The following is a 142875-nucleotide window of genomic DNA, read 5'->3' on the forward strand; positions in this document are numbered from 1 at the left end:
AATGTATAATAGGAAATTATGTAATTTATTATATAATTTTATTCATTCCGGAGTTCCCAAAGACGGATTTCTTCAAGAATGGCGATACATAAAGACGGTGTTACCTCGAGATGCGTGCCACAACCGAAGTTCAAGGGACCAATGGAGTTGGTTTCCGAATATGTAATAGTTAAATAGTTTTTCTATTTTAGGAAAGGCCATACTAGGATTTATTTATCTTTATGCTTGCATTTTATTTTATGTCACATGCATCGCTAAATCGCCATAACTAAAACATGCATCCTTATTTTATCGAGTTTATCGACCGTGTCAATTAAAATTATCGTAGTTCACCGCTTTAGTTCACTTAAAACGTGATAGATAATAAATTGACATGACCTCTCGCTAAAATAAACAATTGAGACATAGCCTTACCAAATAGTAGAAACCATGAAAACCTATTTCGCGAGGGAGTGCACTCGGCCCTACCGGGGTACAAACCTTGTTACGTAGGGGAAGTGGGTGATGAGTGTTAATCCACCGAATTCATGTTGATGAGGGTTTCATCGGCCATACCGTGCCCAAGTTGATGTGGATTTGGATCATGGACACATTTATTCGAAATTTGGATTGAGCTCAACGGAAGTATTCGCGACCGTAGTTGCATGTGTTCCGGGCTATAGATAAATATTAGAGTAATTTTATCGGCCAAGAGTTCTAAAAGTAGAATCGATTAAAACGTTAATCCACTGAGTTATATTGATAAGGGTTTCATCGGCCATACCGTGCCCAAGTTAATATGAATTTGGGTCTTGGAATCATTTATCATAGTTGGGTAGAGGTCACTATGTAAATGCTATACTTGTTTACAAGTATTAATAAAACGATAAATGTTAAGTTTTCCACTATTCCATTGTTATTATTGTTCTATTTCTTTACCACAATTCATATACGATATCATTTCGTTTTTGATTCAAATCTCCATTAAAATATCGTAACTAAAGACAAATTTGAATTTGCTTCTAAAACCTCACATGAACCATTGCTAAGGATCTCTTGTAAAGAGTATAGATTAAAGTTATTCATTATCAAACAGGTTTTTGATACTTGACTAACACATCTACTTACAATGGATTATTATTCATATACTTAATTGAATTAAGTACCTTGAAGCGATAAATTATTTTGGTAATTAGTTTTGTTAGAATTCGTAATTGACCAAAATAACGCAACCACTTCAATGAAAGTTTTAAGACTAAAACGATTAAATTGAAGAGTAATCTTCATAAGATTCAACTTTGCTTATCTAAGTAAAGACTCATTGAAATGAGTGGGAGCATTCTCTTAAACCGTTAAGATGAGAATGAGGTTCAAGAAGTAAAGATTATAATGGAATTGATACAAGGTAATGTTGAAAGTAAAGTTGTTGAGAATAGCAATACTAAACCTATCAATCCCGACCGATAAAGTTTCCATTGTCTTAAATGTTGGACACTAGAAAGGAAACTACCCCAAATTATTGAAGAATCAACAAGTTAGTTGTGGGACATCTAATGGGACCTTCTTCTTTAAATGTTTATTTGATTAAACATAAAATTTTGCTAGTACTACTTCGTCAATATTAGAAACCAATGGAGGTTTTCATCATTGTACTTGATACATAGGATGATTAGAATATGACGACTAGCAACAATAATGTCGAGAGATAGAGTAATTGTGTACTCAATCTAGTTTTTGGATTTAAAGTTGTACTTAATTATGACTATTAAGTGCATAAACTCTAAATAAGAATATAAACTTGTTAAGATACAAAAAAGGGTTTTCACTTTTGTGACCCTATACACCACGATTTGATGTATGGCTAGCCTATTATCAAGGTGATTATATTCTAAAACAAACTAGAATGATATATCATATAAATGATGTAAGATTCAAATTGGTAACCCAAGATTAAACCTTAAATTTTGGAATGATGAACGTAAAGAGTTATCGAGTACTCTTGAAACCATTAGATTGTTAATGGTATATGCGTATCTTGTATTCAAAGCAAGATGTCTCGTGCCTTTTGGTTGAAAAGGAGATCGAGGTTGTAAATCATTGATCCAAAATAGGTTGATCATTCTCTTTTATCAACGATTTAAGTTGACGCTAAAGTGTTAACTTAATAAGGTAAATAGAAAAATCTTTAAAGAAGTTTAAAGAGTTAAAGAAATCACGATTTAGTCGTGATGGGATTATCAAAGTGAAGACTTTGATATAAGCCAATGGAAATGTGATCTAATATCACAAGTTAATCTCTCGTAGCACGCATTATGAAATAATGTGTGATTGGATAAGAAATCAAACGCTATTCGATATGGTTTGAACTTCAATCAAGTTACTTTGAGTTACTTGATCCTTTTGGGATTTTATCATTTTTGTCTAAATTATTTTTCCACTAAATCGAATCATATGAGATATGAAATGGTAAGGGTACCATGGTTGTAAGTTTTCACAAGAAACAAATGCTCATTTTTCCCTTGCAATTATCACGAGCACGACGGGTTTGCGGCTCATGAAGCTGTCTTTCTAAAATACAAGTTTATTTCTAGAAGACAGAGTGGGAGAAAATTATTTAAGAGCCACAAAGAATGTTATGTCGCAAGAAACTGGTCTTTCTTGGCTACATAAGACGTTTTTTAAGATGTTGTTTCTTTAAAACCTAGGAGGTCAAAATTCGTCACTTGTTGAAAATGATGAATTCATGCTACTTTTAAGAAAGTAAAGAGCTTATAACTTACAAAGAAATTGTTTGATTCAAGTTGATTACTTCTGGAAAGTAATAAACATATGACTTACATGAGAGTGTTTAAGTCACAACTCAATATAAGGCTTAGAGCCATGAAAATCCGAAATAAAAGGCTTGATTAGTGACAAAGGGTTTTGCACTAATAAAGAGATATTTCATAGCAAGATTAGTTGCAAAGGGTTTTGCACTAATTGAAATGCTTAAGTCTATTTGGATCTTCTTAGGGATTGTGTTTCATTATAAGGTTATGAAATACACAGCAAGTGAATCTAAAACCCACTTCTTCAATTAGAAGGAATGTATTCAATACATGTCTTGAGTTTTGTAGATTCTTGCAATCCTAAGATTATGTGAAACTTAAGAGAGAATCTTAAGTAGGACATCAATGAGTTGGAGTCAACATTTTGATCATGTGATAAAACATTTCTCGATAAGTCGAGAAGTTGTGTTTATACATGGAGTTTAGTGGGAGTTACGGAATTTTTAATTAGTCCGATATGTGGATGACATATTGATCATTGAGAATGATTTAAGACTTTTGGAGTATTATAATACATCTTTAATATACGGATTTATGAAGATAAATCCACTTGATATTAGCGTCAATAAGAAGTCTTATGTTGATAAGATTCATGACCAGTTCAATTAAATTGAACATATTTGATTGGTTTCATTTGCTTCCGCTGCCGGATCAATTAAATAAGAAATGATGTATAACACTTCATATGCTTCGAGTATGATGAATTGTTTTCAAAATCGAATTTAAGTAATCTTTGCCAAGTAAGCCATAAAGATTACCCTTAAGTGCTTGCAGAAGCATTAAGGCTATGATGCAAAGTGTTTATGATGCAATTTTGTGTAAGGGTGTTACACAAGTGACAATTGACAATTGAGATTGCGCATGGTTTCCGACAAAACCATAATCAAAACACATTAGGATGGTTAAGATACCATTGTGGCAATGTTAATTAAGAAGTAGATTTTCTAGAATCGTTCTAGGCAATAAAGAACAATGAGAGATATTTATAACGGGAATTGAGTACACTTGCGATCATGAGATGTGCAAGAAGGATGAGTCCCGCACACTGTGAAAACAGTGGGAGCTATTCTTAGGCTAGAGGGCCTATGTCTTGATTGGATCTCGACACGTACTCAGAAAGTTTTGTAATGCAAATGTATACATTACAAAGGAAAACGAGTATGTAGTAAGGTTGAGTAAGGTACAAGAAATTGATAAAACCTACTAACCAAAGCCTTCTCAAAGGCTAAACATGATGAGTCATGTCATTTCAATTGAATTGAAATGAACAACTACGTACAAGATCAAACTAGATTATAGAACATGAAATAGTAATCAGGCATTGACTATTCATGTGTGATAATCGCATTTGTCGTTCGAGTTTTATTTTAAAACTCTTTTATTATACTTTGTTACATCCAAACGGGTTGTGGAGACAATTGAACCCCGTTAAAGTGAACACGGATTAACATTGTATTTGCCCATAGTTACTTGTATGAGGTGACGTCTCGAAGTGACTAGAGTGTGATGCGATTGATGGCAAGTTCAAGTGCCATAGAGTCATGTGAGATGACTAGTCGATCACTTAGGCAGACTGTTAGGAACATTTTGTCGGGCCCTATGACCGCTTATAGAGTTCTGGCAATTTATATAGCCTGGTCGTGGCGAGAGCTACTATAGTATTCTAATGAGTCGATTCTTTTGACTAAAGACTGTTCACCTAAGATGGCACAGTTTCAGATTAACTTTGATTTGTGTTACTAAGACCTTCGTAAATGGGGTCAAACGGGCATATTTTGGGTTATGATGGTCGTGGCTAGTCGAAGGGAATGAGTGCGATAGGAATTGTCCATCCCCTTGTCAGGGTTAAAACAATATCTCAGGGCCACTCGAGGAGTAATGAACTGGAAATGCGTGGCCACGCTCGGAAGGTATCTATGATAGATAAATCCGGTCAATCAGTTATTCTCCAGATCGAGGAAACCACTCTCGATATGATCACTTGCAAGTACGACCTGAAAGACACCTTGCATTGAGTGGGAGATAGTAATAGGACAAGAGAATTGGTGACGCACACTTGTCGAGGACAAGTGGGAGATTGTTGGGAAATGTGTCCTCAACAATAGTGCGATCACATGATTTAAATATCATTATTAAATCTCATTTTAAGAATACATGTGGGATGTAATATTTTACAGTCAACTGGTCCACACATATCGGTAATGATTGGCTGACTAGAGTTTGACATTACTGTCGTGCGACGGTGGTGATCAGTTGATCCCCTTAGGTCATACCTATAGGGAAATACTCTTAATTGATTATTTAATTAATCGTATACCGATACGAGTTAATTAAATTGCTTAAAATTGACGGATAATTTTGTGAGTATAATTTACGTATCTCATTCTAAATATGATTAAATGAGACACGGTCTAAGTAATCGAATTATTTTATTACTTAGATGAAATTATTGTTTGCAGAAACAAATTGAAACGGAATGAATACATTATTATAAATACAGAATGTTGTAGTTTATAATTTGGAAACATTTTTGGTACAAGTAATTACGAATTACTAGTCGATTTTGTAAATGACATATTTTATGAGTATGTTGATTTTTAATATGTTAAAAATACATTACAAATTCACATGTCAAGTAACATGTCACATATGTCACACTTGACAAATGACAAAATAAAATGGACCTTCCATTTTATCTTGTATAAACCGAAAATTAGAAGGAGTATTAGTGGAATAATTATGTTGATTATTTTAATAAGAGAAAACATAATTATTAAAGTCTAATCTCTAGCCATGCACACCTATGCTTTTGAGAAGAGCATAAATCAAAAGTATTGGGCATCCTACCCAAGCAAATTTTCGGCCAACCATACAAGAAAAGAAAAAGAGCTTTTTCTTTTTAATTCATTCATTCATCATTTTTACATAAAACATTTTCTAGTGTAAGAAATGTATTTTTCTCTACATCTTGTGAAATCTAGAGAAATAAAACTCACAAATACTCCATCTCTTGACCGAAATTTTCAAGAGCAAAATACAATTTATTTTGTATCAATTTTATAGCAAAAACTAATATTATTACTAGATCTAAATAATATTGGTTATTAAGATGTATTCCTTGGGTATATGCTTTTGGGAGGGATTCTACATTTGAATCCTTATTCTTCCATTTGGAGAGCTCAAGAACAAAAGAGAAGGAGATCTCTTTTGTGCCCATTTGAACCGAAATTATATTGTAAGGATATTATTTCTTCCTTATTTTGATTTATTGTTTGCATGCAAATTTGTGTTAATTTGATTTAATTTTGTGAGTATAATTTACGTATCTCATTCTAAATATGATTAAATGAGACACGGTCTAAGTAATCGAATTATTTTATTACTTAGATGAAATTATTGTTTGCAGAAACAAATTGAAACGGAATGAATACATTATTATAAATACAGAATGTTGTAGTTTATAATTTGGAAACATTTTTGGTACAAGTAATTACGAATTACTAGTCGATTTTGTAAATGACATATTTTATGAGTATGTTGATTTTTAATATGTTAAAAATACATTACAAATTCACATGTCAAGTAACATGTCACATATGTCACACTTGACAAATGACAAAATAAAATGGACCTTCCATTTTATCTTGTATAAACCGAAAATTAGAAGGAGTATTAGTGGAATAATTATGTTGATTATTTTAATTTCTTCATGACAAAACCCTTTAACATACTCATATATGTCGAAATTAATTTGTCATAAAATTAAATACGGATTTTAACATACTCATATATGTCGAAATTAATTTGTCATAAAATTAAATACGGATTTTATGCATGCAAACAATATATCAAAATAGAGAAGAAATCATATTCTTACAATGGATGATTCGGTTTTATGGGCACAAAAGAGATCTCCTTCTCTTTTGTTCTTGAGCTTTCCAAATGGAAGAACAAGGATTCAAGTGTAGAATCCCTCCCAAAAGCATATACCCAAGGAATACATCTTAATAACTAATATTATGTAGATCTAGTAATAATATTAGTTATGCTTAAAATATGACACAAAATAATATGTATTGGCACTACAAAATTTTCGGCCAAAGGATAGATATTGTGTATTTTTCTCTCTAAGTTTTCACAAGTTATGGAGAGATTGATTTTTCTTACACTAGAAAAATATCAAGTGTAGTAATGAATAATTAATAGAAGAAAACATTTTTAGTTTTCCATAAGGAAAACCGATTGGAGGGTTATGGGAAGCCAATGCATGGATCCATTTTTCTTCCCCATGAAGAGTAGGCATGCATGCCTAGATATAGAGTGTAATAATTGTGTTTTTCCCTTATTAAAATAATCAACACAATTTATCCACTAACACCCTCCAATTTTCGGTACACATGAGATAAAATGGGTAGTCCATTTTATTTTGTCATTTGTCAATTTTGTCACATGTTACATGTTACATGACATGTTACAATGCAATGTATTTTTATCATATTAAAAATCAACATACTCATAAAAATATGTCATTTACAAAATCGACTAGTAATTCGTAATTACTTGTACCAAAAATGTTTCTGAATTATAAACGACAACATTCTGTATTTATAATAATTTATTCATTCATTCCGTTTCAATTGTTTCTGTAAACAATAATTTCATCCAAGTAATAAAATAATTCGATTACTTAGACCGTGTCTTATTTAATCATATTTACAATAAGATACGTAAATTATACTCACAAAATCATCCGTCAATTTTAAGCAATTTAATTAACTCGTATCGGTATACGATTAATTAAATAATCAATTAAGAGTATTTCCCTATAGGTATGACCTAAGGGGATCAACTGATCACCACCGTCGCACGACAGTAATGTCAAACTCTAGTCAGCCAATCATTACCGATATGTGTGGACCAGTTGACTGTAAAATATTACATCCCACATGTATTCTTAAAATGAGATTTAATAATGATATTTAAATCATGTGATCGCACTATTGTTGAGGACACATTTTCCCACAATCTCCCACTTGTCCTCGACAAGTGTGCGTCACCAATTCTCTTGTCCTATTACTATCTCCCACTCAATGCAAGGTGTCTTTCAGGTCGTACTTGCAAGTGATCATATCAAGAGTGGTTTCCTCGATCTGGAGAATAACTGATTGACCGGATTTATCCACTCTGGATACCTTCCGAGCGTGGCCACGCATTTCCAGTTCATTACTCCTCGAGTGGCCCTGAGATATTGTTTTAACCCTGACAAGGGGATGGACAATTCCTATCGCACTCATTCCCTTCGACTAGCCACCGCCATCATAACCCAAAATATGCCCATTTGACCCCATTTACGAAGGTCGTAGTAACACAAATCAAAGTTAATCTGAAACTGTGCCATCTTAGGTGAATAGTCTTTAGTCAAAAGAATCGACTCATTAGAATACTATAGTAGCTCTCGCCACGACCAGGCTATATATAAATTGCCAGAACTCTATAAGCGGTCATAAGGCCCGACAAAATGTTCCTAACAGTCTGCCTAAGTGATCGACTAGTCATCTCACATGACTCTATGGCACTTGAACTTGCCATCAATCGCCTCACACTCTAGTCACTTCGAGACGTCACCTCATACAAGTAACTATGGGCAAATACAATGTTAATCCGTGTTCACTTTAACGGGGTTCAATTGTCTCCACAACCCGTTTGGATGTAACAAAGTATAATAAAAGAGTTTTAAAAATAAAACTCGAACAACAAATGCGATTATCACACATGAATAGTCAATGCCTGATTACTATTTCATGTTCTATAATCTAATTTGATCTTGTACGTAGTTGTTCATTTCAATTCAATTGAAATGACATGACTCATCATGTTTAGCCTTTGAGAATGCTTTGGTTAGTAGGTTTTATCAATTTCTTGTACCTTACTCAACCTTACTACATACTCGTTTTCCTTTGTAATGTATACATTTGCATCACAAAACTTTCTGAGTACGTGTCGAGATCCAATCAAGACATAGGCCCTCTAGCCTAAGAATAGCTCCCACTGTTTTCACAGTGTGCGGGACTCATCCTTCTTGCACATCTCATGATTGCAAGTGTACTCAATTTCCGTTATAAATATCTCTCATTGTTTTTTATTGCCTAGAACGATTCTAGAAAATCTACTTCTTAATTATCATAACCACAATGGTATCTTAACCATCCTAATGTGTTTTGATTATGGTTTTGTCGGAAACCATGCGCAACCTCAATTGTCAATTGTCACTTGTGTAACACCCTTACACAAAATTGCATCATAAACACTTTGCATTATAGCCTTAATGCTTCTGCAAGCACTTAAGGACAATCTTTATGGCGTACTTGGCAAAGATTACTTAAATTCGATTTTGAAAACAATTCATCATACTCAAAGTATATGAAGTGTTATACATCATTATTCATTTAATTGATCCGGCAGCGGAAGCGAATGGAATCAATCAAATATGTTCAATTTAATTGAACTAGTCATGAATCTTATCAACATAAGACTTCTTACTGATGCTAATATAATGTGGATTTATCTTCATAAATACGGATATTCAAGATGTATTATAATACTCCAAAAGTCTTAAATCATTCTCAATGATCAATATGTCATCCACATATCGGACTAATTAAAATTTCCGTAACTCCCACTAAACTTCATGTATAAACACAACTTCTCGACTTATCGAGAAATGTTTTATCACATGATCAAAATGTTGATTCCAACTCATTGATGTCCTACTTAAGACCCTCTCTTAAGTTTCACATTATCTTAGGATTGCAAGAATCTTCAAAACTCAAGATATGTATTGAATACATTCCTCCTAATTGAAGAAGTGAGTTTTAGATTCACTCGCTATGTATTTCATAACTCATAATGAAACACAATCCCTAAGAAGATCCAAATAGACTTAAGCATTTCAACTAGCGCAAAACCCTTTGTAACCAATCTTGCTTGAAATATCTCTTTATTAGTGCAAAACCCTTTGTCACTAATCAAGCCCTTTTATTTCGGATTTCCATGGCTCTAAGCCTTATATTGAGTTGTGACTTAAACACTCTTATGTAAGTCATATGTTCATTACTTTCTAGAAGTAATCAACTTGAATCAAACAATTTCTTTTGTAAGTTATAAGCTCTTTACTTTCTTAAAAGTAGCATGAATTCATCATTTTTAACAAGTGACGAATTTAACCTCCTAGGTTTTGAAGAAACAACGTCTTACACAAAACGTCTCATGTAGTCAAGAAAGACCAGTTTCTTGCGACATAACATTCTTTGTGGCTCTTTGAATAATTTCTCCCACTCTGTCTTCTAGAAATAAACTTGTATTTCAGAAAGACAGCTTCATGAGCCGCAAACCCGTCGTACTCGTGATAATTGAAAGGGAAAAATGAGCATTTGTTTCTTGTAAAAACTTACAAACATGGTACCCTTACCATTTCATATCTCATATGATTCGATTTAGTGGAAAAATAATTTAGACAAAAATGATAATATCCCCAAAAGGATCAAGTAACTCAAAGTAACTTGATTGAAGTTCAAACCATATCGAATAGCGTTTGATTTCTTATGCAACCATACATTATTCCATAATGCGTGCTAAGAGAGATTAACTTGTGATACTATATCACATTTCCTTTGGCTTATATCAAAGTCTTCACTTTGATAATCCCATCACGACTTAATCGTGATTCCTTGAACTCTTTAAACTTCTTCAAAGATTTTTCTATTTACCTTATTAAGTGAACATATTAGCGTCAACTTAAATCGTTGGTAAAAGAAAATGATTAACCTATTTTGGATCGATGATATACAACCTCGATCTCCTTTTCATCCAAAAGGCACGAGACATCTTGCTTTGAATACAAGATACGCATATACCATTAACAATCTAATGGTTTCAAGAGTACTCGATAACTCTTTGCGTTCATCATTCCAAAATTTAAGGTTTAATCTTGGGTTACCAGTTTAAATCTTACATCATCTACATGATATATCATTCTAGTTTGGTTTAGAATATAATCACCTTGATAATGGGCTAGCCATACATCAAATCGTGGTGTATAGGGTCACAAAAGTGAAAACCTCTTTTGTATCTTAACAAGTTTATATTCTTATTTAGAGTTTATGCACTTAATAGTCACAATTAAGTACAACTTTAAATCCAAAAACTAGATTGAGTACACAATTACTCTATCTCTCAACATTATTGTTGCTAGTCGTCATATTCTAATCATCTTATGTGTCGAATACAATGATGAAAACCTCCACTGGTTTCTAATATTGACGAAGTGGCACTAGCAAAATTTATGTTTAATCAAATAAACACTTTTTAAAGAAGAAGGTCCCATTAGATGTCCCACAACTAACTTGCTGATTCTTCAATAATTTGGGGTAGTTTCCTTTCTCGTGTCCAACATTTAAGACAATGGAAACTATATCGGTTGGGATTGATAGGTTTAGTATCGTCATTCTCAACAACTTTACCTTTAACATTACCTTGTATCAATTCCATTATAATCTTTACTTCTTGAACCTCGTCCTCATCTTAACGGTTTAAGAGAATGTTCCCACTCATTTCAATGAGTCTTTGCTTTGAGAAGCAAAATTGAATTCATGAAGATTACTCTTCATTTGTTCGTTTTAGTCTTAAAACTTTCGTTGAAGTGGTTGCGTTATTTTGGTCAATTATGAATTCCGAAAATCTAATCACCAAAACAATTTATCGCATCAAGGTACTTAATTTAATTAAGTATATGAAACATAATCCATTGTAAGTAGAAGTGTTAAGTCATGAATCAAAAACCTGTTTGATAATGAATAACTTTAATCTATACTCTTTACAAGAGATCCTTATCAATGGTTCATTTGAGGTTTTAGAAGCAAATTCATATTTGTCTTTAGTTACGATGTTTTAATGGAGATTTGAATCAAAAACGAAATGATATCGTATATGAATTGTGGCAAAGAAATAGAACAATATAAAAACGGAATAGTGGAAAACTTTAACATTTATCGTTTTATAAATACTTGTAAACAAGTATAGCATTTACATAGTGACCTCTACCCAACTATGATAAATGATTCCAAGACCCAAATTCATATCAACTTAGGCACGGGGTAGCCGATGCAACCTTCATTAATATAACTCGGTGGATTAACCTTTTAATCGATTCTACTTTTAGAACTCTTGGTCGATAAAATTACGCTAATGTTTATCTATAGCCCAAAACACATCAACAAGGGCACGGGGTAGCCGATGCAACCCTTATCAATTACTTTTGTTGAGCTCAATCCAAATTTCGAATAAATGTGTCCATTATCCAAACCCACATCAACTTGGGCACGGGGTAGCCGATACATCCCTTATCAACACTAATTTTTGTTTTCATGCTCAATGGTGGTGCCGTAAGCTGGAGAAGCTTCAAGGAAGTCAGAATCATGGATTCGACAACGGAGGTCGAGTACATAGCAAAGATCGGAAGCGCCAAGGAAGCTATGTGGATCAAGCAATTCACGGAAGGTCTAAAAGTAGTACCTACCGCCGATGATCCCATCACTCTCTATTGTGATAATAGTGGGACGATCTTCCAAGCTAAGGAGCCAAAGTCTAGTAATAGATCTAGACATGTACTTAGAAAGTATCATGTAATAAGAGATTTCATTAATGTAGATTCATATACATATTAACATACTCATATATGTCTAAATTAATTTGTCATAAAATTAAAACGGATTTTATGCATGCAAACAAATAATATAATAGAAGAGAAATCATGTCCTTACATTGTTGATTTCGGATTTAAGGGCACAAAAGAGATCACCTTTCTCTTTTGATCTTGAGCTTTTCCTTATGGATGAACAAGATCTAAGTACAAGATCTCTCCCTAAGCTTTATACCCAAGGCTTCTCTTAATTTTAATTAATATTACAAATACTAGTATAATATTAATCAAGTAGAAAATTGAACCAAAAAATTTATAAAACACTTATATATTTCGGTTTTATGGAGGGAAAAATAGAGAGCTTTTTATCTCTCTAGAATACTAATTTTGGATGAATGAATAAGAATCATCTCACTAACACATTTTAGTGTAATTAGGTAAAAATATAAGAAAAACAATGATGGGTTTTGTTCTTCTCAAAACCGTGTAAGAGGAGGGCTTTTTGGAGAGCCAATGCATGGAAAAATTGTTCTTCACAATGAACAATAGGCTTGCATGGCTAGACTTGCTTTTCAATCATTATGTTTACCACTAAATAAAAACAATTAATTAGCTTAACACTCCTCCAATTTTTCGGCACTTTACATAATATGGATTCCATATTATTTTTGTCAATTGTCAATATGTCACATGTCATATGTGACATAAATTTGTTATGTATTTTTAACATATTAAAAATCAACGTATTAATAAAAAATACGTCACATACAAAAATCGACTTAGTAATTTCATAATTACTTGTGCCAAAATATTTTTACCATTTATAAATCACAACAGATTGTATTTATAACAATTCATTCAAATTTAATTGTTACATTAAACAATTTATTTCATCCGAGTAATTATACAATTTAATTACTCAGACCGTATCTCATTTAATCACATTTCAATTTGATACGTAAATTTTACTTCCAAAATCGTCCGTCAATTTTCAAGTAATTTAATTAACTCGCAACATTATACGATTAATTAAATAATCAATTAAGAGTGTTGCCCTATAGGTATGACCTAGGGGGTCAACTGATCACCACCGTCGCACGACAGTAATGTCAAACTCTAGTCAGCCAATCATTACCGATATATGTTGACCAGTTGACAGTAACAAAATTACTTCCCAATTGTATTCTTTATAATGAGATTTAAACATGTGATCATCATGATCAACAGTCGTGATCGCATTATTGTCGGAGGACACATTTTCCAACACAAACAACAAAAGTTGTATAGTTTTAGAGCTTTATAATAAAAGATTCGAGTTTGGAGTGTAAAGTTTATGAGCTTTATTGTAAATATTATGAGCTTCTTTATATAAATAATGATCTTACAAAATTTTATAACAAAATTCAAAAACAATACAATGACACATACAAGCTCATTTACATTTTAGATTGATGTAATAATAATAATAAAAAAAAAAAAGTAAAAATTCATCAAATTTTTTTAAAAGCTCGAAAAAGTTATACATAAGCTCAACTAGATGTGCTATGGTTATATAATTGCTCCTATACATCTGCATGTATAATTCTATTTGTGTACAAACAATTATTCATTTCAATGAAATGCTAATTGCGTGCTTAAAAGATCTGTTTTACAAACTTCTTGTGCAATGTCGTCTCACTCGAGAATTTGTATTCTCTTCGAGCACATACCGATTCCATCAGCCACCAAAAATCGACAATAAAATACCAATAAAAAGATGAATTCTCAACCTTAAAATCCAAGTTATGTAAACATGTTTATGTTTTCAAATGAAAAGATAAAAAATAAAACATTAACTATTTAAAAAAAAATAAAAAGTATGAATATCTACAATGCCAATAAAACCTAACCAGAAGCTTCAGCTTCAGCTTGAGACCTACTGATAAACTGCATGCACATCGGCGGTTTGATTCCGGCTAACGCCAATAACGAACTTGGCAACGACCAAATTCCGTCTCCACAAATCAACCCTGATGCAACTGCTGGTGCAAATGCATCAGCCTGTACCTTATTACTATACTCCCAAATAAACAATATCAAGCTCCCTAAACACATATCAATAACAAAATACCCTCCCAAGTAAAACGGTACTGCCATCGCCATTGGGATTGGTATAAACCGCGCATATTTCTCCCCTACGCGGTCTTTAATCACGTTCAAAACAATAGCGAACACAAAAAGTATAATGCAGAGTTTAATGCAGTTTTTAGGAAGAGCACCAACTCCAACGACACCTACACTGGCTATACTCCTGTAGACTTGCCCGTATGGGGCGGGGTACTGAGACCCTGGGAGACCGAGATCAGGGAAGGCCTTGTAAAAGATCCAGAACACACAAGGTGTCATTACACATCCCATTGCGGTCCCAATGATTTGGGAAACAAACATTGATCTTGGTGATGCCAGCGTTAAGTACCCTGTCTTGAAATCTTGTGACAGGTCAGATGCTGTCGAAACAATGTTCATCATAACTCCACACGCGGCTAATCCAGCTATAATACCGCCTTGGGAGGCTCCAACCCAACCTCCAATCACGAAAATCCCGAGTTTCCCATAAGTTGAAGCTAAGGACCAGTCTGTCAGCCCACATCCGTATGCATTGCAAAATGCCAAGACAGGGGCAACAATGTACATTATTAGAACATGGTACCATTTGAGTTGATGGAAAATAAGCGGGACTACGAGTATAGCTAGAACGGCTAGGGTGATATACCCGACTACTGCGACCCATGTCGGGATTTGGTCTTGGAGAAAGTATTTTATTCTTCGTTCCTCGTCATATGATTTATGCTGAGTTGCTTCAAGTGCGGTGTCCGAAGGCAGAACACCCGCGTTTTTTTTCCTTAGTTGATCGTACAAGCCCATTAGTGTTCGACCAAACACCATAACGAAGTTGTAGAGTCCGTCACCAAGAATTATAGCTATCGAAATAAAAACCTGCCACCAAAATCGCTTATATCAGTTAGGAAAATGAGTTGGCGCCACCTGGTGACACCTAATCGTGGTTCCACCCTTTCACATGCAATAAGCGGGACCCCTTCAATAAAGAATGCATGTGAGAGGGTGAGACTCAATCTCTCTGAACGTGTTTAGACGTTAGAGTGATTTAATTAAAAGAGGCGATACTTACCCTGTAACCTTGTAAACCATGAAGGCTACCGTCTGAGAGTTCACTACTGTACCAGTGACCCTTCCTTGTTCCGATAAGGGGCCACATTATACCCCATGATAAAATCGCTCCAATTAGCATCGATATATTTATGATATAAGGGCATATCATTCCCACTCCCACATATGTAGCAGAGAAATCAAAATAAAACCTGTGGCCAAAATCCGTCAGCTGTAAAGCCTGTAAAGAAAACACGACAAGGGCAACTAAAGAAGTCGACTGACTAAAGAAGTGCATACAGTCGCCTGCTTTAGACGCCTTTAACAGATATTCTTGTAGTGTAATGATGCGTACTTGTTTTTATAGGCTTTTAGGCCGAATGTAGGAAAAGTTGAAAATCCGCAACTGTCAGTCGCTGCGAAGAACCACTGGAAGACTCCCCAGAAGAAACTGAATGAGAAAAATTTGCCTAATTCCTTGACTTGTTGCCTGTGGTTGGGAAAATCCGAAATGAATGAGAAAAATTTGTCGATTAATCGCAATCAGTTAAGAGTATGTCGTTCAAAGTGTTACAGTACTTGGCTAATTTGGCACCCTTTGGAGTATGGAAGCTGTTGATAAGGACGGCTGTCGCAGTTCCACTTGGATAAGGAAGTTTGAAGTCGACAACCATTATCTGCGAAAAAAAACCAGTAAACCAGAAATTCAGAGACGGGTTACTGGGTTCGCTAATTCAGTAAACCAGAAAAAAAAACAGTAAACCAGAAATTCAGAGACGGGTTACTGGATTCACTAATTCAGTAAACCAGAAAAAAAAACAGTAAACCAGAAAAAAAAACCAGTAAACCAGAAATTCAGAGACGGGTTACTGGATTCGCTAATTCAGTAAACCAGAAAAAAAAAACAGTAAACCAGAAATTCAGGAAACAAAAATGGGATCAAAGAAGAAGAAAGCTGACCTTACGAAGCGGAACGACGGAAAAGAGGCCAACGAAGCTAACAACAAACATAAAACCAATCATCCAACTAAGAGCAAGGGTCTTGGTGTTACCGGGTCCGAATTTGTCACCTGATGCTTTCGAAACCGTCTCCGTCATTGCCATGATATAATTCCCAGCCCCTCCTGCACAACCCAACCAAAAAAGTGTAAGAATATGTAATTAGTATTTCGTCTACTAAAATGAATTCCACACTTTTTTTTTTTAATATATGTGAGGTATATTTTAATCAAACATATTACGAAGTAAAATATGTAAACATTAGTAGGGTTTTTTATGAGATTAAATCAATTGTTACAAAATCAAATGGTTTTCGAATGAAATTAAATCAACTGTGCTAAACATAGGCCGCATTGTTTGAATTAATTGATTAAAATACGAGTGGATACGGAGTAATGTTTTATTTGGTTAATTATGCGATAATTTTTAACTGAACCACCATGCTTTCACATCCTTTATGTTAAAACTATTGAAATAATGGACCTTACATAATACACGTGAGAGGAGGGTATCGAACATAATACACGTGAGAGGAGGGTATCGAGATTCGATATACCAAATGGTGACTATCATTATTAACACATTGTAGAGTTTTGACGTCATTCATTATAGTAGCCAAATGTGACGTTTTAGTCTATATTTTTCCCGTTTTCACATGGAATCATAAATGCGATTTTAATTTATAGTCAAATGTCTTTTAGTATTTGAATCCCAGCCAACTTTCTTCCTACGACAACCTTTCCCAAATCTACAAACCCATCAACCGAAAATGTCTTAGTATAGCGGTTAAGACGTGGTATGTGTGCAATAGGTTACAGGTTACATATATACTCAAAAACAAACAAAATAGTTCCTTTTTCCCAAATAGCACTTGAATTTAAAATAATATTTATGTAAAATAATTTTATATACCGTAAATTAAAGAGTTTTCTCACACTATGCATGCCTAATGTTACAGGCTACCATGCACTACCAAATTAATCTTAATATTTGTTTCCTTGTTTTTCTCATTCAATTCACACTAATTATAGTAATAAAACAATTTTCTACGCGTTCAAACTTAAAAGGCAAAATATACGCATCAATATTCCCAAATAGAAAATAAAATCAAACTACAATAAATCAAGAACTAAATCAACTCTGTTAATTTAGTAAAAAATCAAAATCGATTTTGACTCAACTTAAATACATTTTGTCTAGGTTCAACGTATTTTATCTAAACCGAAATAAAAATAGAGTATATGCCTTAAGAGACGGTCTTAAAATTAAACTTAAATCATTTTTTCCGTAATATAATAATTTTAGTATAGTATAACAATTTTAACTCAAGTATTTTTACGGAATTAAACACGTCTAAATCATCACAATTACGTGTCAAATTAACGATTTTAATTCGATTTTAAGTGAAAGTACATTTTTCGGTGCAAGTAAAAATTATCGTAATAGTCAGTTAAGTTATCGTATATAAACGTAAACAGTCGATTGCACCATATCAGATTTGTAACGTAAAAAACAAAAAATACTCGAAAAAAATCAATGAAACGGAGGAAATACAAACCGGAAAAGGCAATTCCAGCCGAAGCGACGACACAAGTCTGAATAACAGTATTCTCCTGACGAGTAAACGGTTGTTTAAGCATTCCAAATTTCTCCAAAAATTTAGTCCATGTCTTGACAAAGAAAAACCCTAATAACCCGGCCGAAACATTTAACGACGGAATAATTCCCGTCGTTAGATTTAATTTCATTACGATAAATGTGCATAATATACTGAGTATAAAACTCACTACAAACGCTCTAACAGTTAATTGTTCTTGCCATGTTGGCACTTCTTTATCGGCGAATATTCGCTCTACCGTATCCTCCTCCGGGTCGACCAATTCCATGTTGGTGGCCGCCTTTTCCTCGTCTCGGTTCATTGTTAAAATATAAGAAGATTATTTTGGGATGGAGGAAGTCTGTCGTAATTTTTTTTATAATAAAGGTTTGGGGAATGGTGTGGTTTATTATATAGTGTAAGGGGAATATAAAGGTTTTATAAGGGTTGGATCATGGATATGAGCTGTTATATATTACAATTTTAGTTGGAAATATTGAGTTTATTACATTAATATATCCGTTTCACCAAAAAAAAACATTAATATATCCGTAAAATGGATTTAAATACAACTTTAGTGTAGTTGGTAAAATTGGTAATTAAAAGATTCTGTTTTATGATAATTTTGTGCAAAAGTGTCTTACCCGGGAAATATTATGAGATTTATTATTGATTATTTTGAGGGAATCTTAACCATATATAGAATGTTTTTTTTTTTCAACGTTGAGAATGTTAATTATGGAAATAAAATTGAATGTGTGAGGTGGATATCAAAAAGGCTACACATACACGAGGTGTATGGAAAAATCCATACACGACCAATGACATCGCGACACGTGGCAAATTAGAGTTAACATCAATTAGTTAGTGTAGGGTTAAGTTAGTAATTTTAGATGTGTGGTTAACTTGTTAAATTACTCTAATTAACTATATAGATCAAAAATGTTGTTGGTAAAGATCGAACCCATGACCTCTTAAGGCATATAGACTTACTATTACCATTGTGACACATTCATCTCTTTGCTAAATATGTATCTCTTTTGTTATTTGTATGTTAAAAGCCGAGTTAAAATAATATTTACTTATAATAATTATTAAATATATACTTCTAGCTTATATTTAATGTAATGTATTTACTGAGTTAAGTATACTTGAAAAAAATTGAACCAAATATTTTATTTACTTATGATAATTATCATCTGTACCATTAGTTTACATTTAACTAAGTTTGGTGTCGGCCCCACCGGGCTACCTCTATTTATCATTTAAATTTTATTTTTTTATGAAATATAATTGCGTTCGTATTTTTTAACACAAACATTTACGATTTATAATATATTGTTCTATGATATATCTTGAAATTATGATGAAATTAAAATTTATCAACAAATTATATAAAACACGATCACTTATTCTCCCGCCGTTGATATTATTACGTCCATGACATACCCCTGTTAATACTGTTACGTTCACTACTCCTTTGATTACTGTTGTTTCTTTTACTATTCCCGCTATTTTTAAAGTTAAATTCATTATTCCCATTAATTTTATCAAACTTATATATTTAAATAAATAAAATATTTTTCTTAAACTGAATTGTTAGCTAACTTTATTCGTTGTTCATATTGTTACTTTTATAACATTTGTTGTCACTACTGTTATTTTCCCTACTCCCGCTATATTTATTTATTTATTTTCACTACTCTCGCATTTAATACTGTTAATTTCACTATTATCATTCTTGCTACTATGACTTTCACTACTCTGTCTGCTATTATTGTAACTTTTACCACTCAAATTGGTGAATACTATCATATTTATTACATCAAATGTTGCTACAATTATTTTAATTATTAATAGAGTCACTTTTGCTACTTACACAATTTTATCAGACTTATATATTTAAATTAAAGGTACTCAAATGCGGACTCAGGTCGGACGTGAGCCGGACATTTGGAAAATATGTTGTCCAAACCCTCTTTGTTAGCGGGTCGCGCGGGACGGGTCTGTCCCGTCCATGAACAACTCTAATTTCAATAAATATATATCAAATATTTGTTAAATCTTTCCCTTACTTAATTTTATCAAATCAACTTTTATATTAGTTTATTATATAAATTTATTAGAGTTATATATTTAAATAAATATGAAATATTATACTAATATATTATTTAAGAGCGATCATTATTATTCACTAACTAAAGTACAAATCTAATGTATTGTGAAATATTGTATCTGTCGGGAATTTTTATTTTATTTATCTCTTTATAGTTTTCATAACCCATTTCATTATCATTAATTTAGTTCATTCAAGTATAATATTGGATGTAATTGAACTTAATTTATTTATTATATTAAAAATATATATACTTAGTGTACAAAAATACAATGACACACTAAAACAGGCTGTAGATGCATGAAAACGAGTACTAGGTTCATGAAAAGTGTTACATGCATGAAAATATTTATTAGGTGCATGAAAATTAGTCAAATGTATTTCGCCTCAATTTCTGTCTAACTTATAATTTTTTACCAAGAAATATACTCCCTCCTATTTCCTTATATCTTCCCTCTTTCCTTTTTCACACAAGTTTGATTATCTTCCCTCTTTCCTTTTTTGGTAAGTTTCATTCATTTTTTATTAATTTCTCTCTCCTAAAAAATCAACAACTCTCATTACTTTATCTATACTTTATTCATCATTCATTCTTTATTATTTTCTCTCACCTATAAATTTCACAACTTATAATACTTTATTCTACTTTATACATTCTTTCTTCCCCTTTCTTAATTTTTGTGCCCAAAAGAAAGGGGAAGATATAAGGAAATAGGAGGGAGTATTATCTAGACATTAAACTGTACGTCGAATCCAAATATGTCGTTATTTTAAAAACAAAGTTTCCTCTCAATTATTGGCTTTTGGCCAATTCTTGCAAAGGAAACTCCTGACGGAAAACTCGTTAGGAACCCGTGTTTTGAAAGTTCCTGACGGAATTTCCGTCAGGAAAGTAAAAAAAATATTGACTTTCTTAACGGTTTTTCCGTCAGGACTTTTCTATCAATAATGGAGTTTTGCGCCTGGTTCTGGGGAGGGGACATCTGACGGGATTTCCGTCATTAATATTGTATAGCTGACGGATAACGTCAGAAACCCGTCAGGCAGTGATGGCGCCATTGCTTTTTTCAACGCGCCAGTAACCTGTGACGGATTCTGGGGAATATCCGTCAGTATTTTTTACTGACGAAATATCCGTCAGTATTCCGTCAGTTTCCCGAATTATCTGACGGTATGGAAAATTCGTCAGAATTTCCGTCACTTTACCGCGTTACTTTTGTAGTGTATGGTTCTCACCGGATCCTAAATTTATATATGTACCCCTCATATATCTAAGATGCACTTAATGAGTTATAGACGGAAATTAAGGCGAAATACATTCGACGTACAATTTAATAATATATTTACACATGACATCTAGAGCGTTATAATAATTTTTCGTAATAATACCTGATAATTTTTAATATTATAGTAATAATAAAAAGTCGCCTCAATTTATTAAATATTTTTCGTTATAATAATATGACCTATAATGAATGTAAATTTCATATTAATTATATAAATTATAATTACAAATAATAAATACGATAGGTATATAAAATATTTAGTTTAATTTTTATCAAGTACATTTAACTAACCTAGTAATGTACATTGATCTAATACTGAAGGTACATTAAATATAAGTTAGAAGTACAATTAATAATGATTATATATACATATTGTTTTAACTCAGGTCTTAACAAAGATATATATCAAAAGATATGCAAAATTGACAACAAGATGAATGTGTCATAGTGGTAATAGTAATGGTATTCAAACCAAGAGGTTATGGGATCGATTCTCATCAAAGACATTTTTTGAGGTTTGATTTAATAATAAATCTAATGTATAAAATAAAGAAATAAAAAAATTCCATAACTATAGTTAACTAGATCTAGTTAACAATTTAACTACAAATGTTAAATTACTAACCTAGCCTTAAACTAACTAATGGAGTTTAACTCTAGTTTGCCACGTGTCATCACGTAATTGGTTGTGTATGGAAAAACCATACACCTCGTGTATGTGTATCATCTTCCAGGTGGATATAGCATGGGTTTAGTTGGAGGTTACATGTGTTTCTATTTTTGGATTAAGGGGATTATATGATCGTGATTAGTCAATTTGTAAATTGTACTATTAAAAAAAAAAGATTTCTTAGATATGTGTTCATTTTTTATGTGATTATAAATCTTCTTTCAAAGAAAAAAATTAGGTAAAATTAAAAGAAAAAATAAAATAAAAGATATATACAGTAATCACTCATTTGAAGAGTCAAAGTAAGTAAGTAACAATATTAGCCGCGAGCGCGAATAGTGAAAGTAACAGAAATAACAACGGGAGTAGTGAAACTATCAATATTAATGCGGCAATGGTGAAAGTTACAATAATTAGGTAACAATAATTACGGCGAGAGTAGTGAAAGTATCAGTAGTAATAATGAATGTAATAAAAGTAACAATACTAATAACAAAAAATGTATATATATGAACAATTAGTTAACCGATCGATTTAAGTAATAATAACGAATGAATGTAATAACAAAGGTCTCCCATATTTCTAAGTCATGAGATTTTTCAATTCACCCATTTTTATGGTGATAATTAAACAAGACCTAGGTATCAATATGAGTGTCACTTCACAAAATTTCTATGATCCATTTAATCTCTTGTATTAACATTTAGTTTAAAAACTATTTTTTCAAGAAAATCATGCTTCGTAATTGATTAATTAACGATTTTTCTAAGCAGTGGCGTATCAACCTGTTTAAGGAACGGGTTGCGAGACCCAACACATCTTTTAGTCTTACTGTATTGTATGCCAACATCTGTACAATTATACTAATTTTTTTTTATATCTTTACTAGTTCTTCTTAAATTTACGTTATAACCGCATCAATTAAATTTTCTAGGTACACTACTTTGTATAAAACAGTTTTACACATGAAACTCGCTCTCCAACACTAATTGTGGATGGTTTGGTGGTCCAAATTGATCATATATATCAAGAAGTAAACCGAGCTGCGGATTGGTTAGCAAACATAGGAATTCACTCGTCTCCAACTACTACTTCATTCAACGTTCCACCGGAGGGCCTTCGATCTATTCTTCATGAAGACGTTCTAGGAGTTTCTTTTCCTCGTTCGGTTTCTATTTAATTATCATAAAGCCCCTCTTGCGCACCAAAAAAAAAAACAGTGATCAATCTTTCCTTGTTCCACTAATTAGAAAATATAGATAGACTTGACAGAATTGACCCAACTAGAATGAGCTGACCCGAATAACCCGACCCGCCACCCGAATTCAATACCCGACCTTGACTTGTATCCGAATTGACTCGACCCAATATAATCAGACCTGAATGTTTATTGGTGCACATTGATTATTATCATAAATAACTTAATAATGTCTCAAAATGAACTGAACCCGAGATGATTCGTCCCGACCTGACCCGAACACTACAAACCAAAATTAACCCAACTCAAATTGAACCCGATCCGATTAAGTCGTTTGCCAAATCTAGATACACAATCCATATGAATTGGTAGGGGGATTTCATGATTTTATGATCGTCATGGATCTTATTATTTCACAATCGGAATATCAAAGGATCCCTTAGTAGCACGTCAACTTTGTACGTAATGGTGTCACCTGAAAAAGACGTTGATTCATTGATTCATTACTCGTTACGCAAGATATCCCACACTTACGTAGGATTGATTTATACTTGTACTCTTATTTTCATTGGTCAATTGTTTACATATCTTAATATATATACGTACATATATAACGTTACTATGACTTAAGATCAAAACGCACTAATTTGTTCTTGAGAATTTTTGTGATTTATACTAAGTTATTATTATTATTCCATATTAAAGCTTGGATTATTGGAATTTTGAAGTCTTAATTGCAAGAGTGTTTTTTTTTGCAAGCTTTTGGAAGATTCTCGTCGTATTGGTAAGTTTAAACTCGTTTTTTAACTGAATGTTAGAGTGTATCGTTTTGAATAAGTTTAAATAAACGGACTAAACATAGTTAACGACGTTATATCATACATTCTATGAGTCACTAACAGTGTTACGGAGTACAAGAAAAAAATTCTTACTTTATACATACATGTACATTTTTACTATTTTGTTTTTTAAATCTATGTTTTAATGTTGATGATTATGTAGTTGATATGTCGTTTTCAATAACCGTAAAGGGTCCTCTCATCAAAAATAAGGTTTAACTTTTTGTTATGTTTATCCCTAGCTTGCTTTGGGTCTGATATTTTTAAAATGACCAAGTTATCACACCGTATATCTAGACTTGTCTTGAGGTCAATCAACTAATTATAGTTGTATATGCACTTACCCAAAGCCACGATCCTTCCTCCCACAACCTTCGACGTGGAAGGATGGTAACGTAGAGAGGGGGTCGCTCCCGCAGGCTAGGGCTGGTAAAACCCTCCGTGTACCATAGCCTCCTTAAGTAACTATACTTCTCTAATACACTCTCCTTTTTATCTCATCTCGATCATAATATTGTTTTATTAGAATGTTCGTTATTCGTGGTCACTATAATGTCTAACGTTACGTATTTCTCAGCTTATGTTTTTCTTAGTACATTTTTGTCATTATTAAGTCTTGTATCCCAATTCCCAAGTGAGAGTGAACTTTATCAGGGAGCATAGGGAATATTTGATCTTTATTTTTCTCCTAAACAAATATTTGATCTTTATTTAGTAATTACAATTAGATCTTTTCTCCGTAGTCCGTACGTACGTGTGATTGGCCTATAGATCACTTTTGGTTGTAGGCTTTTTTCCCCCTAGTCCCAGTGTCCAGGGAAAGGCTCTAAACTAGAGTATAAAAGTATCCTAAATTCTTGATTAAAACCGTCTTAAGTTAAAGTGACACTCGTAATCAATTTTAAAAAGTCAATTATAATAGAAGTGTTATGCGAGATTTTAACTTTAATTCGGTTTTAAGCAAGACCTACCCATCACTGGTTAATTTAGCATCATTTGATATATATCATTGATTATTTTTGAGTTTCGTAAATATAATTTGACCGAGTATAAGACTTGTATTAACGACGCGTCAAAATAGTGCCAAGGTCGATCAAGATATTTGGCCATGTCAACATATTGCAAATTTTGGATATTGTGATGATATGTGAATATGTGATCATGAATTCATGATATATGAATATATCTTGGTGATTTCATTTAACTTCATGAAAATGTATAGAATCGTTCATGACAAAATAATTATTTTTGACTAATGTTTTTTTTTCGTCTTAATCAATTCTTTACTTTTCATTAAATACCCGCGATAAATATAAAAGATAAATAAATGACTGAGATGAAAAGGTGCCAGACCTACAGTAATAAGATTGATAACTTATAATAACTCTTAATCATTTTTAAAAACACCTTCCTTATAATCAAGACAAATTCTTATTTCCGACAGACTTTTTCCGCCTAAATTAAAACGAATAGAATGTTATCATATTACGACAAAATGTAAATATTTTATGATAAAATGTTAACATTAGTTTATTATTTAAAAGCAATAATTTTAGTTAGAACATTTTATTATTAACTGATCACTTTTTATTATAATAAGTTACATTTTCTCGTTTAAGTTAAAACCGGAAATGACACAATTTGGCACTTCGTAAAAGAAAGTTGCACGTTATGATTACTAAATCCATACAAAACGTACCCAACAAACGCTCCACGCCCCCACATGATTTTATTGATTGCATTTTCAGTTACTAAAACTTGTACGGAGTATTAATATGGCTCGGGTCATGTACCGAATACCGAATACGTCTTATCCTGGTGGATAAAGATGGAGGTATCGTGAGTCGTGACATCAGGTTACAAGTTTGAATTTCCCGCCGCCTCATTTGAAACCAAAAAAAATTGAATATGGATCACGTACATCTCGACACTCGACACCATAAAATGGATCACTCGGATTAGATTAACTTTTAAATGCATTACTCGAGTTGAGGGGGTTTCGGATACGAGTCGTTTCGGATTAGGTCAATTTTATGGAGTCAAGATCCTCTTCATTTTCTAAAAAGAAATAGAGAGGCCATCCCCATTATACTAAAAGAATAAAAAATCTCCAAATTTTCCCGCCTAAATGAATTTGGCTATAATTGGGCTTTCTTTTCATCATATCTGTAATAGGGCTTTTATTATATCATATCTGTAACGCCTAAATGAATTTGGCTATAATTGGGCTTTCTTTTCATCATATCTGTAATTGAACTTTTATTATATCATATTTGTAATTGAGTTTTCATTATATTATATCTACAACCGCATTATATGAACTTTCCATTTTTCACCGATTAATACAAAACATTAATAATAATAAATTTTTCAATTAAACATCAAATTGAATTAAATATTAGATTTGATAATTGTTACTTCTTATTTTATTTATTATTTCTATCTAAAAAACCGCATTCGCGCGGGATCTATGCTAGTTACCTATCAACGGTTCATATTGTATTTTGTCAACATCGAACAGTTCAAGATTTATACATAGAAATACGTAAAAAGTTAATGGAGTATAGAGGAGAATAGGAGATGGAGAGAAAAGAAATGGAGAGGATCCTTGTTGAATTTTATGTACTTGGGTCGACGTTGAACACGGTTTCAACTTTCGACTCATGGACTGGAATACCACCATAGTGCCAGATTATGATCCTTTCCCTCATTTGATAGGAAGGAACACTTACTTGCTTTATCACCATCCGTAATATTATATGAAAACCCCATTTTTGTCTTACCATTGATTCTTTGGTGCACACCACATGTTCGATGAAATGTCTAGCTGGGTTTTCTTACTAATGCCATTGTTTTCAAGTACACTTTACGTCTTTGCCATGTTTGCTCCACCATCAATATCATGTGCTTCTAACCATCATTTGTTTACCAGGATTTTTGATAGTACGATTAATGAATAATGAATAATGAATCCCGTTGGACTGTTATACTCCTTTCCCGGCTAAAGTAGCTGACGTAATTCTCGACTCAATTTTCATACTGGGTTAGCGGGAAATAATATCGCTGTATTATTAAGGCTGCGTACATTCAACCCCACTTAAACGGTCATATATTACCCCGGTTTTCGTGTTTATAGTTGTCTGTTGGACATTATAGGTAACGGAGTGTTAAGGCGATGAATGGGGACGAGGAAGCGACAACTTCCAATGTCGAAGCTGCAGGACAAACCCGACAGGAGACTGAAAAGAAAGAAAAGGAAGTTGCTAAGAAAGTCCCATTTTACAAGCTATTCTCTTTCGCGGACTCTACTGACAAGGCGCTAATGAGCGTTGGCTGTATTGCTGCTGTTGGAAATGGGGTATCTATGCCTTTGATGGCAATTCTTTTAGGTGATCTTATTGACGCGTTTGGTCACAACCAAAATACTCGGCATGTTATCCATGTTGTCTCTCAGGTGAATTCTGTTGCAAAGTCTATTATGATTTTATGTATTGAACAAACCCATTTTGAGTTTCTAATGAGCAGGAGTTTTATGTATAGGTGGCTCTGAAATTCGTCTATTTGGCCATTGGATCGGGAATAGCTGCATGTCTCCGTAAGCACTGTGAACTGTGTATGTCATTTTTAGAGTCATATGGATGTAATGTTTCTCAACTGATGAAAGTACTCGTATCATTTTATTGTAGAGGTGTCTTGCTGGATGATATCAAGCGAAAGGCAGGCAGCAAGAATGAGGAACTTGTATCTGAAAACCATGCTCAGGCAAGATATTTCATTCTTTGATAAAGAAGTTAACACGGGAGAGGTCGTTGGGAGGATGTCAGGTGATACCGTTCTTATACAAAACGCTATTGGGGAGAAGGTAAATTTCTTTGCTTAATTTAACTTTAATTTATTTTTTAGGCATGTGCGAACTCAAATTTCTGTTTTAGGTCGGACAATTTATACAATCAATATCCACATTCATTGGAGGATTTGTCATCGCGTTCACCAAAGGATGGCTTCTTACTTTAGTCATGGTGTCCTCAATACCCCTTCTTGTGTTTGCTGGTTCACTTACGAGCATCTTTTTGTCACGGATGGCGACCAGAGGGCAAACTTCTTACGCAAAGGCAGCAATCATTGTGGAGGAAACTATAAGTTCAATTAGAACAGTGAGTACATTTCCATGGTTTATGAAGAATATTGTTACATTTCTTATTTAAAACAACACGCTATGCACCTGACACTGTAACAAACTAACAACTGCTGTCTCAGGTGGCGTCTTTTACAGGAGAAAAAAAAGCTATTGCTGAATACAACAAATCTATTCTTGACGCCTACAGAGCAGGTGTTCAGGAAGGACTGGCTGCAGGATCAGGGTTGGGTGTGGTTATGTTTATTGTTTTTTGCAGCTATGCTTTAGCCATATGGTTCGGATCAAGGATGATTCTTCAAGGACATTACACTGGAGGTGTTGTCATTAATGTCATTGTAGCTGTCTTGACTGGTTCCATGTGAGTATGCTATGCTAGAGTCAATCATGAAAAGGTGTATACTCAACAATAACAACATTACCCTAATGCCACAGCGGCTCGATCCTGCCAATTGCAACTACGACGGGTTGGATGTTTCAGCCTTATCCCTGTGTTAACCAACACAGAGAGGCTGTTTCTAGACGACCCACAGTTGAGACTGCATCAAATGATTGTTAATTCACAATAAAAAGAAACGCAACCAGTTTAATGAACCATTTTGTTTTAATCCATCATAATTTAAATACATGATGCATATTTGGCCCCATTGGAATGGAATTTCTTTTTTATGCATGTACGATAATATTATTGATGTAGGTCACTGGGACATGCATCGCCCAGCATGAGCGCATTTGCTTCAGGCCAAGCAGCGGCATACAAGATGTTTGAAACCATCAATAGAAAACCAGAGATTGATCCTTATGATCCAAGCGGGAAAATACTGGATGATATTCATGGTGACATTGAGTTGAGAGACATTTATTTTAGTTATCCGACCAGATCTGCTGAGCAAATTTTTAGCGGATTTTCCCTTTCAATCCAAAGTGGAACAACTGCAGCATTAGTTGGACAAAGTGGTAGTGGCAAATCAACAGTGATCAGCCTTATAGAGAGATTCTACGATCCACATGCCGGAGAGGTTCTAATAGATGGAATTAACATAAAAGAATTTCAGTTAAGATGGATTAGGCAGAAAATTGGCCTAGTAAGTCAGGAGCCTGTACTGTTTGCTTCTTCAATAAAAGATAACATCGCATATGGAAAGGATGGAGCTACAGATGAAGAGATAAGGACGGCTATTGAGCTCGCAAATGCCTCCAGGTTTATTGATAAATTACCACAGGTGAACAAATTATGATTTTAATTTCTGTGGAATATCTTTTTTTTCTTCGATAGTTTGACTCCAACTTATTTTAATAGGGACTGGATACATCAGTCGGGGAGCATGGAACTCAATTGTCTGGAGGACAGAAGCAGAGAGTCGCTATAGCACGAGCCATTTTGAAGGATCCACGTATCTTACTTTTGGACGAAGCTACTAGTGCACTCGATGCTGAATCTGAGAGGATCGTGCAGGAAGCATTAGACAGGATAATGGTAAATAGAACAACTATTATAGTTGCACATCGCTTGAGTACAGTGCGCAATGCTGATACCATTGCAGTTATTCACCAGGGGAAGGTGGTTGAGAAAGGTGAGTTAGTAACTTTTGTATAATTTGTTACTCCATTTGCAATGAGGCCAAAGACTCATTATTCTTTGGCTTTGGAGTGTGATGGAATCATGCAAAGTTTTCATTTTAAATTGGCCGGGCTTCTTGTGCTGTGGAGCAGCAGTCGTACAATGCATTTCTCCACGCGATTGTCATTATGGTCATTGTGAACAGTCTCTCTGTGTTTTTAACATATGAGAGCTGCTTACATCCAAAACCCCCTAGGAGGGAGCTCTTGAGGCACGTAGGTTGTTGCCATGGTATTGACGAAGTTTGCTGACTAAACTTCTAGTTCATTCTGCTGATATGCTTGATTTTTTCGTACATGACGGTGTTTTGGTTTTACACTATGCCTAAAATCAGGTCAGCACACTGAACTAGTCAGGGATCCAGAGGGAGCATACTCTCAACTTATACGCTTACAAGACATGAGAAAAGAGTCTCGACATTCTGAGAGAGGTGGGGATATGTTGCGACAGGCAAGTCAAAGGGGATTATCCTTACGATCATCAAGTCACGGGTCCTCAGTGAGCAGCAATGATCACACCTTTTCAGTAGCTGTAGTACCATCAGACTTTCCAGAACGCGCTGTTGAGGCACTTTCTGAAAAACGGCCACAAGTTTCGATAAGGCGTCTTGCCTCTCTTAACAAGCCTGAAATACCAACGCTTATTCTTGGATCTCTATCTGCCATTGCTAGTGGTGTTATATTCCCCTTGTTTGGTGTACTCTTTTCGGGTGTGATCAAAATGTTTTTCAAGACACCTCATGAGTTGAGAACTGATTCAAGATTTTGGGCCCTAATGTTTGTAGTATTTGGAGTGGCGTCATTACTATCATACCCAGCTCGATCCTACTTCTTTGCAGTGGCTGGTTGTAAGTTAATACGAAGGATAAGATCAATGTGCTTTGAGAAAGTAGTCCACATGGAGGTCGGTTGGTTTGACGAGCCTGAAAATTCAAGTGGTACAATTGGCGCAAGGTTGTCTTCTGATGCTGCAAGTGTCCGTGGTTTGGTGGGAGATGCACTTGGTTTGCTCGTTCAAAATCTCGCTTCAGCAATATCTGGCCTGCTGATTGCTTTCCTTGCAAATTGGATCTTAGCTTTTATTATCCTTGCAATGATACCCCTTTTAGGTCTTAATGGCTATTTCCAGCTGAAGTTTATGAAAGGATTCAGCGAGGATGCCAAGGTTGCCGCTCTCTTTCTCATTTTTGTCACATGTATTTACTTGCACGGTCCCCTCCCCCCTATAACCTCTTTGCCAATTTGAGATTTGCAGAATATTTATAAAAAGAAAAAAAAAAATCTTCTACAGTTGATGCTGAACAATTAGAAATTAGATTATCCTTGCATAATCTGATAACAACTTTTGATTATAATAAGAAACAATAGCTGTTGAACAATAAAATATTTGCTATTTTCTCTTATTTTTCTCTGATTGCAGAAAAAATACGAGGAGGCCAGCCATGTTGCTAATGATGCGGTAGGTAGCATAAGAACTGTTGCATCTTTCTGTGCTGAGGAGAAGGTAATGCAACTTTATGAAAAGAAATGTGAAGCTCCTGTGAAAGCTGGTATCAAGCGAGGACTGATAAGTGGGATAGGCTATGGGTTGTCTTTTGCTTTACTTTTCAACGTCTATGCCCTCAGTTTTTATGCAGGAGCACTGCTTGTTGGCCATGGGGAAACAACTTTTTCTGATGTGTTCCGAGTAAGCTTCTATGATCATTGTGTTTGTAGTAAAAAGAAACAGTAGTTAAGATTTGATATATGCTGAGGACATCAATGCTATTGCAGGTTTTCTTTGCACTAGCCATGGCAGCTGTAGGAGTATCACAATCGAGCTCCTTGGCTCCGGACACTAGCAAAGCCAAGAGTGCTGCAGCTTCTATATTTGCAATTCTGGATCGCAAATCTAAGATTGACCCAAGTGACGAATCAGGCATGACTTTGGAACAAGTAAAGGGTGAAATACAGTTTCAGCATGTGAGCTTTGCATATCCCACTAGACCTGATGTTCAGATATTCCGGGACCTTTGTTTGACTATTCATTGTGGGAAGGTAATTTTGCAAATCTGTAATGATGGTTCTTATTTTCTTTTCTATTGTGACTACTTATTTTTGTAAGTAGCCATAATTGTCTTTTAATTGAATGCCAGACTTTAGCTCTTGTTGGAGAAAGTGGGAGTGGTAAATCAACGGTAGTATCCTTGTTGCAAAGATTTTATGATCCCGATTCTGGATGCATCACTCTAGATGGCTTTGAAATTCAGAAGTTGCAGTTGAAATGGTTGAGGCAACAAATTGGGCTTGTAAGTCAGGAACCTATTCTATTCAATGACACGATTCGTGCCAACATTTCCTACGGAAAGGGAGGGAATGCCACAGAGGCTGAGATCATTGTCGCTGCTGAGCTGGCAAATGCTCACAATTTCATCTCCAGCTTGCAGCAGGTAATGGCATTGGTATCAAACTAGTGTCAATTGTCATTTTTCCGTGAACTTCTAAATAGCGACTTTGAATGTTACTCCAAAGTTCCAATCATTCAAGAATTGTATTTTTCATTTTATTTGTAATTTAACCAAGTGCAAATGGTTGTAGGGTTATGATACAATTGTTGGGGAACGGGGAGTACAATTGTCAGGAGGGCAAAAACAACGAGTTGCAATAGCTCGAGCCATAGTAAAGAATCCACGAATACTGATATTGGATGAAGCTACAAGTGCACTTGATGCTGAGTCTGAGAAAGTTGTTCAGGATGCATTAGATCGAGTCATGGTGAACCGCACTACACTCATTGTTGCTCATAGGTTATCCACAATTAAGAATGCTGACAGGATCGCGGTGGTGAAAAATGGTGTCATAGCCGAGAAAGGGAAGCATGAAAAGCTTATTCACATCAAAGATGGACTGTATGCTTCTTTGGTTGCCCTTCACATGAGTGCATCCTCCTAGCACTTCAATGGCATTCACAAGTTAGTCCTGGAGCTGTACTTAATTGATCTTATTTTGCTTGTATACTCTTTTGATTCTATCATTTTGGTTGGTTTTGATGGGGCTAATTCGCTCTTACCCGTCTGTTTTTTTTTTTTTTTTTTTTCCCGTTGTTTTCCGAGTATGCCGTCTTCAAATTTCTTATTGTCCGAGCAACCTGATTTTTCATTTTGAAGATGTACTTGTTTAATTTTATCATTTTGGTTTATTTTGAAGCGGCTAATTTACACTTCGCCCTCAAATTCTTTTGTCTGCTCATTCAAATAAATTTATTGTGCGACCAGTCTTCCAGTCTCCTCCCGTTCCTTCGTATCTAACTAGTCGTAAATTGTTAGTAATCTTTGTTATAAGAAGTGTTGCTTCTTTCAAATTTTATCGCTTTGTATTCAGTCAATTTCAACATCTTTTATATATGTGTATATTGTATAACCTTTTTTATCATTGTTATATATTCATCAACCTCAGAAGGAAAACTGAAAGAGACATTTGTAACGAAATGATGTCAATAATTTCTGCTTTTATTACAACGTTGGTTGTTTCCAGGAAATCAGTGATTTGTTGGACTTTCCTCATTCTACAATGAGATTGTTTTTTTATTCTAAGATCTAGGAATCCATTATAAATCATATTCAATTAGTTAATTTAATTTGACAAGTTGGGAGCCGCCCCTTGACCTGTACTAAAAATTCCTGCTGTAGGACCAAATTATTTTTGACTTTAGCAAATGAGTGCATCAGCTTTAGCCCCCAGCAAGAACTGTACTGTGACTATAACATTAATTTTCGGATGAGACGGTCTCTTAATAATGTTTATGTGATAGTGCTTACATGATGTGGGTAGTTATTATTTTTATTTTACAATTTGTTTTGTTTTCTGTTAGTTTTTAGCATATTATGCCACGTCATATTAGTGGGAAAAGAAAATTTTAAATATATGTCCTCTGTACCAATCGTTTGTTTACCTTTTTCATTCTATCATTTGTTTTACCTTCTCATTCTTTATGACGGGTATATTAATCAAAGGTAAACAAATGGCTGGACAGACCCTCCTTGGTCCGATCCCTTTCATTCCGTTCCGGGTCATAGTCATCAGTTTCAAGTTCAATGAGATGTCAGAGTTTGGTCCTTGATCAAACTCAATTAGCATTTGATTTTTTATTTTTAGTTAGTTTGACTTTTCTATGTGTAGACTATTTTGCATGATAGATAATATATGCAGCATACTAGTGAAAAATGTTACTGCTTACAGTTAGAGGTATGCAGTACAGCTTGTCAAATTTGTAGAGCAGGAATGGAGCTTGTAGTGTAATCAGAAGTTAATCAACAAGATTGATGCAGCAAATCTACTGCAATCTAGGTAAGTGCCTCTTCTTTATCCACATGTAAGCGCTAAATAAATAGTAAGTCTTGTTTAAGACGAAGTATCCGTTTTATCTTTAAAAAAGATGCAAATATTACCACATGGTGCTAATAAAGACAAAACTTTTGGTATTTCTTAGGCAACTTGTCATGTGATTTGGTATCTATTTGCCCCGTCTTCAGGTTTAAGACGGATACCTCCATCTTAAACAAGAATTTGTGCTAAAGAAAAGGCAAAAAAGACAAGATTTGTAACATATCTGGAGTTTTGAAAAGTTGATGTGTATTAAATTAATAAGAAAAACAGTAGTTTTTAATGGGTGTTTTTCTTTATTTTGCTGCTTTTTACTTTAATTTTATCCATGATTCTGTCTGTTTGTTTGGCCCTTTTTTGCCCCAAATTCTGTATTCAAGCACCAGGAAGTTGACTAGCATATATTTGTGGGTTTAATTGGGTTTGTTTAATAGAGGAAAGCTGAAATGATGGTTGCAGCAGGCACAAAGGAAATTTTTGGTAAGACGGTCCTACCGTGAAACCGTTTTATGATTCCATGTTTGAGGGTGGACTTTTAAGGTTTCAAGGGCAAAAATTTCTTCAAAACCTTGCAAGATAAAATTCTTAGACGGTATTACCCAAAATTTGTTGGTGACCGAAAGTTGCACACCAGGTATATACAAATATAGGAGATAGGGTTTTCTGTCAATGCTTCAGCTTGAACTGTTGCATGAAGTAAATACAAGTTGAGAGCTGCTATCTTGTAAAGTTTAGTTTTCGCGATGTGCCTTGTGATTCAGGAATACTTGATATTTGTTGAAGTGGGTTATCTGTCATAAAAGTACATTTTTCCAATTATATATGTTGAACATTGCAGGAAAATTAGTAGTCTTTTAAAGCCTTGGAGCTGGGTTGGTAAGATGAGCAAGATGAATACAATAGAAGAAGAAGCAAGTTCCAGTTCAAATACGACTGATCCGAATCATAAAGAGAGTCCCAACAAGGAAGAGGATGTTTCTGGGAACAAAGTTCCCTTCTACAAGCTCTTCTCTTTTGCAGATTCTACTGACATTACATTGATGATTATTGGTTCCGTTGGTGCTGTTGGTAATGGATTGGCTATGCCCGTGATGTCCGTTCTTTTGGGTCAACTTGTTGATGCTTTTGGGCAAAATCAAGATACCCATCACATAATTCATATCATTTCCAAGGTATACGCAGATGCAAACACTACCTCTGACTGGCAGAGGTTGCCATTTTGTTTACTGAGCTACTGTTTTAGTAACAAAAAAAACCATATTCCCCTTAATGAAGTAGCCTAGTTCCAACCTTTTTATTGTTTTCCTTGATTATTGTGTCATTGTTGAAATTGTAAATCTTCCTGAACCAGATGAAGTATACGTTTTTATCTGTTGCGATTAATGTGTAAGCAAGATGGTTCAGGTGGGTGGTACACCGGTACATGTTCATAACTTTATAAACCTAACGAGTTATTCCTTTTATTAATAATAAAACTTTACGACGAGACCTCGTTTGAGCTTATGGAAATGGGAGGGTACTAATATTTGTTTGTCACTCCGAACATTGTGGTCTGATAACAACTCATTGTAAATGTGCTTATGATTTGCTGAAATTTTATTTGAATGTCTCAATTTGAACTTGTACAGGTAGCTCTAAGATTTGTGTACCTGGCCTTGAGCATAGCAGTCGCTGCATTTATTCGTAAGCATATTGAACTCAAAGAAAAGTTTGTTATCAGAAACTGTCTTACAATTGTGGAGAGTAGTCTGTAATATGTAAAGAATGACATTTGTTGCAGAGGTGTCTTGCTGGATGATAACCGGAGAAAGGCAGGCTGCAAGAATGAGGAATTTGTATCTGAAAAGTATACTTAGGCAGGACATTGCTTTTTTCGACAAAGAAACAAATTCAGGAGAAGTAATTGGGAGGGTATCAGGTGACACTGTCCTTATTCAAGATGCCCTGGGAGAAAAGGTAACCAAATTCTTAAATTTGAGTGGATTTATGTTATGGATTACTCACTAGCACTTGGGAAGCTTGTATGAGACTCGCCAGCTTAATTCCAAGTCTCGAGTTCGAGCCTTGTTTATGCAGCATAGTTAAAACTAGACCGTGCAAAAGAGAATCAAAGCTTACCTAATAAACCAGTATGAAATGTTCAAACTCATACCCGATTGAAGACCCAAGAATGATGCATTCTGCTATAACCTGATAGCTGAATTCGCCCGAAGAATTGAAATTGACCCCCAACCCGAAATTATCCAAATCAGTTCAGGTGTACCTGAATTTTAAAATGTATAAAACTTATTAATACTCAAATAAGAAGGAAGATGTGTATCAATTGTGTGAGGTCTAGTTAAAACTTAAAACTTATGAGAGAGGGCTTTGTCCCCTTATAAATTATGTGAATCTACTGGCTCGGATTCGGACTAAACTAGATGCTGAAAAAAAAAAATCATTCTCTATCATTTGAAGTTTGTACCAAGTTTATTTATAGTTTTTCCATTTCAACAGGTTGGGAAGTTCATACAGCTAACATCTACATTTATAGGAGGGTTTGTCATTGGATTGATCAAAGGATGGTTTCTTACTCTTGTCATGCTATCCTCCATGCCTGTTTTGGCTTTTGCCGGTGCGCTTATGAGCATAATTTTGTCAAGGATGGCAGCAAAAGGCCAAAATGCTTATGAAAGAGCAGCATCCATTGTAGATCAGACTATAACTTCTATTAGAACAGTGAGTTTGTTTCCCAACCTGTGTTTTCTTTTTGAGTCAAGCTGTGTTTGAGTTTGTTGTCACTTGTCAGTAATCATATGCACTGTTTGCGGTTCAGGTAGCATCCTTTACCGGAGAAGAACATGCAATTGCTCAGTACAATGAAGCTATTGTGATGGCCTATAAATCAGGGGTCCATCAGGGACTGGCGGCAGGGTCGGGCCTGGGTGCTGTTCTGTTTGTCATATTTTGCAGTTATCCTTTAGCCATATGGTTTGGTGCAAGGATGATTATTCAAGGGCATTACACTGGGGGAACTGTCATTACTGTCATTGTCGCTGTCTTAACTGGTTCCATGTGAGTGCAGTGATACAATACCCTTTCCTCTTTCACTTATGGCCTGCTTGGTTTTGGGGGAAATCTTGTTCGTGAAATACTGTTTTTCCGAGGTAGAAAATGAGAAAAATATACAAAGAAAAAACATTTTTATGAAATGAGGAATGCCATTTTTTCCATTTCCCGTCCACTCTCCTCATTTTTTCTACATAACCAAACAAAGAGAAACTGATACTAGCTACAAGTCTATTTCTGTGAAAAACAGTTTCCCTTCAAATTTACTTTATGCTTAATGACTGATGTTGTTCCTCAGACCAGTTTTACGACTTTGGTAGCTTTATTTGTACATTTACTGTTTTTTTTCTTTTACATTTTAACTGTGGCTGATAGATTCAATTGATAATTCATGTGAGTTGACCCCAAATCATTTTGTACTTTCCCTCGTACCACCAGAGCCTTAAATTGATTTGTACTTTTAGCTCATTACATGATTCTCGTGTAGGTCATTAGGAGAGGCATCACCTAGCATAAGCGCTTTCGCAGCAGGGCAGGCAGCAGCATACAAGATGTTTGAGACCATCAAAAGGAAACCAGCCATTAACCCTTGTGACCCTAAGGGAAAAGTACTAGATGATATCCATGGAGATATTGAGGTGGTAGATGTTTACTTTAGCTATCCAGTGAGGCCCAATGAGCACATATTCAATGGATTATCTCTTTCTATGGCAAGGGGTACAACCACAGCTTTAGTTGGACAAAGCGGAAGTGGAAAATCAACTGTTATTAGCCTTATCGAGAGATTCTACGACCCTCTTTCTGGAGAGGTTAGAATTGATGGAATCAACATTAAAGAATTTCAGCTAAAATGGATTAGGGCAAAGATTGGGCTTGTGAGTCAAGAGCCTGTATTGTTTGGTTCATCTATCAGAAATAACATTGCATATGGCAGAGATGGTGCTACAACTGAAGAGATTAGACTTGCTGCTGAGCTGGCAAATGCATCTAAGTTCATTGATAAATTGCCACAGGTGTGTACTGCTCTACTACCTTCATCCGAAATCTATCGCCCCCATTCGACTTTTGTGGTGAACTGATGTCAAGATACAGTGTAATTTTTTGTCATGTCTGAGTAGTTACCAAAACAACTATCAGAATATCAGTTGGAGTCGACATTATTTTATTAGCAGTCGATTGTGGACAAATAAATATTGAATTTGATCTTACTGTAAATCTCTGACAAATTTGAAAGGGACTAGATACCTTAGTTGGTGAGCATGGAACTCAGCTGTCTGGTGGGCAGAAGCAAAGAGTGGCCATAGCAAGGGCGATTTTGAAAAATCCAAGGATACTTCTGTTGGATGAAGCTACGAGTGCTCTTGATGCAGAATCTGAGAAGATTGTGCAGGAAGCCTTAGACAGGATAATGGTGGACCGTACCACTGTCGTAGTTGCTCATCGCTTGAGTACAATCAGAGATGCTGATGTCATTGCGGTCATTCACCAAGGGAAGTTGGTTGAGAAAGGTATGCCTCTAATTTTACTTTAGCACTAGGAATTCTTAGTGATTGGTGTAAACCACAAAATACTCTTAATTTACAGGCTTTGTTACTCAGACTCGGGTATGGATGTCAGATACGGGTACTTACGTGTCAGGCTCGCTATTAAAATGATGATACTGGTTACTGATAGAGGAACTCGTCTTCAAAAAGATTTTGATTATAAATGTGAAGTTATAGTGTTCAAGGTGATTATTAACCTTTGAGGAAAATTATTGAACATTCAAACATTTTTTGCATGAGACGGTCTCATTACGTGGGGGCAGCAAAAGTTCTTCCCTCCTAATTTAAAATACTATCTAAACGGGACCCTAGTGTTCTCCATTACATCGAGAAGGCTCAAACGTTAATTCACATTAATTTCAGAAGTAAATCTTTTGAACTAAAAATGTTGCTTTCAGTGTGCAAAAATTTGTGTTTTGCGTTTGCTTTGATCTTAAGCTTCTGTTCAGCTGCACGAAGTTAATTAATCTGGTTTTCTTTTGTGCCAAAAATAAGGTTCACATGCTGAACTGCTCAACGATCCAGAGGGGGCATATTCTCAACTTATAAATCTACAAGCTAAGGAAAGCAGGCCGGTATCAAGACAGTTGACACCGACACGATCATTTATACGATCATTCAACAACCGAACATTATTGAGCAGCAACAGTTTCTCATTTTCGCCACTACCAGTAGGGTTTGCTGTAAGTCCCTTAAGAGAACGTGAAGATGATCTTTTTCCACCGTCAAAAGAACACCCTAAAGTTTCAGTCAAGTATCTCGCCTCTCTAAATAAGCCTGAAATCCCAGCCCTTATTCTTGGATCACTCTCCGCCATTATAAGTGGCTTAGTCTACCCAATATTTGGAGTACTCTTTTCTGGCATTATCGCAATGTTTTACAAACCACCTCATGAGCTGAGAAATGACGCAAGGTTCTGGGCTCTAATGTTTCTAGCCTTTGGGTTGGTATCCCTACTGTCAAATCCAGCCCGCGGTTATTTTTTTGCTGTGGCCGGAGGGAGGTTGATACAGAGAATTAGGGCAATGTGCTTTGAAAGGGTAGTCCGAATGGAAGTTGGTTGGTTTGATGAGGTAGAAAATTCAAGTGGTGCTATTGGTGCCAGGCTGTCTTCGGATGCTGCAAGTATACGGGCTTTGGTTGGAGACGCATTTGGCCTGCTTGTTCAGAATATTTCTACTGCAATCGCTGGTTTGCTGATTGCATTCCTTGCTAACTGGATGTTAGCGTTTATTGTACTGGCTTTGATCCCTCTTATCGGAATTAATGGTTATTTGCAACTCAAGTTCACCCAGGGATTCAGTGCAGATGCTAAGGTCTGTTCTTATTACTGAATCCTGATTATTAGCAATACTTATCTTTGTAAATATTATTTCCTACTATTCTATTCTATTACTTCGGCTACCATATTTTACATTTTCCTTTCCAATCTATATTTGCAGAAAATGTACGAGGAGGCAAGCCAAGTTGCAAGTGAGGCAGTCGGAAGTATGAGAACAGTTGCTTCGTTCTGTGCTGAAGAGAAGGTGATACAAGTCTATGAGGAGAAATGTAAAGGCCCTGTGAAAGCTGGCATAAAAAGAGGACTAATAAGTGGGGTCGGATTCGGGATGTCCTTTGCTTTGCTTTATAGTGTCTATGCACTCAGCTTCTATGCAGGAGCACAGCTTGTTGGCCATGGAAAAGCTACATTTTCTGATGTTTTCCGAGTTAGTTCTCTTTCTGTAGTCCTACCCATTCGTATGCTTGTTCTGTTTTGTTCCGTCTCAGTCACCTTTTTACGTTTCCCCTTAGGCAAATGTTAGGCAGCCTATCTCAGACCTTCTTGAACCTCCTTTTCTTCAGTTTGTGTAAAACCTGTATGGTTGTATGAAATTGCAGGTTTTCTTTGCGCTAACAATGACAGCAGTAGGAATGTCACAATCAAGCTCACTTGCTCCGGACACTGGCAAAGCCAAGAGTGCTGCATCCTCAGTTTTTGCGATACTAAACCGCAAATCTAAGATAGACTCGAGTGATGAAACTGGAACCACCTTGGACGAAGTGAAGGGTGACATTGAACTTCAACACGTCAGCTTCGCATATCCCACTAGACCTGATGTTCAAATTTTTCAAGGCCTCTGCTTGAGCATTCGTTCTGGGAAGGTACGTTCCGTTTCAGAACAATGTAGACTTAAACTTCTTTCTATTTTAGAAATCCTAAAATAAACTGAGTTTCCATATTTATACCAGAAAGTGGCTCTTGTTGGAGAAAGTGGGAGTGGGAAATCCACAGTCATATCCTTATTACAACGATTCTATGACCCGGATTCTGGGTGCATCACCCTAGATGGGATTGAGATTCAGAAGTATAAGTTGAAGTGGCTAAGGGAACAAATGGGACTTGTAAGTCAAGAGCCTAGTCTATTTAACGACACAATTCGTGCCAATATTGCTTATGGAAAGGGCGGGAATGCGACAGAGGCTGAGATCATTGCTGCTTCAGAAAAGGCTAATGCTCACAAATTCATCTGTAGTCTGGAACAGGTATTTCTTTTGATTAGGCCTCTAAGGCTCTAACCCTAGCCAAATGAGCTGACACGAACTCATCCCAGAAAGAAAGTCCAAAGTAGACCTAACCCGAAATGACTAAAACACAGTCATGACACAAAATAACCTGGAAATGACCGATTTGCCTTGTCTGCATCGGATGACCCAAAAATGATCTTAATCAGACTGAACCTTACCCCGGAATGACCTGAATCTGCAATGACCTGCCGAACCTAACCTAAATAACTTTCATTTATCTAATGAAAGGGTTGGGTTTAGGTCATGTATCGTCAAGTTAAAGTTCATACAAGCATGTTATTGTGATTTCAGAGGAGTATCCTGTTCTATATATGTTATTGTGATTTCATACAAGCATGTTAGGATTTTACACCTTATTTTACGAGTCAAAACATGTTTCAAACAATTCGTGTGCCATATTTCCAGGAGAAGTCGGTATCAGTCAGTTTAACTCAACTAAATACAAAATCTGAAACATTGCAGGGATATGATACATTAGTTGGTGAACGAGGAGTACAATTGTCAGGAGGGCAGAAGCAACGAGTTGCCATAGCACGAGCTATAGTAAAAAACCCGAGAATTCTATTGTTAGATGAAGCTACAAGTGCACTTGATGCCGAGTCTGAGAAAGCTGTGAAAAATGCTCTTGAACAAGTCATGATTAACCGAACTACAGTCATTGTTGCTCATAGGTTATCCACCATTAAGAATGCTGATGTTATTGCAGTGGTGAAAAATGGGGTTATTGCTGAAAGAGGAAATCACGAGAAATTAATTCGTATCAAAGATGGAGCGTATGCGTCTTTAGTTGCTGTTCATACGAATGCATCCTCGTCTTGACTGATCAGACGAAAACCTCACATTTTTTGTTCATAATGTCAATATTTTGATGATTATGTTTTGGTTTTAAGGATGTGCAGTAGTTACTGGGTTTTTGTTTATTGCCTGAGGTATCGAATGATACTCGGGTTTTTTGTTCATTGCTCAGACATAATAAAGTCTTAGAATCAGGAAGTTTAATACTAAATGTAAAAATCTTGGCCAATTCAGCAAAATTTCAGGGTCTGCCAGTCTGCCACTGGTAAAACCGATCTCAGCCCGTTCACATCCGAGGTTCAGTGAAGATGTTCCTGTTGCCCATAATTCCATAATTCGAAATTGTCTTCACGTATTTTAAGTTATTATGTAATCGTTTGTGTGGATTGGAGGTAGTACTCGTACCTAGAAAAAAATACTCGTAATTTAAGCCGCGTGTACAGTTATCTAAGAGAATTACTGGTTGAAGCTGTAGCATTGTTTGTACAAGAAGCAGCAACCTAGAAAACACAAGCAAATTCACAACTAAGGCTAGGAAGAAACACTAGCATAGGCTCTCACTCAGGCCGCCTAATCGGTAATCGATAACTAGCTAACAAGGCTGCACAAATTCACTACCACAGCTGCTCCCTCCTATCGCGCCACCATCTCCACCTGAAATTATTTCAAATATCCGCTTAATAACATATTAATCGAAAAATAACATGGCGTCACCTGGTGTTACCGAGTCTCAATACCACCCTCTCACATGCAAAATGTAGGCGGGTCTACTAAAATGATGTACTTTACATAAAGGGCGTGTGAGAGGGTGGTATAATAAACCACAGGTCATTCTGGTTGGGTTTGGGTCGGGTTACTTCGGGTTGGGTCATTTTTGGTTCAACAATTATCAGGTTGTTTTGGTCATCTCGGGTTAACATTTTGCCTTAAATAAGTCATTTTGGGTCGGGTCATCTCAGGTCACACTTTTCGGATCTCGGGTCAAGCTTATCGGGTCAGGTCATATGAGTCGGTGGTCACTTTTGCCAGGTCTACTCATACAGGTACCACAAAAAGCGCTACCATTGTGCATTAAACCATAAGAAATTAAACTCACCAGTAAAAATCCCATCTGGGTCGGACTTTAGTCATACGGTTGTCGCCATACGGGTAATCAGTTTCAGCCCGACGAGTATTTTGGAAAGCACAACACCCAATACAATAGACACCAATAAGCAAAATAAGAACCACCACATTGAGAACAGACAGTTTATGCCAATCTCGTCTAATCGTCTCAAGTACTCCGGCTTTACACGAATCACAATCGTAACACAACATTGACGGGTCGTTGTTCCACTTATAACAATCCGGATCCTGATCCATCATTACCGGTGCTTCTCCGTATGTGCATGATGTTGGTGGTTTACAGCATCCTGACTGCATCCATTTTCACAAATGCATACGCGTTAACCACTTAATTTACTTAGATTCGAGTCAGACGGGACCACAACCCATTTTCAATTTCACAAGTGCATGCGCGTTAACCACTTAATTTAATTCGATTCGAGTTAGACAGGACCACAATCCATTTTCAATTTCACAAATGCACACGCGTTAACCACTTAATATAATCCGATTCAAGTCAGATAGGACCACAAACCCGACTGCATGCAGTAAAGCTTTCTCTCGATTTTTAACACGGGTCTATATTTATAGTCACGGTCGTAGGTCTAAGACTTGGTTATATCGCCTATTATCGATCAATTGATCTAAGTGCTTACGGTTTAGTAACAAGACATTAATCATATTATTGTACAACCATATACTTCTATACAACCGTCTCATATAAGTTTTTCTGCAGTCTCAGAAAAGAAAACTTCCTCCTAATAGCGAGCCTTAGGGAAAACACAAATACTTGTGTAAGGCAATTTTACAAATTTATCGTGATCTTTTAATAACTACTTTTATCCATTAAGGCATGTTCTTTCTAGCTTAATTTCAACAATTTAGTTCAGCTCGGCTCTATTCAGCTCAGTTCAGTTCAACTTCATTTAGTTTTGTCCAACTCATCTCTTCATAAAATTAACTCTTACTTCAGCTTTATTAAATCTTCAATTCAATTCAGCTCGTTTCAGCCGAAAAGAACCGAGCAAACAGGGTTGTATTTAAATCTGTTTTAGTGACTCAATTGTTCTTGAAAAAAGTAACTTTAGTTGAAATTTGAATGAGAATTTATTTGATTTTTATGGGGAAGAACATAGCATGTTAGAAAAATTCAGCTTTATGAGAAAGTGGAGCATATTTATGTAAGAATGAATTCTCTCTGCCAAATTAGTTTACTTTTTCAACTTTTAAAGAATATTATTGTCATGTACAAATGCTACACTTGTACTCCGTAGTTGTATTCCCTTATTACTTTTTCCCGATCATTCCCTTGTCTAAAGTGATCGATGATGGTGATTTGGTGAGATGCTCTTAGTTCTAGTTCTAGCGTAGTTATTGTATGCGATCGTTGTATGATGTGAGGTGTAAAAAATAATCACTTTATGATAAACAGTAACTAAAATTTTGAAATTTACTTAAAAAAATCATTTTTATACGAAAAAAATATCATTAAACTATACAGAGCACGTTTTTGAATTATCATGGTTAAAAGTAGCAGCGCATGTTATTTTGAAAATTTTAAAAAAATAATTATGGTTTGTAAATAAATCATTGAGACGAAATTTCGTGTTCATTTATCTTTGGTATTTTAATATAAAAGTAAATAAAATAGGGTTATTTAACCAGAATAATCTGATAGATGACTCATATTATTAATCTTAACTTTTATTTAATTTTTAAATAAACTAGCTATTAATTTATTCTTTCCATAATACATTCAGTAACCGACTACCTGTTAATCAAGCAATCGCTTTCTCTTTAGAAAAATCGTATGCATGTAAACTATATGTAAGGTGTTAGATGTCTTCATCTATCTATATCAATTTCTTCCTCAAATTTCTCTTTGGCCTTTTATTATCCATGGCATAATACAAACAAGATTAGCTAAAATAATCCAAGAGAAAGAAAAAAGCAGTCAATAAATACATGCAAATGCATAAAAGCTCTGGATGATTGATTATATGATACAGTACAACCTTTTATATCACTTTTTATTATCCTGATTTGAATTTTATGGACAGACTTTTTAATAATTTAATCTATTATTTTTCTCAAATACATTTATAAGGTTTTTTTTTTAGTTACGTAAATGTTTACTTTCTATATTAAAGAAAAATTATTTAAAGAAAAAATTATAAATCTTATATCACTATCTATATTTCATACGTGAAATAATATTTATTCATATTATACAAAACAATTTTGAAATATGAAAATGACATATATATAACCGAATATAACATAATGAGATGTAAGAAAACCTTAAATTATCATGAATAAACATCATATCAACACAGTAAAATCAAACTACTAAAATATAAGGCGATCTTACACGAGTTTATTGTAAAACCAACTTCATTAATAACTACGTATTTTCACCCTTTAATATGGTTGTATGTATCCATTTTACAATATTTTTGTGTAAAATTGTATTATACAACACTAACTATTTTAAAAATAAAAGAACGGTTTTTCTAATATGTACTCAGCCAGTCGGCCGAAGGGCACAAAACAAGCTAAGAAGCTAATAACTAGAGAAAGATTCGTAAGAATATATCATCACAAATTAATGTATATACAAACTAGTATTATTTATCATAATTAATGAAATTACCTGGTAAATATTTCTCTAATAAGGACACAGTACATGTTAGAAAAATCGATAAATAAATACAAATTGTACCTGAATTGGAGACATATCATTTCTCATATAATCAACAGGAGTCCAAGCACCAACATTATCACAAGTCTTAGACCCAAAAACACAACCTTTAACACTAACCCAATTCTTAGGGTCCTTAACTCTATCCCTTAACCAAGTAGAATAATCTTGTAAATGATATTCCTTATAAACTCTCCCCGGAATCGGAGACCCGCCACCTTGACCCGTAACCACGAACCCGAAAACCGTAATTATCATCAAAGCAATGATTAATATTAACATTACTACTAAATAAACCCATAATGCCCATGCAACGTGAAAGCATGCACCTATAAATCCTGCTAATGACACTATTAACACAATAAAACCTATAATTAAAAGAGGTGTTTGTAGGAAATTTTCACATGTTGTACTATTTCTTGCCATTTTTAACCCGGCACCGATGATTGGGATTGATGTTAGTAGTGTAAATAGGTTTAGGAACCCTATTACTGTGTTACTTAACCGGTACATGGTCACAGTCGATATTTATTACCTCAGTGTCTCAACAGCTCTGATGACGGGTTCTTAGGGTGAAGGTTTTAGTGTATATTAATTATCCCAGTGTCTCAAGAGTTCTGATGACGGGTTTTTAGGGTGAAGGTTTTTGTGTAGGGTAAGATGGTGAATGGAATTGTGAGGAGAAAGGGGAGGCTAAGGGAAAAGAGGAAATAAAGCAAATGAATGTCCACTATATATTAAGTGATGGTGTGATGGCTAGTGGTTTTCCATGATCAAAAGGGTATCAAGGTTACTTTTTTGTATTTGTAATGATTTTGTATTGATTGAATAGAATATTATATTTAATCTCTTAGCTACAAAGAAATTAGAGTTTTTTTATTTTTATTTTTTTTGTCAAATGGTGTTTAGAATAAACCAAATTAATAAAATGGGGCTAAGTTGAAAGAAATTATCGAAAATGGGTACGTGTAGAATAGAAAGAAAGTCGTTCAGTCGCACAACAGCTTCAGAGCACAGTGCCCCTCTAGCTGAGCGACTTGATCTTAGATCTCAACTTTTGGTTAACACCATATAAGGAAAAAAAACTCGAGAAATTAACTAAACAACCAACATCTTGAGTTGGTATCATAGTGACAAAATGAGCTTTGATTAGTTAATATAAATTGTCGTTTCAAAATTAATTCATATCCATGAATGCAACTTGCATATGTGAAGAATTGTCTATTTATCCGTACTAAAAACACAAGTATAAAAGGATGAACACGTCCTAAGTAAGAAAAATGTATAGAAATGATTCGAATAGAGAACTCGGAAGATAAGATAGAAACACTAATATGACTAGTTTAGTAGAATAAAGAGATGCTCACTCCTTATCTTGGCCCAATTAGAATAACTTTAGACAACAATTCCTTCCTTGATTCCTTTTGCAACTCCACTAGTGTGTTTTATGGTTGTTGGCTTTAAACAACTTGAGAGAATTTGGATCTCTTTTGTGTAATTTATTCTGATTAATTTGGCCATACTTCAACTTGGGATTAATAAACAAGACATTAAAAATAAGCACAAATTCTTATTTCAGACGGGCTGTTTCCCGTTTGAAATAAGACCGACAAAATGTTGTCATTTTTTAAGAGAATGAAACCATTTAATCCACAAAATGTTATCACTAAATGTGTCAATTTTTACCCTAAAAATGACTATAAAAAATAATGGTAACATGTTATCAGAAAATAACATTTTATTGTAATATGACAACATGTTGCCCGTCTTATTTCAGACGAGAAACAATCGTCTGAAACAAGACGCGCTGATTAATTATAAAGTTCGTGGATGGAAAATAATATGTAACTACTATTGGTGTTCAGCTCCGTCCGCAGAGACGCAGAGTATACTAAAATGATCGAAAATAAGAGGTGATTTTACACACTTGAAAAACTTGCATACACACAGTAAACTGTAGGATTCCAGTGTCATCTCAGACGATTAATTACAACAAAAATTCAACAATTTTCCCATCAATTTTCTTTTATACATCATTAACTATTCCTTTTAAAAAAAAAAGTATACAAATTGAATAATAATTACAGTAATATACACCACAACACATCTCTAGCTAAAATAGGATTCAAACATCAAAATTAAGATAGGTTAGGATTCAGGAAGACATATGGAGAGCGACTAGGCTAGCATATAACCCGTCTTTTAGATGGATTAACTTTTCGTGCTTTCCTTTCTCGGCTATGACACCGTTTTTCACCACCGCGATCACATCAGCGTACTTAATGGTGGATAGTCTGTGAGCGACAACGACTGTGGTTCGGTTCACCATGACTTGATCCAATGCATCCTGCACAACTTTCTCAGACTCGGCATCAAGTGCACTAGTAGCTTCATCCAATAATAAGATCCTTGGATTTTTTACTATGGCGCGAGCAATTGCAACTCGTTGCTTTTGCCCTCCGGATAATTGCACTCCTCGTTCCCCAACAATTGTATCGTAACCCTGAATAAAATTTTCACTCGGTCGAGTTAATGACAGGAAATATATCCAGACAAAAAAAAATGTTCTTAAATAATACAAGAAGAGTTGCTAAAAATAAGAAAAAGGATTATTTCATAGAAATAATTCAAACTATAGGTATCCTTCTTATATTACTCCAAACTTCAATATAACCCAATTTAATCCCTCTTATCGCCCTTCCTTCCCAACTTAGACTTAGCTAATTCTTTTACCGGCTATATCATGTAATTTAGGAAGAAGATGAGTAAACAAAGAAGAACGACAACAAACTAATGAAGAGTTAAATAAGGTACCTGATATAGCCATTAAAAATATTAGCTAAGTCTAATTTGGGAAGGGAGGGGGATACGAGGGATTAAATTGGGTTAATTTGAAGTTTGGAGTAATATAAGAAGGGCACCCATAGTTTGGATTATTCCTATGAAATAATCCAAAGAAAAATGAGACTAGTTTTGTACCAATGCAGATTACCTGCTGCAAGCTAGAGATGAACTTGTGAGCATTTGCCTGTTCGGCAGCAGCGATAATCTCAGCTTCTGTGGCGTTCCCTCCCTTTCCAAAGGCAATGTTGGCACGAATCGTGTCATTGAATAGAGTAGGCTCTTGACTAACAAGACCAATTTGTTGCCTCAACCATTGCAACTGAAACTTCTGAATTTCAATGCCGTCTATGGTGATACATCCAGAATCGGGATCATAAAATCTTTGCAACAACGATACTACTGTCGATTTTCCACTCCCACTTTCTCCAACAAGAGCCACAGTCTAGCATTTAATCACAGACACTTATTTATATTCACACAGAAAACAGAATCAAGTACCATTATGGCATTATTAGACTGTTTACCTTTCCGTGATGAATATTCAAGCAAAAGTCTCGGAATATCTGAACATCAGGTCTACTGGGATATGTAAAGCTCACATGCTGAAACACAATATCACCCTTAACTTGTTCCAAAGTCGTCCCTGATTTGTCGCTTGGGTCAATCTTAGATTTGCGATCCAGAATCGAGAACACAGAAGCAGCAGCGCTCTTGGCTTTACTGGCGTCGGGAGCCAAGGAGCTTGATTGTGATATTCCCATTGCCGCCATGGCTAGTGCAAAGAAAACCTGCAATTTATCAAATCTTAGATGTTTTAACAAAATTATATCAGAAACTAAGGCATTGACAAATACTTACTCGGAACACATCGGCAAAAGTTGTTTTCCCATGGGCAACAAGCTGAGCTCCTGCATAAAAACTGAGGGCATAGACACAAAAAAGTAACGCAAAGGACATTCCAAAACCCACACCACTAATAAGTCCTTGCTTGATTCCAGCTTCCATAGGGGCTTCACATTTCTTTTCGTAAAGCTGCATTACCTTCTCCTCAGCACAGAACGACGCAACAGTTCTTATACTCCCTACCGCGTCATTAGCTACATGGCTAGCCGCCTCGTATTTTTTCTGCAATCATAGAAAAGAAGAGGCAATTATTGAATTAACCTGTAAAGTCAATGTGGTACTTATGACTTGGGTTCAAAACCCATCAAAATTAGATGCAGCTGCCTTCAGACTAGACAAACGATGGAAAAGAATGTTAAAGTCACTAAGATGTAGTAGTCATGATCTGGGTTCGTAACCCGTCATCGCCAAAACTGTCCTTGGGGCTCCCTTTCCACACACAACAACAACAACATCAGAGCCTTAATCCCAAAATGATTTGGGATCGGCTTACATGAATCATCCTTTAGAACCGTCCATGGGTGAACGCACACCTCAAAATGCGAAAAAAATAGAAAAGAGAAAAATGAAAAACAAAAGGGAGAACGAAACATAATACAAAGTCAAGGTAAACTTATAGGTTTTAAAATCGAATTCCGGATTTCTTTTATAAAAACTTAAAATTTAAATCGAGAATAAAGATTAAAACGATTTTGAAACCGAAGTAAATTGAAGAATCCGGAATATCTTAAAAGTAAACCAAGTAAATTACATAAGAAAGCCTCAGATAGTTTTTTTTTTTTTTTAAATTAAATAAAAACACTAAATATGTCAAATAACATCATACTAAAAATCCACATGTATCATTTCCCTCCATTGTGCCCTCTCCGTCACCATACTCTCCTCAAGCCCCAAAAATCTCATATCGTGCTCTATCACTCTCAACCATGTCTGTCTCGGTCTCCCTCTAGGGACCTTTTCTGTTCTCCAAGACTCCAAGCCTCGTAACTGGTGCGTCCATAGGTCTCCTTTTCACATGGCCAAACCATCTTAGTCGATTTTCCATCATCTTGTCCTTTGTTGGCGCCACTTTTACCTTTTCCCTAATCACCTCATTCCTTAATCGATCTTTCCTTGTATGGCCGCACATCCACCTCAACATATGCATCTCCGCCACACTCATATTTTGAATGTGACAATGTTTCACGGCCCAACACTCGGAACCGTAAAGTAAGGCAGGCCTAATTTCCCTTTCCCCACAAACACACAAAAAAAAGGAAAATAAAAAAACACACACACACAGAAACAGAGAAATTATCTAATCCTGAATCCCAGATAGGCAAAAGTAAATATGGAATAATGGAAAAGAATGAGTGAAAACTGAAAACCTTAGCATCCTCACTGAATCCTTTCAAGAACTTCAGTTGAAAATAGCCATTGAGTCCTAAAAGTGGGATCATTGCAAGGACAATAAAAGCTAAGATCCAATTTGCAAGGAAAGCAATCAGCAGGCCAGATATTGCTGACGCAAGATTTTGGACGAGCAAACCAAGCGCATCTCCTACCAAACCACGCACACTTGCAGCATCAGACGACAACCTTGCGCCAATTGCACCACTTGAATTTTCAGGCAAGTCAAACCAGCCGACCTCCATGTGGATTACTTTCTCGAAGCACATTGATCTTATCCTTTGTATTAACTTACACCCAGCCACTGCAAAGAAGTAGGCTTGAGCTGGGTATGAAAGTAGTGATGCCACAGCAAATACTAAAAACATTAGCGCCCAAAACCTTGAATCCTCTCTCAACTCATGAGGTGGCTTGAAAAACATTTTGACCACACCCGAAAAGAGTACACCAAACAAGGGAAATATAACACCACTGGCAATAGCAGCTAGCACTCCAAGAATAAGTGTTGGTAATTCGGGCTTGTTAAGAGCAGCAAGACGCCTAATCGAGACTTCTTGCCTTTTTTCAGGATGTCCCTCAACGTCACTGTCAGGCGTGGAAGTTTCACCAATATCTATGGGTACTCCAACTACTGAGAAAGAGAGACGCTTGCTGCTTATCCTCCCGGAGGACCCGATACTTGATGATCGTAAGAATGATCTTCTTTGAATTGCCTGGCGTAACATATCCCCCCTATCTTTATCAGATTTTCCAGAGTCTTTAGTCGTTTCCTGTAAATGTATAAGTTGAGAATATGCTCCTTCTGGATCCTTGACTAACTCGGAGTGCTGACCTGGTTTTGCGCATAGTGAAGAAACAAATCTCGATCATGTATGGAAAAAACCTAGTGTATTTAATCAGAAGCAATTTACCAATTACCACACAACCAACATAATCAAAAAACAACAGTACCCAGGTGCCTAAAAAAGGCTCCGGCCTATGGCCAGGTAAGGGAACCCACATGTACACAGCCCAATCCATGTGTTGAACGCAAATAAGCAATTTCGGATGACTCATGATGAAAACTGCATAAGTCGACAGCTACTTCACAATAACATGAGCGTAGGTACTTTAGTGAGCCATTTTGCTATTTGATCTTGATCTAAATCCAAAGAAATTAGGGAGTTTGTGGCTCTTAAGGAAATGGAAATAAATTACAGTCAACAAACTCAGACAGTAGTTCTCAATAAACCCCAAGGATCCAAAGTATTGCAAAGAATTAAGCACTGACAAGGGAAAAATGACTTACCTTTCTCAACCACCTTTCCTTGCTGAATGACTGCAATGATATCAGCATTACGCACCGTACTCAAGCGATGGGCAACTACCACAGTTGTTCTATTTACCATTATCCTGTCCAATGCTTCCTGCACGACCCTCTCAGATTCTGCATCAAGTGCACTAGTAGCTTCATCCAAAAGTAAGATACGTGGATCCTTCAAAATTGCTCGTGCTATAGCGATTCTCTGCTTCTGTCCACCAGATAGTTGAGTTCCGTGCTCACCGACCAATGTATCTAGTCCCTACATGTTACGTATGCCAACAATCCGAGTCAAATTGTTGAAGAACAAAATATTCCACAGAAGAAGAAAAATATACCGTAATAACCTGTGGTAATTTATTAATAAACTTGGAGGCATTTGCGAGCTCAGTGGCAGTTCTTATCTCTTCATCTGTAGCTCCGTCTTTTCCATACCCAATGTTATCTCTGATTGAAGAACCAAACAATACTGGCTCTTGACTTACAAGGCCGATTTTCTGCCTCAACCATCTTAGCTGATATTCTTTTATGTTGATTCCATCAACTAATACTTCTCCAGCATGTGGATCATAGAATCTCTCAATTAAGCTAATAACAGTTGATTTGCCACTACCACTTTGTCCAACTAATGCTACAGTTGTTCCACTTTCGATTGAAAGCGAAAATCCACGAAAAATTTGCTCATCAGGTCTGGCTGGATAACTAAAATAAATGTCTCTCAACTCAATATCTCCATGAATATCATCTAGAATTTTCCCGCTTGGATCATAAGGATCAATATCTGCTTTCCTATTGATGGTTTCAAACATTTTGTATGCTGCGGCTTGACCTGCGGCAAATGCGCTTATACTCGGTGATGTTTGCCCCAGAGACCTATATCAATTGTATTAGTTTTCTTTTTGATAAATATTATTGATGCAATGAAGAAGCAACAGAGAACAAGGAATACTCCAATGCAAACAAACACAAAGACGTCTGATGTCGTCAAGACTACCATAACAGCCTTAGTCCCAACATAGGTTGGGGTCATGAAAAACCGAACAAGTTTGTTTGTAAAAAGCGTGGAAACAGAGATTAAAGCGGCAAAAATGATTTGTAAAACAAAAAGGGTAAAAGTCATTTTAAAAAAAAAAAACAATAAATAAATTTTAAATAAAATGTTAAAAAAAAGGTAAATATCTAAAACTCAAATTAAATCTTCAACATGAATTCTTTCTCTCCACAATACCTTTTCCCTCACCATAATCTCACTAATTCCCAAAACATTCAAATAGCTTTCAAACACCCTTATCCATGTTTGTTTAGGTCATCCCCAACACTCAATTCTCCTCACTGGTGCTTCCAGTGCTCTACACCTCACATGGCCAAACCACCTTAAACGGCTTTCCCTCATCTTATCTTCAATCGACGCAACACCTACTTTCTCGCAGAGCACCTCGTTCCTCAACCTATCATTCCTTGTGTGGCCACACATACAGCGAAACATACGCATTACAGGATTATCAGCTACCCTCATCTAGAAAAACAACTCTACCCCGAATATAATCTAGTGTCTGGTATTGTTGAATATAATTTATTTTCTTGTTTGAATTGAGAATACTCACATGGAACCAGTCATAACCGCTACAATGACGCTTAGGACATCACCCCCAGTGTATTGCCCTTTAAGAACCATCCTTGCCCCAAACCATACGGCTAAAGCATAACTACAAAAGACAACAAACAGGAGGACTCCCATTCCTGTTCCTGTAGCCAATCCTTCCTTAACACCTGATCTGTAGGCATCAACAATAGACTTATTGTATTGGGTAATTGCTTGTTTTTCCCCTGTAAAGGAAGCCACCTGAAGCAGAACATATTACAGACTTATAGTATCAACTATCAAGTGTGTCGCTTAAAACAAGAGATGTGGACAACTATCTTAAATCAAGGCAATGTACTCACTGTTCTGATTGAACCTATAGTTTGCTCCACAATAACTGCTGCCTTTGCATAAGCAGCTTGCCCTTGTGTCGCCATCTTTGATAAAAACACGCCCAAAAGTGCACCAGCAAACACAAGAGGAGGTATCGAAGACAGCATGACTAGAGTAAGAAGCCATCCTTTTATGAAGGCGATAACAAATCCTCCAAGGAAGGTACAAATTAACTGTATGAATTTCCCAACCTATACATTTGAAGAAAAAGGAGAGAATACATAAGTTTAAATAGAGAAGATGCGCGGAAAATGAGATCTAGCAATAAATTTTACCTTCTCTCCCATGGCATCTTGTATAAGAACAGTATCACCCGACATCCTCCCAGCAATCTCTCCTGTGTTTACTTCTTTGTCGAAAAATGTGATATCTTGCCTGAGAATAGACTTCAGGTACAAGTTCCTCATTCTTGACGCCTGCCTTTCGCCTGTTACCATCCAGCAAGCCACCTCTACAACAAGATATATAAGTTGATAACCAGTTCACTCATATGAGACCCTTTAAACATGAGACATAGGGTTAACTATGCTTACGGAGGAATGAAACTATTCCTGATACAATGGCCAAATAGACGAATTTAAGAGCCACCTAGAGTGAAAATTCCTGCTCATTAGAAGCGCAAAATGGGCATGCTCAATAAATATGAGTAGCGCTCGGAAGAAAATTCACCTGAGAGACAACACGGACGACATGTTTAGTATTTTGATTCTGACCAAAAGCATCAATGAGATCACCTAAAAGGATGGCCAAGAAAGGCATAGACACGCCATTTCCAGCAGCGGCAATAGACCCAATGATCATCAGTGCTTTATCAGTAGAGTCTGCAAAAGAGAACAGCTTGTAAAACGGGACTTTCTTAGCGGCTTCAGCCTTATGATTTTGACCTGCTGCTTCACCAGTGGAAGTTGTCGCTTCATCGATTCCACTCATGGCCTCGACAATTTCAACCAACCCTCTCTGAGATTTAGAGATGCTACTCGGTTACCTGTAATGAGCAGTAACACTCAGGAGTAAATATTCGAGTACCCTATAATCGCGTTTACGTCAATCAAATGGAACCGCAACCATTTTGCAGAAAACCCTTTTGTTCCATACGAGTATATTCACCTGTTATTATAAGTTGGAACAACAATTAGACTAGTTCCGCCACTATGTTGCACAACACAAAACGACTGTTTCCAAATGACCCGTGATGAAAACTGTGTCGATAAATACGTCTACAACTCTTAGATCAAAATGATAACATTGATGGTACTTTAATTGATAGCTTTGATCAAACCATGGTACAGCAGGAAAATATGCGTAAAAATAATGTCATAAACTGCAGTGACTCAGCTAGGCATTTCAACAAACACCTGGTGCGCATGAAATATTAATGATGCGATAAGGTTCGCCGAAAATGAGTTTACGAGATTTAAATATGGTACTGGATCATCATCTGCCATCACCGAACAATTGAAACTTATCGGCATGATACTTGACCGCTCTCTACGGATGAATTCTTTACGTTTGCTTTTGCACGAAGTCTAAAATATTTTGAAATATACTGCGCGGTAATTATAATACAGTAAGTGTGTGCTACCCCCCACCGTCGTATATTAACGGGGTAAAAAATTACCACTCTATGATAAATCATGGCCATTTTGTATTTAAGTGGTCGCACCATGCCACCAATCTTGTATGGAGTAGTATAAACTATAATATATACTCCGTATATGTAATTTGTATTTATATTTATATTTGTATTTATATTTAAATTTAAAATAAATGTATGGAGTTATTTTATTTTCTGCACAAAAATTTTGCAAGGGCAAATTGGTATTTAGAAATAAGAGAAGGTAAAAAGGAAAAAAATTACGAGTAAACATGTGAATGATTGATTAAAGAGTTTATATAAGGCTTTACGATAAAATATTGTAAAATTATTATACTCATAACAAAGAAAAAAAAAATCATTTATGGTACTCTTTAATTTTGTCAGATTTCTCATAGTACCCCTATTTTTAAGAATCTGCTTATGGTATTCTTGAGGTCCTATTTTTGTGCCCATAATACCCCTGATTTAACCTTCGTTAAATGGAAGTTAAGTTTTGATAATGTGGTAATAAATTAGTAATTAAAAATTACAGAAATTTTTCGTGGCACCCCTTAATTTTCTCAGATTTCTCATGATACCCCTACTTTTCATTTTTATTAATAATTTTTAATTACTAATTCATTGTCACATCATCAAAGTTTAACGGTCACTTAGCGATCGTTATATTAGGGGTACAATGGGCACAAAAATGGAACTCGAGGTCATCATAGGAGATAGGCAGATTCTTAAAAGTAAGAGTACCATGGGAAATTTGACAAAATTAAGGGGAATAATGGGAAAAATAAAACTTTTTCTTTTGGTACGCCATACTCGACTACTTGTAACAAAAACATTGATTGTCTTATCAGAAAACAAAAAAAGAATTGTACATCAGATGTACTACCTCACACTTAATGAGATTTTGAGTTTATGTATTTTTTTCGAGTTTTATAGAGTTTATGAATTACATTTTAGTTTTATAACGTCAAAAATCAAATTTTTCTGAGCTTATGTGTAATTTTTTTGAGTTACAATGTAATTTTCTTAGATTAATGTTTAAGTAAATGAACACAAAAACTTTATAATAAAATTCAAAAACTTTAAATTAAAACTCACAAACTTTATGTTAATGTTCAAAAACTATAACATCTGATGTACTACATTAGATGTATAATTCATTTACTGGTCTTATCATGAAAAAGTTATGGTTGATGAAAGTTATATTAATTTGGTCATACATCAAGTTGGAATTAGTAAACAAGACATTGCAATAAATTTGAGAGTTATATTTGGATAATTGCTCAACTCGTCCCTTAATTATGAGAATATAATTGGGAAAAAAAAGATGATACTACAAGATGATCACATTGTAAGAACACAAAAAAATAATGTTAAAAAAAAAGAAAAGGCTTTGTGGAGGTTACAAATTTGTAACGGGTCAAATAGAACTTAATGAGTAGATAAAGACAAGATTTGGAAAATCATGGTCCACAAAGGAAAAAAATACATCTTTTTTTTTTTTTTTTATTAGGTAAGAAAACTAGGTTGATCCTCTAGGATAGGACCAACTTATCTCATCCTTTCGAATGAGGGAGATAAGTTGAAGCCACCGGCTATCAAACCACCTCGAAAGAGTTGGACATGAATGTCCAATAGAAGTCATGAAGTCAGCAACCTTGTTGGCTTCACGGAAACAATGTTTAATTATCACTTCATCGAAAAAATGAAGGTCTAATTTCACATCCTTGATAAAAAAAAGAAGTGGAATGCACATTTTTCATTGGAGAATGATAAGGAGTCACCGAGCGGAAAAATCTCGACGTCACCTTCTCATAAGCACCCTCTTATTTTTGGGGTCACATTTATTACATGTAAGAGAGTGGTGCTGAAATTAAGAGTCACCCGATAACGCTAACTCATTTTCCTTTTTCATTATCTTGTAGTGTTGTGGCCTTGTACACAAAAACCCACTCCGATAATGCTATCTCAGGTTCCTTTTTCATTATCTTGTAGTCGGGGGGCAAGGACTCTCACCCCCGCTCGGGTTTAAGAGTTTCAAAATTTTTAATTAAAATTTTCATTTTTTTTTAAAATCCCCCTATAAAATTACCCTTTTACCCCCGAAATTTTTCACCGCTAACTATAAAACACAAATTCTGGCTCCACCCGTGCATAAAGCAAACCAGGTTGAAAAAAAATTGAATACAAACCAATAACCATAGGATTCCAATGTTTCTAAGAAAATTCATTACAACAAAACTTCAAAATTTTCCGATTGATCTTCTTTTGTACTATACAAATTGAATAATAATCGTTTTACACCGCAACACAACTCTAGCCAAAACATAAATAAATTCAAGTCATGAAAAATAAAAAATTTAAAATATAATTAAAAGTATACAAATTGAATAATAATCGATTTACACCGCAACACAACTCTAGCCAAAACATAAATAAATTCAAGTCATGTATCAAAATTAAGATAGCTGGTTAGGAAGATGCACTCATGTGAAGCGCGACTAAGCTAGCATATAACCCGTCTTGTATATGGATTAACTTTTCGTGCTTTCCTTTCTCGGCTATGACACCGTTTTTCACCACCGCAATCACATCAGCATTCTTAATGGTGGATAATCTGTGAGCAACGACAACTGTAGTTCGATTCACCATCACTTGATCCAATGCTTCCTGCACAACTTTCTCAGACTCGGCATCAAGTGCACTGGTAGCTTCATCCAACAATAGAATCCTTGGATTTTTTACTATGGCGCGAGCAATTGCAACTCGTTGCTTTTGCCCTCCTGATAATTGCACTCCTCGTTCCCCAACAATTGTATCATATCCCTGAATATAAGTTTCACTCGGTCAAGTTAATGATAGGAAATACATGGAGACAAAAAAAATGTTCTTAAATGATACCAAGAACAGTTGCTAAAACAGAATCCGTTTTTAAAATAATGTTCAAAATTAAGTATTTGTCGTTTTGGGTCGGTTTTGAAAATATTTGTCAAAAAATGGTGTCCACGTAGGCTCGTGTTTTCAAAACCTGAAATACGGAACAAACACGCCATTAGTAATGCACATTACCTGCTGCAAGCTCGAGATGAACTTGTGAGCATTTGCCTGTTCAGCAGCAGCGATAATCTCAGCTTCTGTGGCGTTCCCTCCCTTTCCATAGGCAATGTTGGCACGAATTGTATCATTGAATAGAGTCGGCTCTTGACTAACAAGACCAATTTGTTGCCTCAACCATTGCAACTGGAACTTCTGAATTTCAACCCCATCTATAGTGATACATCCAGAATCGGGATCATAAAACCTTTGCAACAACGATACTACTGTCGATTTTCCACTCCCACTTTCTCCAACAAGGGCTACAGTCTGGCATTCAACCACAAAACATTTATATTTGCAAAGAACAGAGAATCAAGTACCATTATTATATTGTTTTCAAAAGTACCTTTCCGTGATGAATATTCAAGCAAAAGTCTCGGAATATCTGAACATCAGGTCTAGTGGGATATGTAAAGCTCACATGCTGAAACTCAATATCACCCTTAACTTGTTCCAAAGTCGTCCCTGATTCGTCGCTTGGGTCAATCTTAGATTTGCGATCCAGAATCGAGAACACAGAAGCAGCAGCACTCTTGGCTTTACTACTGTCAGGAGCCAAGGAGCTTGATTGTGATATTCCTATTGCCGCCATGGCTAGTGCAAAGAAAACCTGCAATTATCAAATCTTAGATTTTTTAACAAAATTATATCACAGAAAATACAACGCTTTGAGCACAAATACTTACTCGGAACACATCAGCAAAAGTTGTTTTCCCATGGCCAACAAGCTGAGCTCCTGCATAAAAACTGAGGGCATAGACACAGAAGAGCAAAACAAAAGACATCCCAAAACCCACACCACTAATAAGTCCTCGCTTGATTCCAGCTGCCATGGGGCCTTCACATTTCTTTTCATAAAGCTGCATTACCTTCTCCTCAGCACAAAACGAGGCAACAGTTCTTATACTCCCTACTGCATCATTAGCAACATGGCTAGCCTCCTCGTATTTTTTCTGCAATCATAGGAAAGGAAGAGGCAGCTATCAGCTGACTTGACTTAAAGTGAATGGGGTAATTATGACCTAGGCTTGAAACCCTCAATATTAGATGCAGGCATGCAGCTAACTAAGTTGTTGTACTCGTGAACTAGTTTTGTAACCCGTCATCACCAAAACCTGTTTTTGTAACTCCCTTTACAGTTTACACACTCGAAGTCACACATATACATAAAAAAAAAAAAAAAAAAAAAAAGATTCGCAGAGGGAAAGAAATTACCTAATCCCTGAATTGCTCAACTAATGTTTTCAATCAGAAAGAAAATTGGACATTTAGTTTTTTTTTTTTTTTTTTTTTTTTATAATTGTAATTTAAGTCGTCACTGTTAAACACCATTTCCAGGTAAATATCTTCTAAAATATATTGTGATCTAAATAGGCAAAAATAAATATATCAGAAGAAAATAACGAGAAAGGAGTAAAAACCTTAGCATCCTCACTGAATCCTTTCATTAACTTCAGTTGAAAATAGCCGCTAAGTCCTAAGAGAGGGATCATTGCAAGAATAATGAAAGCTAACATCCAATTTGCAAGGAAAGCAATCAGCAGGCCAGATATTGCTGCCGCAAGATTTTGGACGAGCAAACCAAGCGCATCTCCCACCAAACCACGCACACTTGCAGCATCAGACGACAACCTTGCGCCAATTGCACCACTTGAATTTTCAGGCAAGTCAAACCAGCCGACCTCCATGTGGACTACTTTCTCGAAGCACATTGATCTTATCCTTTGTATTAACTTACACCCAGCCACTGCAAAGAAGTAGGCTCGAGCTGGGTATGAAAGTAGTGATGCCGCAGCAAATACTACAAACATTAGGGCCCAAAACCTTGAATCCTCTCTCATCTCATGAGGTGGCTTGAAAAACATTTTGACCACACTCGAAAAGAGTACACCAAACAAGGGAAATATAACACCACTGGCAATAGCAGCTAGCACTCCAAGAATAAGTGTTGGTATTTCGGGCTTGTTAAGAACAGCAAGACGCCTAATCGAGACTTCTTGCCTTTTTTCAGGATGTCCTTCAACGTCACTGTCAGGAGTGGAAGTTTCACCAATACCTATGGGTACTCCAACTACTGAGAAAGAGAGACGCTTGCTGCTTATCCTCCCGGAGGACCCGATACTTGATGATCGAAAAGACGATCTTTTTTGACTTGCCTGTCGTAATATATCCCCATCATTATCAGATTTTACAGTGTCTTTAGTCATTTCCTGTAAATGTATAAGTTGAGAATATGCTCCCTCTGGATCCTTGACTAACTCAGAGTGCTGACCTGGTTTTGGGCGTAGTGAAGAAACAAATCTCAATCATTTATGAAAAACCCAAGTGTATCTAATCAGAAGCTATTTACCAATTACCATAAAACCAACATAGTCAAAGAACAACAGTGCCCAGGTGCCTGAAAAGGCTCCGGCCTAAGCCATGTAAAAGAACTCACATGTACACAGCCTGACCCATGTGTTAAACACAGAGAGACGATTTCGGACAACTCATGATGAAAATTACATCGTGAAGTGCATCAGTCGGCAGCTACTTCACAATAACACAATCGTAGAAACTTTAGTGAGCCATTTTTGCTATTCGATCTTGATAGGCAACAAACTCAGACAATAATTCTTACTAAACCCAAAGGACTGACAAGGAAAACTGGAATGACAAATTATGTAGTGTTTATGCATAATGAAGTTACAAGCTTACCTTTCTCAACCACCTTTCCTTGCTGAATGACTGCAATGACATCAGCATTACGCACTGTACTCAAGCGATGTGCAACTACAACAGTTGTTCTATTTACCATTATCCTGTCTAATGCTTCCTGCACGACCCTCTCAGATTCTGCGTCAAGTGCACTAGTAGCTTCATCCAAAAGTAAGATACGTGGATCCTTCAAAATGGCTCGTGCAATAGCGATTCTCTGCTTCTGTCCCCCAGAAAGTTGAGTTCCATGCTCACCGACCAGTGTATCTAGTCCCTACGTGTTACACATGCCAATGATTTTGAACCAAAATGTTGAAGAAAAAATATATTCCACAGAAAGAAAAAAAAATATACAGTATTAACCTGTGGTAATTTATCAATAAACTTGGAGGCATTTGCGAGCTCAGTGGCAGTTCTTATCTCTTCGTCCGTAGCTCCATCTTTTCCATACCCAATGTTATCTCTAATTGAAGAACCAAACAACACTGGCTCTTGACTTACTAGGCCGATTTTCTGCCTCAACCATCTTAGCTGAAATTCTTTGATGTTGATTCCATCAACTAATACTTCTCCAGCATGTGGATCATAGAATCTCTCAATTAAGCTAACAACAGTTGATTTGCCGCTACCACTTTGTCCAACTAATGCTACAGTTGTTCCACTTTTGATGGAAAGAGAAAATCCACGAAAAATTTGCTCGTCTGGTCTGGCTGGATAACTAAAATAAATGTCTCTCAACTCAATATCACCCTGAACATCATCTAGAATTTTCCCACTTGGATCATAAGGATCAATATTTGCTTTCCTATTGATGGTTTCAAACATCTTGTATGCTGCAGCTTGACCTGCGGCAAATGCGCTCATGCTCGGTGATGCTTGCCCCAAAGACCTATAACAATCTTATTAGTTCTCTTTTTTGATAAATATCATTTATGCAATGAAGAATCAATACAGAACAAGGAATACTCAGATTGAAACAAAGACAATGACATTTGATGTCGTTGAGTGAACGATATTGGAATACCAGTAAAAGCACTCACAGATTTAACCCGCAAACAATAGAATCTAAAGAGTGACTGGTATTGTTGAATGAAATAATTTCTTTTCATAATTGAATCAAGAATACTCACATGGAACCTGTCAAAACTGCTATAATGACGCTAATGACATCACCGCCAGTGTAATGGCCTTTAAGAACCATTCTTGCCCCATACCATATGGCTAAAGCATAACTGCAAAAGATGACAAACATAACGACACCCAATCCTGTTCCTGCAGCCATTCCTTCCTTAACACCTGATTTGTAGGCATTGACAAGAGACTTGTTGTATTGGCTAATTGCTTGTTTTTCCCCTGTAAAGGAAGCCACCTGAAGCAGAACATATTACAGACTTATAGTGTCAAGTGTGTCGCTTAATACCAAAGATGTGGACAACTAACTTCATATATCAAGGCAATGTACTCACTGTTCTGATTGAACCTATAGTTTGCTCCACAATAACTGCTGCCTTTGCGTAAGCAGCTTGCCCTTGTGTCGCCATCTTTGATAAAAACATGGCCATAAGTGCACCAGCAAACACAAGCGGAGGTATCGAAGACAGCATGACTAGAGTAAGAAGCCATCCTTTGATGAATGCGATGACAAATCCTCCGAGGAAGGTGGAAATGAACTGTATAAATTGCCCTACCTATACATTTAAAGGAAAAAAAAAAAAGAATAACACATAAGTTTAAATAGAGAATGTGCAGGTAAAACGAGATCTAGTAAAAAAAAAAAAAATACCTTCTCTCCCATGGCATCTTGTATAAGAACAGTATCGCCCGACATCCTCCCAACAACCTCTCCTGTGTTTACTTCTTTGTCAAAAAATGCGATATCTTGCCTGAGAATAGTTTTCAGGTACAAATTCCTCATTCTGGATGCCTGCCTTTCGCCTGTTACCATCCAGCAAGCCACCTCTACAACAAGTTATATAAGCACTTTCATCAGTTGACAATCTGTTCATTCATATTAGACTCTTAAACACAAGATATAGGGTTCACTATGCTTACGGAGGAATGAAGCTACTCCTGATCCAATGGCCAAATAGACGAATTTAAGAGCCACCTACAGTGAAAATTCTTACTCATTAGAAGCGCAAAATGGGCCTGTTCAATACCATATGCGTAAAGCTCGGAAGAAAATTCACCTGAGATACAACATGGACAACATGTTTAGTATTTTGATTCTGACCAAAAGCATCAATGAGATCACCTAAAAGGATGGCCATCAAAGGCATCGCTACACCATTTCCAGCAGCGCCAATAGAGCCAATGATCATCAGTGCCTTATCAGTAGAGTCTGCAAAAGAGAAGAGCTTGTAGAACGGGACTTTCTTAGCGGTTTCCGTCTCTTTCTTTTCAGTCTGCTTATGATTTTGTCCTGCTGCTTCCCCATTGGAAGTTGTCGCTTCATCGACCCCACTCATGGCCTCGACAATTTTAACCAACCCTCTCTGAGATTTAGAGATGCTACTTGGTTACCTGTAATGACCAGCATTCAAAAGTTTGATTAACTACTATGACTACTGTAATCCATGTCAAATCAACATCAAAACAACAAGAAAACAACAAAATTACACATGATCCATTATTAATACAAACTGATCATATCGTCTTCGACATTATCAACCAAAACATAATCCAAGAGGGGCATACAATCAAAACCCAAAAAGTAATACAAGAATACAAATTTATCCCAACAAACATTCTCAACATTATTCTAAAACAATGAAGATCAAGTCTCATTTTGACAACTTGCTATCTTACAATGAAACTTGATATTCTAAATATTTTTGGAACACTTATACTACAAGCCAGCAACCATTGCACCAACACCCTTTTGTTCCATATGAGTATACTCCCTCTGTCCCGGTCGTTTATTGTCCTTTCTAGTTTAAGAATGAACTTGATGAGCAATTTGATCGTTCACACTCAATTTGTTCCACTAGTCATTTAGTAATTGGTCCCTTCCTCTTTTCTTGGTTTTTGTGCCAAAATCAAAGAACAACAATTGACAGGACAGATGAAGTATTTACCTATTATTACAAGTTGCCACAACAATGAGCTAGTTCCGCCCCTGTCTCGACAACACTAACTCAAACTTACCCATATGCATAAAACACGTTACGACTGTTTCCAAATGACCCATGATGAAAATTGTGTCGATAAATACATCGACCACTCTTATTTCAAAATGATATAGTTGGGTTTTGTTGACTCTAGTAATAGTAATACATTGATGGCAATTGAATTTATTGCTTTGATTGAATTATGGGGATTCTAGTTGAGAATTGATGGTGACAGTGATAGGTGATAGGTGATCATAAAACCATGGTAAAGGCTGGAAAATACAGAGTGAAAATAACCGTAATTATTGCATGAGACGGTCTCGTTAGGTAAAAAGATAGGAGTAACTCATTTATTCAATAATCTATATGAAAACAATGTGATCATAGCTTGAAACAGCTAGACATTTCAACAAACACATGATGCACATGAAAAATTAATGATGTAATAAAATCTGACAAATTAAAATCGAATTCACGAGAATTATATGTGAAAATATGATGATCTTACAAGAGAGTGAAGATATCATCATCTGCCAGACTGCCATTACTGATAATTTTAGTGAATTAAGACTTACCTCCCGGCCTCGCCACTAGTGAATTCTTTACGTTTGCTTTTGTAGATTTCAAAACTGTGAAATAAATGTACAAAAGGGTATTTATATTCTCTCTTTATACAAGGAGTATCACAAAGTAACCCATATTTTAATCGGTTGTGTAGAGAGAAGGTGGAAGAGAAGGGAGATACTAATTCTCATACAAATAATTATGTAAATACGAGTAATATTTTTCCGGAGAGGTACTATTTATGACCTGAATTTAAACTCTTTAACACTCTGTAGTCCTCACACTATAAAATTTTCATTTCCTCTTACTATATCTCTTAAAATATACTCCCTCCAATTCGCTATAATGTTCCCTGTTTCCCAAAACGGATTATTCAGGTAATGTTCCCCTTTCCTTTTTTAGTAACTTTTTTCTCTTACTTTATTCATTTCTCTCTCCTATAATCAAACCCCACATAACTTTTTTACTCCTATTTTATTACTTTTCTTACTATTTTGGCCCCACAACTCATTATTTAACTCCTATTAATTCATCTCTCTCTCCTAACATCAACCCCACCAATGTCCTTTATTCATTTTTAATAGTATTTCTTAAGTATCGTGCCAAAAGCAAATGGGAACAATATAACGAATTGGAGGGAGTAGTATGAAATGAAAATTGTAAAATTGAAATATTTTTCCAAATATGTGATATATCTAACCATAGAAAATGCAAGAGTAATTTTTTTCCTTATTAAAATAAGTCAAAAGAATACATTAAAAAAACTTGTGTATAATAATAAGCAAAAAGATTAGCAAATTAAACTCTTTTACGAAAAAATGTCATCATAACTACTAATTCGAAATTGAATTTAAATTGACATCGGTTTTTAGAGGGGTTAGTAAACGACAAATTGGTTCTAACATACTCAAAGTTTTTAACATGTTTAATTCATCAATCTACTAATTTGATTGTTCGGTAAATGGCATACTGAAATGATAGATTGGAGCTCAATCTACTATTTTCAAATATGCAATTCCCCACCATATTCACATTAATTAGTGGATTGTGAAAAAAAAATGAATCTGTCAATTACTTACCCATAGATATAATAATCTATTAACCTAAATCCGCTAATTACCAAACATTTCTACTAAATTTGTTAATTGAAAATACTAGTCGAGCATGTTAATTCAATCTGTTTGATCAATCTATTTTTGCTAATATTAATTTGCTAATACCAAATAAGGCTAATAAATTTAAATTGTGAACATTACAATAGCCGTCTGTAATAGGTTCAGTAACCTCTAATGATATTGACAACAACAAACTCACAATTTACTAAGGCCCTGTTATTTTGGCTGAATTGAGTTGAATAGAGTTTAACAAAATTAAAGTTTGTTGAGATGAATATACCTAAAATGAATAAATAAGTGAGACCGACTATTTATTTTGCAACCAACGCAAACTTAATGAGTGATGACCATTACACAAATTGAACAAATAAAAAGTCAATTTTATTGACATGAACAGAAGAAAACAACTCTTGACAAATATAATTAATACTATCCAATAGTAATTTAAAATAATCTAATTTAAAATGATTTAGAAGTTCAGAGTGGTCAACATTTTAATTGATAATTGTTGACAAAAAATTCAGGGTGGAAAATAAAAATTGCAAGTGGCTAATTAATAATTATTGACTATAATACACAATTATTCCTTAATTTATCGGTTTAATTATAATATCAATGAAATCCTACGGTGTCTAGTTTTGCATAATTGCATGTGAGTTAGATTATATTCCAACAACTCATGCAAAAACAAGTGAAAAAAATACAAACTCGTATTAATTAATTATTACTCCGTATATGTTTCTTTCACTTAGATGAATTGCGTAAATTATTAGATTACATAATACATATCTGTGTAATGCCGATTTTATAGTGTAAAATAATTGACTTGAAATGCGTAATTATTATTATTATTTTTTTTCAAATGAGCGCAGATGTCGCGGATGAGAATCGAACCCCCAACTTCATTTGTACATCAATTTTTGATGATATATTCTAATAAAAATTTCTTTAATTAACTTCTTAATATATACCATAGAAAAACAGTTTTATTATATATGCTCTTAATGGAAAAATAGCTCGAAATTATAAGGATTCTCGGAGTTTAGAGTTTTGATCCTATTCCGGGAAGGGAAACAAATTACACTAATTCTCATATGTGACGGCACATATCCGTCACTCTGGAGTGACAGGATACCATTTTACTTCACAAAGTACCCACTTTTTCTCTCTCTGTAACACTAGTGGTCCCCTTTCTCCACTAACCCATTTTGTTACCATTTTTACTCACAAAATATCCGCTACAAATGATAATCCGTCACAAGGGAGACCAATTGAACAAATTAAAGGAAAGGAAGATTGTGTGGGATTGTTGCAGCATGTGAGTTTCTTAAATGAACTGCATAATCACCGTTGAATTTTAAGGCTAAAAGCACTCAATTATTTTCAACAACAATAATTCATTTGTACGACAGTCTGTTTCGTCATATTTTGCAAAAAAAATTACGACTTTTTGCTCGATAGTGATCACTTTTGAATAAATAGTGACCAATTTGAAAAAACAAGTTATTTATTAGTCATAAAATGTAATCACTATTTTAATAAAAAGTGATTACTATTTATCAAAAAGGTTACTTACTTTCTACTAATCGTATGTACCACCGTCAGCACAGGAATTTGCGTTTCAACAAAGGTTGTCAAATTTGAATGTGCATTATTGTTATTTGAGAACGAACCCATGAACACTTAGATTAATTGACACAATTGGTCTTTCTTGTGACGGGTTACCATTTGTGGCGGATATTTTGTGAGATAAAATGGTAACAAAATGGGTTAGTGGAGAAAGGGGACCACATGAATAGTATTGCAGAGAGAGAAAAAGTGGGTACATTGTGAGGTAAAATGGTATCCGTCACAAGCTTGTGACGGATATGTCATGTCTTCAATGAGAATTTGTGTAATTGACAAGGGGTTGTTTTAACTTAATCAGAGGTTTTGTGTTCGAGACTTCGAGCCATGGAAATGCAGCAGTGTTAAAACTCACGAGGAAAAGCTTTGTCGTCCTAATATCCTACTCGAATTCGGACTACACCGGATGGTTTTTAAAAAAAAAAAAAAAAAAAATTGTTATTTGAGAGTTGAGACCCCAAGAATAGTTATTGGACGACATAACAGCATTTAATGTGAAGCATTAATTGGATACAGTTGTGTATGATCTTCAGAAACTTGGGTAATGTTAAGAGTATTAAGGTTTTTTTAATATTTGGGCTAAATAAAAAAAAAAATTAAAAGAAACATATTATCAGAAATATAAGTTTCAATTTACTTACTCCGTATCATATAAAATACGGAGTAATTCTGTTGGTTAACCTCATTGTTGATAAATTGGAAAGGATAGACGAAAAAAATACGGATGCTCTTAGGACACGAGTTAGAAAAATCGTTATTATCATTGCGATTTACGGAAAACAGAATTTTTTATAGAAAATGAAGGACATTATTGGAAGACAATTTGAAAAAAAAAATTAAAAAATTTTGTAGATAACATTCCATGTTGAACAATTTGTTTCACAACAATGCCCCTCCACCAAACATCTCACAACCCCATCTACCCAAAAATCCCAAACCAAGGGCATCCCCACCAACCAAACACCGCCTTTGAATCGACTACTCAACCCACCGGTATCTTCGACTTCCTTGTCGTCTAATACGAGGGATTCGGAGTTAAGGAAAAAGGTTATAGACTCGAAGTACAGTTTAGAAGAACTGGATACATTATAACACTGTTTTACCTGTCTTTATATTAATTTAAATTAATCAAATGACTAAAACAAACAGAGTACATATATATATTAAATTTCGTCCAGACTAAGCATAGTTTAGTCTGGACGAAAGGGAACAAAAGAAACATCACATACAAATACAAATACTAGAAAATAGACATACCAAAATAAGGTAGAACCAACTTGAGAAGCTTGGTGCAACAATTTCCCAAAATGACACTTTTTGAGTTTTATTAATTTGATTGTAAAATGTTTAAAATGGTACGGTTTTTGACCTTTATAAGCTACTAGTCCCACCCACCAAACCAAAGAACAAACAAATTAAGTGTTTGAATTTTATTAAATGATTGAGCAAATATATACACGGAGTAGCTAGTTTTTATATAGTCCGTTTACTATATTTAGGTAGGCGTGCGTTACTTGGAGAACACGGTATTGGTAATGGCAACTTCGTGTTTACCCCCTCCGTACTAACTAAAGAGATTCGGATTAAGGTCCTTTTCCTTTGACCGAAACTGGCCTAACATAACTGAATTGATTTGAATTAAATTTAATGAACCTGAATTAAATTAAATTGAACTAAACTCATACAATACAATACAATATTATCTGAAATTATCTGAATTGAACTGAATTTATAAGAAAGAAATTAAGTTCAAAAGAACAGGGCATAATACTCTGTAATTGTTACTGTGCGTGACCAATTGACCCTTCTGTGGTACAACGGATAAAAAGTGATGATGATTTTATGATAAGTGATGATCATTTTATATTTAAAATCAATTTAAATCTTTTTATTTATTTTTTCTCTCTATTTTCTATTTAATAAGCCTTTATTTTAATATATTTCCCCTTATCATTCATTAAAACATTATTTTTATGAAACAATTATAACCATTAGATCGTTACAAGATTTAATCACACCGTTTATAAAAAAATATAGTTTTAAGTGGAGAAATCCAAAAAGGTTACAAATTACACAAAATCTCATTATAAACGGCACATATTCGTTTATAACTAAAGACGGGTCAAATACAATATCACATTCCTAATAGGACGAGCAACAAGTGGGGTGCTGGGGATAAAAAATGTCACCACTTTCAAGATATTTGATCCGTTTTTAGCTATAAACGGATATAAAACGAATATAGCCGTTTATAGCAAGATTAGCTTTAAAAATTAACCATTTTTTAAAAAGTAGTCATTTTAAGATAATACTTCCTCCTACTCTGAGTGTTGTTCCCTTTCTTTTGGACACCAAAATTAAGGAAATGGATTTGGACCACACAAAACACCCTACCCCACATGGAATTGAATTTGAACCACACAAAACTTACCAAAAAAGAAAAGAGGGACCAACACTCGACTAGTATGAAAATGGAAAGAGGAACCAACACTCAAACTAGGAGGGATTACTTAAAAAAGTATTTATGAAATGCATGAGATAATCAATGACCTCATGGTATGGGTTTCTTGGTCCAATTTGCTTGGGGCTCGTCATGTCATGGTGTGGAATGTGGACCATTCTCGTGAACTTCTAATAAATACTCACTAATCACGTTGCATAAAAGCATCTTATCTCCAGTTGTCTTGGTGAACCCATACATTGCACCTTAACAAAAGATTAATGGGAGCATCCGTTTCATCGTTGATAGACACTATCCGTTTAAAACTGTAGATAAATAATAACCATTTCATAAAATACAAGTGGGAGGACAAGTGATGATACCCATTTTCCACCCACTTGCACTATCCTTTGTAAATATGTTTAACATTGTCTAATCCGCCATTTCATCAAACAAGCCATATATCTATGTTTCGGGTTATGTTATTATACTTTACTCCGTACTTTATATTAAAAATCAAACAAGCTACTCCCTCCCATTCACAATAAACCTCCCCATTTTCTTTTTCGGTTATTCACAATAACCTCCCTATTTCCTTTTTTGGTAAGTGTTTGTGTGGTCCAAATTTAATTATATGGTGGGGTAGTGTATTTGTGTGGTCCAAATTTAATTATATGGTGGGGTAGTGCGTTTCCTTAATTTTTGTGCCAAAATGAAATGGGAGGTTTATTGTGAATGGGAGGGAGTATATATTAAAAGGGTATTAAAATTAATTTGAATTCTCTTCATGTCTAAACCGCCATTTATCATGCATAATTTACTCGACCTGAATCCGACATGACACCTGAACTCAAGACCCGAACTTGATCTGAACTCGAATTGATCCGACCCAATATAACTCGATCCGAATATTTATTGTTGTAAATTAATTATTATTGACAATTAACTTGATAATAGTTAAGCCGAAGTTTACAGACCCAAAATACCCGACCTAAAATTAACCCAACCTAAATCAAACCCGATTAACCCGTTTGGCATGCTTATGTTTAACTCATTTCTTTATCACAAATTCTCATTTATGACGGGCGATATCCGTCACAAGCTTGTGACTTGTGACGGGTCAAATAAAATCCACTTGGGTAGATAAAGACAAACCCTTTGTGTTTTTCTAGGCACTTTTACTTTTGTCTTATCTATCTAAGTGGGTGATACTTGATTCGTCACAAGTGACGGATATACCTGTCACAAGAAAGACTTATTGTTTCTTTATAGTGTATGAAAAGGACTTGGAAGGTGGGGTTATATCCGTTACAAATAAGAGTGTATGGAAATGACTTGGAAGGTGGGGGTTACTTTTGAATGGTTGGGTGAATTTTTCAAGGGTTGGGGCCTGAGGTGGCCAAGGCATTTTGGACCATTTTATTAACTGAAGGTTTGGAATACGGTGCCAGTGTAAAATGGATCCTCTTTATTTTTTTTCTCTTCATTTCCTCTTACAAAATATTACTATATTATACTCTCTCCTAGTCTGATTGTTGGTTACTCTTACCTTTTCCATGTTAGTCGAGTGTTGGTTCCTATTTCCTATTTTGGTAAATTTTGTGTGGTCCAAATTCAATTACATGTGGTTTGTGTGGTCCAAATTCATTTCCTTAATTTTGATGTCCAAAAGAAAGGAACCAACAATCAGACTAGGAGGGAGTATTAAGTTATGTCTAAAAAAGTTTTCGTTCAATAATTATCTCAAACAGTAATTCTCTTGTGCGACCGTCACACGGTTTTATAAAAGGAAATTGACCACCGGCAATTCATTAGGACAAAACTACAAAAGTTTCCCAATCAATCTTCTTTTGTACAGTACATTAACTATATACCTTTACAAAACTTCTTATTTTTTTATATATACAAATAAAATAATAGATATACACCGCAACAAATTTCTAGTCAAAACAGAATTCAAATTCAAAAGAAATATTGTATCAAAATTAGGATAGGACACTCTTCCGTGATCATCACAAGCTCGTAACCTCTCACAGGCCTTCTCCAACTTATAGTTTGTGAGGGGTTAAAAGCATATAATGAAAAGTGTCCGTCACAAATGAGAATTTGCCTAGGACAGGTGGTTAGGAAGATGCGCTCATGTGAAGTGCGACAAGGCTAGCATATAACCCGTCTTTTAGATGGATTAGCTTTTCATGCTTTCCTTTCTCGGCTATGACACCGTTTTTCACCACCGCGATCACATCAGCATTCTTAATAGTGGATAGTCTGTGAGCAACGACGACTGTGGTTCGGTTCACCATGACTTGATCCAACGCGTCCTGCACAACTTTCTCAGACTCGGCATCAAGTGCACTAGTAGCTTCATCTAACAATAGGATTCTTGGATTTTTTACTATAGCACGAGCAATCGCAACCCGTTGTTTTTGCCCGCCCGATAATTGCACTCCTCGTTCCCCGACAATTGTATCATAACCCTGAAAATAAATTTCACTCCGTCAACTTAGCGATATGAAATATATTGAGACAAACAAATCTTCTTAAAGGATAAAAATGACAAGATGACGCGAGTTTTGTACCAATGCACATTACCTCCTGCAAGCTAGAGATGAACTTGTGAGCATTTGCCTGTTCGGCAGCAGCGATAATCTCAGCCTCTGTGGCATTCCCTCCCTTTCCATAGGCAATGTTGGCACGAATCGTGTCATTGAATAGAGTAGGTTCTTGACTGACAAGACCAATTTGTTGTCTCAACCATCGCAACTGGAACTTTTGAATTTCAACCCCGTCTATGGTAATACATCCAGAATCGGGATCATAAAACCTTTGCAACAACGATACTACTGTCGATTTTCCACTCCCACTTTCTCCAACAAGAGCCACGGTCTGGCATTTAATCACAAGACATTTATTTATATTCCCATAGAAAACAGAATCAAAGTAAAATTATTATACTGTTTCCAAAAGTACCTTTCCGTGATGAATATTCAAGCAAAAGTCTCGGAATATCTGAACATCAGGTCTAGTGGGATATGTAAAGCTGACATGCTGAAACTCAATATCACCCTTAACTTGTTCCAAAGTCGTTCCTGATTCGTCGCTTGGGTCAATCTTAGATTTACGATCCAGAATCGAGAACACAGAAGCAGCAGCACTCTTGGCTTTACTACTGTCAGGAGCCAAGGAGCTTGATTGTGATATTCCTATTGCCGCCATGGCTAGTGCAAAGAAAACCTGCAATTATCAAATCCTAGATTTTTTAACAAAAGTATATCACAGAAAGTAAGACCTTGAGCACATATACAGATATACTTACTCGAAACACATCGGCAAAAGTTGTTTTCCCATGGGCAACAAGCTGGGCTCCAGCATAAAAACTCAGGGCATAGACCAAGAAGAGTAAAGCAAAGGACATTCCAAAACCAACACCACTGATAATTCCTCGCTTGATTCCAGCTGCCATAGGGCCTTCACATTTCTTTTCATAAAGCTGCATTACTTTCTCCTCAGCACAGAACGACGCAACAGTTCTTATACTCCCTACTGCGTCATTAGCAACATGGCTGGCCTCCTCGTATTTTTTCTGCAATCATAGAAAAGGAAGAGGCAAAATATCAGCTGACTTGACTCGTAAAGTTATGGAGTACTTATGACCTAGATTTGAAACCCATCAACATTAGATGCAGCTCCCTTCAGACTAGACAAATGATGAAAAAGAATGCTAAAGTCACTAGGATGTCGTATTCATACTAGGTTCGTAACCCGTCATCACCAAAACTGTCCTTGTGACTCCCTTTACATATACAAAAAGAAAAAATAGAAGCACAGAGAGAAAGAGGTAAACTAATGCTTTCAATCAGAATCAAAATTTGACAATCACTTTTTTTGCAAGTGTAATTTAAGTAGTAACTGTTGAACGTCTACTTTCCAAGTAAATATTTTTTTTAAATATATTGAAAAAATAGCAGCACAGAGGCACTGGGGTAATGTTGTTGTTGTTGTATATTGCAATCCAACATAGGCAAGAGTAAATACGTCTCGAGGAAATAATGAGAAAGAATGAATGAAAACCTTAGCATCCTCGCTGAATCCTTTCAAGAACTTCATTTGAAAATAGCCATTGAGTCCTAAAAGCGGGATCATTGCAAGGATAATAAAAGCTAAGATCCAATTTGCTAGGAAAGCGATCAGCAGGCCAGCTATTGCTGACGCAAAATTTTGGACGAGCAAACCAAGCGCATCTCCCACCAAACCACGCACACTTGCAGCATCAGACGACAACCTTGCGCCAATTGCACCACTTGAATTTTCAGGCTCGTCAAACCAACCGATCTCCATGTGGATCACTTTCTCGAAGCACATTGATCTTATCCTTTGTATTAACTTACAACCAGCCACTGCAAAGAAGTAGGCTCGAGCTGGGGATGCTATTAGTGATGCCACTGCGAATACTACAAATATTAGGGCCCAAAACCTTGCATCCGATCTCAACTCATGAGGTGGCTTGAAAAACATTTCGATCACACTTGATAAGAGTATACTAAACAAAGGAAATATAACACCATTGGCAATGGCAGATAGTACTCCAAGAATAAGTATTGGTATTTCAGGCTTGTTAAGAGCAGCAAGACGCCTTATCGAGACTTCTGGCCTTTCTTCCGGATGTCCCTCAACATCTCCGTCAGGCGTGGAAGTTTCACCCATGTCTATGGGTACTCCAACTACTGAGAATGAGAGACGTTTGCTGCTCACCCTCCCAGAGGACCCGATACTTGATGATCGTAAGGACGATCTTTTTAAACTCGCCTGTCGTAACATATCCCCATCTTTATCAGATTGTCTAGAGTCTTTGGTCATTTCCTGTAGATGTATAAGTTGAGAATATGCTCCATCTGGATCCTTGACTAACTCAGAGTGCTGGCCTGGTTTTGCAAATAATGAAGAAACAAATCTCAATCATGTATGAAAAAAACTAAGTGTATCCAATCAGAAGCTATTTATACCAACAACAGTACCCTGGTGCCTAAAAAGGCTCCGGGCTATGGCTGATAAGGGAACCAACATGTACATAGCTTAAACCGTGTGTTGAACGCAAGAGGCAAATTTGGATGACTCGTGATGAAGATTGCTTCGAGAATTGCAGAACTCGACAGCTACTTCACAATAAAACAAGCGTAGACACGTGAGTCATTTTGATATTTGATCCTGATCTAATTTCAAAGAATTTAGGAATATTGTGGCTCCTTCAGAAATGGAAATACATCATAGACCACAAACTCAGACAATAATTCTTAATAAACCTTAAGGTTCCAAAGTATTTGAAAGAAGTGAACACTGAAAAGTAAAACCGGAATAACAAATTATAGAGCGTTTATGCACAAGGAAGTTACAAGCTTACCTTTCTCAACCACCTTTCCCTGCTGAATGACTGCAATGATATCAGCGTTACGTACTGTACTCAAACGATGCGCAACTACAACAGTTGTTCTATTCACCATTATCCTGTCTAATGCTTCCTGCACGACCCTCTCAGATTCTGCATCAAGTGCACTAGTGGCTTCATCCAAAAGTAAGATACGTGGATCCTTCAAAATGGCTCGTGCTATAGCGACTCTCTGCTTCTGTCCACCAGATAGTTGAGTTCCATGCTCACCGACTAATGTATCTAGTCCCTACACATGACGAATACCAACGATTTCAGGTCAAACTGTTGAAGGAAAAAGATATTCCACAGAAAGAAAAAATATAGTGTGTAAACCTGTGGTAATTTATCAATAAACTTTGCGGCATTTGCGAGCTCAGTGGCAGTTCTTATCTCTTCGTCTGTAGCTCCATCTTTTCCATACCCAATGTTATCTCTGATTGAAGAACCAAACAATACTGGCTCTTGACTTACAAGGCCGATTTTCTGCCTTAACCATCTTAGCTGATAGTCTTTTATGTTGAATCCATCAACTAAAACTTCTCCAGCATGTGGATCATAGAATCTCTCAATTAAGCTAATAACAGTTGATTTGCCACTACCACTTTGTCCAACTAATGCTACAGTTGTTCCACTTTTGATTGAAAGGGAAAAGCCACGAAAAATTTGCTCATCTGGTCTGGCTGGATAACTAAAATAAATGTCTCTCAACTCAATATCACCATGAATATCGTCTAGAATTTTCCCACTTGCATCATAAGGATCAATATCCGCTTTCCTATTGATTGTTTCAAACATCTTGTATGCTGCGGCCTGACCTGCGGCAAATGCGCTCATGCTTGGTGTTGCTTGCCCCAGAGACCTATATCAATTGTATTAGCTCTCTTTTTAATAAATATTATTACTGATGCAATGAAGAAGCAATAGATAACAAGGCAAACTCGGATGCAAACAAACGCAAAGATGTCTGATGTCATTGAGTTAACGATATTGGAATGCCATTAAAAGCACTCATAGTTTACCCCATAAAGAATTTAGAAATACAACAATTTATTTTCATGTTTGAATTGAGAATACTCACATGGAACCAGTCAAGACCGCTACAATGACGCCTAGGACATCACCCCCAGTGTAATGCCCTTTAAGAACCATCCTTGCCCCAAACCATACGGCTAAAGCATAACTACAGAAGACAACAAACAAAACCACACCCATTCCTGTTCCTGCAGCCAATCCTTCCTTAACACCTGATTTGTAGGCATTGACAATAGACTTGTTGTATTGGATAATTGCTTGTTTTTCCCCTGTAAAGGAAGCCACCTGAAGCAGAACATATTACAGACTTATTATACTGTCAAGTGTGTCGCTTAAAACAAAAGATGTGGACGACTAACTTCATATATCAAGGCAATGTACTCACTGTCCTGATTGAACCTATAGTTTGCTCCACAATAACTGCTGCCTTTGCATAAGCAGCTTGCCCTCGTGTCGCCATCTTTGATAACATCATACCCATAACTGCACCAGCAAACACGAGTGGAGGTATCGCAGACAGCATGACAAGAGTAAGAAGCCATCCCTGGATAAATGCGATGACAAATCCTCCAAGGAAGGTACAAACATACTGTATAAATTGCCCTACCTATACATTTAAATAAAGAAGAGAGAATACATAAGTTTAAATAGAGAATACGTGCGGAAAATGAGAACTAGTAATAAATGTTACCTTCTCTCCCATGGCATCTTGTATAAGAACAGTATCACCCGACATCCTCCCAACAACCTCTCCTGTGTTTACTTCTTTGTCAAAAAATGCGACATCTTGCCTGAGAATAGTCTTCAGGTACAAGTTCCTCATTCTCGATGCCTGCCTTTCGCCTGTTACCATCCAGCAAGCCACCTCTACAACGAGATATATAAGTACTTCCATCAGTTGACAATCAGTTCATTCATATGAGACTCAGTAAACATAGGGCATAGAGTTCACTAGGCTTACGGAGGAATGAAGCTATTCCTGATGCAATGGCCAAATAGACGAATTTAAGAGCCACCTACATTGAAAATTCTTCTCATAAGAAGCACAAAATGGGCGTGTCAATAAATATGAGATGTGCTCGGAAGAAAATTAACCTGAGAGACAATACGGACGACATGTTTAGTATCTTGATTCTGACCAAAAGCATCAATAAGATCACCTAAAAGGATGGCCAGCAAAGGCATGGATACACCATTTACTGCAGCCCCAATAGAGCCAATGATCATCAGTGCCTTATCAGTAGAATCTGCGAAAGAGAAGAGCTTGTAGAATGGGACTTTCATAGCGTCTTCCGTCTCTTTCTTTTCATTCTCCTTGTGATTTTGCCCTGCTGCTTCTCCATTGGAAGTTGTCGCTTCATCGACCCCACTCATGGCCTCGACAATTTTAACCAACCCTCTCTGAGATTTAGAGATGGTACTTGGCTACCTGTAATGAGCATTGAGCAGCATTCAAAAGTTTGATTAACTACCAAGACTAGTACTCCATAATCTATGTCAAATCAACATCAAAACAGCAAGAAAACAACAAAATTACACAGGATCAATTGTTAATACAAACTGATAAGCTTTTTTGTGGATGGAAATACCAAATCACTCATCATATCGTCTTCGACATTATCATCCAAAAATAATCCAATGGCGGCATAATTTAAAGCCCTAAAAGTAATACAAGACAAATACATTCAACAAGCATTCTCAACATTATGCTAAAATAATGAAGATCAAGTCTGATGTTGACAACTTGACATCTTACAATGAAACTTAATATTTTAAATATCTACGAGTACGTTAATAATAGAGTTTAAGTTAATCAAATCCAACCCGTTGCCCTCTCGCAATTCCGAACACTTAATACAGTTATACTACAAGACAGCAACCAATCCACCAACTCCCCTTTGTTCCATATGAGTATATTTACCAGTTATTATAAGCTGGCACAACAATGGGCTAGTTCCGCCCCTGTGTCCACTAAGCTAAGTCAAACTTACCTATGTGCACACAACACAGAACGACTGTTTCCAAATGACCCGTAATGAAAATTTTGTGTCGATAAATACGTCGACCATTTCAAAATGATACTGTAGGGGATTTGTTCACTGTAGTAGAACATTGATTATAATTGAATTGATAGCTTTGATTAAATTATGAGAATTCTAGTTGAGACTTGAGAGTTCATGGCAGATCATACAACCATGGTAAAGCTGGAAAATACACGTGAAAATCACCGAAATTATTGCATGAGACGATCTCATACTCTGAGACAGACCAATTATGCAAAAAGATCATATTTTTTTATAAAAATTGACCATCTCACAGTGTAACGCCGTCTCATAACACAAATTCTCATTATAGACGGACACTATCCGTCTATAATGAAAAACGGGCCAAATACAATACCACTTCCCTAATAGGACAAACAACAAGTGGGGTGGTGGTGGCAAAAACCCGTCTATAGCAAGACTAATTGGTCTCATAAAACCATTAATTGAATTGATAGCTTTGATTAAATCATGAGAATTCTAGTTCAGAGTTGATGGCAGATCATGAAAACATGCAAAAGCTGGGAAATACACAGTGAAAATAACGTAATTATTCCATGAGACGGTCTCATATTCTGAGACGGACCCATTTATCACCATTAAATGAATAATTTTGTTTATAAAAATGGACCGTCTCACGGTATGCCACCGTCTTATTCTATAATCTATATGAAAACAATACAATAACAACGATGAAACAGCTAGACATTTCAACAAACACATGGTGCACATGAAAAATTGATTCTGCAATATGGTCTGACAAAATCAAATTAACGAGATTTCAATGTCACAAATCACAATTGATTATCTAACAAGTGAGGGAAGATAATCATCATCTGCCATTACTGATAATTTAAGTGAATTAGTGTGCATTGATCATCTAACAACTGAATTTCATCGGCATAAGACTTACCTCTGGGCTCCGCCATTGCAGTGAATTCTGTAACTTTGTTTTTGTACATTTTTGTATAACACAAATAATTGACGGTACTATTCTGTCATAAGCTTGTCACCGTTCATAAGGAGTAACTAAGAGAGCAAGTAGGAGGGGGTCTGTGAGAGGTCACAACTTGTGACCGTCACAAACAAGACTTTATTTGGTATGGAGTATATAAAAAGGTGACAAAAAAAAGTAAAGAATTTACTGGGTTTTAATGTTGACTGGGTTTAAACACCGGTCATGAGTATTAAAGAGAAATAGGAACATATATCAGATTGTACTATCTCAGACCTCATTAGTTTTTGAGCTTATGTTTAGTTTTTCTGAGCTTTTTAACGTTAATAAGTTACATTTTAATTTTTGCTATCAAATTCAAATTTAACTGAGCTTATATATAATGGTTTTGAGTTCTACTGTAATTTTTTGAGCTTAATGTCTAATTAAATAAAATCAGAAACTTTATAATAAAACTCAAAAACTTTGAATAAAACTCAAAAACTTTATTGTAATACTCAAAAACTAAGCAATATGTGGTAATACATCAGATATATTATAAGAGCGATTTTAATGTTTATGCGGTTTGTAGTCAAGTAAGGAGTAAAGTAGTCCTAGGTAAATAATCTATTTTTGTCTTTCACATTATAAAACTTAAAACTTTCATTTTCTGTTTTCATCTCTTAAAAAAAAATAGTATGAATAAATAAATATTGGAAAATTAGAGACTTGGTATGAAAGTATTTTTCAATCTAACCATAAATATTGCAAAAGTAATCAGTAGTATTTTATAGTTTTTGGTTATGATTGTTACTCCCTCTATTCTAGACATTTATTTATTTATTTTATAATTTTCGAGGGATATTCTATTTACAAATAAACAAATACGGAGTACTTGGGATACAGAAAATACTTTGCAGACGGTAGACTTAATGACCATTTACATGAATTAAACAAATAAAAAGTCACTCTTATTGACACGAACGGAAAATAACTCTAAACAAATATAGTTAATATCCAATTGCTATTTAAAATAATTTTATTAAAATGTTTTTAGAAACTCAAAGTCATCAACATATTAAATAATAATTGTTGACAATAAAATTTCAGCATTGAATTTTTTTTATTTGCAAGTGGCTAATTATTGAGGACAAATAATACCGAATGACAATATCAATGAACACAAATACTTATGTAAAGCGATTTTACAAAAAATTATCGTAAAACAGGATTTTTTATTGACCACTTTTACTCACTAACAGAATTGTATGTGAATTCATTTTACAAATTAATCTATGTCAAACCGTTTTATACAAAACTAACTCATTAATAAAATACTAGATTGTGTCTAGTTTACATAATTGCATGCTAGTTAGATTATATTCCAACAAATAAAAAATAAAGAAATAAAATTAAGAGAATGCACTTCTAAAGATTCTAGATGGTTGTCTTAATTAAGCCATGCATTTGACTATATTTCTCAACAAAATTTGTAAAGTGTTATAAGTTTGTGATGTCTTACAAGCGTTTAAAATATTAAAAATAAAAGGTGATTGTGATATTTTCAAGTATATTTTCATCACAAGCAAAGATAGCCAATTTCAGATCATATTTATGTAATAAAATGATTCGAATAAGGAGAGCAATCAATGATTCACTATTGAGTAGTGATATTGCAGATCATATATACATCATATTTATTAAGTATTATACAATATATTTTCTTTCACTTGACGAATTACGTACATATTTTAGAATATGGGAGTAAACTTTAAAAAATACACTCCGTATACTATAATTTAAGTATATGAAAGGAGTACTGTATTTTATAACGGTTATGAACACAAATCTATGTAACACCAATTTTATAGTATTAAATAATTGACAATTATTTTGAGATACGTAATTGTCTTGCCAATCAATCTCAATCAGAGAGTGATTTATTAACATTTAACATTACTATCGATCATGGAAAGAACATTGACATTTTTTAGTACAAAATATACACTCATACTCATAGCATTCATTTCGACTTTTCGAGCATGTACAAATAAAGTCATTTTTCGATATGATATTTCTCTCTATTCTTATAGTATTTCTCACCCGACATCTTTACCTTTATTCAATTCATTTTTATCCATTTTCTTTTAATTTTGATAATTCATTTTATTTAAAGACCTGAAAGTCAAAATGATCTCACACCGGTGAAAAACACCCCTCTTAATAGTGTAAATTAAAATCGAGTCATTTCTTTTTTTATTGTATATGCTCTTAATAGAAAAATAGCTCAAAATTATAAGGATTATTTTCAGACTTTCGAATTTTAACCCGTCACAAAAGGGGAAAAAAAGAGAGAAGGAAGGATGACTAGTGTGGCATTGTTGCATCATGTGAGTAGCTAAAATGAATTACGTATTCACGTTGATTTTAAGCCTAAAAGCACAAAATTTTCAACAAAAGTTATAAAATTTGAATGTGCATTATTGTTACTTGAGATCCCATTAACACTTGCGTAAGGATTATTGGTCATAACAACATCTAATGTGAAGCATTAATTGAAAGGTTGTGTATTTAAACTTCCACACATGTGTAAGACTTTTAGAAGCTTGGGTAATGTTATGAACGGTTTTTCTAATATTTGCTTAATTAGATAAATTTTTTAAGAATGTAGTATTAGAATTGACGTACAAATTAATATTTACCATAATTAATAAAAGGATTTTTCTAACCTATGCTCACTAGGCATATGATAAAAAAACAAAAAAAAAAGAAAATAATTAAATGATATTTTTATGATAAATTGGAATATCCTATTACTTTTACTTTTCTTTAAATACATTTAATTATTTCCTTTTTGGTTTTCTTATCATATGCCTAGTGGACACAAGTTAGAAAAACCGTTAATAAAATTAATCTTGTAAATTTTTATCTAATTAACTTTTTGCTGTTTGCTCTTAGGGCACAAATTTTAAAAAATATATTATTATTATTATTATTATTATTATTATTATTATTTTTATTTTTATTATTATTATTATTTATTTATTTTTATTTTTTTAATTTATTTATTTTTATTTTTTTATTATTATTATTTTTATTATTATTACTATTATTATTATTGATGTTAAGTAAAGTTTATATCACTTTACTCCTAACATTAAGATTTACCGAAATAAGAAAATGAAAGCTGAAAAATATGTGAAATCACAAATATTAGGAATTAAAAATAACAAAAGAAAAAGAAAAAAAAAATTTGTACATTATTGGCTAGGTTGCACGGACACTCCTCCTAATCGGCGTTCCCGTGTCGGACACGACACTCGTCGGATACACGTCAAAACGTGTCGAACACTTGTAAAGCAGTGTCTAACTTTCATCTTTTATTTCGGCACGTGTCCGACACGTGTCCATGGTATTTTGAGCCGTGTCCATGGTATTTGGACACACCTGGCATCCAAACGGAATCAAGTTGAATTTAAGTTAAATGGCGAGAATTGTTATATGGTTAAATTTGGTGGGGAAATAAGTTGAATTGGAGACAAATGATGTTATTTAGACTAGTAATGAGATGTCGAAATAGATTGATTATAAGTTGGTTTTGGTTTTGGAAATGAGAATGAGTTATAATTAACGTAAGTTTTACTTTCACTTATTTAAATTTAATATTCAATACTTTTTCAAAAATAAAATCACACATATATAACTATAGAATATATATTTTATTAAATTTAAATGCCGTGTCCCGTGTCCTAAATTTCATGGGATGCCGTGTCACGTGTCCGTGTCCGTTTTGGTGCAACCTAGATTATTGGGACACAATTTCAAAAGAAATATTCTCAAAATATTTAAATTTTTTGTAGAAAACACAAATATTAGGAATTAAAAGGGGGGGGGGGAATGAACATTATGTAAGACAAATTAAAAAAGAAATTTTGACAAAAAAGTTTTAAATTTTGTAGAAAACATTTATCGTATTAAATTACGGTATTACCCTTACCATTTCTTCTCACAACAATGCCCCTTCACCAAACATCTCACAATCTTAGCTACCCAAAAATCCCAAACCAATCATCCTCTCACTCCACCTAGAAGATTAAGATTAAGGTGTTTGTTAAAATACGAGGGATTTGGCGATAAGGAGAGAGGGTACAGACTACAGACTCGAAGTTTAGAAGAATTGAATATGAGAATGAAACAAGTTGACCACATAAAGGTAAATTGATACATTACCTTTTTTTCCGTTCTTTAAATTAACTTAAAGTAATTACACAACTAAAACAAATAGCGTATAGACGTAAACAATTACTACTACCTTCCATCCAGACTAAACTATCATATGAGTCGTCATAGATAGTTTAGTCTGGACAAGAGGGATACTATTCCGCAACAAAGGAAACAATCACTAGAACATTAAACATAGACTTACCAAGATAAGGTGGTACGAATGTTGAAAAGCTTGGTACAACAATTTTCTAAAATGACACTTTTTGAGTTTTGATCTAAAAATTGTTTAAATTGGTACAGTTTTTGACTTATATAAGCTAGTCCCACCAAAATAAAGAACAAAAATAATTAAGGGTTTGAATTTTATTAAATGATTGAGCAAATATTTAGCTAAATTATATACTCCGTTTACTATATTTGGGTATGCGTGCGTTACTTGGTGAACACGATATTGGTAATGGCCACTTCGTGTCTTCACCCTCGGTACTAAACTACTAACTAAAGATTTTTATATTAGTTATTGTGAGCGATAGTTGTATAGTGACGGATTTAGGGGCGCTCATCCCTGGTGGAAAATGAAAATTATGCAGTTTTTATTAAAAGTTTCAAAAAAAAATATGAGTTTATTTTACGATATTACTTGTTCTTCCCCCTAATCACAAATTCTGACTCTATTGCTGATGACGGATAAAAAACGATCATTTATGATAATGACTATTTTATGTTAAAAAGTGATCATTTTAAAATAGAAAAAAGAGTCAATTTTTTTAGAGTAATGTTAAATATCGCCCTCCTAAAATGTGGTATTAGCTTAGGAATTGAGAATTAAATTACACGTTACTCAATGCAATTAATATAAATATTAAGGATTTATTTTCTCTTATAAATCCTTAAATACAGCCCTTAAAACTATATTAATTATTTTCCATTTATTTATCTTAAATGATGTACTTTTTATCTTAAACTGATTACTTTGCAAGTGATGGCATCCTATAACGGTCCTTTAATATAATATAATTTGTGAAGAGTTAAGCATGTTTTTATAGAGTGCATGAGATAATCCATGACCTCATTGGTTTGAGTTTCTTCGTCCAACTTGTTTGGGGTTGTAATAAATTAACAGCAAGTCTTATTATAGACGAGGATATCCGTCTATAATGAAAGACGGGTTGAATCCCTCTCATAAAGAGGCAAATAAGATCAAATGGTAATCCACTTGGTTTTTCACTTACCCTCTCACTTGCCTCTTTGTGAGAGGGATCCGACCCGTCTTTTATTATAGACGGATATGCATGTCTATAATGAGAATTTTTGATAAATTAAATACTCCCCTATTTTATTTGTTGTCCTCCTTTCCTTTTTCATCTAATTTTAGTTTTGTTCCCTCTTTTCTTTTTTTAATAATTTTATATTGTTCAAAATTAATTTAATGTGAGATTATATGTATTGTGTAGTTCAAATTAATTTCCTTAATTCTTATATTAAAGAGAAAGGGGAACAACAAAAAACCTAAAACGCAGTATTACTCATAAAACAAATTATATCCGGTTGTCTTGGTAAAACCAATAGGTGCATGTATCATGACAAAAAAAGTTGTTGACTACCTTGTGTTTTACAAATTGGTTTGACGACATTTGATTCGGTGGAAAACGTAGAGAAATAATAAGGCCCGGTTCTTTTGGACTTAAAGTCACTTAATATAAGTTCACTTCAAATTCTATAAGTTAGTTCAGTTCAGTTTAGATTTTATAAGTTCAGTTCAGATTTTATAAGTTCAGTTCAGTTTAGATCCTATAAGTTCGATTCGATTCGAGATCTTATAAGTTCGATTCGAGACCTATAAGTTCGATTCGATTCAAATTTCGATCCTATAATTTCAATTCAGATCCTATACCTCACTTAATTTAAGTTCAGTTCGAGATCCTATAAGTTCGATTCGATTCGATTCAGATCCAATAAGTTCGATTCGAATCCTATAAGTTCGATTCGATTCGAGATCCAATAAGTTCAGTTCAGATCCTATAAGTTAAGTTAAGTTCAGTTCAGATCCTATAAGTTCAGTTCAGTTCAGATCAGATAAGTTTCAGTCCAAAAGAACAGGGTCTAAGTGAATATTATTGATGAGAAAGGTTATGATAATTAGAAGGATCAATTGATGAAAATACCTCTTAATGTATTACTTTTTAAAACTTGGAACACTTTATGAAAAAAAATTTAAAACTTAATACCTTAATGTGCATTTCATTCACATTTTGATACCTTAAGTGGATTTAGGCCAAAAAATAGAATATTCCGACCATTTTTTTAAAGACATGGCGACGTATTTATGATGCACTTCGTTCACATTTTCAACCTCTTCCCTTTCTTCTTATAAGTACACAGTTGATTCAACCACTAGCATATTTCAATTAGCAGATTTAATTTGGTAATTAGCGGATTTAAGTTAATAGATTATTGTATTTATGTGTAATTTGGTTGTCATATTCATTTTCCACAATCTACTAATGTGAATATGTTAGGGGAGGCATCATATTGAAAAATAGTAGATTAAGCTCCAATCTACTGTTTCAATATGTCATCTACCAAACACTCGAATTGGTAGATTGATTGATTGTTGTACGGAGTCAAATATCAATTCATGGATTATACAACCAGTTGTATATGTTGTACGGTGTAGAATCTGAGCTTTGTGATAAAGTAGTATGAGCTTTATTAGAAAGTATTGAGCTCATTCATTTACACATTAAAAACCTGAACTTTGAATTAGCTCAGAAAAATGCATATAAGTTCGGATTCTTATACCTTGGTTGTACAATGCTTATGGTACAACTGGATGTATAATCCAATTTGTGGTCAAATATGCTAAAGACCTTGAATATGCTGAATATTTATCAACCCGTTGTTTACCAAACAAACACCTCCAAACACCCTCAAAACCAATCCGTTGTTTACCAAACACTTCCAAACACCCCCAAAGACCTTGAAGTATTACTTGATATGCTATTTCAATATGCTTCTATCAGCAAGAAAATCTCTATAGGGGTGGGGTAGATTAGCGAGAAAGATAATCCCCGCAATAGATATGGGAACATCCGGATATAATGCGGAACATGAAACAAATTCATTCGGATATGATGCGCGGAACATCCATGACCTTTTAGTATTGTGGATCATAATTCATAAGCAATCAGAAAATTTTACTATAGTTAAGAAACTTAAATATAAACCGATTTTCGCTGTTACCTCACACGATTTATTTCAACAAAACTTCAAAAATTTTCCTATTAATCTTCTTTTGTACAGTAATAACAGTAACTATTCCTTCACAAAAATAACCTCTTGTTTTTTTGAAATACACATATTAAAACAATTGATATACACCACAACACATCTTTACACAAAACAGAATTGGTACTGTAGTTAGGGTGATGCGCTCATGTGAAGCGCGACAAGGCTAGCATATAACCCGTCTTTTACATGGATTAGCTTGTCATGCTTTCCTTTCTCGGCTATGACACCATTTTTCACCACCGCGATCACATCAGCATTCTTAATGGTGGATAGTCTGTGAGCAACGACCACTGTAGTGCGGTTCACCATGACTTGATCCAGTGCGTCCTGCACAACTTTCTCAGACTCGGCATCAAGTGCACTGGTAGCTTCATCCAACAATAGGATTCTTGGGTTTTTAATTATGGCACGAGCAATTGCAACTCGTTGTTTTTGCCCTCCTGATAATTGCACTCCTCGTTCCCCAACAATTGTATCATAACCCTGAAAATAACTCACTCGGTCAACTTAGTAAAATGACAAAAATGACAGCAATTTTGTACCAATGCCATTACCTGCTGCAAGCTAGAGATGAATTTGTGAGCATTTGCTTGTTCGGCAGCAGCGATAATTTCAGCCTCGGTGGCATTCCCTCCCTTTCCATAGGCAATGTTGGCACGAATCGTGTCATTAAATAGAGTAGGCTCTTGACTAACAAGACCAATTTGTTGCCTCAACCATTGCAACTGGAACTTCTGAATTTCCACCCCATCTATGGTGATACATCCAGAATCGGGATTATAAAATCTTTGCAACAAAGATACTACTGTCGATTTTCCACTCCCACTTTCCCCAACAAGAGCTACAGTCTGGCATTTAATCACAAAACATTTATTTATTATATTCACATTGAAAAGAGAATCAAGTACCATAGACCTGGCAAAAGCAACCCGACCTGAAAAGGCTGACCCAAGACCCGAAAGTGACCCGAACTACATCACCCGAATTGACCCGATCACCCGACCCGAACATGGCCTGAGGCTGTGTGACTCGAACTGACCTGATCTCGAAAATGACCCGAAAAAACATAACTCTAATTGAACCGAAAAGACTTGAAATGACATTTTTTCTATTATTCATTGACCAGAAATAACCCAACCCGCTTGACCCGAAATAGGCCCGACTAACAAACCCGAAATGACCCGAGCCAACCCGAATAAACCCAAAATCAATTAACGATCCGAACTGACCCGGCCCGAACCCGACCTGGCCCGACCTAAACCCTACCCGATTGACTTGTTTGCCAGGTCTTGTCTATTACCATTATTATACTGTTTCCAAAAGTACCTTTCCGTGATGAATATTCAAGCAAAAGTCTTGGAATATCTGAACATCGGGTCTAGTGGGATATGTAAAGCTCACATGCTGAAAATCAATATCACCCTTAACTTGTTCCAAAGTTGTCCCTGATTCGTCGCTTGGGTCAATCTTAGATTTGCGATCCAGAATCGAGAACACAGAAGCAGCAGCAATCTTGGCTTTACTAGTGTCGGGAGCCAAGGAGCTTGATTGTGATATTCCTATTGCCGCCATGGCTAGTGCAAAGAAAACCTGCAATTTATCGTATCTTAGATGTTTCAACAAAATTATATCACATAATGTACGACGCTTTGAGCACAAATACTTACTCGGAACACATCAGCAAAAGTTGTTTTCCCATGGGCAACAAGCTGAGCTCCTGCATAAAAACTGAGGGCATAGACACAAAAAAGTAAAGCAAAGGACATTCCAAAACCCACACCACTGATAAGTCCTCGCTTGATTCCAGCTTTAATGGGGCCTTCACATTTCTTCTCATAAAGTTGCATTACCTTTTCCTCAGCACAGAACGACGCAACAGTTCTTATACTCCCTACTGCGTCATTAGCAACATGGCTAGCCTCCTCGTATTTTTTCTGCAATTATAGAAGACGAAGAGGCAAATATCAGTTGAGTTAACCTGTAAAGTCAATATGATATTTATGACCAGGGTTCGAAACCCATCAACATCAGATGAAGCTCCCTTCAGAGTTCAGACCGGACAAATGATGAAAAAGAAAACTGTCCATGTGGCTCCCTTTACACAAAACAAAACAAAACAAAAAAATAGACACAGGGAAATAAATAAATCATCTAATCCTGATTTACGACCGGTAAACAACTAATGTTTTCAATCACAATCAAAATTTGAGTTGCAATCCCAAATAAGCAAAAGTAAATATGTCTATTGACTAATGAGAAAGAATGAGTGACAACCTTAGCATCCTCACTGAATCCTTTCATGAACTTCACTTGAAAATAGCCATTGAGTCCTAAAAGGGGGATCATTGCAAGGATAATAAAAGCTAAGATCCAATTTGCAAGGAAAGCAATCAGCAGGCCAGATATTGCTGATGCAAAATTTTGGACGAGCAAACCAAGCGCATCTCCCACCAAACCACGCACACTTGCAGCGTCAGACGACAACCTTGCGCCAATTGCACCACTTGAATTTTCAGGCTCGTCAAACCAACTGATCTCCATGTGGATCACTTTCTCGAAGCACATTGATCTTATCCTTTGTATTAACTTACACCCAGCCACAGCAAAGAAGTAGGCTCGAGCTGGGGATGATAGTAGTGCTGCCACTGCGAATACTACAAATATTAGGGCCCAAAACCTTGAATCCGATCTCAACTCATGAGGTGGCTTGAAAAACATTTCGATCACACTTGATAAGAGTATACTAAACAAGGGAAATATAACACCACTGACAATGGCAGATAGTACTCCAAGAATAAGTATTGGTATTTCAGGCTTATTAAGAGCAGCAAGACGCCTTATCGAGACTTGTGGCCTTTCTTCAGGATGTGCCTCAACGTCGCTGTCGGGTGTGGAAGTTTCACCACTGTCTGTGGCTACTCCAACTACTGAGAATGAGAGACGCTTGCTGCTCACCCTCCCAGAGGAACCGAGACTTGATGATCGTAAGGACGATCTTTTTTGACTTTCCTGTCGTAACATATCCCCATCTTTATCAGATTGTCTAGAGTCTTTAGTCATTTCCTGTAAATGTATAAGTTGAGAATATGCTCCCTCTGGATCCTTGACTAACTCAGAGTGCTGACCTGGTTTTGCGCATAATGAAGAAACAAATCTCAATCAGGCATTAAAAAAAAAAAAAAAACAAAAAAAAACAAGTGTATCTAATCAGAAACTAATTACCAATTACCACATAACCAACATAGTCAAAGAACAACAGTACCCTGGTGACTAAAAAGGCTCTGGTCTATGGCCGGTAAAAGAACCCACATGTACACAGCTTATACCATGTGTTGAACGCAGAGAGGTGACTTGGGATGACTCGTGATGAAAATTGCATCGCGAATTACATAATTCGACAGGTACTTCACAATAACACAAGCGTAGACACTTTAGTGAGTCATCTGATATTCGATCCTAATCTAAATCCAAAGAAAATAGGGAGTTTATGGCTCCTTTGGAAATGGAAATACATCATACTCAACAAACTCAGACAATAATTCTCAATAAACCTCAAGGTTCCAAAGTATTTGAAAGAAGTAAACACTGACAAGGAAAACCAGAATGACAAATTATGGAGCGTTTATGCATAATGAAGTTATAATAAGCATACCTTTCTCAACCACCTTTCCTTGCTGAATGACTGCAATGATATCAGCATTACGCACTGTACTCAAGCGATGCGCAACTACAACAGTTGTTCTATTTACCATTATCCTGTCTAATGCTTCCTGTACGACCCTCTCAGATTCTGCATCAAGTGCACTAGTAGCTTCATCCAAAAGTAAGATACGTGGATCCTTCAAAATGGCTCGTGCTATAGCGATTCTCTGCTTCTGTCCACCAGATAGTTGAGTTCCGTGCTCACCAACCAATGTATCTAGTCCCTACACGTTATGCATGCCAACGATCTTGAGTCAAATTGTTGAAGAAAAAATATATTCCACAGAAGGAAAAATAAATAAATATACAGTGTTAAACCTGTGGCAATTTATCAATAAACTTGGAGGCATTTGCGAGCTCAGTGGCAGTTCTTATCTCTTCGTCTGTCGCTCCATCTTTTCCATACCCAATGTTATCTCTAATTGAAGAACCAAACAATACTGGCTCTTGACTTACTAGGCCGATTTTCTGCCTCAACCATCTCAGCTGAAATTCTTTAATGTTGATTCCATCAACTAATACTTCTCCAGCATGTGGATCATAGAATCTCTCAATTAAGCTAACAACGGTTGATTTGCCGCTACCACTTTGTCCAACTAATGCTACAGTTGTTCCACTTTTGATGGAAAGAGAAAATCCACGAAAAATTTGCTCATCTGGTCTGGCGGGATAACTAAAATAAATGTCTCTCAACTCAATATCACCGTGAACATCATCAAGAATTTTCCCACTAGGATCGTAAGGGTCAATGTCTGGTTTTCTATTGATGGTTTCAAACATCTTGTATGCTGCGGCTTGACCTGCGACAAATGCGCTCATGCTCGGTGATGCTTGCCCCAGAGACCTATATCAATTGTATTAGTTCTCCTTTTTGTAAATATTATTGAAGCAATAGAGAACAAGGAATACTCGGATGCAAACAAAAACAAAGATGTCTAATGTCGTTGAGTTAACGATATTGGAATGCCACTAAAGCATTCATAGTTTTATTCCATAAAGAATATAACATATTGTTGAGAATACTCACATGGAACCAGTCAAGACCGCTACAATGACGATTAGGACATCACCTCCAGTGTAATTACCTTTAAGAACCATCTTTGCCCCAAACCATATGGCTAAAGCATAACTACAAAAGATAACAAACATAACGACACCCAATCCTGTTCCTGCAGCCAGTCCTTCCTTAACACCTGATCTGTAGGCATCGACAAGAGACTTGTTGTATTGGGTAATTGCTTGTTTTTCCCCTGTAAAGGAAGCCACCTGAAGCAGAACATATTACAGACTTATTATACTGTCAAGTGTGTCGCTTAAAACAAAAGATGTGGACGACTAACTTCATATATCAAGGCAATGTACTCACTGTTCTGATTGAACCAATAGTTTGCTCCACAACAACTGCTGCCTTTGCATAAGCAGCTTGCCCTTGTGTCGCCATCTTTGATAACATCATACCCATAAGTGCACCAGCAAACACAAGCGGAGGTATCGAAGACAGCATGACAAGAGTAAGAAGCCATCCTTTGATGAAGGCAACGACAAATCCTCCAAGGAAGGTACAAATTAACTGTATAAATTGCCCTACCTATACATTTGAAGAAATAAGAAATAAGAGATAATACATAAGTTTAAATAGAGAATATGCGCGGAAAATGAGATCTAGTGTTAAATGTTACCTTCTCTCCCATGGCATCTTGTATAAGAACAGTATCACCAGACATCCTCCCAACAACCTCTCCTGTGTTTACTTCTCTGTCGAAAAATGAGACATCTTGCCTGAGAATAGTTTTCAGGTACAAGTTCCTCATTCTGGATGCCTGCCTTTCGCCTGTTACCATCCAGCAAGCCACCTCTGCAACAAAATATATAAGTACTTTCATCAGTTGACAACCAGTCCATTCATTGATTCATATGCGACCCTTTAAACATGAGACATAGGGTTAACTATGCTTACGGAGGAATGAAGCTATTCCTGATGCAATGGCCAAATAGACGAATTTAAGAGCCACCTACAGTGAAACTTTCTGCTGATTAGAAGCGTAAAATGGGCATGTTTTATAAAAAAGTAGAGCTCGGAAGAAAATTCACCTGAGCGACAACATTGACGACTTGTTTAGTATTTTGATTCTGACCAAAAGCATCAATGAGACCACCTAAAAGAATGGCCATCAAAGGCATACATATACCATTTGCAGCAGCGGCAATAGAGCCAATGATCATCAGTGCCTTATCAGTAGAGTCTGCAAAAGAGAAGAGCTTGTAGAACGGGACTTTCTTAGCAGTTTCCGTCTCTTTCTTTTCACTCTCCTTATGATTTTGTCCTGCTGCTTCACCATTGGAATTTGTCGCTTCATCAACTCCACTCATTGCCTCAACAATTTTAACCAACCCTCTCTGAGATTCAGAGATGGTACTTGGTTACCTGTAATGAGCAACATTCAACATCAAGTATGATCATCTACAAATAATCCAAGGGGGGGCATAAAACCAAAACCCTATAAGTCAACTCTACCCTACGAGGCTACGACAATGAAGATCAAGTTTGATGTTGACAACTTGATATCTTACTACAAAACTCGATATTTTAGATACATTCGAGCTATGTTGCTCAGACTCTTCAATATTACCTCGCGTACCCGTGTCGGACACTGGACAATCGGACATGGGTAGGACAAGTGGATACTTCGTTTTAGACCAAAAACATAATTTTTTCCATAAAATAGACGAATCTAACACTTGGACACGTACCCGTGTCGGATACTTCTAACAGAGTCCGAGCAACATAGCATTCGAGTACATTAATAACAGAGTTTACGCCAATCATATGAAACCGCAACCCTATATCATTTCGGAACACTTATACTACAACCCAGCAACCATTGCAGCAGCACCCTTTTGTTCCATATGATTATTATATTTACCTGTACAACAATGGACTAGTTCCGGCGTTCCGCCCCTGTTACACAAAAGGTTGTTTCCAAATGACCCAAAATGAAAATTACGTGTCGATAAATTTGTCATATACTCCGGAAGTATTGATAGCTGGAAAATGTACATGAAAATAATGTTATAACTACGGTAACCCAGCTAGGCATTTCAACAAACACATGGTGCGCATGATACATTAATGGTGCGATATGGTCTGACAAATACGAATTTACGAGATTTAATTGATTAATTAAATCTTTAAATGTGATACTGGATGATTTAGAAACTGAGGGAAGATATCAATCATCTGTCATTGATCATCTTACAAGTGAATGTTATCGGCATAAGACTTACCTCCAGGTTCCGCCACCATAGTGAATTCTTTACGTTTGCTTTATACAAAAGTCAAAATATGAAATAAATAAATGTAAGAAATTTATTTTTTATTTTTTTCGTGCACATGGATTTTACGAGTATTTGGTAATATATAACAAGGTAAAAATGTACTTGGAGTTAAAATGTAAAGAATTTACTGAGAGTTGAGACCATTTACATGCAGTGAGTGGATTATTAGAAAGTTTTTGAGTTCATTTTTTTCAACATAAAACTAAAAAATTACAATATAACTCAAAAACATTACAAATAAGCTCAGAAAAATTTGAGTTTTGACGTCAAAAAACTGACATGTAACTTTTAAACTTTATAAAGCTCGAAAAAATACACAAAAACTCAAATATATATGGAGTCAGATGTAATACATCCGATGTATAATCCTTTTTCTCATTTACATGGGACGCGTAAGAGATTTGACTTTCCGTAATTACATCGTATAAATTAACGAATCTTTTCTTTTACTTGATGAATTATGCACATTTTTTTGAATATCGGGTTAATTTTATTTTATTTTGAAAGTAAAGAACAATTCATTAATAGAATGTCATATGACACTTACAAAGGAGAGGTCTAATCGAAAACAAATCTAATGGAAACCAAAGAAAAAGAAAAATAATTTTCTTATAAACTAGGGATCTCAAAATAGCATCTGATAATTCGACTCGTGTCCTATTATCGCTATCTCCATGTAGCTTTTGAGGGGATTGTTCGTTTGATTTATGAGATAAAATTTACCTCTGACTGGTTCCAAATATCGTATCGGGTTAAATTTGAAAAGTATGTAATGTACTACGTGTATGAAAATTGAAAAGAGTATTTTTATAATTCGTACTCTCTCCGTCCAAGTAATGGCGTGTTTGTTCCGTATTTTAGGTTTTGAAAACCCGAGCCTACGTAGACACCATTTTGACAAATATTTTCAAAACCGACTCAAAACGATAAATATTTTATTTTTGACCATTATTTTAAAAAATCGTTCTAATAAATTATTCACTAGACAGATGAAATAGAAAAAAAAAAAAAAAAAAAAAACAAATTATACTCCTCGAGTCCTCGTCCCTATCTTATACCGATTGTATATTAAATGAACGTATATAATTGTATTGCCAAATTTAGCGTGTAAAATTACGGTCTTACCCTTGTTAAACCATTTCTTTCACAACAATGCCCCTTCACCATATCTCAGTATCTCACAATCTCCTAGCCAGATTTTTAAAATACGAGGGATGCGGAGGAAAAGAGAGGGGTACAAAGTCGGAGTTTATACTCGTATTATTTTCTCGGTTTTTTAATATATTAAAAGTAATTAGATGACCGAAATGAAAAGAGTATATTACATAACACAAAGTAACAAATTTCATGTTGATAGGACATAAACATGTACTTATTAATTATTATTAACTATTTTTAAAATTCCACTTATATATTTAATTTATGGGTCACCGATAGTTTAGTCTGAATAGAAGAGAGTATTCAGCAACCAAAAAAAACACAACATACAAGTAATAGTGTACTAGAACAAAGACTTACCAAGATAAGGAGAAGATTGGTGCAACAACTTTTCCAAATTGAGACTTGTTTGTGATTTTGATGTAAAAATGTTTTAAAGTGGTACGGTTTTTGACTTATAGTATAAGCTAGACCCACCAAAATAAAGAACAAAAAAAATGAAGGGTTTGAATTTTATTAAATGATTGAGCAAATATATAGCTAATTTATATACTCCCTCCTATTCTACATAACCTTCCCTATTTCTCTTTTCATCTATTCACAATATCTTCCCTCTTTCCTTATTTAGTAAAGTTTTATACTTATTTTAATCAACTCACCCCACAACAATACCCCACAATACTCATACTTTATCTTATTTTAATCACCTTACCCCACAACAATACTTATTTTAATCACCTCACCCCACAATAATACCCCACAATACCTTCCCTCTTTCCAATTATCTCACCCCACCACAATACTTTAACTTATTTAATTCAAACACCCTTAATTTTCGTGCCATCCATGAATAGAGAAGGTTATCGGGAATAGGAGGGAGTACTTACGTTTACTATATTTGGGTATGCGTGCGTTACTTGTTGAACACGATATTGGTAATGGTGACTTCGTGTTTACATCCTCCGTAGTCCGTACTAACTAAAGATTTTGATATTAGTTATTGTGCGCGACAGTTGTATAATACGATATCAAAGTGTCTTAATTTAATGGTTAAAACTAGGGATGTTCACTCAGTGATCCGGACCAAAGACCAGACCAGACCGGACCATTTGGTCCGGACTAGACCGGACCGAATTTTGTTTGGTCCGGTCCATGGTCCACCTATTTAGTCTACTTTGGTCTTCGGTCCGGTCCTGGACCAACCCGAATAGACCGCGGACCGGACCATGGACCGAAGTTATGTAATACAAGAATTTTTAAATTTGTAATATTATTGATTTTATTTTCTACTTTGTTTACACGTATTATGAGATGTGTAATTATGTAGTAAAATCTCGTAAGAAAATAATGTTATTTATTTTGATCATTACGAACTTCTCGAGTTCTAGTTTTATATGCTAAAACATGTCAATGACAATAATATTTGGTCCATTTGGTCCGGTCCGGTCCGGTCCACGTGTTTTTATGGTCCAGACCGGACCGGACCGGACCAATATTAATATGGTCCGGTCCTCGGTCCACCTCTTAACCCTTATTTGGTCTTCGGTCCAGAGAGTTTGGTCCGGTCCGGTCCGGTCGCGGACCAATGGACACCCCTAGTTAAAACAAAGATATTGTGAATAATAGGTCTTAGGTTCGAAGTTCTGTTCGCTCTAATGTAATGCGACTAAATGTGCGCTTGGTTAGAAAAAAAAAACAGTTGTATAGTACATGAGTGTACGACAAACGGTGGCTGATTTAGGAGCGCTCGCCCCTGCTGAAAAATAGAAATCCCGTAATTTTATTAAAAGCTTTGAATTTTTTCCGACTTTATTTTATGACATTACTTGTACGCCCCCGTTGAAATTTTTCAAACCCTGACGAGAGATAGAAAACGATCATTTTATGATAATGATTATTTTATGTTAAAAAGTGGTCATTTTATGATATAACGATCATTTACAAGTGGTCAGACCATATAACGATCCTTTATTAATACAGTATAATATATGATTTGTGGAGAGTTAAGCATGTTTTATTGAGTGAATGAGATAATCCATGACCTCATTATTGGTTTTGAGTTTCTTAATCCAACTTACATGGGATTCGTCATGTGAAATTGTGGAATTGTGGACCGTTCTTGTGAAGTTCTAATAAATTAAATAATATTTTGCATAAAACAAATTATATCCGGTTGTCTTGGTAAAACCAATAGGTTCATGTATCATGACAAAAAAAATGATGAAAGAGGTTGTGTACAAATTAGTTTGACGACATTTGATACGGTATCGGAGTATCGGATAAAGTCGTCGTGGTATACTTGTATGTGTGTAATTAAGTTTTGTAAGTGAAAGAAGATGAAGAAAACAAAATTAATTATATATTTTCAGGTCATTGATATTTATTGTTAACCGGATATGTGGATTACTTAAAATATATTTTACAATTTCACAATTTTTATGGTTTTAATAGAAAATTTGTATAATATAGGAGGTACATCATATACGACGATTTTGTTTGGCAATTGAAGCATATAACATTAACACATTATGATTAGTAGATTTTAATAGTAGGTATGGCCATGGTGAAATTTTATTAGCAGAATAAGAAAACGTGTTTGGTTTATAACATACGGTATGAAAGATTGAAATCTAAGCTAAAACCTTGTATTATAAGGCGGGAATAGATTAGCGGGAAAGGTAGTCGGAGTATTTTCGCCATAAGAGGGGAAAGTCCCTGAGCAATAGTCGAAGAGACGAAGGCGTACCTAAATTAGAATTCTAGAATGCACGTAAACTAGTCGAAGAGACGAAGACGATTCAGCACATTTCAAAATTTTTCCATTCAATCTTCTTTTGTATAATACATTTAACTATTATTCCTTCACAAACATATCCACTTATTTTTTCTTTACAGTATATAAAACAAAAAAAAAAAAAAAAAAAAATTGATATACACGCGATAGGTGATTAGGAAGATGCAGTCATGTGAAGCGCGACTAGGCTAGCATATAACCCGTCTTGTATATGGATTAATTTGTCGTGCTTTCCTTTCTCAGCTATGGCACCGTTTTTCACAACTGCGATCACATCAGCATTCTTAATGGTGGATAGTCTGTGAGCAACAACGACTGTAGTGCGGTTCACCATGACTTGATCCAGTGCGTCCTGCACAACTTTCTCAGACTCGGCATCAAGTGCACTGGTAGCTTCATCCAACAATAGGATTCTTGGGTTTTTAATTATGGCACGAGCAATTGCAACTCGTTGTTTTTGCCCTCCTGATAATTGCACTCCTCTTTCCCCAACAATTGTATCATAACCCTGAAAATAACTTTCACTCGGTCAACTTACTGGTATGAAATATATCGAGACTCTTTAGCTAGGACAACATGATACTGGTTTTGTACCAATGCACATTACCTGCTGCAAGCTAGAGATGAACTTGTGAGCATTTGCCTGTTCAGCAGCGGCGACAATCTCAGCTTCTGTAGCATTTCCTCCCTTTCCATAGGCAATGTTGGCACGAATCGTATCATTGAAAAGAGTCGGTTCTTGACTAACAAGACCAATTTGCTGCCTCAGCCATCGCAGCTGGAATTTCTGAATTTCAACCCCGTCTAGGGTGATATATCCAGAATCGGGATCATAAAATCTTTGCAACAACGAAACTACTGTCGATTTTCCACTCCCACTTTCTCCAACAAGCGCCACGGTCTAGCAGTTAATCAGAAGACAATTAATTTATAAAATATTTAGAAAAGAGTATTAACTTCCATTATTATACTCTTTCAAAATATACCTTTCCGTGCTGAATATTCAAGCAAAAGTCTCGGAATATATGAACATCAGGTCTCGTGGGATATGCAAAGCTCACATTCTGAAACTCAATATCACCCATAACATGTTCCAAAGTCGTCCCTGATTCGTCGCTTGAGTCAATCTTAGATTTGCGATCTAGAATCGAGAACACAGATGCAGCAGCAATCTTGGCTTTACTAGTGTCAGGAGCTAAGGAGCTTGATTGTGATATTCCTAATGCCGCCATGGCTATTGCAAAGAAAACCTGCAATTTATCTAATCTTAGATGTTTTAACAAAATTCTATCACAGAAAGTATGACGCTTTGAGCGCAAATACTTACTCGGAACACATCAGCAAAAGTTGTTTTCCCATGGGCAACAAGCTGAGCTCCTGCATAAAAGCTAAGGGCATAGACACAATAAAGTAAAGCAAAAGACATTCCAAAACCCACACCACTAATAATTCCTCGCTTGATACCAGCTTCCATGGGGCCTTCACATTTCTTCTCATAAAGCTGCATTACCTTCTCCTCAGCACAGAACGACGCAACAGTTCTTATACTTCCTACTGCGTCATTAGCAACATGGCTAGCCTCTTCGTATTTTTTCTGCAATCACAGAAAAAGAAGAAGAAAATATCAGTTGAGTTAACCTGCAAAGTCAATGAGAAACTTACGACCTGGGTTCGAAAGCATCAACAGTAGATGCAGCTGCCTTCAGACTAGACAAATGATGAAAAAGAATGTTCAAGTCACTAGGATGTCGTACTTATACCAGGTTCTTAACCCGTCATCACCAAAACTGTCCTTGTGGCTCTCTTTACACACACACACACACACACACACACAAAAAAAAAAAAAATCCCACCGAGGGACACTAATGTTTCACTCAGAATCAAAATTTGACAATTACTTTTTTGCAATTGTAATTTAAGTTGTAACTGTTGAACATCTACATTCCAAGTAAATATTTTTTTTAAATATATTGCAATCCAAAATAGGCAAAAGCAAACACGTCTGGAGCGAATAATGAGAAAGAATGAGTGAAAACCTTAGCATCCTCACTGAATCCTTTCATGAACTTCAGTTGAAAATAGCCATTGAGTCCTAAGAGGGGAAACATTGCAAGGATAATAAATGCTAAGATCCAATTTGCAAGGAAAGCAATCAGCAGGCCAGATATTGCTGTAGCAATATTTTCGACGAGCAAACCAAGCGCGTCTCCCAGCAAACCACGCACACTTGCTGCGTCAGACGACAACCTTGCGCCAATTGCACCACTTGAATTTTCAGGCTCGTCAAACCAACCGACCTCCATGTGGATCACTTTCTCGAAGCACATCGATCTTATCCTTTGTATTAACTTACACCCAGCCACTGCAAAGAAGTAGGCTCGAGCTGGGGATAATAGTAGTGATGCTACTGCGAATACTACAAATATTAGGGCCCAAAACCTTGAATCAGATCTCAACTCATGAGGTGGCTTGAAAAACATTTCGATCACACTTGATAAGAGTACACTAAACAAGGGAAGTATAACACCACTACCAATGGCAGATAGTACTCCAAGAATAAGTGTTGGTATTTCGGGCTTGTTAAGAGCAGAAAGACGCCTTATCGAGATTTGTGGCCTTTCTTCAGGATCTGCCTCAACATTGCCGTCGGGCGTGGAAGTTTCACCAATGTCTATGGCTACTCCAACTACTGAGAATGAGAGACGATTGCTGCTCACCCTCCCAGAGGACCCAAGACTTGATGATCGTAAAGACGATCTTTTTTTACTTGCCTGTCGTAACATATCCCCATCTTTATCAGATTGTCCAGAGTCTTTAGTCATTTCCTGTAAATGTATAAGTTGAGAATATGCTCCCTCTGAATCCTTGACTAAGTCAACGTGCTGACCTGGTTTTGCGCATAGTGAAGAAACAAACATTAATCATGTATGAAAAAAGTGCATCTAATCAGAAACTATTTACAAAGGCCAATGACTGCAATGACTAAAGACTCTGGACACAATAATTGTCAAAGAACGACAGTACCCTACTAACCCTAGTGCCTAAAAAGGCTCCGGTCTATGCCCGGTAAGGGAACCCACATGTACGCAGATAGGTGATTTTGGATGACTCGAGATGAAAATTGCATCGTGAATTATCAATTATGGAGCGTTTATGCATAATGAAGTTACAAGCTTACCCTTCTCAACCACCTTTCCTTGCTGAATGACTGCAATGATATCAGCGTTACGCACTGTACTCAAGCGATGGGCAACTACAACAGTTGTTCTATTTACCATTATCCTGTCCAATGCTTCCTGCACGACCCTCTCAGATTCTGCATCAAGTGCACTAGTAGCTTCATCCAAAAGTAAGATACGTGGATCCTTCAAAATGGCTCGTGCTATAGCGATTCTCTGCTTCTGTCCACCAGATAGTTGAGTTCCATGCTCACCAACCAATGTATCTAGTCCCTACCACATGACGAATACCAACAATTTCATATCAAATTGTTGAAGGAAAAACATATTCCACAGAATAAAAAGATATACAGTGTAAACCTGTGGTAATTTATCAACAAACTTGGCGGCATTTGCGACCTCAGTGGCAGTTCTTATCTCTTCGTCTGTAGCTCCATCTTTTCCATACCCAATGTTATCTCTGATTGAAGAACCAAATAATACTGGCTCTTGACTTACAAGGCCGATTTTCTGCCTCAACCATCTTAGCTGATAGTCTTTAATGTTGATTCCATCAAGTAAAACTTCTCCAGCATGTGGATCATAGAATCTCTCAATTAAGCTAATAACAGTTGATTTGCCACTACCACTTTGTCCAACTAATGCTACAGTTGTTCCACTTTCGATTGAAAGCGAAAATCCACGAAAAATTTGCTCATCTGGTCTGGCTGGATAACTAAAATAAATGTCTCTCAACTCAATATCACCATGAATATCATCTAGAATTTTCCCACTTGGATCATAAGGATCAATATCTGCTTTCCTATTGATGGTTTCAAACATCTTGTATGCTGCGGCTTGACCTGCAGCAAATGCGCTCATGCTCGGTGATGCTTGCCCCAGAGACCTATATCAACTGTATTAGTTTTCTTTTTGATATATTATTGATGCAATGAAGAAGCAATAGAGAACAAGGAATACTCATATGCAAACAAACACAAAGACGTCTGACGTCGTTGAGTAAACAATATTTTTTTGTTGGTCTATGGAGAGCCATAAGATCAATTATGATGCTGAGTTGCCGACGGGTTTGAACCCAGATCATGAGTACCACCCTTCATGAGTCATGGCTTTACAGTAAAGCTAGCTGACATCTGTTAAGTTAACGATATTGGAATACCGTCAAAAGCAACCACAGCTTTAGCCCATAAAAAATCTAGTAAAACAATACTATACAACAACAACATTACCCCAGTGGCCCAGTGCCTCAATTGTTCCCGCAAATTGCGGGGTAAGGGGGGGTCGGATGTACGCAGACTTACCCTTGTGTTAGCAACACAAAGAGTCTGTTTCCGAATGACCCAAGATGAAAATTGCGTCGAGAACTGCATCGAAGGACCACTACTTCACAAGAGAAAGAAGCGCAGCCACTTTAGTGAGTCATTTTGCTTTATTCCATCATAACCCAGAACCAAAGAGTAATGAATCTTTGGCTCCATTGGAAATATGGAAAGTAGTAAAACAATACTATACCAAGTATAGTAAAACAATACTATACCAAATATAATTTATAGACTGTCTGCTACTCTGCTATTGTTGAATATAATCATTTCGTTTCATGATTGAATAGAGAATACTCACATGGAACCAGTCAAAACTGCTACAATGACGCTAATGACATCACCCCCAGTGTAATGGCCATTAAGAATCAACCTTGCCCCAAACCATACGGCTAAAGCATAAGTGCAAAAGACAACAAACGTAACGACTCCCAATCCTGTTCCTGCAGCCAATCCTTCCTTAACACCTGATTTGTAGGCATTGACAATAGACTTGTTGTATTGGGTAATTGCATGTTTTTCCCCTGTAAAGGAAGCCACCTGAAGCAGAATATGTTAAAAGACTTATAGTGTCAAGTTTGTCGCTTAAATCAAGGCAATGTACTCACTGTTCTGATTGATCCTATAGTTTGCTCCACAATAACTGCTGCCTTTGAGTAGGCAGCTTGCCCTTGTGTCGCCATGCTTGATAAAAACATGCCGATAAGTGCACCAGCAAACACAAGAGGAGGAATTGAAGACAGCAAGACAAGAGTAAGAAGCCATCCTTTGATGAATGCGATGACAAATCCTCCAAGGAAGGTACAAACATACTGTATAAATTGCCCTACCTATACATTTAAATTAAAAAGAGAGAATACATAAGTTTAAATAGAGAATATGCGCGGAAAATGAGATCTAATAAATGTTACCTTCTCTCCCATGGCATCTTGTATAAGAACAGTATCACCCAACATTCTCCCAACAACCTCTCCTGTGTTTACTTCTTTGTCGAAAAATGAGACATCTTGCCTGAGAATAGTTTTCAGGTACAAGTTCCTCATTCTGGATGCCTGCCTTTCGCCTGTTACCATCCAGCAAGCCACCTCTACAACAAGATGTCAAGATACAAGTACTTTCATCAGTTGACAATCAGTTCATTCAACTGAGACACTCAAACAAAAGACATAGAGTTCACTATGCTTACGGAGGAATGAAGCTATTCCTGATGCAATGGCTAAATAGACGAATTTAAGAGCCATCTACAGTGAAAATTCCTGCTCATTAGAAGCGCGAAATGGGTCTGTTCAATAAATATGAGAAGTGCTAGGTCGGAAGAAAATTCACCTGAGATACAACATGGACAACATGTTTAGTATTTTGATTCTGACCAAAGCCATCAATGAGATCACCTAAAATGACGGCCATCAAAGGCAGAGACACACCATTTCCAGCAGCGCCAATAGAGCCAATGATCATCAGCGCCTTATCAGTAGAGTCTGCAAAAGAGAAGAGCTTGAAGAACGAGACTTTCTTAGCGGCTTCAGTGTCTTTCTTTTCAGTCTCCTTATGAACTTGTCCTGCTGCCTCGCCATTGGAAGTTGTCGCTTCATCGACTCCACTCATGGCCTCTACAACCAACCCTCTCTGAGATTTGGAGATGGTACTTGGTTACCTGTAATGATCAGCATTCAAGAGTAAGTCATATCGTCTTTGACATTGTCATCCAAAAATAATTCAAGGGGGCATAAAACCAAATGACCCACATTAAAAATTCGCTCATCTTATCGTCTCTTGCAATTTGGAACACAATGACCCACAATAAAAATCCGCTCATCTTATCGTCTCTTGCAATTTGGAACACTTGTAGTATAAGCTGGCAAAACAGCTCGAGCTTAAACCCGGCCATATAGGCATATAGCCATGGGCTAGTTACGCCGCCCCACGTGTCATGTAGGCTAAGTCAAACTTACCCATATGCTCACAACACAGAATGGCTGTATCCAAATGACCCACAATTAAAATTATGTGCTGCTAAATGCTATGGTTGGGTCTTATTGAGTATGGTAGAACATTGATGAAGTTGAATTTAAAGCTTATGGCATATCAAAGCATAGTTTTCGCTTTGTGTAAAGGATGCTACAAAGGCGATTTTGATGCTGACAGGGTTCAAAGACTTCAAACCCACGTCATGAGTACCGCCTCTCATGAATAAAACAACTAAGCTAGTTGACATCTAACGCAGATCAAAGCATAGAAAATTTGGAAAATGTACGTGAAAATAATGTAATGACTGCAATAACCCAGTAACCCAGCTAGGCATTTCAACAAACATATGGTGAGCATGAAACTTGGACACTGCCATGCAATCAAATATACGAGATTTCTTCGTTGAAACATTTCATCATCACTGATAATATTAGTGAATCCCATCATCGTGAGACTCTGCTGCAGTGAATGACTGAATTGTTTACGTTAGTTTTTTCTGTTTTTCACTTGTGTTTCTTATAGTAATAAAGTTTAAAATAAAATATACACACAATTTTACAAAGTTATTCTTATTTTCTCTTTTATTGCCTCACGAGTCACGCCTGAAGCCTCACGCTAGACCAACGGGTCGGCGGGTCGGGTCATACGGGCGGATCAGAATACGGGTCGGGTTGGGTTAGGTCATAATGCGTGTCAAGAAATAATTTCTAGCATCTTTTTTTAACGATTTTTTAAATCAAAAAATATTTTTAAAAAATGTAAAACATATTTAAAAATAATATTTTAATCATATTCAATGTTTACATTAATATATTGACATAATTATTAAAATAAAGTTTTTTTAATAATTATTTTATTATTAAATAATTTAAAAGTTATATAAAATTGACTTTTTAATTGTGACCATAATTTTAATAATCAAAATAATAATTTTTTAACTACTTTTCAAATATAATATATAAATATTAATATTTTAATAAAATCCTTGATTTGTCTTTAACCAAATGAGTCGACCCGTTCGAATCAGGTCTCGACCCTAAACTAAAGGGCCATTTTGGGTTTGGGTTGCCGGGTCGAAATTTTCGGGTCTTTGACTCTGGAAAAATGGGTCGGGTCAGAATTTGACAGGTCACCTCACGCTAGACCTGTCAAACGGGTCGGGCGGGTTGGGTTCCGGGTCGGGTCATACGGGTCGGGTCAGAATACGGGTCGGGTCAGATACGGGTCGGGTCATACGGGTCACGGGTCGGGTTAGGGTCAGAATACGGGTCAAGAAATAATTTTTAACGCCTTTTTAAACGATTTTTTTAATTTAAAAAATATTTTTTTTAAAAATTAAATATATTTTAAATTATTATTTTAGTCATATTCATCATATACAATAACTATATTGCTATAATTATTAAAATAAAGTTTTTTAATAATTATTTTATTATTAAATATTATAAAAGTTATATAAAATTGACTTTTTAGTTGAATTTTTAATTTTAAGTAATAAAAAAATAATTTTTAAACTATATTTTCAAATATAATATATAAATAATAATATTTTTAATAAAATTCATGATTTTCCCTTGACCCAACGGGTCGACCCGTTCGGGTCGGGTCTCGACCCTAAAATAACGGGTCATTTCGGGTTCGGGTCAAACGGGTCGCGGGTCGAGAAAATCGGGTTTGTAACCCTAAGAAAACGGGTCGGGTCGGGTCGGGTTTATAGGTCGGGTCGAGTTTTGACAGGTCTACCTCACGCGCTCACTACTAGAGGTGAGCTGGGGTCCAACACCGAACTGAAGACTGAAAAAAATATTAAGATTGTTCAAATATTGAACCTAAAAAATTCGGTCTTGGATCGGACTGAATCGAACCGGTGTATTTCGATCTCGTCCGGTCTTGAATCGAAAAGACTAAAATCTACGCGAAAGTGTTAATTAAGCCCATTAACTTTGTTCAATTGTGAAATTAGGCCCCATAACTTTCATTTAGAGCAATCAAACCCTATTTTAAAAAAAATTACAAGATTTTTAATTAAAAACATTTTATATTAGTATTAAACAATTTATTAAATACTAAAAATTACTAATTGCAACTTTACGAATTTCTAAATAATTTATTAATCATTGAAGAACACTCTTACATACATATTTAGTAAACTGTTTATAATTTATACAGTATTCATATATATATATAATAAATTGTCGATACTATAAAATTTGAAAAAAAAAATAAACAATTCTCAATATTTAATATAAATATAAAAGTTCCAAAATTATAAACAAAATATTTTATATTTGATAAATTGTAGTCCCTCCGTACCATACAAATGGTAACGTGGTAAAAAAATAGGATTTTAAGAAAAGAGGGTAAAAGCAGGGGTAAAGAGGGAAGAAAATAGGTAGGGTATGTAATTGTGAGTTGGTAGGTGGGTATGTAATGACATTTTGTGAAAATATCAAATGGGTATAAGAATAACTTGGTAATGTTGTGAGCCAAATATTGAATGCTACCATTGGTGTGGTACAGTCGTATTAGGTAAGTGTTACCATTGGTCTGATACGGAAGGAGTACTAAAAGTGATTTTAATATAAGAATTTGGTGAAAATTAAGAAAATAGGGTTGAATTTCACTTTTAGTGAAACTAAAGGGGCTTGATTGCTTCAAATGAAAGTTATGGAGCCTAATTTTACAATTGAACAAAGTAAAAAGGCTTAATTACCACTTTCACGCTAAAATCTACTACAGTATAATTTTCCATTTATTTTTTTTGAGGACATAATTTTCAATTTTAAGTATATGATAATTAAGATTTAATTTTATTCAATTAAATAGATTAGTTGATTAAAGGATGTTTAACATAAATAACCACCAACATTTAGTTTAAAATATTATTTTGAAGATAAAATATTTGATTATTTTATAAAGTGGTGAAAATTAATCATAAAACATACTCCCTCCTACTCGTATTCACCTATTCACAATAAACTTTCCCTTTCATTTTGACACAAAGATTAAGAAAACACACTACCCCACATAATTAAATTTGGACCAGACAAATATACCACCGATATTGTGAATAGACGGAAAAAATAGGGAAATTTATTATGAATAGGAGGGACTAGGGAGTATATAAATTTTGGTTCATTTGATCCACAACGAAATTAACTGGTCTTGAACTTGTCCGAATCGAAAACCAAAATTTCAAAAAAAGTGGATCGAGAACCAAGCCTATATGAATCTGCTCCGAATTTATGTCACAACATTATGGTCACAAGTAAATTGGTTTGAATATGACTAATATGAGGGATATACCGTATATGCCACGACAAAAGAAACATCAAATAAAAGTAGGAACTAAAGTTAATAAAATAGATATAAATTACTGTGTCACGATGAACAACAAAAGGGTCACGAAAGATAAATAAGTAGGTACAGAAAACTATTCTCTCAATAACTTATTGAAATACCGTTTCTTCAAAGTTTTACTGAAACGAAAGTACTTGAGGCTAGAGCATAGACTTACCGATAGAGTAGAAGGTCGAGACTCGAGAAGCTTAAATTAGTGTGTTAATTTTGCTAATTAACACGTTTATTAAAGTTTTGCTTTAGAAATGGTAGGTTAAAATGGTACGGCTTTTGACCTTTATAAGCTAGTCCCACCAAGACAAAAATAAAGAACAATTGGTCTCCCTTGTGATGGGTTACCATTTGTGGCGGATATTTTGTGAGTAAAAATGGTAACAAAATGGGTTAGTGGAGAAAGGGGAGCACATGAATAGTGTTGTAGAGAGAGAAAAATTGGGTACTTTATGAGGTAAAATGGTATCCGTCACTCAAGAGTGACGGATATGTGCTGTCACAAACAAGAATTTGTGAATAAAGAAAAGGTCTAAGGTGAATTTTATTAAATTTATTACTTATAAATGATTGACTAGGGGTGCGATACTTGGGGGATAAGACATTGATAATTATCAATGACATAAAATGATCACTTTTTATTGTTACTTTATACACGGAGTTATAATTAAACATTGTTATTTTCTTACATAAAAGCGTACAAAATAGAAATTCATTTTTAATAAATTAGATCAAAGTTATTTTTCTTTTAATTTTTTTAGGACGTGAGAGGACAACATTAATATATTTCTTTTAATTTTCTTGGCAAAACTATTAAATATAAAATATACTCATCTAGTTATCTCATTCACTAGAATCATACCTAACTAAAATATTACTTACGTATATAAAATAAATGATATGACTTCAGTGAATGGGAGGGAGTAAAAAATAAAATAATTCATGAAAATTTGTTATACATCAGAATTTTAAAAGAATTTCGTGTATTATGTCATTTATATGTACGGGATTAAAATTAGTAAGATGTGCTTTATGCGTTTATTGAGTGAATGAGATAATCCATGACCTCGTGTGTTTATGTTTCTTGGTCCAAACTCCAAACTCTAAACTCCAAGTTGCTTGAGGTTCGTCATGTCAAATTGTAGAATGTGGACCATTCTTTTGAAGTTGTTAATATACATACAAACAAACAATAAGTCTTATTTCACACGGTTTTATTTTTAGACCAAAAATATTACGATTTTTTAATAGAATGTAAGTATTTAATGACAAAATGTTATAATTAAAGTTGTCACTTTCTTTAGATAAACCAACCGTTGTTACAACCTTTAACAACGGACGTTTTAACAACAGACGCTTTTTTATATAACAACGGTTTTTGACCGTTGTTATAGCCTGTATCTGTAGTAGTGTATAGAATAAAAGAATTAAAAATTACATAAAATTGTATTCAAATCATTTTGAACAAATATTAATTAATTTGGAACCTAACGTAGTGTTAAATGATATAATTTGAAAACTTTATGTTGATTGTTGCATTATTCGAATAAATTTTATTTTAATTAATATGATATTTGAAATCATTTATAAAACTTTGATCAACATAATTAATTATCACTTATTAATTTTAATTTAAATTGTATGTATTTTATTTTAAAATATTGAAAATAAACCTATAAAAATTAAATTTGAGAAAATTAAATTTATTTTATTTATAAGTAAAAATATTAAAGGTCATATATAAATTATGTTATTTTTCTTCAATTATAATAATTAAATTTTAAAACAGGCCGCGCGAAGCGCGGGATACTACCTAGTACGAGTATCATTTATTATTTGCTTCACCAATTAAATTTTGCTAATATTAATCTGTCAAGTACCAAACGGCCTAACTTTTGAAAAACATATAGATAAGACAAAAACACATTTGAGTTTTTGACTAATAGTACATTAGTCAAATGACGATTCACAATTTGACATATAACCATTAACAACCCTTCTTCCCCAAGCTTCAATGTGTGTACAAATTCCAAAGATTTGGTGTCACGATCAAGCTATATGCATTAGTGTGGAAATTCTTCCCAATGCTCGTCTTTAAAATTTAGTGGAAATATAATATAAGCTCTTTTGATATTAGAATATTAGGTCCATATGGAGATCATCTAGAAAAACACCAAGTTTAGTCTATCCATTCCAGACTTAAAATAACTGATCTTGAACTGAACAAGACCAAAGAACAAAATTCAAAAAATTATGTTTGGTTGGGAGGTTTGGAATGGAATGAAATAGATTATAGTCATTATAGTGTTTGGTTGGGGTATTTTGGATCTCATTCCACCCCAACTCCTTGGAATCCCATACCCACCTCCTCCCCCATGGATTCAAACTCCATTCCTTATGTTTATTTTTTTAATGAACCAAACCTGTTTTGGAATGTATGAAATTTGAACCTCATACTTCTATGATTTATCATTCCAATCAATTTAATTTCTAAGTAATGAATCAAACGACCCCTTAAAAAAATGTAAACTGACGGCTGAACCTAAAAAAAATTCGGTTTGATTTAGATCAAGACCAATTGATTCGGTCTGGTCCATTTTCTCAACTCGGACTTAAATTGCTCGGGCAAATTAATGGCAAAGACCCGGATAGTATTTGATCCGTTTTATATATACCATCAAGGCATCAAATTTAAATAAACCGCTTTTTTTTTTTTTAGGTATTTTGTAGCTTTCACAGCTTCATATCAATGGAGCTCATCTCTCGCTCTCTTCGATTTATTGTGTGAGTTTCCTCCTCTTTATTTTCCGCCCATTTATTTATTTTTAATTTTATCTTTCAATGAAATTTTTAAATCAATTGTGTTGCCTTGTTATCGTCGACTGCGTTGTTGTTGTTCAATTTGATTTCCCTCTTTTTTCCGATTTTGTTGAATTTGTTTGCATCGCAGTTGTGATTGTGTTAGGGTTTTGTAGTTGTATATGATTTGTGACGGAGTAATGTTCTGGAATCCCTAACTTAATTGTAATTTGATGTTCAACACAATTGTAGTTGTGTTAGGGTTTTGTAGTTGTGTATAATTTGCGTTGGAGTAATGTTCTCGAATCCCTAACTTAATTGTAGCTTGATGATGTTCATCAGAGTTGTAATCGTATTAGGGTTTTGTAGTTGGGTATAATTTGTGCTCGAGGAAGATCACCGGAATCCCCTAACATAGTTGGAACCTTGTCCGACAATGGACACTCGGACGTGGGTCTGACACTCGGACAGTTCATTTTAGACTGAAAGCCTAAATATTTTACATAAAATGTGAGAATTCGACACTTGGACACTCACCGATGCCAGATACTTCGAACCAAGTCTGAGCAACATAGGTTGGATTTGTGTAAGGGTTCCCGGTATAATTTGTGACGGAGGAAGGTTCCCGGCTCCTACAAATCTATATTTAATTATCAGTAAACTTAGATTAGAAAACTTACTGCTACTGTTTTAACCTGATTTTGAATTGGAATGATTTGAATGGTGTGGTATTAGGTTGTCATTTTCCTGTAGCTGGTTGCCCTATTATTGGCGTATCTCAGAAAATGCATTCGGTATTCGCCTGTATCACTAATGTCAGTCAAGTCTTCAGCTGTCTGAAAAGTTTCACATTTGTTGACGGTAAATTACTAGTGAATATACACTTGAACTACATGAATTGCACGGCTCAGCTGTGATAGTAAAAGGAAAGACTTACGGAGTACATGTCTTCCTTGAATGTCTGAGACAGTGAGACTAGACTTTCACATGTGTATTAAAAAACTGCTGCATCAAACTGCTTTGTCCCTGTTCTACGCTTTAGGTTCTCTTTATAATATGCTTCCATTGTTTGGATGTGTTATTTTTTTTTTTGTGTACGTCTTATTCCAGCAAATGGTGTTTGGCAGCCTAAATGAGGTCTTGGTGGCGAGTGATGATAACGAATTGAGGGAGCCGATTGTTTTTGCTGCAGTAGTTGTATGCCACAAAGGATGATCTTCTGCAGAAGAACCGGTCAGGCTTTAGTCTTCTGCATATTGCCGCTAATCTTGTAAGTTCTGTGTGTTTATCCCTTGTTTTATTTCAATTGTTTCTATTCCAACCTTTGTAACAACAAAGCCAGTAATTCGAAACACTGCACATCATTGTTGGTTGTCTGACGGGGTTGAGGATGATTCAGATACAAATATTGCCAATTTGGCCAGTATAATAAACTTCCGAATGACACATTGTTGGGTTAAGGTTAAGGATTCGTGGATGTTGACTTTCCACCGTAGTATCCATTCATTAGAATAAGTTGGACGGTATAAGACCTTTGGAGCACTTCTTCTCATAACTCGTAGTATCCTTATATTGGATATCTATATTTCCACAGGAAGAATGAGATCGCAAAATATGGGTAGAATACCCGAACTGCCTTTTTTCTATGTGACGTTACTGTTTTTGAAGAGCCCTTAAGAGAGTAGACAACTCCTAGGGTATATTAATCAAAACCTAATGACAAAACTCATTCATCCTGTGGATTTAGAAGTACCCTGCCCTTATTTCTGTAAGACTAAACTTACTTCAGAGGAACGATGAAGTTAACGTTGGAGTAGAGTTAGTTGTGTGATTGTTGGTGAAACCCTTAGTTTCTTTGTGAATATTTCTGCATCCTTTCCCCACAAGTTTTTTCTATGGTTCACTATTGTCTTTCACCTTTTGACAACATTGTGAAGACCAACACACAAGTCATAAGTCATAACAATATCCCTTAATTGTGTGGAAGAATTCTTGAGTGGCTGGTAGGTGTTCTTGTCATTGTTTCTATTTGATAATTATGTTATTAACTGTCCCTTCCCCCTTAATCATCATGTTGTGCAGTAAGGCTGTGGTGCTTCTTTACAAATGTTCATAATTCCTTTCAAAGTAATTATACAGCATCAGCTGTACCTCAACGACCGAAACATTGTAACGGGTTTATATATGCAAACTTTACAAATGTTCATAACTCACTTTCAACATATTAAAAATTTGCGTTGAACATTCTTCTCTATACAAATGAGAAAAATACGAATTCTTTCTTATTACAGTAAATAACATAGGAAAACTGATGGTCATTACAGTAATTAATGTATGATCAACAAATTTCAACAAAATAGTAGTGTCTTCCCTGCAATCATCACTCCCATTTGTTAGCTACAATGTCGGCAAGATCGACAACTCTCTGAGAGTAACCCCATTCATTATCGTACCAGGCGATAACCTTCACCATATCATCTCCCATAACCATGGTCAAAGAAGAGTCGACGGTGGAAGAAACATCACTGCATCTAAAGTCAACTGAAACAAGAGGCTCATCACAAACAGAGAGAATGCCCTTGAGCTCCTTGTCAGCGGCCTCTCTGAAGGCGGCGTTCACTTCCTCAGCGAAGGTCTTCTTGGAGACTTGGACGACAAGGTCCACAACGGAAACATTTGGGGTTGGGACACGAAGAGCAATACCGTTAAGCTTGCCCTTTAGGTTTGGAAGGACCAGGGCAACCGCCTTAGCTGCACCTGTTGATGTGGGTACAATGTTAAGGGCTGCGGCTCTGGCTCTCCTTAGGTCACGGTGGCTAGCGTCTAGGAGTCTTTGGTCTCCGGTGTATGAGTGGGTTGTGGTCATGGTTCCCTTGATAATTCCTGCAAGTTTATACAATTAGGCGACTTGTTCCTTAGATGGCTCTGGATATGGTCATTAGGGTAGCAAGAACATACCGAATTTTTGGTCGAGGACCTTGACGAAAGGAGCCAGGCAGTTAGTTGTGCAAGAGGCGTTACTGATGATGGTGTCGGCATGGGTGTAACCTTCCTCGTTGACACCCACCACGTAGGTTGGGATATCACCTTTCCCGGGGGCTGTGATCAACACCTTCTTTGCTCCCGCTTCCAAATGCTTCCCTGCTCCTTCTCTGTCCACGAACACTCCTGTCCCTTCTATAACCAAGTCTATGCCCATTGCCCTGCACACACAAGTATGATTTTAGGCGTCATCTCATCGTGTCACCTGTGTGTTAAGATAAAGCCTTAATAATACAGAGATGGTAGTAAGTACTAACCCCCAAGGAAGTTTGGATGGGTTCCTGTCAGAAACAACTTGGATGACTTTGCCATCAACGGAAATACCATCGGTACCAACGGGCTTAACGTCAGCATCGAAAGTTCCGAGGGTGGAATCGTACTTGAGAAGGTGAGACGCTTGTTTCACACCTCCGGTGTCGTTGATGACCACGACATCAAGAGGTGAGTCCTTCCGGCCGTGCCAACACCTCAAGAAGTTCCTTCCAATCCTCCCAAAACCATTGATTGCCACCTTGATTTTCGCTTCCACTACTCCGTTTTGGCCACTCCTCTTCCCAGCAACCTAATACATGATGCCAAAAATGGTTAATTGGCAAGGTAAGTCACACTAGTTACTAAAACAATTTAAGTTATAGAGATGCTTAAGATCGGGTAGAGTTATTTTTCCGTCGAGTTGGTAGGGTTTACTATAGTTGAGTATCATTAACAATGTAGAGTTGATTCTCAATTGTATTGAGCTCAACCCGATAGAAATGGTGTGCGCAAATGCGTCACTAATGTATTGTTACTTGTTCACTTGACTGCAAAATGTGTCGATGAATGTATTATTGGTTTTCCTCAAAGTGCTTGAAACCATCCTACACGACTTGAATCCGAAATAACCAGATGGTGCACGAGCAAAATTCCTCGAGAACAGAGGAAAGAGATCCTACATTTCTTAATTGCTCACTCCTCAGGTGGTCAATACTCAAACTTGATCTCGTAACTGTCTATTGTCTAGTATGTGTAGACGATCTCGTCTCTAAAACAACAGTTTAGTGCCAAATCTAAAGATTTTATGTTGTTTTCCTTCTCCTGTTGTTATTATTAGGACAGAACTTTATCGAAAACCTGATTGTTTTCTTTTTTTTGACAGTTTGAAACCTTGAATAACAGCGAAATGCATGATACCGTCCCTGAGTCTGAAAATGGAAGGTTAAATTGAAGGAATACTTACTGCATTAGTCTGGAAGGACACTAGGGTCACCAAGTCGTCACAGCTCTTGCGACCGAAGGGAACTGATGTGTGAAGACCGGAGAAATCCGAAAATCCCTTGTTGTATACCTGTCACAATGTATCATCATATACAGTTATAATTAGATCAATGTATCGCCGTGATGACTTGTGACAATCTAGACTATAATCTCCGAAAATGAAACTACTCAATTTTCGTGAGCTAAAGCGACTAGTAAATGTTTTTTTTGGTGTAAAGAGAGTCACGAGGGCGATTTTGATGCTGGCGGGATTTGAACCCTGGTCATGACTTAGTTGACGTCTGCAAAGTGATGGGTAATGTCTGGTACATTAAATCAGGTAAGAAAACGATACTCTACCGACTACTATTGATCCATTCCTAGTGTATAAAACAAATCATGCACAATGTCCTAATGCGACGAGTAAGAAAAAGAGAGACGAAATCGAACCCGAAGAGTAGGGTTGGCAATGGAGAGCATGTTAGAAGCCATGCTCTTAATGAAGGAAGCTACAACACAAACCAAAGACTTAGTTGAATAAGTGAAGAGAAATATAGGGAGTAGAAGTGGAGAGTAGTGTTAACGTTGATTTAGAGATGAGTAGTTAGAGGGCATAAAAAGAAGAAGATAAGATTTATGATAGCCTCTCAATCAATGTATGGACATGATTTTGTTACTCTCTTCACTACTACTAGTTATGTTATCTTGCCATGTCCCAAGTTCTATTGGTATCACTTCCACTCATTAGATGTTGATGGGACCGGGTAGACCTGGTAAACGGGTCAATCCGGAGTTGTGTTCTTCGAGTTTACAAGAAATTTAGGTTTGGCCAGGTTAATTCGGATTCAGGTCATTTTCGGGTGGATTGTTATCAAGTTATTTTAGGATGACAGTCACTATATGATAATAAACATTTAGGTCGGGTTGAATAGCGTTTGGTCAATCAGGGTTTCAGGTCAAATTCAGATCCTCAATTCAGGTGCGGTTTAGGTTGGGTCATTCAGGTTAGGTTAGTTTTGTCAGAGTCCAAGGAGGAACCTAGCTAGTAGAAAGGGGTATCACTCCCTACTTCTAACTTCCATAAAATAATTAATATTATTAATTTTTCCTACCCAAAAATTAGTATTAAATACTCATATGAGATTTTAACATAAGTATAAAACAACACGAGAAAAATTTGCTACCCAAAATTTTATTTTTAGGTTCGCTTCTGTCCCATGGGCCCTTGAATGGTAGGACATACATACCTCACCATTCCTTTACTTTGGAATTATACTATGCAATAGTATCTTGAATTGCTTGGTTGAGTTTACATGTACACAATTTTTTAACAAGTTGGATGGATTAATGGCTTGTAAGTTTGTAACCTTACAATAGAGAATTGGCCTTGTATATGTGACAAATAAAATTTTATCAAAATGTTGTGGATGATACTATTTCATGTCTGATTCAGCCATTTTTTATGATTTTTATTTAGTCAATGTAAATTATTTGAATACATTTTGAAACACTAAAAAAAGGAATTGTTGTTTTGTTCAACTATATTGTATCACAAATTTTCATTTAAGACTAGGATATTATATACGATAACCTTAATTAGACGTCCCTTGTTCCATCACTGGCTACCATCACCCTCTACCCAAATCTATCAATCACGAGCTATGTCACACCCAAATTAGCTTTGTAATCGAAAAAGGTTTAAAAAAAGATTATCCGTCTCCTCGGATACAATGGCAAAAAATATTAAATACTCCATATAACTAAATTAGCTCTCAACATGGTGAAAACCATAATTTACAAAATATAATGCCTTGCGAATGAGGACGATAGGTGAAAAAAACATAAATCCAAACCCTTATTTTGTGGATTCCCTTTAGGGGTAAGGAGGACGATCCTCTCGGAAAACACAAACAAATTTCGTCAAACAATATAAATGCCCTGGTAATTTTGCTATAAGACACGAACATTGGCCATTTTAAACTTTTCCACATGCATATGGAGTTATCAAAGCCTACATTCACATTTGTAAGACCCATCTTGTCTTAGTGGTCACAAAACTTCACATAAATCACCAAAATATAATGTATTTACTCATTATATTGAGTCGAGATCATAATCCCTCATTTTAAGTCATTTTCATGCATTTATTCAAACTACGTGAAAAAAATTATAAAGAAATGTAATTTGACTTGAAAAGAGGGAGTACCGAAACATTAGTACCATTTCAATTCTATTATTTTGACAACGAGACGATCAAATTATACACAGCGGCATTACCTCAAAATGACCCCAGACTAAATTTGCCCCTTACAAAAATGTACTCGTACCGCCTCTCTGTAGTTGCTTACTACATATATTCTTGAAAAAATGCACACGGTGTCCTTGAGGTTTGTCATTTTGCATAAAATACCCAAAATTTTGATCCAAAAAATTTTAAAAGGTCATAACTCGTATTTACGAGATCGGAATGTGACGTTTTTTTTTTCAAATCGATCGTCTTTTCGAGAACTACGATTTGGAAAAAAAATTGTCCTATTTGGATCACGTGGCTAGGAGTTTTTGTATGTCAAGTTTTTTTGACCGAACAAACTGTTTCTTGGTCACGAATTCCAAACTCGGATTTTTTTTCCAAATCATAGTTTTTGAAAAGACGATTTATTTGAAAAAACAAATCGTCACATTCCTATCTCATAAACACGAGTTATAACCTCTTAAAGTTTACGGATCAAAAGTTTGGGTATTTCATGCAAAATGGCAAACCTCAATGGCACCATGTGCATTTCCCAAATACTATTCTTCAATGCACCTAAAGTCTTCTATTTCTTCTTTGTACTATTTTCTGTTGTATAGTGTATACTGTATATTTTCTTTGTTAGAAGATACAAGAAACTCCGGTGAGACGACAATTTTATCAAAGAGGCGGCTTGACAAATAGCCTCTTCCTCTTTTTATTCCCATCTGGAAGCCATAGAAATCATCCCTGATTCCTGAGCATATACTGATTGAAAACTCTATAGTAACAAATATATCCATCAAGAGTCGAAAACAGCTGTTGAAATTGATAATAAGCTACATTGTAGAGAAAAAAACTTCTCTGAATTATGAAAAATTAGTAAACAATCTTGAAAAGAAGCTGAATGAAATAGTAGTAGTTGCAAATTAAGCAACCGTCTACAAACCTAATCGCGTCTAGCAACAAAACTAAAAGCTACAATTCCTAAAACCCGTAGATTCCAACACTTTACATCGAACCAGAAGCTAATTTTCACTCGTCCCCCCACCTGTTCTGCACATTCGGTCTGTTTCTGGACTGCAAGCCCAGTGTGGTCCGAGATCAGCGCTAAACAGTATCAGTCCTGGAGCGTGTTCCAGTCTGGTGGAGCCTGCTGTATTTCATTCCGGAATCTTCAAGTGTCCGACAACCCATATCAGAAAACGCGTGTTTCTGAAATCCAACAGGGCTAACATCGTCTTCCCGGGAGTAACTCTTTGATGTCCAACAATCAGTAGATTCAGCGGAGTTAGGTTCCCAACTTGCAGAAGGAACCCAATTCTGGTGTCCCACAATGCTATTACTCCCTGATGATTCTTCATCGTCCATGTCACCTCCCCGTTTCCTGACTGTCACATACTTATGAAGGCTCGGCTCCATCAAATCATCCCCTACTTTGACCTCAGACTCAACAAATGGGTCTGTCCTCTTCTTACTAGCCTCGGAAAAGGTAAAAGACGAATTTGACCTCGTGGTGGAGTTGAGATCAGCCACGGCTTCAAGAATTGAATGCGCTTTGCTAACACAAGCTGGGAGTGTAAAGTTTGTCGCGCCACTGTTATTAGGAGTTACAGAATCGGTTTTTGTATTGGAGTTTCCGTTTGAGTTTTTATTCTGGTGGAAATTTTGAATGTCTTGAAGGAGTAATGAGGTGTAGTTTGTTGCAGGAGCTGGAGTTGGTGTTAACAAAGCATCAACATTGATGTCAAAATCTCGAGATCGTCTAGCAGACCGACTTCTAACCAAAGTTTGGGGTAACTTGAGAGAGTCGGTGCCTGAGAGTATTACAGGAGTCACCATTGCATCATACTCAACAGCATTCAACTGATCTTTAGCATGAGTCTCGGTCATTTGCTCGAGATCTGGTGTATGCAGATCATTCACTCTGCAATAATTGGTTTTCGTAATCTCGTACCCTTCAGCTCCTCTACTTCTAGTTCTTCTGTGAGTTACTTGAGGAGCGACCTTGTTCTGCAGACAGAAATGCAATTAAGATTATGTTCAGGAACGATCTTATTATTTATTACAGCACAATACTACCAGAGAAAGCGGTCATTAAGGCTTTATTATACATTAAGGTCGAATCACTACTCACTACTCGGAAATGAACATCACAGGTCTCATTAATCGCGGCATTGTGCACAAAAATGTACTGCAGCTAAATATTTTGACAATCTGAAAATCAAATCAGCTTGAATTTGAACAGACAACCTTGTTCTGCAGACACGAATGCAATTACGAGTTCAGTTAATTTTTATGGCCAGTTAATCAGAGAAGGCTGTAATTAAGGCTTTATTATACATCAAGGTCGAATCACTACTCGGAAATGAACTGCACAGGTCTCATTAATCACTGCATTGTGCAGAAAAATGTACTGCAGCTAACCAATTTGACAATCTGAAAATCGAATCAGCTCGAATTTGAACAGACAACATTGCAGTCCGAAAAATTAAACCCAAATCTCATAATTTACAGCACAATATCACCAGAGAAAGCGGTCATTAAGGCTTTATTATTCATCAAGGTCGAATCACTGCTCGGAAATGAACAGCACAGGTCTCATTAATCACGGCATTGTGCAAAAAAATGTACTGCAGCTAACCAATTTGACAATCTGAAAATCAAATCAGCTTGAATTTGAACAGGACAACATTGCAGTCGGAAAAATTGAACCAGAATCTGAATTATAATGAACGCATACAGTGCAGGATTATAGTCAATTGTAAATCAGTAACAGCATGATTGTTTATACACAGCAATAGACAAATAATGTTTCGGAAAATTAGAGAAAAATCAAATGAGCTTGAATTTGAACAGATAAGATTGCAGTCTGAAAAATTGAACCCGAATCTGGATTATAATGAAAGCATACAATGCAAGATTATTGTCTACTGTAAATCAGTAACAGCATGATTGATTATACACAGCAATAGACAAATAATGTTTCGGAAAATCAGAAAATTAGAGAAAAATACCTGTGAAACCGAATTAATAGGCTGCTTAACCACCAAAACGTCCTCCTCGATTTCCTTCCCCTTACCAAGCGGCCTTTTATTAGCAAGCGGTTGAAAAGGAAGCGAATTTAGATCAATCTCATTCAAGGGTGTCCTTCTATACGGTGAATGCTCCGCTTTCCTAGACCCATTCCTACTTATTGAAGCTGGTTGCTGACCAGCCCCATTCCCATTCCCATTCCCATTCCCATTTCCGTTCACACCCGCTTGATTTCCCCTAATCGGAGACTGAGACCGCCCATTCCCATTCCCATTAACTTGATTCCCTTTAGCTGGAGACTGAGACCGCCCATTTCCATTTCCATTCCCATTTCCGCTCCCATTAACTTGATTACCTTTAGCAGGAGACTGAGACCGCCCATTTCCATTCCCATTCCCGCTCCCATTAACTTGATTCCCTTTAGCAGGAGACTGAGACCGCCCATTCACATTCACATTCCCATTCCCATTCCCATTCCCATTCACATTCACATTCCCGCTCCCATTAACTTGATTCCCTCTAGCAGGAGACTGAGACCGCGGTGACCCCACATTCCGCTTCACCAAAACCCTCTTCACATTCCCATTATCCCCTCCACTCCCATTCCCATTCCCATTCCCATTACCCTTATCAATCGACAACGATGTCACAGTCGCAGGCACCGACACCAACTTCCCCGGTCTCCCACTCCCATTCCCATTCCCATTCCCATTCCCATTCCCGGACATGGGACTATCAGACCGTCTACCAGGAGACCTACTAACCCGTCTCCCCCCACCACTCCCCCCACTCCTCTCTCGACTACCCGACCGTTGCTCCCCTCTCTCCCTACTACTCATCGGACTCCTCCGATTACTCCCCCTCGATTGCCGCCGCCTCAACCTCTCCTCCTCCACCACCTCTTCCCCTTCCTCACCATTCCCACCACCTTCATTCTCCTTATCAAAATCAAAACTCCGTTTCGAACCCGAATACCTCCTCACATGCCCTTTCCCTGAATTACTCCTACTTAACCTCCCACATTGTATCAATATCGCATCCACTTCTTCCTTAGTACAACTAGACGTCCTCACCACCTGTCCATTCGCCGCCGCCATTATCAAATTCCTACCTACACTCTCCGGGTCAGACACATTCGACCCGGATCCGGAACCGGACCCAGATCCATCTGATTCGGGTCGTTTATCATTACTCTTCCTATGTTGAATCACAAATACTTCCTTCTTTTTCTTCGATTTTTCGACATCGATTTCTTTCTTTTCTTCTACCTTAATCTCTTCCACCTTTTCTTCATCATTTTCACCTGAAATTCTTATCTTTTGCAGCTCAATTTTCAAATCATTTTCTTGGGTTTTCGTAATATTATTCAAATTCAAATTACTATTAGTACTAATCACTGAATTAGAAGATGGGTCTTTCTTGCTCAAACAACAACCCATTTCTGAAACCCAATTCTATGAAATTTTCTAGGGTTTTTTTACTTTTATTTCTTGATTAAATTGGGAATTAAAAGGGGTTTTAAAGTGACATTACTAGTAATAATTAAAGGAAGAAAATTTGAAATTGAAATTGGATATAGAAGAGAGAGAGAGAGAGAGAGAGAGAGAGAGAGAGAGAGAGAGAGAGAGAGAAACAAGAATGAGGGTTAAAATAGAGAGGCACGAGAATCGAGGAGAAGGATTCAAAATTTGGGGTTAATGGCGGGGAAATCAGGAAATATGGCCGTTGTAGAAATTGGATATTTGGATTTTAATTGGTTGTTTTTTTTGTTGTTTTGGAATTGTGGTGTTGGCGGTTGGTACGAGAAAAAGGATTACGATCCGAGGTAGAATCGGCTTTGAAGTTTTTGGAAGATATACACATTTTTTTCCGAAAGATATTACCATTTATAAATATAATTTTTGAGCAATATTATATTTTTTTAGTGTAATGTTTTAGTAAATGTGCTCAAAAACTTTATACTAAAGCAGAACTCAAAAACTTTAAAATAAAACTCAGAAAATAAACAATAAGAGGTACTACCTCAGATGTATAGTCTATAAACTGTGTTGGTACGTAGAGATTAGAGAGTGGCCCTATTAACTTAGGGTAAGATTATTGGTGGGTCTTGAGATAAAACGCACATGAATTTTAAGACAAGACTCACTTAAGACTTTCAATAATCTATCCAAGTTTTGACAAAGTCTTAAGTTAAGTCTTGAAAATCCAAGACTCAACTTAAGACTTTATAAGAATCTTGACCCCACATTTTTTATATTGACAACCAATAAAAGACTAACATGTCTTAAAGCATTATTGTTTTCTTTTTTATCTTAGACCCCATAAGAAAAGTGTAGTGGAAAAGTAGAGTCTGAAGTAAGTCTGAGGGATAATGTATAAAGTCTGATGCGAATCTGAGGTGGGTCTGAACAATAAAATAATAGTAAAAGTTAGTGGAAAGCTGATGTGGCAGTCTTAAGACTTTGGTCAGTCTGACCAATAATCATACCCTTAACTTTTGTATATCACGAATTCTTGTTTGAGACGGAAATTATTCGTTTTAAGTTTAAGGCTTCGTTTGTAACAATACTTCAGGTAGTGTATTTGACCAAAGTAGCTAATTTGACAAAAATTTCAGCTACCTAAATTTTTTTGCATGTGTTTGTCGAGTAGCTTATTAAGTCAAATAAGCTACCTGAAATGAAATGCTACTTTAGTACCTGAAATAAATTATCTTCCATTTATTACCCCTTCAATCTATAATATTAAATAATTATCATATCTTTTTACGTCATTTTACCAAAAATTAGCTACCTTTTCAGCTAGTTTGCCAAACATTTTTTTATAATCAGTTACCTTATCAGCTACTACATTTCCACTACCTTTTCAGGTTTCAAGTAGCTTTTCAGGTTTCAGCTACTTTTTCAACTAATTTTACCAAACAGAGCCTAAGACAGGGTGAAATATAATTATGTGGATGAATAGGACGAAAGCATAATACATTGTAAAAGTTGAAAGATTTGTCATATACTCATATATATGCATTTAATGTGAAATTTAACCTGTCTTAAGTAAGACTAGTTGTTTGTATAGTAGGACGGTCTTGCAATTTCGCTTTGCAATACGATAAATATCTTACAAAAATTATTCATATAAATAAGTTGTTCTTTTATACTACTCCGTATTATGGTACAAGTGTACAACATATATTCTTTCAGAAAACGGAACGAACGAGTAAGTCTTGCTTAAAACGGGTCGGATTTTAAGACGGGTCGTTGTGTGAGAGGAAATGGGTAGAGGGGACAAAGGTGGGACCCCCCATGTGCTTCTCCACTCACCCTAAATGGGTATTTTGTGAGAGAATATGGTATCCGTCTTATTAATAAGACGGATACCTTGGTCTGAAATAAGAATTGGGGGAACGAATATATCCGTCTTAACATTAAACTAAACTTTATCACTCAACTTGTACAAATGGGACCACTCTGTTACTTTTGCGTTTTGCCCATGTATTACTCTAGTTTCATTTTAACTACTTGATCCGTCCTAAGAATTACGACTGATATATTTGTCTTAAATAAAAATTTATGCTCATGTAGTTTGATAGTTATTGGTGGAATAGTGATGTTAGGTAAGTAGAGAGTGGCCCTACTCATTTAACTTTTGTGTTGATTAATTTAGAATTAATTGTGTTTGTGCAGAAAAATTCGTATTGTTTTCATGAATGAGGGAATATGAATCTTTTTTCTGACATTATTTTTCAAATTAGAAGCAATAGTTAACGGCTACTTTGTTGGGGGTTTTGTGTTTCAAACTTGTGGATTGTTTGTAGATTTGTAGTTCTTGGTCAAATAAAGTTTGTGGTGTATTGATTGAATTATGACCAAACTATGGTCCTTTGAATATGATTTCAGCTAAATTTAGTTGCGGTTTTACAAGTTTAGTTTAGTACGGAATATGATAATGGAATATATTTTTGTTATTTAAATTAGTGCAGTTTAATTTTCACCCAAAAAGAATTTTAGTATATTGTAATTAAGTTCAGTTCGGATAATTTTGTTTAAAAGAAGTTAGTTTGATCATTGTGAATTTCAAAAAAAAAAAAAACTCGTTATTTAAGTCTTAAATCGAATTGGTTAACTCCTGAAATGTTCTCCGATATGTGATAGAAAACCGGGAGGTAAAGAACCATGATCCGGTACGACCTCCTGAACGTTCAAATTAAAGTGTATAATACACGGTATTCGAGATTGCAGGGTCCCGGAACAAAATTCTCCGGAAATCACACAGAAGTTTCCTGGCGTCAGATAAAGTGGGCACGCAAAATTTGGTTGAAAAACCGGGAGAAAAAAAAACGTGGTCCGGTACGACCTCCCGAACGGCACAAATTGAAGTATAATAATACAAGATTTATCGGATTGCAGGGTCCCGGAAAAAAATTATCCGGAAATCACACAAAGGTTCCTCGGATCAGGTAAAGCGGCCACTCAAAAATTGAGGAGCAACGGCGGACATTTGGGGGTGCGGGTATGCGATAAACCAGCATTCATCAAACGTTGGATATTCGTGAAAAATGGATTAATACGCGTTATTTGGACCTGAAAACGAATTCGGTAACTCCCGACATGACCTCGGACACGTGGTTAAAATCCGGGAGAAAAAAAAACGTGTTCCGGTACGACCTCCCGAACGGCTCAAATTGAAGTGTTTTAATACATGGTTTTCGGGATTCTAGGGTCCTGGACCAAAATTCTCCGAAAATCACACAGAATGATCCTCAGATCAGTTAAAGCGGTCACACAAAATTTGAGAAGAAACGGAGGACATTTGGGGGTACCGATATGCGATTAACCAGCATTCGTCGAACCTCGGATAATCTTGAAAAATGGATTAATACTCGTTATTTGGACCTGAAATCGAATTGGATAACTCAAGAAATGACCTCGGACACGTGGTTGAAAAAACGGGAGAAAAAGAAATATGGTCCGGTACGACTTCCCGAACGACTGAAATTGAAGTGTATAATACACAGTTTTCGAGATTTTAGGGTACCGTAACAAAATTCTCCTTAAATCACACAGAAGGTTCCTCGGGCCAGTTAAATCGGCCACACAAAATTTGAAGAGCAACGGAGAACATTTGGGGCTGCTGATATGCGATAAATCAACATTCGTCGAACCTCGGATAATCGTGAAAAATGGATTAATACTCGTTATTTGGGGCTGAAATCGAATAAGTTAACTCTTAAAATGACCTCGGACACGTGGTATAAAAATCGGGAGAAAATGAAACGTGGTCCGGTACGGCCTCCCAAACTGCTCAAATTGAAATGTATAATACAAGGTTTTCGAGATTCCAGGTTTGGGAACAAAATTTCTTTGGAAATCACACAGAAAGTTCCTCGGGTTAGATAAAGCGGCCACATAATTTGAGGAGTAACGAAGGATATTTGGGGGTGCCGGTATGCGATAAAGCAGCATTTGTCGAACCTCGGATATTTGTGAAAAATGGATTAATACTCGTTATTTGGGCCTGAAATCAAATTCGCTAACTCCTGAAATGACCTCACACACGTGGTAGAAAAATCAGGAGAGAAAAAATCATTGTCCAGTATGACCTTCCGAACGGCTCAAATTAAAGTGTGTATTTAACTTTATAAATTAATATTTTCAACGAGGAGTAAATAATAAAAAATTTTAAATGGTATTTGTAATATTAAGCTTTTAATATACTCCATAATTGATGGATAAAAAAGGGTATAATTTAAATTTCACCTCGTTCAACCTCCCACGAGGGGTACAATTTTTGTACTCATACCCGCCTACCACATCTCCCTGACATCTGTAAACAAATGCACTTTTAACATACTTGAACCATTTTTCAGGAGACTTTTTAACTAACTAAATCAAAAATATAGTTCATTCTCGATGAAGAATAGAACAAACACTACAAACTACTTTCAAATACAAATAACATGCAACAGGCCGAAGAACTTGAACATCTCGACATAAATCACCAACTTCTCAACTTCGAAGTCAAGCTATTAGAAATCAAGGCAAAAAAACCTTGCTCGTATGATGGTGATGAAGTTGTCAAAATTATTTGATGGCTAAACAATAAGAAACTTCTCTTAAAGTCGAGCTGCTTGTGTACTAAAGCATGTCTTACAAGAAACTAATGCGTATGATGCCTTCATAGCTGATATATGTACAGAACGATAACCACGCCCAACAAGCCTCGACTGTACATATCTCATTAGGTGCTTCGTTCAAGATGCCCAAAAAATGCATTAGCTACAACTATTTCTGTACAAAATGCCAATGTTCTCCACCGCCATCTGAACGTTCAAAAATTTCTAGCACCCAAGGGAACGGGAGGCATCCAAACTGAGAATTCCCACAATAAACCAGCAAAATTCCCCGATCAAGTTGTTTCTAGAGAAAAGGAGATGTTCTGTGTGTTGCGAGATGCCCTTGTCAATCTAGTTGTTTGTCAACTGACATTTTGGCAGGACTAAGATCGTCTTTTATTACCTGAAATAGCAGTGGAAGACAGCTAAATATAAACCAATTCATTCAAAGCATCAATAATGCATAAGATGATAGAAAAACATGTACAACTCGTGATACATGTTGAATAGATACCAAGAGTGTTCGTGTAGAGAAGCCACTCAGTTTAGTCACCGAGGGTTGATACTTATGACTTGGGTCCCTACCCCATTAGCTTCAAAATTGCCTTCATGGCTTCTTTTACAAGTTACATCAAGAAAAGAAACAACACTTTCCTTGTCACACTTTCCAATTTCTACCAAAGTTGGCTGGTGTGAGTGCTAAGGGCTTTCATCTCTTAAACAAGTGGTCAGGATTCCTGACTCTTGACTCTTGCAAATGAAAAAGTCAAATTTGGGAGGGATCAACCCATTAAATTGCCTTCAGTATCCCGAAGGAGATTGCCCCAACTGTCGGTAAGGGATACTCCGGGTCAACACCCAAAAAAAAAAAAAAAAAAACACTTTTCAATTTCTACTCCTTCACAATTCCCCTGGGTTCATAAAAAAAGACATGTACAGTGTATGCTATATCATGGACATCTTGCCTTTCCACGATCATCGGTATCCTTGTGTTTACCTTCTTATGCAAAATATAACAAAACGCTTTCACAAAGTTTATGGGTCCTTATTTCAACAAAAATTACTTGACTTTGCTGGACTGGAAACACAACATCAGACCACTATAGATGGTGTGCCAATATTAATAAATGAACCAAAGGACTTTAGGATGACATGTACTGACGTACTGTGATCTTTTTTTTTTTGGTATAAGATGAGCTACTACTCATGATTCATGTCAGCCGACCAGAAACCATTTTAGGATTAAGGCTCTGATGTTGTTGTTGTATAAGACGAGCTACTACTGTTTATAGTTTCAGACAGGACTAACAAGTTTAGCCCAACTTCGCCAATACAAGTTCAAAAGGAGCATCAGATCTTGGAAGCATATAAAGCCAATGCTTGAGGATCATACCTTAGGTGGTTCAAACTTCCACTACCTCATCCAAATGAGGAGCAATCAAGCTATCCAATTTCACCAGCCATAATGCAATCGCAGATAATGTTTGGGGCATAGTTTGAAAGCATGAAACAATATCGTCATCAAAAGAATCGCAATTAAGTTCAGCATTGCATTGTGACAACCAATCCACATTAATTGCAGCAACAAAATCAGCTAGAACCTGACATGAGAGCAGAAGGGATGATAACCAGCAAACAAAGTCATGTCTAAAATTGATTAACATGTCGAATAGCTACTAGTCCGGAACCAAGAAAATAGACCACCAACTATAAAAACAATACATTACCTGCAATAGCTCATGCAATGAAGAGGTACGCCTCAGCCTCCTCACCCAAAGCTTATGTGCAGATTTCTGCCATGCCCCAACAAGTGCATCCTCGGGCATAACTAACTGCAAGACAAATGTCCAAATCAATATGATACCACAATTGAATATAACTACTTCTTGAGCCATCCTCAATCAGGATTAAATGCTTTCTGTCAAAACTATTTTAAATGTTTTCCATAAAAATATTCATCAGCTGAATATCGCGCTAAAAAATGTAAATACATATCAAACTTATAAGTAGCTAAGCTTAGAGTGAGCACAAAGAATCTTTTTTTTCCAAGTCAACCTAGAGCCTGAAATAAAAAGAAAGTAACATCCTACAGGTAAGTTTTGACTATTCCAACAACAACAACAACAACAACATCAGAGCCTTAATCCCAAAATGATTTGGGGTCGGCTGACATGAATCATCCTTTCGAACCGTCAATGGGTGAACGCAAGCCTCAAAATGCGAATAAAAAAAGGGAAGATGAAAAACAAAAAGGAAGAACGAAAATTGTAATGGAAAGACAAGGTAAACTTAGGGGTTTTAAAATCGAATTCCGTCTTTCTTTTATAAAAACTTAAAATTTAAATCGAGAGAAAAGATTAAAACGATTTTTAAAAACCGAAATAGAGTTAAGGATCCGGAATGAACCGGGTAAAATCTATAAGAAAGTGGTTGGTGAAAAAGTGTAATAAAGAAGAGAAAAATAAATAATTTAATTTCTTTAAATTAAATAAAAAACATTAAATCTGTCAAAAAACATCAGATACTAAAAATCCACATGTATCCTTTCCCTCCATTGTGCCCTCTCCGTCACCCTACTCTCCTCAAGCCCCAGAACTCTCATATCGTGCTCTATCAGTCTCAACCATGTCTGTCTCAGTCTTCCTCCGCCTCTAGGGACCTTTTCTTTTCTCCAAGTCTCCACCTCCTAATCAAAAGCGTCCATAGGTCTCCGTCTCACATGGCCAAACCATCTTAGTCTGTTTTCCATCATCTTGTCCTCTATTGGCGCCACTTTTACCTTTTCCCTAATCACCTCATTCCTTAACCGATCTTTCCTTGTATGTCCGCACATCCACCTCAACATGCGCATCTCCGCCACACTCATCTTTTGAATGTGACAATGCTTCACGCCCAACACTCGGAGCCGTAAAGTAGAAGGTGCCTAATTGCCGTGCGATAAAATTTTCCCTTTAATCTTTGGGGCATATCTTTATCGCATAGAAACCCTGAAGCACTCTTCCATTTCAACCATCCCGCTTTAATTCTGTGAGCCACATCTCCGTCTAACTCCCCATCTTTTTGAATAATAGATCCTAGATATCTGAAGAAATCCGAACCCTCGACAACATTCCCATCGAAAATAATACTCCCGCCTCTGTCGATCTCAACCCCGCCACCTTAGTGAATCGACACCTCAAATACTCGGTCTTACTCCCGCTCGGCTGAACCCACGAGTCTCTAAAGTCTGCCTCCACAATTCCAACTTTCTCTCCACCCCCTCTTTTGTCTCATCAATCAACACAATATCATCAGCAAACATCATACACCAAGGGATGTCGTCCTGAATATCCCTTGTCAACTCATCCATAACTATAGCAAAGAGAAAAGGACTAAGTGCGGAACCTTGATGCACCCCGATTGACTATTCCAGATAAGAATAAAATAAAACAGTGATTAAAACGGGTAGCTTCCCAGTAATTTATCTGAGGGGACACATCACAAGATATCATTTTAAAGATGCTTCGCCAGAGCCAAAATCATAGCTAAGTGAAACGACAGGCCACCGACATATAACATACGGATAAACATACCTCAATTGCATGCGCTGCAGCTTTGAGTGCTTGTAGCTGTGATGGTAAGACTTTATGCATTGGACAAATATCAGTATCTTCAGGGCCGCGACACATAGCAACATGGATGTCATACTTTTCTTCTAGATCAATGTCAAGCTCAAATGTTGTATGGCAAGTCTTACAATGCCTTTCATCACGCCAGTAAAGATCATGACAACTTACACATCTTGTCAGTGACTCAGAATAAGACTGTTTTCCACATTTAACAGCGTGAAGAACAGAGTAAAAGCAATTCCAAATCCACATGTCATATGCTTGGAGACTAGTATATGTTTGCCTTTGCACTTTAACCTTATCCACTACAACTGTAGTATCAATTGAAATTACCGCATGTGGTGAAGATTCAGCAAGAGAGAGATTGTTATCGATACCAGAAACGGGAGAAGGGCTGTCTTCATTGACCATATCTATCCCAGATATATCAGAATGTGTAGAGTCGCTGATTTCAGTTTCAACTATGACCTTGCTTGACATCTCTCTGAGAAGAAATGGCATACGTTTCTCAAGTGATTCAAGTAGAACAGCCTCCCGTCTGCCTTGGTTATTCAAGGTGCCCACAATGCCACACAAAGCCTGAAATGCAGTATCAAACAAAAAATTTAATTAAAGGAAAAATTTATCAATTACTCTCTTTTATATACCACTTTTTCATACTTACTCCCTTTTAAAAAATATAAGAACTTCCTACCTTGAATGACATTTCTTTAAAATTGCTACCAACAGACTTTCCACATCAATAATATTATTATCATTATCATTATTACAGAGTAAAATTTTATGTATTAATGAACAATAAGAGATCCACCTGTTCACTCTCAATCACTTGCCACTGGCCATCCTCAGAAGATTCAAAATAGATTCGTGTATGTCCAGGATCATCAGCATCACAAGGACCTAAGAAAAGCCAGTATCTATTATACCGTCGATCTGAACCCAGAAATATCGATTGCATAGGGTGTAGGTGAGCTCCAACACCTGTCCCCATTGAACCAATTTCCTTGTCAAGAGATTTTTCCTTGTCACATGACATTGAAAATGCAACTGATGAATCAACTGGACAAACTTCTAGCGATTGGTATCCATTTCTTGCACCATGTGTTTCTCTGACATCAACCCACGATGAAGTTGGTGAACTAGGTTGCCTTAATGTTGATCGCTTAATCTTTCCTCCAGATGCTTGAAGATAAATATTGGGGACACTCTCTGTAAGCATTGTTGACGGATCCTGCAACAGAAAATTCTGAATTACGGCAATCTGGATGTGCAGTGTAGGAAACAGCTAATAAAAGGACCTTACAAGGTCTCTTAGGGGGTGTTTGGTTGGCTAATTTGGAATGGAATGGAATGGATTAGTCCATTCAAGTGTTTGGTTGGGTGATTTTGGAATGGAGTTAGATACCCAATGGATTCTAACTCCACCCCAACCCCTTGGAATCCCATACCCACCCTCCCCCTTGGATTCAAACTCCATTCCCCCCTTCTATGACTTGTGGTGAACCAAACAAGATTAGACAAGTATGGATTTAGAACCCCATACCACCATACTATCAAGCTCCATTCCATTCCATTCCGACTTGTTGAACCAAACGACCCCTTAAAGCTTCGAGTATTTGCTACAAATAGAACGCGAAAGAAAATGTCTTCAAAGTTCAAACATCTATAATTAATGCAAATTCAGCATTGCAGCCAGAAGACTTTATATAATGCTAAACAAACTGACCTATATTACGAGTTAATTACCAAGAGCAAGCATTGTACAAATATTGCCTTTGTGAGCATACGAAATCTCCTCAACTACTCTCATATAAATGCATAGGAAGGCTGATCATGCAGTTCCTTTTATACTATTGTGCATGGCACTAAATACATGTCTGGTAGGGTGACCACTACTACAGAGTAGTGGGATCCAATTTAAGGCTCGCTTGACGCCTTGACTTGGGAGTAATTGTTACCGCAGTACTGGAGGTCAAAACAAAAGAGAAAAGGATGGAAGTGATGGTGGTGAAGGGGTGACAGGGGAACTAGTATCCCCTTGTAAGAGCAATGCATCATCATAGAGGGAGGTAAGTAAGAATTACCCCTTTATGAGACAATCACCACCACCAGTCCACCAATACCACTATCTCCTATGTTCCTTTATTTTCCCATCCATCATCCGTTGAACAATTACCTCAAATCCAAGTAAGCCCTTGGTACAAATAAAGCGTAAAATGGAGAGCGAAAGGAGGGATCACATCGTGGACGAGGTACTTCAATCAGACCCTCTCCAATCCCATCTTACCATTTGTCTCTCCTTATCTCTCCCAGGATCAAATAGGTCGCCCCACGCACTAATAAAATGCATATGCAAGCGACCTCAGTCTCAGGGGGAAACACAGCGAGAGATTTCTTCTAGAGATAGGGGAGATTAACCAATATTTGAGAGAAAGTGTTGAATTTTAAGACCTGGATCTGACTGATAGTCAAAGCTAAAAGAGATTATCAACAAGAGTGGCGGAAAGTTGAGAAGGTTGGACCTACCTAATTGACTTCATACAACCACCAATAAGTGATGGGAAAACAACACAGCAGTGCACTATATTGACTTAATCAAGCTGACATTCAACCTCAAAAACAATCAAGGGATAGATATAGGTGATGGCCCTTGTTTTAGACTTTAGTAATAGCTTTTTACAGGTAGTGTTTGGTAACATATGACAAGAAATAACAGCACGAAACAAAAAAAAGGCACGGCAAAAGAGACCAATGAACCTCGGCAATCGAGACTTATGGTGTAAAAGTCAAAATATATACCTTCATTCTAATACTGGAACTCGCACTCAAAAGGTCAATAAGGGCAAGCAAGCCATCCAGCTTCTCTTCAATGCTTAGGTCACTGTATTCTCCCTCCAAGAGACCTAACAACCATGATTCCCCTGGATGGCTTTCGTCAATTTCAGTATAAACAGTCAATGCGTTATCTTCACCAATATGAAGAGCTGAATTGAGTCGTGAAGTAGAATTTCCAGAATCAAACTCTGAATAATTAACGTCCACGACATTGTCGTCCCTATATTCATCATAAATGCTTCCACAACCTTCAGCATCAGACTGACCATCTTCGTCTTTTTGCAGAATTGATGATAAACGTAGACGATATGTAGATAATGAAATCTTCTCAAACAAAGTAATATCACCAGCCAAAATCGAGCAAATTGAATCTTCGAGTTCATCATCTAGTTTTCCCAAATTCAAGTCCACAACCTTCAATAATATACAACAATTACATCAATAAGATATAAAAAAATACATCAAATATCAAGCATCAGGAATAGACTCCTTCAAGGACAGCTTTTGCGTGGGGCACAGGTGGAGCCCTTTACTTTCTAGAATAACTAAATACAAGAATTTGTTTTAGGAATGCTAGTTACTACTGTAGGTAAGAGTATCAACTTGAACGCTAGGGACACCAAGTTTGATTCTTGGTAGCAGAGTTTTTTGTTCAAGCAAAGTATTACTCCCTCTGTATTTTAATGTTCTTCCTACTTCTCAAATTATGTGAGGGAAAATTTAGGAAGTGGGAAGAAAACAAAAATACAGAGGTAGTATGATTTTGGGCCTTAGCCAATGTCATTTTCATGCCATAGTTTCTTAAACTATAGAATTGAAAATTTGTTGCCAAATGCCAACAATAAGTGAACCTCGGAGGCTCAGACATTAAAGTAGTAAATTGACATCTCAATTCTCATCCACTAATAGATTACAATTTCACACTCAATAGATTACTAAAATGTATTAAGGAGTAGTATATCTTAAAAAAGCTATTTGTCAATAGTGACGGACATTAACTGGAAAATTAGAGTATTTTAGAAGGAAAAAAAAAATCAAAATACAACATTATCTTATAGTGAAAAAATCAATTAAAATCATTTTTTTTTCATTTAATTTTATACTTACAAAATAGTTTTTCGCAGAATCCAAAATAAGAAATGCACAGAATTCTGCGTTTGCGACTAGACTCCATATGAAAGGTAGTTATTGTCAGTCTCAAGCCTGGGTAAAGGAGAGTTACAAAAGGTGTGTGACAGTCAACGTAAAATCTCATCATGCCTTATGTTACTTCTTCAAATTTATATTACAATACCACCTCCTTTGGTAAATTAACATCAGTGAGTACGCCATTCCATTGCTTCTATCAGCCATTTTTTAGTTCTTTTAGTACTTCCGCTAAGTATCAGGAGGGCATAATATTTAGGTTATTGGTCAGTCCTCCATCACTGGCTATTCCATTTTTTCAGTTTTATTAGATATTACCCATTTTTCATTTCCTTTCGGCAGAACATCATCTGCCAGGCAAACTATTGAATTTGTGACACAATTAGACAGACAGGCAACTTTTGAGGCATAGGTTGCAAACCCAAGTCAAGAACATTCATACAATCAACGCCTAAGAACTAAAGGACAGACGCTAATGAGTGAGTATCAGCTAAAATACAGTAAACTAACCTGTGAAGATTTTGCCAGCTCAGTAACTTTCACCCCCTTGTTGCCCCTTTCAAACAGAATATCAAACAGTGCAGCCTTCAATGTACCCGGGCGCAATCCAAACTTAACCATATGTTCCGCTCCCTGCAAGAGACGAAAAAATTTACACGTGTTTCAATACACAAATATACTCACATATGCACAAGGGATAAATACAGCATAAGGTTCAAGAAGCAATAGCCATACAGAACAAGGTTAGGCTTGGTAAAAAATGAAAAGAATGACAGAACACAGAATAATATAAAATGTATGAACTGACATTTGTTGCACCAAAAGAACATGCAAAACCTAAAAAGATATGGAAATTGGGTCAATAAGTCAGCATCATATTGCATCTGAACAATCTTTACCTGATTACCTTCAAGAAACACTTATTTAATCACATTAATTGGTAGACCACACACTCATTTGCACAACAGAGTTACAAAGAATAATCCATGTGTAACCTACATAAAATTTTCGGGGTGAACAGACCATGTGTCATCACACAATAGACAACTTTAATAATTCAATGCACACAGAAATTGAAATAACCAGGACTATGTTTTTCATCAATTAGAGCAAGACTTGAGTCATCCTCAGACAGCCGGACACAAGACAGGTGGATTAACCAACTGAATCTCATGTGTAAGTGTAAAGAGAGATTATAAACAGAAATCCAACAAACAATACTGTTCATCCGGCTAAATTCAGACACGTACATATTCAACCACAAATTAATAGTAAAGTTTGCCAAATGCAGCAGCTCACAAATCACCGAAAAAATAAACATCAATCTTCATTTTAAAACGCTTTTAAAGTCTGTCACCCAGATATTGCTCAAAAAATTGGTCAGAGATTCAGAGCTGCTTCAAAATGGCATATAATCCAAAAGCTCAAACCAACAGTTTATACAGGTATAAATACACTGATAACTTGGAAAAAAACAAAGTTCCGGTACATGAGGTCCAACATGAACTGTTTTATAAATGAGCATCACAAACCTTGTGAATGCATCGTTTTCTCTGGGTACCATCTCTTCCCCCAAAGCCAGCTGCGACCATCACTTGACGAAATATTTCAGCCCATGTTAGCGGGTTAAGAGATGTCTTCCAAACACCCACCATCGATTTCTGACTTCCAACCTGCCACATCATTGAGAAAAAGCTGCATAAACATCAAGAACCATAAAAGACAAAAAAAAAAATTAGAAAAACAGAGACCAGACAAATGCTATGCAGCAACAGTAATAGCAACTACTTTTAGTACTTTAGTTGCTAAAACAATATAAAATTTTACTGGCTTATTCCAGAATGTCTTGTTAACTTACAGCCGGGCAGAAAAAAAGTGTTGAAAGCTATTACCCACCGTATGAAGCAAGTTAAGGAACATTCCGTTTTTGTTGGAGTGTATAGAAATATCACTAGATAGCTGCACATCAACATCAGACAGCAGATGTAGTAAAAGGCATATATGCACTTTTCCCAGCAATAATGATTCCTGTAGCCATGATAAAGATCAAAATATTGCCATTAAACTTCGAACTTCAACATAGACAAATCAGCAGGTGACACATAAAAACACACAAAAAAAGGTGAGCAGAGCATTTAAACCGGATAGCTAAAACTTTGCAATGATAAAAAGTTACATTAAATGACACTACTTACTTTCCAAATGAATGCCTTTGCAAACTCGTCGAAGGTAAAGGGACAAAGATTGAGCGTTGCAGCATAAGTATATAGAAAATGAAAAACCTGTGTGAAGATGTAACAGTTCATCAGCATCAAATTTAATACACATCACACAAACCAAATGTACACATACTCAAAATCGTAGCGCAGCTAACAACATGCACCTTCTTGCTTTATCGGCAGCATTAAATAAGGCAAATTAATTAACTGCAAATGCGTCCTCTTAAACTAAACATTTTCTAGATCCAGAAAAATAAAGCTCAATCAGCATTAGTAGCAGAATGTAGCTACAAAGGGGGCTATACCTATAATCCAAAAACCAAAAACAACTTACTAATTTCAAGAGGAACAGTATTTAAATACCGTCCAATTCACTAACAATACACATATCTCATGCTGTACACATAATGGCTCCAACAAGTAAATATATTTCAGATGACATATAAGACAAAGTGACAAACAATACAGAAGCTTGCAAATAATATGATTAAACCCCATAAAAATACATCAAGTCTAATTAGTGGCTCCATAATTATGTTACTTTCTTACCACCATATTGAAGCATCTAGCAAAAAAAAAAAAAAAAACTATTACTCACCTTAAAAAGATTCTTCTCCAGCTTTGGGGTAGAACCCCAAGGGTGCACAGGGAGAGGCTTCTTCATTTTAACAAAATCAGGAGGAAATTTTGGAAGAAGACCTGAATTAACAATAAATTATTTGTATTACAGAAGGAAAAGATAAACGTTTACATAATATACTCAGTAAACTAGTCAGATTTCAAGGGAACTCTAAGCAAACCTTTGCAAAGAGAACAACCATGGCTACCACCAGTATTGAAATGTGAACTACAAGTTAGGGCACTGGGTTCAGCTTGGAGGTTCCTCAACTCAAGTTCCTCATCATCTAAAAGTTCAGGAGACGAACTCAAGCTTACTTCATAACTTCCAGTATCCAATGCAAGTTTGCAAATCTCTCGATGTGCCTTCTGCTTTTTGTTACAACTAGAATCCACCTACACCATAACAAGAGAACCCAATCATTTATAGTTGTCATCACAAATTTATGATAATATAAATTTTAGTTTATAAATGTAAGTTGGAAGTTCTACCCTTCTCGGACGCACAGAAGGCTTACTCTTCTCCTGCACTTTACTAACTGGCTTTCTCCGCTGGTTCCAAGAGACAAAAAAAACCACCATTAAAACATATAGAATTTGCACAAGGCAGCAAAAAAAAATTGACTGAACTCTATTCAGAAGCTATTTCATAGGAGTGTAACATACAGCGACAGGTTTTCGGGTTGATGATTTCTTCTTACGTAAATTGACAGAACCAATATCTGTTTGCTCCCTAATGATCATTAATCCTTTGCCCATGCCATGTCTTTTAGCTTGAGGTTTATTTTTACACGACAGGCCCTGAAAATTGAGCAGGAAAAACATCATTTCATGGAAATTATAAGGAGTGAAGAAGGAAGAGCAAAACCACCATCTAATTGTTAGAACATTGTTTCATTTGGTTCCCAGTACCTTGTTCTCTTTGGAGGCTCTAGCATTCTCAGGGATAGAAGCATTAGATGTCAACGGCCAAACTGACATTAGCCCTTTTCCTTTTCCATGCTTAATAGGTGCTTTGGTTTGACTCTGTTTCTCAGAAGCTTTGGACACCTATTAATGAAGACAGATATTAAAAAATATAAAGCTAATACAGAAAATTATTACTATTATTATAACTTCAAAAACAAAGAAAACTGCTCGCTTACCTTCCTTCTTTTTGGCGCTCTTTGCTCATCTTGATCTGTTGCATTAGAACATCTGATATCTGTTCAACAGCAGAAAACAGATTAAGATGTTGGGGTATCATTTTGAGGTGAAGGACAGCTCGGCAAGAGACCCAAAAGCTTTCTTACTTAATTTTTCTCTTTGTCTCGATGGGTAACAGGGTACGGTGAAGTAGGAAGTTGTGCAGTTCAATAAGTTTTAGTGATAAAGGGACCCAAAAGCTTTAATGTCTCGGAAAGGGGTAGAAGAAACCTTCAACCTTGAAGCTCCTTTAGATCAGGATTTTTACACTACATTAAACAGTAGGTATGACTGAGCGATGCAATACCCAGATACATTAGCGACAGCAGGAAACCCTTAAAAATAGCTGAAACTATCTTACAAGCAGCCGTACAGCAAGAAGAAACGCAAATTTTGAATCCATCTAGACAAGAAAGCAATCCACGCCATTCGGTAACAGCTAATATCTATTGTTCTATGATACATTATTAGTAATTAAGAGCCAAACTTAAGCTCTGCCAAAGGGATGGCTGATTGGGGTTGATATAATGAACACCCTTCACGCAATGTCATGGGGAGGCCCATTCCACGCCCCATTTTCTCATTTTGTTTGAAGCTTTTGACTTCACCAACTCTATACCCAGAAATTACTATTATTCAAAATCACTTTCACTGGATACATATCACAATGACTCTTATGCCAACTCAATCCCTTACAAGGATGCCACTTCACTGCCACACTAAGCGAATCGCTTTTGGAATGGGAAATCAATGATGTTTTCCTTCAATTGGACTTACTGAAATCATATATGTCCCACATTTCACATGACAATCAAAAATCCATCTATATAAAGATGTCTTGAACACTATTTACATCGCTTAACTGCCAATTTCTAGTAGTCATGAGGCCATGCCATCAAAACTTTTGTAAAGCATGATTCATGACATCACATTTTTGTATCCGCAACAATTTGCGCACACCCTATGCTCTAGCAGACTGTGGAACAGTCTGTTCCAAAAAGAGAAATTGACAATTGCAACAAGCACAACATCAGAAAAGCATTTTAACTACGGAAGGACACAGCAGAACTACTACATTCCAAAGAAAACGAATATTCTCGGAAAACCTCAGTTCATAGAACTAGAACATGACTATCTTATAGATAGCTTGGGCAAAAGGACAGCTAAACTATCTAAAATGAACATTCCAGCACAGAAACCTACCTGTAACAACATTGCGACCTTGAAATGCTGAAGTGGGCAGACTATCAAACTCCGAGCCAAGTGGGGGACCATCTTTCCTAAATATCTTCTTAAATATATAATCCGGAGGGTATAACTTGTCTTGCACAATACCAGGTCTCGTATAAGAGTTTCTTTCATCAGTCACCTCAACCACAGACAAACGCTTATCGTTCTTTGTTTTATTCTTCGACTTTGTAACACACCTTGCAGACCCATTTCCACCCTGTATTTGGCCAACATTTTCCCTGTCTCTTCGACGTCGCTCAATATACCATCTTCTCACCAGCTCATAATTTAACCCTAAAGCCGAAGCATAGTCCTTAACTGTACTCTGTGGCGGGTTTTTATCATCTGTTTCCACCAAATTAATCACAATCCATACGTTAATTACCTCATCACATAGAATTTCCAGTACAAATTAATTTCACAATATCCTAATCACATATTTCACAATTCCCATAATAATTACCATAATAACCAGCAATTATCCTAATCACATATTTCACAATTACCATAATACTTAACACAAATACTCGCGTAAGACGGACTTACCAACTACCCTTTTAACACAATATTACTGTAAAACCGCTACTAACTGAGTAACTGATTAATTAAAAATGCATAAAAAAACAGCATTTCTAGCGGTTATTCCCATAACAAATACTCATTTCGTCTCATTCATTTGATTACCTTTTTTATTCGTATTTTAATCAAAGGTAAACAAATGATTGAGACGGAGAGAATACATTTACCCTTTACTAAAACAAATTTACCCAAACATTTAGTTACCAAGTTAAATCCGTTGTACAAATTTGTTAGGTAAAACCGCGTTACACAATAATTGAAAAACAGAAAGGGAAATGAAGGAATTACCAGAGTATAAAACCTCAAGGGCTTGAATTTCGAGAGGGGTTTTTCGCTGAAGAGTGAGAGGAACGGCATGATTAAGTTGATTTGCCATGGAAATTGCTTAAAAATGGTGGGAATTAGGGATTAGATTTGAAAAATCGACATTTTTGGGGGATTTAGTGTGGTGGTTAAGTGAGGAGATTTGTGAATTGTGATGATGGTTGAGTTTTAGGGTTTTACAGGGTTTAACATCATCTTTTCTTTATTCATTTCATCCCTTTGGTTGCCCTTATGAGTTTGGAAAATATCTATTTGAGTGTATTTGTCTTATCCAATAACCAAACTTGTTGAGGCGCTTTTACACAATTTTATCGACAGGATTTTAGTAATTATATTTAGGGTTTTTTTGATAACTACTACCTTTATACTACACTGTTTTAAAACTACTACCAAAATAATTTTCGTTTAAAAACTACTACGGCGTTTGGTTGGGGGGAATAAGGAAAGGGAAAGAGAATAAAAATGGTTGATTCCTTTTGTTACTGTTTGTTTGACACATAGAAAGGGTAACTCATACCCCCCCTACCCCCAAAACCATTCACATCTTTAACGCTCCCCCCCTTGGGTAAGCCCATAACCCCATAATTCCTTCTTCCTCCTACTCTCTATTTCCACCACTCCCACCAACACCCACCACACCCTCTCACACCGTCAACCACTGCCACCTACACCCTACACCACACCGACACAACCACCACCAGCGACGCCGCATGTCCACGCAACCCCATATCCTCAACCACTAAACACCACACCAACACCTTCAGTAACTCTCCCACCCCACCAACCACCACCAACACCTTCCTCGGCCACACCACTGCAACCGCCCGACGCCGGCCACACCAGATCTGGTGTTTTAAGAGGTGGGGGAGGGGTTTTCGAAGGTTGTGGTGGATTTTTTAGAATGAATAAGGTGTTTGGGGTCGGGATTGTGGTGTTTGTTGAGGGCGTGAGGCGCGGTGATTGGGTTCACCGTGGGGTACCGTGAGGAAGATCGTCGGCGCCGCTACTTGTGGTGGTGTCGGTGTAGATAATGGTGGCAGGTGGTGGGTAATGGTGGTGGAGGTGGTGGATGTTGGCTTTTAATTCCCTTTTTCCTCTAATTGTCAACCAAACACCCAAGTATAATATGGGTGATCCCATTCATTTCCCTCTCTTACCCTTTCTTGATTTCATTCTCTTACCCTTTCCCGTACCAAACGCCCCCTAAGTTTGATTTTTTTTACAAACACTACCAAATCTCATCGAAACCCAATAAAACACAATCTTAGTCATTTAATTTTGAATTTCCATCTTAAGTAGTAAATTTTATCCCTTAAACAAGTTACTTTGATGAAGTTTAAGCAACTTTTTTACCTTGATTATGTTGAATAGGTGAATTAGATGAAGCTAGGTTGAAGTGATTTTGCCTCAAAATGATTGGCAAACTGTAGTGTTAGTAGTAGGGGTGCTCACCGGTCCAAAACCGGACCGGACCGGACCGGACCGGATGAACCCGCGGACCGGATAACCACATATCCCAAGACCGCGGACCGGACCGGTTAGAAGGGGACCCGGACCGGACCGGACCGGAACCCTTTAGGTCCGGTTTTTTCCGGGTTTGGACCGGACCGGTACTAATTTATAAGGCAATTTAGTTTTATTTTTTTATGTGGACCGGACCGGACCGGACCGGAGACCGGTCACCATATTTTTTGGGACCCGGAGACCGGACCGGTATGTATCCGGTCCGGGTCGGTCCGGTTTGCCGGTCCGGACCACTTTTTGTTCACCCCTAGTTAGTAGTGTTAAAGGATAAAATTAACAACATAAGATGGAAATTCAAAAATAAATGGCTGATAATGTGTTTTGTTAGGTTTGGATGACATTTGGTAGTGTTTTAAAAAAAATCAAACTTACAGGTAGTAGTTTTTAAACGAAAATTATTTTAGTAGTAGTTCTTAAAACAGTGTAGTACAAAGGTGGTAATTATCAAAGAAACCTTTATATTTATTCATTAATGGGTCCTGATGGGGCATATTTTGCACCCGCTGACCGAGTCAAC

The 142875-nt window shown here is 36.0% G+C and overlaps 12 protein-coding genes and 1 long non-coding RNA gene across 28 annotated transcripts; 3 read left to right on the forward strand and 10 right to left on the reverse strand.

The window, feature by feature from the left end:
- Positions 1 to 14247: 14247 nt before the first annotated feature.
- Positions 14248 to 18678, reverse strand: LOC141646703 (putative metal-nicotianamine transporter YSL7). Its single transcript, XM_074454607.1, has 6 exons — positions 18209 to 18678; positions 16612 to 16775; positions 16231 to 16328; positions 16007 to 16141; positions 15674 to 15863; positions 14248 to 15480 (listed from the first exon to the last, which is right to left on the reverse strand). The coding sequence occupies exons 1-6, from the start codon at positions 18567 to 18569 to the stop codon at positions 14389 to 14391; spliced, it is 2040 nt and encodes a 679-aa protein (XP_074310708.1). The 5' UTR covers positions 18570 to 18678; the 3' UTR covers positions 14248 to 14388.
- A 5417-nt stretch (positions 18679 to 24095) lies between these two features.
- Positions 24096 to 33323, forward strand: LOC141646713 (ABC transporter B family member 21-like). Of its 2 annotated transcripts, none has more exons than XM_074454621.1 (13): positions 24096 to 24301; positions 27513 to 27810; positions 27897 to 27951; positions 28043 to 28218; positions 28289 to 28510; positions 28614 to 28852; positions 29189 to 29714; positions 29792 to 30065; positions 30447 to 31276; positions 31532 to 31798; positions 31885 to 32148; positions 32247 to 32540; positions 32689 to 33323. In XM_074454621.1, exons 2-13 carry the CDS (start codon positions 27532 to 27534, stop codon positions 33040 to 33042), a joined length of 3780 nt encoding a protein of 1259 aa, XP_074310722.1. In that variant the 5' UTR covers positions 24096 to 24301; positions 27513 to 27531; the 3' UTR covers positions 33043 to 33323. The 2 variants fall into 2 exon arrangements, with proteins under 2 accessions (XP_074310722.1, XP_074310723.1); XM_074454622.1 differs by lacking the exon at positions 24096 to 24301 and adding an exon at positions 26954 to 27215.
- Positions 33324 to 33733: 410 nt separating this feature from the next.
- Positions 33734 to 42699, forward strand: LOC141646714 (ABC transporter B family member 11-like). 3 transcript variants are annotated; one of them, XM_074454623.1, is made up of 13 exons: positions 33734 to 34437; positions 35312 to 35645; positions 36102 to 36156; positions 36254 to 36429; positions 36970 to 37191; positions 37289 to 37527; positions 38009 to 38534; positions 38756 to 39029; positions 39561 to 40381; positions 40508 to 40774; positions 40947 to 41210; positions 41298 to 41591; positions 42096 to 42699. In XM_074454623.1, exons 2-13 carry the CDS (start codon positions 35355 to 35357, stop codon positions 42450 to 42452), a joined length of 3786 nt encoding a protein of 1261 aa, XP_074310724.1. In that variant the 5' UTR covers positions 33734 to 34437; positions 35312 to 35354; the 3' UTR covers positions 42453 to 42699. The 3 variants fall into 3 exon arrangements, with proteins under 3 accessions (XP_074310724.1, XP_074310726.1, XP_074310725.1); XM_074454625.1 differs by lacking the exon at positions 33734 to 34437 and adding an exon at positions 34854 to 35107; XM_074454624.1 differs by lacking the exon at positions 33734 to 34437 and adding an exon at positions 34854 to 34953.
- Positions 42700 to 42858: 159 nt separating this feature from the next.
- On the reverse strand, positions 42859 to 46969 carry LOC141646715 (tetraspanin-6). The gene is made up of 3 exons (XM_074454626.1): positions 46255 to 46969; positions 43525 to 43844; positions 42859 to 43082 (listed from the first exon to the last, which is right to left on the reverse strand). The coding sequence occupies exons 1-3, from the start codon at positions 46744 to 46746 to the stop codon at positions 43043 to 43045; spliced, it is 852 nt and encodes a 283-aa protein (XP_074310727.1). The 5' UTR covers positions 46747 to 46969; the 3' UTR covers positions 42859 to 43042.
- A 1223-nt stretch (positions 46970 to 48192) lies between these two features.
- On the reverse strand, positions 48193 to 56267 carry LOC141646720 (ABC transporter B family member 21-like). 3 transcript variants are annotated; one of them, XM_074454640.1, is made up of 13 exons: positions 55752 to 56267; positions 55314 to 55629; positions 55178 to 55232; positions 54920 to 55095; positions 54614 to 54835; positions 54274 to 54512; positions 53017 to 53542; positions 52658 to 52931; positions 51348 to 52201; positions 49936 to 50202; positions 49602 to 49865; positions 49226 to 49519; positions 48193 to 48736 (listed from the first exon to the last, which is right to left on the reverse strand). In XM_074454640.1, the coding sequence occupies exons 2-13, from the start codon at positions 55572 to 55574 to the stop codon at positions 48389 to 48391; spliced, it is 3780 nt and encodes a 1259-aa protein (XP_074310741.1). In that variant the 5' UTR covers positions 55575 to 55629; positions 55752 to 56267; the 3' UTR covers positions 48193 to 48388. The 3 variants fall into 3 exon arrangements, with proteins under 3 accessions (XP_074310741.1, XP_074310743.1, XP_074310742.1); XM_074454642.1 differs by having other exon boundaries at positions 48196 to 48736; positions 56054 to 56139; XM_074454641.1 differs by having other exon boundaries at positions 48196 to 48736; positions 56000 to 56098.
- A 2316-nt stretch (positions 56268 to 58583) lies between these two features.
- Positions 58584 to 69893, reverse strand: LOC141646716 (ABC transporter B family member 21-like). Of its 8 annotated transcripts, none has more exons than XM_074454628.1 (13): positions 69704 to 69893; positions 64221 to 64554; positions 64084 to 64138; positions 63815 to 63990; positions 63498 to 63719; positions 63162 to 63400; positions 62395 to 62920; positions 62032 to 62305; positions 60756 to 61606; positions 60021 to 60287; positions 59681 to 59944; positions 59308 to 59601; positions 58584 to 59064 (listed from the first exon to the last, which is right to left on the reverse strand). In XM_074454628.1, exons 2-13 carry the CDS (start codon positions 64497 to 64499, stop codon positions 58711 to 58713), a joined length of 3801 nt encoding a protein of 1266 aa, XP_074310729.1. In that variant the 5' UTR covers positions 64500 to 64554; positions 69704 to 69893; the 3' UTR covers positions 58584 to 58710. The 8 variants fall into 8 exon arrangements, with proteins under 8 accessions (XP_074310729.1, XP_074310731.1, XP_074310732.1 ...); XM_074454630.1 differs by lacking the exon at positions 69704 to 69893 and adding an exon at positions 65717 to 65849; XM_074454631.1 differs by lacking the exon at positions 69704 to 69893 and adding an exon at positions 65650 to 65849.
- A 2824-nt stretch (positions 69894 to 72717) lies between these two features.
- Positions 72718 to 80399, reverse strand: LOC141646719 (ABC transporter B family member 11-like). The gene is made up of 13 exons (XM_074454639.1): positions 80299 to 80399; positions 78439 to 78772; positions 78305 to 78359; positions 78035 to 78210; positions 77729 to 77950; positions 77390 to 77628; positions 76645 to 77170; positions 76285 to 76558; positions 74958 to 75808; positions 74203 to 74469; positions 73857 to 74120; positions 73479 to 73772; positions 72718 to 73363 (listed from the first exon to the last, which is right to left on the reverse strand). The coding sequence occupies exons 2-13, from the start codon at positions 78715 to 78717 to the stop codon at positions 73010 to 73012; spliced, it is 3801 nt and encodes a 1266-aa protein (XP_074310740.1). The 5' UTR covers positions 78718 to 78772; positions 80299 to 80399; the 3' UTR covers positions 72718 to 73009.
- Positions 80400 to 87773: 7374 nt separating this feature from the next.
- LOC141646718 (ABC transporter B family member 11-like) lies at positions 87774 to 96548 on the reverse strand. Of its 3 annotated transcripts, none has more exons than XM_074454637.1 (13): positions 96391 to 96548; positions 93628 to 93961; positions 93494 to 93548; positions 93216 to 93391; positions 92903 to 93124; positions 92564 to 92802; positions 91855 to 92380; positions 91487 to 91760; positions 90109 to 90959; positions 89502 to 89768; positions 89161 to 89424; positions 88389 to 88682; positions 87774 to 88317 (listed from the first exon to the last, which is right to left on the reverse strand). In XM_074454637.1, exons 2-13 carry the CDS (start codon positions 93904 to 93906, stop codon positions 87964 to 87966), a joined length of 3801 nt encoding a protein of 1266 aa, XP_074310738.1. In that variant the 5' UTR covers positions 93907 to 93961; positions 96391 to 96548; the 3' UTR covers positions 87774 to 87963. The 3 variants fall into 3 exon arrangements, with proteins under 3 accessions (XP_074310738.1, XP_074310737.1, XP_074310739.1); XM_074454636.1 differs by lacking the exon at positions 96391 to 96548 and adding an exon at positions 94822 to 94907; XM_074454638.1 differs by lacking the exon at positions 96391 to 96548 and adding an exon at positions 94461 to 94548.
- Positions 96549 to 98831: 2283 nt separating this feature from the next.
- Positions 98832 to 105847, reverse strand: LOC141646704 (ABC transporter B family member 11-like). The gene is made up of 13 exons (XM_074454609.1): positions 105577 to 105847; positions 104649 to 104976; positions 104509 to 104563; positions 104234 to 104409; positions 103931 to 104152; positions 103624 to 103862; positions 102364 to 102889; positions 102003 to 102276; positions 100861 to 101711; positions 100152 to 100418; positions 99811 to 100074; positions 99432 to 99725; positions 98832 to 99332 (listed from the first exon to the last, which is right to left on the reverse strand). Exons 2-13 carry the CDS (start codon positions 104925 to 104927, stop codon positions 98979 to 98981), a joined length of 3801 nt encoding a protein of 1266 aa, XP_074310710.1. The 5' UTR covers positions 104928 to 104976; positions 105577 to 105847; the 3' UTR covers positions 98832 to 98978.
- A 7793-nt stretch (positions 105848 to 113640) lies between these two features.
- LOC141646721 (glyceraldehyde-3-phosphate dehydrogenase A, chloroplastic) lies at positions 113641 to 116417 on the reverse strand. The gene is made up of 5 exons (XM_074454643.1): positions 116166 to 116417; positions 115699 to 115806; positions 114740 to 115044; positions 114399 to 114643; positions 113641 to 114323 (listed from the first exon to the last, which is right to left on the reverse strand). Exons 1-5 carry the CDS (start codon positions 116205 to 116207, stop codon positions 113821 to 113823), a joined length of 1203 nt encoding a protein of 400 aa, XP_074310744.1. The 5' UTR covers positions 116208 to 116417; the 3' UTR covers positions 113641 to 113820.
- Positions 114991 to 116112, forward strand: LOC141646722 (uncharacterized). Its single transcript, XR_012545597.1, has 2 exons — positions 114991 to 115079; positions 115618 to 116112. It is a non-coding gene; the product is annotated as an uncharacterized LOC141646722 (long non-coding RNA).
- A 2350-nt stretch (positions 116418 to 118767) lies between the features above and the next one.
- On the reverse strand, positions 118768 to 122548 carry LOC141646705 (uncharacterized). The gene is made up of 2 exons (XM_074454610.1): positions 120963 to 122548; positions 118768 to 119958 (listed from the first exon to the last, which is right to left on the reverse strand). The coding sequence occupies exons 1-2, from the start codon at positions 122418 to 122420 to the stop codon at positions 119056 to 119058; spliced, it is 2361 nt and encodes a 786-aa protein (XP_074310711.1). The 5' UTR covers positions 122421 to 122548; the 3' UTR covers positions 118768 to 119055.
- A 4393-nt stretch (positions 122549 to 126941) lies between these two features.
- Positions 126942 to 141065, reverse strand: LOC141646706 (homeobox-DDT domain protein RLT3). Of its 2 annotated transcripts, none has more exons than XM_074454612.1 (18): positions 140799 to 141065; positions 139905 to 140276; positions 138662 to 138720; positions 138429 to 138566; positions 138183 to 138317; positions 138009 to 138068; positions 137699 to 137912; positions 137497 to 137597; positions 136875 to 136961; positions 136576 to 136707; positions 136212 to 136352; positions 135190 to 135312; positions 133498 to 133947; positions 131510 to 131929; positions 130663 to 131277; positions 128818 to 128922; positions 128484 to 128691; positions 126942 to 127493 (listed from the first exon to the last, which is right to left on the reverse strand). In XM_074454612.1, exons 1-17 carry the CDS (start codon positions 140884 to 140886, stop codon positions 128494 to 128496), a joined length of 3438 nt encoding a protein of 1145 aa, XP_074310713.1. In that variant the 5' UTR covers positions 140887 to 141065; the 3' UTR covers positions 126942 to 127493; positions 128484 to 128493. The 2 variants fall into 2 exon arrangements, with proteins under 2 accessions (XP_074310713.1, XP_074310712.1); XM_074454611.1 differs by having other exon boundaries at positions 130651 to 131277.
- Positions 141066 to 142875: the final 1810 nt, after the last annotated feature.

The sequence above is a fragment of the Silene latifolia genome, chromosome 3 (genome assembly GCF_048544455.1).
Source record: "Silene latifolia isolate original U9 population chromosome 3, ASM4854445v1, whole genome shotgun sequence".
NCBI lineage: Eukaryota > Viridiplantae > Streptophyta > Magnoliopsida > Caryophyllales > Caryophyllaceae > Silene > Silene latifolia.

Coding starts and splice junctions, on each gene's coding strand:
- LOC141646704 (XM_074454609.1), bottom strand. CDS start 104,927: ATGAGTGGAGTCGATGAAGCGACAACTTCCAATGGCGAGGCAGCAGGA. Junction 101,712..102,002: donor AGGAAAGGTGGTTGAGAAGG/GTAAGCTTGTAA, acceptor GCGCAAAACCAG/GTCAGCACGTTGACTTAGTC. Junction 100,419..100,860: donor GATTCAGTGAGGATGCTAAG/GTTTTCACTCAT, acceptor CTGTGATTGCAG/AAAAAATACGAAGAGGCTAG.
- LOC141646721 (XM_074454643.1), bottom strand. CDS start 116,207: ATGGCTTCTAACATGCTCTCCATTGCCAACCCTACTCTTCGG. Junction 115,045..115,698: donor TGTCCTTCCAGACTAATGCA/GTAAGTATTCCT, acceptor ATCATGTATTAG/GTTGCTGGGAAGAGGAGTGG. Junction 114,644..114,739: donor CCATCCAAACTTCCTTGGGG/GTTAGTACTTAC, acceptor TTGTGTGTGCAG/GGCAATGGGCATAGACTTGG.
- LOC141646720 (XM_074454640.1), bottom strand. CDS start 55,574: ATGAGTGGAATCGATGAAGCGACAACTTCCACTGGTGAAGCAGCAGGT. Junction 54,513..54,613: donor CTATAGGTTCAATCAGAACA/GTGAGTACATTG, acceptor GTTCTGCTTCAG/GTGGCTTCCTTTACAGGGGA. Junction 49,866..49,935: donor CTTTTGCCGATGTGTTCCGA/GTAAGTATTTGT, acceptor GATAAATTGCAG/GTTTTCTTTGCACTAGCCAT.
- LOC141646706 (XM_074454611.1), bottom strand. CDS start 140,886: ATGGCAAATCAACTTAATCATGCCGTTCCTCTCACTCTTCAGCGAAAA. Junction 131,278..131,509: donor AAGTGATTGAGAGTGAACAG/GTGGATCTCTTA, acceptor ACTGCATTTCAG/GCTTTGTGTGGCATTGTGGG. Junction 128,923..130,650: donor CAATTGAGGTATGTTTATCC/GTATGTTATATG, acceptor TTTGTCTTGCAG/TTAGTTATGCCCGAGGATGC.
- LOC141646716 (XM_074454628.1), bottom strand. CDS start 64,499: ATGAGTGGGGTCGATGAAGCGACAACTTCCAATGGGGAAGCAGCAGGA. Junction 63,991..64,083: donor AGGAGTAGCTTCATTCCTCC/GTAAGCATAGTG, acceptor AACTTGTTGTAG/AGGTGGCTTGCTGGATGGTA. Junction 59,945..60,020: donor CTTTTGCTGATGTGTTCCGA/GTAAGTATTTGT, acceptor TGATAATTGCAG/GTTTTCTTTGCACTAGCCAT.
- LOC141646714 (XM_074454623.1), top strand. CDS start 35,355: ATGAGCAAGATGAATACAATAGAAGAAGAAGCAAGTTCCAGTTCAAAT. Junction 36,430..36,969: donor AAGATGCCCTGGGAGAAAAG/GTAACCAAATTC, acceptor CCATTTCAACAG/GTTGGGAAGTTCATACAGCT. Junction 41,211..41,297: donor TGAGCATTCGTTCTGGGAAG/GTACGTTCCGTT, acceptor TATTTATACCAG/AAAGTGGCTCTTGTTGGAGA.
- LOC141646713 (XM_074454621.1), top strand. CDS start 27,532: ATGAATGGGGACGAGGAAGCGACAACTTCCAATGTCGAAGCTGCAGGA. Junction 27,811..27,896: donor TTATCCATGTTGTCTCTCAG/GTGAATTCTGTT, acceptor TTTTATGTATAG/GTGGCTCTGAAATTCGTCTA. Junction 29,715..29,791: donor TTATTGATAAATTACCACAG/GTGAACAAATTA, acceptor TTATTTTAATAG/GGACTGGATACATCAGTCGG.
- LOC141646715 (XM_074454626.1), bottom strand. CDS start 46,746: ATGTACCGGTTAAGTAACACAGTAATAGGGTTCCTAAACCTATTTACA. Junction 43,845..46,254: donor ATGATATGTCTCCAATTCAG/GTACAATTTGTA, acceptor AAATGGATGCAG/TCAGGATGCTGTAAACCACC. Junction 43,083..43,524: donor CCCAGATGGGATTTTTACTG/GTGAGTTTAATT, acceptor AAATAATTTCAG/GTGGAGATGGTGGCGCGATA.
- LOC141646718 (XM_074454637.1), bottom strand. CDS start 93,906: ATGAGTGGAGTTGATGAAGCGACAAATTCCAATGGTGAAGCAGCAGGA. Junction 93,125..93,215: donor AAGATGCCATGGGAGAGAAG/GTAACATTTAAC, acceptor TCAAATGTATAG/GTAGGGCAATTTATACAGTT. Junction 88,683..89,160: donor TGAATATTCATCACGGAAAG/GTACTTTTGGAA, acceptor ATTAAATGCCAG/ACTGTAGCTCTTGTTGGGGA.
- LOC141646703 (XM_074454607.1), bottom strand. CDS start 18,569: ATGAACCGAGACGAGGAAAAGGCGGCCACCAACATGGAATTGGTCGAC. Junction 16,329..16,611: donor CCGTCGTTCCGCTTCGTAAG/GTCAGCTTTCTT, acceptor TTTTTTTCGCAG/ATAATGGTTGTCGACTTCAA. Junction 15,481..15,673: donor ATGGTTTACAAGGTTACAGG/GTAAGTATCGCC, acceptor TTTTGGTGGCAG/GTTTTTATTTCGATAGCTAT.
- LOC141646719 (XM_074454639.1), bottom strand. CDS start 78,717: ATGAGTGGGGTCGATGAAGCGACAACTTCCAATGGAGAAGCAGCAGGG. Junction 77,629..77,728: donor CTATAGGTTCAATCAGGACA/GTGAGTACATTG, acceptor GTTCTGCTTCAG/GTGGCTTCCTTTACAGGGGA. Junction 76,559..76,644: donor TTATTGATAAATTACCACAG/GTTTACACACTA, acceptor CGTCATGTGTAG/GGACTAGATACATTAGTCGG.
- LOC141646705 (XM_074454610.1), bottom strand. CDS start 122,420: ATGGGTTGTTGTTTGAGCAAGAAAGACCCATCTTCTAATTCAGTGATT. Junction 119,959..120,962: donor CTATTAATTCGGTTTCACAG/GTATTTTTCTCT, acceptor TTCTGTCTGCAG/AACAAGGTCGCTCCTCAAGT.